Source organism: Bos indicus, chromosome X (genome assembly GCF_029378745.1).
Source record: "Bos indicus isolate NIAB-ARS_2022 breed Sahiwal x Tharparkar chromosome X, NIAB-ARS_B.indTharparkar_mat_pri_1.0, whole genome shotgun sequence".
NCBI classification, from domain to species: domain Eukaryota; kingdom Metazoa; phylum Chordata; class Mammalia; order Artiodactyla; family Bovidae; genus Bos; species Bos indicus.
In genome coordinates, this window is record NC_091789.1 from 64,492,474 (window position 1) to 64,620,037 (window position 127,564).

The following is a 127,564-nucleotide window of genomic DNA, read 5'->3' on the forward strand; positions in this document are numbered from 1 at the left end:
TAGAGAGAGCAATTCCCACATAAAAAAAGCCTGGCAATGTGGGCCAGGGTTTCCATGTCTTAGGACTGAATTTTCAAGAGAAAATAGAAATCCAGAAGTTTATACAAAATCTCTCAACCTTTTTTTAAAAGTTGAAACAAAATGCACATACAGCCCACAATTTTTTAGACTTTTTTGAAAAATTATTTTTATTATTTTTGGCCGCACTGTGAAGCATGCTGGATCCTCATTCCCCAGCCAGGGATCAAACCCATGCCCCTTGCAGTTGAAGTGCAGCGTCTCAAAAGTCTCAAACACTGGACCACCAAGGAAGTCCCTAGACTTTTACTTTTTAAATAATTATAGATTTACAGGAAGTTGTAAAGATGGTACAGAGGGGTCCTGTGTGCCCTCCACTTAGTTTCCACTTAGTTTCCTTGTGGCCGCAGGGTTATATCTTACATAACCATTGTACACTATTAAGCCAGGAAATGAACTTTGACACAATGTGTGTGTATATATAGTTCTAGGTCAATTTATCTCCTGTATGGTTTTATGGATCCAGCACCACAGTTAAGGTACAAAATTAGTTCATTACAGCAAAGATCGTCCTCCTGCTACCTCTAATTAGTTATACCCACTTTTCTCTCCCCACCATCGCTAACCCTTGGCAACTACTAATCTATTCTCCATCTCTGTAGTTTTGTCATTTCAAATATGTTATATAACTGCAATAATATGTAACCATTTGAGATTGACTTTTTTACTTGGCTTGATGCCCCAGAGACCCATCCAAGTTGTTGCATATATTAATAATTCATTCCTTTTTAATGCAGACTAGTATTTCACGATATGGATAGATCAGAGTTTGTTTAATCATTCTGTTGAAGGACATTGTTGCTGTTTTCAGTTTCTGGCTATTATAAATAAAACTGCTATGAACAATTGTGTACATGTTTTTATGTAGACAGGAGTTTTCATCTCTTGGATTAAGGTCCAGGAGGGTAATTGCTGGGTCAGGTGGTGCTAGTGGTAAAGAATCTACCTGCCAATGCAGTAGACACATGCAGTAGACGCAAGAGATGTGGGTTTGGTCCCTGGGTCTGGAAGATCCCTTGGGGAAGGGAATGGCAATCCACTCCAGTATTCATACCTGGGAAATCCCATGGACAGAGGAGCCTGCCTGGTGGTCTACAGTCCACGGGGTCACAAAGAGTCAGATGCGACTTAGTGATCAAACAACAGAGGTAGATGCATGTTTAGTTTTACAATTTAAGAATCTGCCCAACTGTTTTCCAGAGTGACTGTACCATTTTACATTCTCATGAGTAATAATGAGTAATCCAGTTTCTCTGCATCCTTGCCGACATTTGATGTTTCCACTAATGTTTAGTCCACCAGTCTCAGGTGTGTAGTGGTATCTTTTAAATTTGCATTTTTCATCGTGGCTAAAAATGTTGAACAACTTTTTCATGTGCTTATTTGCTATCTAAACATCCTCCTCAGTGAAATGCCTTTTACTGTCTTATGCCCGCTTTCTAATATAGTTCTGTGTTTTTTGCTGTTGAAGTATTGAGAATTCTTTATATATTTTAGATACTGGTCTTTTGTCAGATACATGGTTTGACAATATTTTCTCTCAGTATTTGATTTATCTTTTCACTCTTTTAACTAAGTCTTTCACAGAGCAAAGTTTTAATTTGTATGGGGTCCAATTTATTGATTTTCTTTTAAGGATTATACTTCTGGTGTCATGCCTAAGAACTCCTCACCAGGCCTTGGGTCCCTGAGATTTTCTCCTATTTTTCTATCAGAAGTCTTCTATAAAAAATATTCTGCATTAAAAAATAAACTTCTTCACAGAAATGAAAAAATATCTTCTGTAAACTCTACATAGTTTGTAAAAACTGTACAGAATCTATGATCTATTTTGAGTCAAGTTTTGTATAAGATGTGAAGTGTAGGTCAAGTTTTCCTTTCTTTTCTTTTTTTTAGCTTATGGATGTCAAATTACTCCATTATCATTTGTTGACAAGGTTATCTTTTTTCCACTGAATTGTTTTTGCATCTTTGTCAAAAATCAGTTGGGCATATTTGTGTGGGTCTATTTCTGGGTTTTCTATTCTGTTCCATTGATATCTGTGTCTATTCTCTGCCAATAATGGTGCTCTCTTAATTACTGAAATTATATATTAAGCCTTAATATTGGGTGAAGCAACTACCCTTGCTTTATTATTCTTTTTCAAAATTATTTACCTATTTTGTCTTTTGTATTTCCAAATGTATTATTGAATATTGCCTAAATCCACTAAAATCTTGATGGGATTTTGATAAGAATTACACTACATGTGTGCATCAATTTTGAGAGAATTGACACTGTCACTATTTGGAGTTTCCCAAACTATGAATGCGGTGTGCGAGAGTGCTAAGTCACTTCAGTCATGTCCGACTCTTTGCTACCCTATGGACTATAGCCCACCAGGCTCCTCTATCCATGGGATTCTCCAGGCAAGAATACTGAAGTGGGCTGACATTTCCCTCTCCAGTATTGCTGAATAATATGTCGCTGTTTACACATATCACATTTTGTTTATTCATTCATTAGTTGATGGACATTTGTGTTGTTTCAACTTCTTGACTGTCATGGTTGTTTTTTATTATGGTGTAACAGTTCTTTAAATATTTTAGAGAAGTCTCTTATGAGATATATGATTTGCAAATATTTTCTCCCATTCTGTGAATTGCCTTTTCACTATCTTTATTGTATTCTTTTAATTTTAATGATGTCCAGTTGCTTGTGCTTTTAGTGTTATATCTAAGAAACCATTGCCTGATTCAAGGCTAGAGTTTTATAGTTTTAGTTCTTACATTAGGCCTTCCCTGGTGGCTCAGTCAGTAAAGAGTCTGCCTGCAATGCGGGAGATCTAAGTTCATTCCCTGGGTCACCTTTGATCCCTTTGAGTTAATTTTTTCATATGAAATGAAGAGGCCAACTTCATTCTTTTGCACATGGATATACAGTTGTCCCAGCACCATTTATTGAGGAAATTTTTGCCCATTGAAATTTCATGGTATGCATGTCAAAAATCAATTGGTCATAAATGTGAGAATTTATTTTTGGACTCTAAACTCTATTCTATTGTTCTATAAGTATATATGTACATATGTGTGTGTGTGTGTGTGTGTGTGTGTGTATGTGTGTGTATCTTCCAATCCATGAACATGGGATGTGTTTCCATAAATTTAGGGTTAGGTCCCATTCTTTTAGGTCTTCTTTAATTTCCTTCAACCATGTTTAGTATGGTACAGATGATAAGTTTTATATTTATTTCTCTAAATTCAGTCCTAAGTATTTTATTATCTTTGATGCTATTGTAAATGAAGCTAAATTATTAATTTTAATTTTAGCTTGCCTATTGCTCCTATGTGGAAATGAAAATGTTTGTATTTTGTATCTTGCAACCTTGCTTTTTTTAACGTTTTATTTCATATTGGAATACAGTTGATTAACAATGTTGTGATAGCTTCAGGTGTACAGCAAAGTGATTCAGTTATACATATACATGTATCTATTTTTTTCAAATTCTTTTCCCATTTAGATTGTTATATAATATTGAACAAATAAACTTACTAGTTTTAATTTGGTTTCCATGGATTCCTTAGGATTTTCTCGATATGGATCATGTCATCTGTGATTATTTCCTTTCCATTCAGGAGGCCTTTTATTTTCTTGCCTAATTGTTCCAAATGGAACCTCCAATAAAATGTTGAATGGAGATGGCAGTGGTTGACATCCTTGAATTTTTCCTAATCTCAGGGGGAAAGCTTTTACTGTTTCACCATTAAGTATGGTATTAGCTGCGGGTTTTTCATAGATGCTGCTTACTAGATTGAGGACATTCCTTTCTATTTGTAGTTCGTTGAGCGTTTTATGATGAAGAGATGCTGCATTTTGCCAAGTGCATTTTCTGTATCTATTGAGATAAACGTGGTTTTTTGTCCTTTTTTGAAGTATAATTCTATTAAATTACATTAATTAGTTTTTGGATGTTAAGCCACCTCTGCACTCCTGGAATAAATCTCAATTGATCATGGTATATAATCCTTTTTAGATATTTCTTGATTCAGTTTGCTAGTTGTGGCAGTCTCACCTGTTTATTATTTATTTATTTTTTTAATTTTTCTTGTAGATGTTCTTTATCAAGTCAAGGAAGTTCCCCTCTATTCTTGGCTTTCTGAGAGTTTTTTTTTTTTTTTTAATCATGGATAGGTGTTGGATTTTGTCAAATACTCTCTTGCATCAATTTTCATGGTCATACCATTTTTCTTGCGTAGCCTGTTGATACTTTGGATTTTCAGTGTAGCTTGTTGTATTTTCATCTTCATTCCATTCTGTAGGTCAGAAGTTCTGGTAGACTTGACAGGGTTTTCTGTTCAAGATGTAAGCTGGGCTGGGCTGTTACCTAGAAGTCCTGTGGATTAATCTGCTTCCAAGCTCATCCAGATATTTTTCAGAATTCAGTTCCGTGGGGGTATATGTTTGAAGTCCCCATTTCTTGGCTGGTTGTCAGCCAGGTGTCACCCTGTGCTCCTAGATGCCACCAGCAGTTCCTTCTAACATGGCCCCCTCCATCTTCAAAGCCAGTGACCTGGCACCCTGGCCTGTCAAATCTTTCGCATACTTCAAATATCTCTGACTTCCTCTTCTGCTTACTTGCCAGAGAGAACTCTCTGCTATTAAAAGCTTCATGTGGTTAGATTAGGCTCATCCAGATAATCTCTATTTTGCCACATGTATGCTTAGTTGCTCAACCTTGTCTGACTCTTTGCAACCCCATGGACTGCAGCCACTAGGCTCCTCTGTCCATGGGGCTTCTCCAGGGAAGAATACTGGAGTGGGTTTCCATGCCCTCCTCCAGGGGATCTTCCTAACCCAGGAATTGAATCCAGGTCTTCTGAACTGCAGGCGGATTCTTTACCATCTGAGTCACCAGGGAAGCCCATATAATGGAGTATAATCACTGGAGTAATTTCTCATCAAATTGATAGTTCCACCCACACTCAGGATAGGGGATTATATAAGAGAAGGATCATTAGGGATCATATTTAGAATTTTGTCTACCACAGAAATACAGTTTAAAAGTGAATTCATTTAAAGAAAAATGTTGGGTAAATGATATGGCCACAGTTGCGAGGTGTGTATGAAAATAGCCTGGGACCTAGATAAACAAGTAGTTCATTTTCAGATTTCTTCTATATTCTATGATTCTTTAGTTAGGAAGTTTTGGAATATTCTACTCCTCTGTCCACTGTGAGGTAAAATGTATGAATATCAGAGTCCAGTGTGTTCTTCATATATGTCATGGTCATGAATGACAAGAAAGACTGAGGAACTATTTCCAGTTAAAGGATACTAAAGAGATATGATGCCTAAATTGAAGTATTCCTCCCTGTTTGAGTCCTATCAGATCAGTTCAGTTCAGTTGCCCAGTTGTGTCCGACGCTTTGCGACCCCATGGACTGCAGCACACCAGGCTTCCCTGTCCATCACCAACTCCCAGAGTTTGCCCAAGTTCACCATTGAATTGGTGATGCCATCCAACCATCTCATCCTCTGTTGTCCTCTTCTCCTCCCACCTTCAATCCTTCCCAGCATCAGGGTCTTTTCTAATGAGTCAGTTCTTCGCATCAGGTGGCCAAAGGATTGGAACTTGAACTTCAGCATCAGTCCTTCCAATGAATGTTCAGGACTGATTTCCTTTAGGATTGACTGATTTGATCTCCTTGCAGTCCAAGAGACTCTCAAGAGTCTTCTCAACAGTTCAAAAGCATCAATTTTTTAGCATTCAGCTTTCTTTGTAGTCCAACTCTCACATCCAAATTTGCTGGCATATTGAGTGCAGCATTTTCACAGCATCATATTTTAGCATTTGAACTAGCTCAACTGGAATTCCATCACAGCCACTAGCTTTCTTCATAGTGATGCCTTCAAAGGCCCATTTGACTTCGCATTCCATGAAGTCAGGCTCTAGGTGAGTGGTCACACCATCGTGGTTATCTGGGTCATGAAGATCTTTTTTGTATGGTTCTTCTGTGTATTCTTGCCACCTCTTCTTAATACCTTCTGCTTCTGTTAGGTCCCTGCCATTTCTGTCCTTTATTGAGCCCATCTTTGGATGGAATGTTCCCTTGGTATCTCTAATTTTCTTGATGAGATCTCTAGTCTTTCCCATTCTATGTTTTCCTCCATTTCTTTGCATTGATCACTGAGGAAGTCTTTCTTATCTTTCCTTGCTATTCTTTGGAACTCTGCATTTAAATGGGTATATCTTTCCCTTTCTCCTTTGCCTTTGGCTTCTCTTCTTTTCTTAGCTATTTGTAACGCCTCATCAGACAACCATTTTGCCTTTTTGCATTTCTTTTTCTTGGGGATGATCGTGTTCATGGCCTCCTGTACAATGTCATGAACCTCCATCCATAGTTCTTCAGGCACTCTGTGTATCAGATCTAATCCCTTGACTGTATTTGTCACTTCCACTGTATAATTGTAAGGGATTTGATTTAGGTCATACCTAAATGGTCTAGTGGTTTCCCCCATTTTCTTTAATTAAGTCTGAATTTGGCAATAAGGAATTCATGACCTGAGCCATAGTCAGCTCCAAGTCTTGTTTTATCTGACTGTATACAGCTTCTCCATCTTTGGCTACAAAGAATATAATCAATCTGATTTGAATAAATGTGATCTGCTTTATACAGTCAGACCGGGAACAGACTGTGGCTCAGATGAGGAACACCTTATTGCCAAATTCAGACTGAAATTGAAGAAAGTGGAGAAAACCACTAGACCATTCAGGTATGACCTAAATCAAATTGCTTATGACTATATAGTAGAAGTGAGAAATAGATTTAAGGGACTAGATCTGATAGACAGAGTGCCTGATGAACTATGGACGGAGGTTCCTGACATTGTACAGGAGACAGGGATCAAGACCATCCCCATGGAAAAGAAATGCAAAAAAGCAAAATGGCTGTCTGAGGAGGCCTTACAAATAGCTGTGAAAAGACGAGAAGGGAAAAGGAAAGGAGAAAAGGAAAGAGATAAGCCTCTGAATGCAGAGTTCCAAAGAATAGCAAGGAGAGATAAGAAAGCCTTCCTCGGGGAACAATGCAAAGAAATAGAGGAAAACAACAGAACGGGAAAGACTAGAGATCTCTTCAAGAAAATTAGAGATACCAAGGGAACATTTCATGCAAAGATGGGCTCAATAAAGGACAGAAATGGTAGGGACCTAACAGAAGCAGAAGATATTAAGAAGAGATGGCAGGAATACACAGGAGAACTGTACAAAAAAGAGCTTCACAAACAAGATAATTGCAATGGTGTGATCAGTCACCTAGAGCCAGACATCCTGGAAGGTGAAGACAAGTGGGCCTTAGAAAGCATCACTATGAACAAAGCTAGTGGAGGTGATGGAATTCCAGTTGAGCTATTTCAAATCCCGAAAGATGAGGCTGTGAAAGTGGTGCATCAATATGCCAGCAAATTTGGAAAACTCAGCAGTGGCCACAGGACTGGAAAAGGTCAGTTTTCATTCCAATCCCAAAGAAAGGCAACACCAAAGAATGCTGAAACTACCGCACAATTGCACTCATCTCACACGCTAGTAAAGTGATGCTCAAAATTCTCCAAGCCAGGCTTCAGCAATACATGAACCGTGAACTTCCAGATGTTCAAGCTGGTTTTAGAAAAAGCAAAGGAACCAGAGATCAAATTACCAACATCCACTGGATCATCAAAAAAGCAAGAGAGTTCCAGAAAAACATCTATTTCTGCTTTATTGACTATGCCAAAGCCTTTGACTGTGTGGATCACAATAAACTGTGGAAAATTCTTCAAGAGATGGGAATACCAGACCACCTGACCTGCCTCTTGAACAACCTATATGCAGGTCAGGAAGCAACAGTTAGAACTGGATATGGAACAACAGACTGGTTCCAAATAGGAAAAGGAGTATGTCAAGGCTGTATATTGTCACCCTGCTTATTTAACTTATATGCAGAGTTCATCATGAGAAACGCTGGGGTGGATGAAGCACAAGCTGGAATCAAGACTGCTGGGAGAAATATCAATAACCTCAGATATGCAGATGACACCACCCTTATGGCAGAAATTGAAGAGGAACTAAAGAGCCTCTTGATGAAAGTGAAAGAGGAGAGTGAAAAAGTTGGCTTAAAACTCAACATTCAGAAAACTGAGATCATGGCATCCAGTCCCATCACTTCATGGCAAATAGATCGGGAAATAGTGGAAACAGTGTCAGACTTTATTTTTCTGGGCTCTAGAATCACTGCAGATGGTGATTGCAACCATGAAATTAAATGACACTTGCTCCTTGGAAGGAAAGTTATGACCAACCTAGACAGCATACTAAAAAGCAGAGACATTACCTTGTCAACAAAAGTCCATCTAGTCAAGGCTACGGTTTTTCCAATGGCCGGGTATGGATGTGAGGGTTGGACTATAAAGAAAGCTGAGCACCAAAGAATTGATGCTTTTGAACTGTGGTGTTGGAGAAGACTCTTGAGAGTCCTTGGACTGCAAGGTGATCCAACCTAGTCCATCCTAAAGGAGATCAGTCCTGGGTATTCGTTGGAAGGACTGATGTTGAAGCTGAAACTTCAATCCTTTGCCCACCTGATGGGAAGAGCTAACTCATTTGAAAAGACCCTGATGCTGGGAAAGATTGAAGGCGGGAGGAGAAGGGGACGACAGAGGATGAGATGGCTGGATGGCATCACCGACTCAATGGACATGGTTTTGTGTGGACTCTGGGAGTTGGTGATGGACAGGGAGGCCTGGCATGCTGCGGTTCATTTGGTCACAAAGAGTTGGACACAACTGAGCAACTGAACTGAACTGATCTGATGTATAAATTTATATTATAAATTGAGTCCTATAGCAGAAAAATTTTGGCTTTATTTTTTTTGTTTGTTTTAAAGGATGATATTGGCATAATTGATGAAATTTGAAAGAAGGTTTTTGATTACATGATAATGTTATATCAATATTAATTTCCTGATTTTAATAATTTTACAGTGGCTACATAAGAGAATTACCCTTCTTTTGTTTAGAAAATAAACACTGAATTACTTAAGGATAAAGGGGCATGATGCCTGCAACTTACTCTCAAATGGTTTGGAAAAAAATAATTGTGTATGTGAGTATAAATATCCATTAAAAGAGAAAAGAATGAAGCAAATGTTAGAAAATGTTAACATTTGAGGAATCTGAGTGAAAAGTATATGAAAATTCTTTATACTACGCTTCTACACTTTGTATTAGTAGAACTTGAGATGAGAATCACAACCCTGGCTGACACCTTTTCAGCCCAGAGAGACCCTGAGCAGAAGATCCAGGTGTACCATGCCTGGACTTCAGACTCACGCATGGGAACTGTGAGATTATAAATTGTGTGTCTGTGTGTGTGTTTAATTCAATCAACAGGAGGTTTCCCAGGTGGCTCAGTGGTAGAGAATCCATCTGCCACTGCCAGAGACACAGGAGATATGGGTTTGATCCCTGGGTCAGGAAGATCCCCTGGAGAAGCGAATGGCAACCCACTCCAGTATTCTTGCTGGAGGATCCGATGGACAGAGGAGCCTGGCAGCTTACAGTCCATGGGAGTTGCAAAGAGCTGGACATGACTGAGCATGCACACATGTGTAACAAGCATTTGAAATGGAAGAAGGGGTAGACTCAAGAGACAGTGTAGATAGGAAATCACCACAATTTGGTGCCTGAACACATGGGGTCAGAGAGAGTAGTTGGAGAGAATCCTGAAGGTAGGAGCCTGGGAATGGGGATTAATTGACAGAAAGAGGCAAATTGAGATGGAGAGCTGGTTGGTGAAAAAATAACCTCTTGGCATGTTAAGTTTGAGTAACTAGGCGACATGAGTGGAAAGGAACTATCCAGTAGAAAGGAGTTAGTTAAGACTGACACCAAATAGGTCAAGGCTGGAGCCAGAGATGTGGGAGTCATCACAATGATTCTGGATACATCTCATGTGAAGGGAAGAAAGGCTGAAAACAGAAGGGTGTTCCCACGTCTAGCATGGCACACTCAACTGATTATGAGTACTTGCTCTGATATCAGACAGGTATGGGTTTAAAACCCCAGCTTTGCTCACTGCTAGCTGTGGGCCCTCAAACAAGTTCCTTCATGTCTCTGAGCCTCATTTTTTGCAACTATGAAACAGTGATCTGCACCACACCTGCCTTCCTATGAGAGTTAATCTGTTTAGAGCTCTTAGCCCTGTGCTTGGCACATGGTTGGAGCTGGAGAAACCAGACCTACAATTGTTATTGATTGATATTTCCTTTCATGTGCTTGTCCTCATTAAGTAACCCTTCTCCTCAAAGGCCTGTACAGATCAGTTCAGGTTGCTGTGGTTTGCTGACTAGAAAGAGGCAAAGGTAAACCAGCCTGGTGTCTTCTGCTTATGGGAGCCAGGTCTACAACCTGTCACTGCAGAAGGCAGACTGCTTTTCTCTTCTGGAAATATGGACAAATTAAGAAAAAGGCGCAAGGGACTCTAGGAAGTAAGTGTCCGAGCTGATGGAGCAAGGGCAGGCCCCGAAGACTTATCCATAAAGATGTTATGGAAAAGCACAAACGAACCTTTTGGCCAACCCAGTACTTGGCTCACCATGAGTGATTAGTTCTTCAAGAGTCTTCCCTAAGCCATCTGGAGAAAGGGCTATTTGGAGGAAAAGGATAGTCTGATCGAATGTGAAGAATGGGCGCAGTGTGCAAGGGGGCAATTTAATGAAAGCTATCTGGTGCCTACTGGTAAAGAGCCCACCTGTCAGTGCAGGACTTGTAAAAGATGTGGGTTCGATCCCTGGGTTGGGAAGATCCCCTGGAGGAGGGCATGGCAACCCACTCCAGTATTCTTGCCTGGAGAACATTCTTCCCTACGGACAGAAGAGCCTGGTGAGCTCCATGGAGCCAGAGGAGTCCATGGGGTCGCAAAGAGTCAGACATGACTGAAATGATTTAGCATGGAGCATAGATGACCTGATACACTTCTAGGGAGGAAGTGGGTTCTAAGGGAGTGTGACTGGCTCAGAAATGAAGAGATCTGGCTTCATCTACTGGCATTAATTCTCCCTATGGAAGATGTCTGGCTTTGTGACCCCATGGACTGTAGCTTGCCAGGCTCCTCTGTCCATGGGATTTCCCAGACAAGAATGTTGGAGTGGGTTGCCATTTCCTTCTCCAGGGGATCTTCCCAACCCAGGGAGCAAACTCGCATCTCCTGAGTCTCCTGCACTGGCAGGTGGATTCTTTATCAGCTGAGCCACTGGCTTGAAGGCTAGTGGGCATTAGGAAGATGGAGCTCTGGGCATTAGACTTCCAGGTTCATTCCCCCTCCCTGCTGCTGTAACACTGATCAATCTGTAGTCTTCTGCTACTGGATGTTAATGCAATCAAAGAGATCACAGTGACCTTAAGATTTCCTGATTAATCCCCCTGCCCCAGTCAACATTACTTTCTTTAATTTCTCAGTGCTAGACTCATTTTCTCAGCTCACTTGGCTCTGCTCCACATACCTTTCTCCTGTCACGGGGAGAGGGTTAGGGTGAAGCTGTGAAACTCTGGGCGATTTCTTGGTGGCAGCAGATGGAGAATCCTTGTCCTTGAATGAAGGTGTATGCCCCAAAGTGGAAGGTTTTCAGGTCATGACAAAGAGTGATCAGATAAAAAGCAACATTGGGAAATGATAAATGTGTGTGTGTGTGTGAGCACGCACGTGAGCATGTGCATGTATGTGAGAGAGATTGAGAAGTATCAGGATCCTGTAAATAAATGAAGAATCTTGGAAAACTGGTAGGAACAAACTGAAATCATTATTTCATCTTCGGCCAAAGGAGGCACAAAAAGAAACCTGCTGAGCCAAAGATAAGGAGCAGGGATTACCAATTTTCCAGAGGCCCCTCATGCTTTGAGATCCTCAGTGGGAAGGAACTTAAGATACAGAAACTGACAGATCAGCTGCTTACCTGGGCAGCCAGAGTCGATGCACTGTTCAAAGCACGACTTATAATTTTTCACCTACAATGTTCCTCTTCCTCTCAGCCACACATAGTGTATTGACCCTTTGCTTGAAATCTTCCATTTATTTCCCAGTGTTCTTAGGATGAAGATAAAACTCCTCACCTGGCCTGAAAGGCTCTACTGATCTGGCCCCTGCCTTCCTCTGCAGTCTCATCTCACACCACCCTTTTCCCATGCCCCAACCCCCACCCCAGCCTTACTGGCTTTAGATCTCCGGATCATGAGAGCTCATCCCTGTCTCATTCATTGTATTTCTTGTCTGCATACCGTGCACCCCCTCCGACCCTTCTAGAGTGTTTACACTATGAAGCAAGGACTTTATCTTGTTCACTAGTATCTCATCACCTAGTACAGTGCCTGCCGTGTAATAGGTGGTCAATAAATATTTGCTGAGTGAATAAACAGCAGGGCAGGAACTGGAAAATGGGCAGCTTCAACCCACCCAAATGGCTCCAAGATGCACTTCAGCTCAACCTCATCGCTAGTGTGCTTTTAGATCCTCTGGTGAAATGAGAGGGCTTCCCTGGTGGATCAGTTGGTAAAGAATCTGCATGCAATGTGGGGGACCTGGGTTGGAAGATCCCTTGGAGAAAGGAACAGCTACCCACTCCAGTATTCTATCCTGGAGAATTCCATGGGCTATTCCATGGGGTCGCAAATAGTCAGACACAACTGAGTGACTTTCACTCAGGTGAAATGAGATGACCAGAAAATGCTGGTTAGAGACTGGTTTGGCCAAGAGAAATTATAATAGTCAGCATAACTGCAGTTATTGAGGCATTAGCATGTGGTGGGGCATTGCTTTAGGCACTTTACCCATTTACTCTCCACAATAACCTTTGGAGGTATTATTAATATTATTCCCATTTGACGATGAGCAACCTGAGACCCAGGAGAGTCTGTAACTTGATTCAAATGGTGGCGGTTTGACTGAAGTGCATCTGCTGTACTGTGGAAGGGTGAGAGTATTTTTATTTCCTCTGTTTTTTTTTTTTTTTAAATGCCCTGGAACTGTTTCCCTTATGCAATCTCATCATCTTGAACCCAGCCCCAGGAAGCAGGTGGGAGAGGTGCCCATGCTGTGTTGGCAAAACCGCAGCAAGTGCTGATCTAGTTAGCATCCCCTTGGGGAAGGAGCCACTTTGGTGATTGACAATGTAAATTAAAAAGCTGAGATCTTTTCTACTTTCTTGATATTGAAATCTATAAAACCATCAAATCCTAAGCCAGCCTCCCCCAACTAAAAAGGAGTTGCAATCACAAAGCAAATTTAACACCTCTTCCAATTTTTCTGACATCAAGTGGAGTGCTTCTGTGGAGGTGAGACTGGCATTAACTTGAAGCTCTGCGTGGCTGTAACCTCGGCTATTACAGGGCCAGATTGCTCCCTGCACCTTCACCTGGGATGTGAAACTGACACACAGGGAAGAGGCAACTGACTAGGCAGGCTTTGCAACCACGTGTAGAGAGAACAAAAAGTAAAGCAAGAGACAGAAAAAAGGAGAGTGACCTTCGTTGTTAGGATGTTAGCCCGATCATGGGCATGGTAGAAATGTTTCTTTTTTTTCTTTATCCCACCTTTTGGACCCCCTTTAACAAAAGACAACTGTTTAAAACACAATTTGAAATCAGTTTGCCCCTCCCTGCTCAGATCCTGAGTCACATTTGTGGGCTATATGTAGGGCTTTACCTACATACTTTATCCGCATCCTAGAACTAGAGAAGGGACCTAACAGACCATTTGGTTTAACTCATTGACTTTATGTGGGCTTCCCAGGTGGTGCATGGTAAAGAGCCTGCCTGCCAGTGCAGGAGACACAGGAAACTCGGGTTCGATCCCTGGGTCGGGAAGATCCCCTAGAGAAGGAAATGACAACCCACTCCAGTATTCTTGTCTGGAGAATCCCATGGACAGAGGAGCCTGGCGGGGTATAGTCCAGCCTGGCGGGTTACAGAGTCGAACATGACTTAGCTGCTAAGCAACAATAATTGACTTTAGAGATGGGGAGATGGAGGCCAAGAGAAGGATGGCTTGCTTTTATTTTCACCAAATAGTGTGTGTGTTAGATGATCCTTGGGATTTGTTAAGGGGAGAGAGGGAACAACCTGCATGGTGAAGGGGAAGGGGTGAAGAAAAATGTTAGAATCAATAAGAGTGTTTGATAAAGAGCTAGTCATGTGTCACATAAATGTATACACATTGTGAACAACACCCCTTTCTGTGGCAGAAACAGAAGGGATGTTCTCAACAGAGGAAGGGTCTCAGCCAAGGAAGCTAAATGGGGGTCATTCATCCCTCCAGCCCCTTTCTGCCATCACAGAGATTGATCCAGTCCACCGCCTTGGCTTTCTGTGGGCTCACAACATTTTGCTCGGCAGTGACTTCCAACCACTGCCTCACTCTTGGCTGGTGGCATTTACCTTGTGTGGGAGGGATAATGCCTTTTCCTTTCATCCTTGAATCCATTAGTTTTCTTTGAAGCATGGTGCAGAGTTTTCTGTTTCCAAATTATATGGCAAAAACAGAAATACTGCCAGTTTTCAGTACAGCCTTGTGTAGGCGGTTTGGGGCAACCTGTCCCTCAGGCAGTGTGTATACAGAGTGTGCTCATTTCAGAAGTTGATAGTAAATCCTGTAAAGAGGGAGGCAGAAAGTACCAGGTCTTCTTCCTTTTCTACTTTAAAGGGAGATAGACTTGAAGTGGGGTGGATCTAGAAACCCTGGAGAAAGCCAGCCCAAGAGCAGTAGTAGACCCTGCCTGGGGAGTTGGTAGTAGACCCTGCCTGGGGAGTCGGTAGTAGACCCTGCCTGGGGAGTCAGTAGTAGACCCTGCCTGGGATAGCTTTTCTTTGATTTGCTGTCAGACCTTGGGTAAGTCACTTCCCCTCTTTGTGTCTCTGTATTTTTTTTTCTGCCTCTTCTGCCATCTTCCCTGGCGGCTCAGATGGTAAAGAATCTGCCTGCAATGCAGGAGGCCTGGGTTTGATACCTGGGGTGTGAAGATCCTCTGGAGAAGGGAATGGCTACCCACTCCAGTATTCTTACCTGGAGAATTCCATGGACGGAGGAGCCTGGCGGGCTACAGTCCATGGGGTTGCAAAGAGTCAGACACAACTGAGCAGCTAACACTTTGACTAACACTTTCTGCCTCACAGGATACCTGAAAGGAATAAATGTGGAGAAAATAGACACACATATGCTTTGGACAGTCAAAATTCAATATAAGTGCAACTCTTATTGTTTTGTTTTACACCTTTTCTTGCCTTTGTTGGTTGGAACCCTTGGGGTATGGTCTTGAACTTGAATTGGTATAGAACATCTAGCATAGATCCAAGGTCTCTGGAACTACAGAGGGGAGAGGGTGGAGGGATCAGTAAGGATGGAAACAGAGCCCCCATGAATCATAGCCCCACCACTTCCTTGACCTCTCTATCTATGTCTCTGAGCTCAGTTCCTCATCTATAAAGTGGAGACTCTCTGAGCCTCAGTTTCCTCATCTATAAAGTGGAGTTGCTCTGAGGATTTAAGTGAGTCAATGAATGGAAAGTGCTTATGCTGGCAGCACTGGCATGAAGTAGGTGTTTGATAGTAATGACTGTGATTGCTGTTATTTGCTTCTACGTCTTGAGGAGAACTGTGATGTCTTAATGCCAGTGTATGGCTGGTCCTTGGTAAAAGAAAATATAGATTCTTAGGTCTCACGCTGAAGAAATTCTGATTCTGTAGGTTTGGAAGGGAGCACAAGTATATGTATTTAACAAGGACTCCAAGGGACTCTGATGTGGCACCAGATTTGGGAACCATTAGTCTGAAGCAGTGTTTTTCAAGCTGCCAATTATTACCCACGGCTAAGAATATCAATTTAGTGAGTAGTGATCAGGATTAACAAAAGGAGGGGGGGATGAACCGGGAAATAATAATGCACAATACACACAATAAGGGTAAGGATTGCTTCATGATATGTTTATTGTCTATCTACATATATATATATATATATGTTTAGTAATGTGTGCTATATGAATGACAAACATATTTCTTACTGTAGATCATGACCCAAAATGTTGGAGTGTACTAATGGGTGCTATGTTCCATTTAGAAACACTGGTATCCAGAGAAATCACCTGTCAGGTCCCAGCCCAGACAATAAATGGCCAACAAGAGAATGGAGTAGGATCCATTTCTCCTCTTCACGTCTCTGCCATGCTGTGCTTGGGTTGACAGAGTTGGTTGTTTTCTGATTAGAATGAGTTCTGATACCTTGTAATGGCCCTGGCCTGAGATGTAAGGGCAAGGCAGGATATTGCTACAGGTATCAGGCTAATTGCTTTGACCCCCATTAGACAGAAAATGCATCTGGGTGAATGACGGTGTTTAGTTGCTCTTGATTAGTGAATGCTTTGTAAATACAATTTGCTTGTCTCCTCTCAGACTTTGATACTTATTTTACCACTTGAAACTCTTTTGTTGCCTTTGTGAAATCAAAAAATAAGCTTAAAATTGTGTTTCAATTCACATCAGCCAAGGTCAGTGTCTTCTTACTCCCTACTTGGTATGTAAAGGGCATTAGCACTCCTAAACCTTTCCCTACACGCGCCATCTAAAGGGAGCCGAAACACCTGGACTCCAGCCCATTGTGGTCCTGGGAATAGCTTCCTTTGGCAGTGAGGCTTTCTCAGAGCAGCTTCTGTTAACTGCAGGCCTTGCTGGATTCCCCTGCCCTACTACTTCAGAACTCCCTATCTGCTTTATATTTTCTCTGTGCTACTTATCAAAACCTATCATGTTATATTGTAAAGAATAAACAATGTACAAAAATAATCACGTATATCCAGATATTGTTTTCTAGAAAGACTGGAAATCAAATTTTATGTAAAGTCTTCCACTTTTTTAATGTTGCCAGGTCTTCCTATTTTTTTCTAGAAAGCTTGGAAACTGAATATTTCTATAAAATCTTCTGATTTTTAAGTGTTGCTTACCAGATCAAAACAATTTTAAACAGTATTTGGGCCCAAGAAAATATGTTCCTGGCCCAAATTTTGTTTGCGGATCACCAGTTCGTGGAACACAGGGTCTATGAGAGGCTTTGTCATGGGACATCGACTAGTGAGGAAGGAAGTACAGCCTCAGAGAGGCTGGTCACCTTCCCTGTGGTCACACAGCTAGATAGGATCAGAGCGGGATCTTGAACCCACCTTTCTTGCTTCTTAGTGCTCTCTCTCATTCACCCCGTGCCTGCTGGACTGCCCCACTTCTGCTGAGGATTGAGCCACGCTGGCCTTTGTGGAGGACAACGTTTTGTTCAGTCCCAAGTGTCCTCCTCACAGGGGATATAACACAGTCATCACCACCCATCTGATAAGCACCAGGCACTTCTCGGCACAGAGTGTGTGAATTTACCTGCCTTCCCAATCTCAACCGTGGATACGGCCTCTTGTCACTCTTTATTGCTTTCGCTCCAGTGATAGGATCAAGATAAGGTCTTTATAGGAATGTTATTAGCATTACTCCCAGCCAGCAGTACCTTCCAGTAGAATCAGTGTGTTCTAGGATAAAGAATCTGGGGCTTCGAGTCCAGAGGGCTGGGCTGAATTCTGAGATGTGTGACCTGAGACAGCTTACTTAGCCTCCCTGGCCTTCAACTTACTTTACTGTGAAAATGAGAAAAGTAAAATCTTGTCTGTCTCCTTTGAAGCAAAAGTGAGACAATATGTATGAGACCTATTGGAAAAGACAATGTTTTACAGCTGTGAGGTGAGATTATCATTATGAAATCAGCAAAATAATTACTGAGCACCTACTAAGGGGAAGCTAAGAGACCATTTATTCAGGGCATGCCAAGAAACTCAAGACCTAGCTGCCTCTGTGAGCTCTAGTCTAACTGAGAAAAAGGGACATATGTGAGTTGAAGGAGAGCCAGCACTACCAAGCCAGAGATGACCAGGCTGAATGAAATGTACAGGCTGTATAATAAGAGAGATTGTGGTGGAAAGGGCTGATCACTGAAGGATTCCTGGAGGGAGCTGCATTTGAGCTGTGTTTGGAAAAAAAAATTAGTAGGATTGTGGTGAAAGAGGAAAGAAGGACATTCTAGAAAGGGACAACAGCACAGTTATCTATGTTGGAGACCTAATCTCCATAGAGTGGAGGGTTCAAGTAGTGACTGGCAGATAATCACTTCTTCACTTGGCTGGAATGCAGAAGAGACAATCAAGAAAAGTATGATTCTCATGAAATCAAAATAGAGTCCAGGTGGGGCAGTGGACATGGTTGATTACGTTACAGAAGGGGCTGATACTGTACAATGGTCATAATAATAGTTCCCACTTTAAGGGACTGTTCTGAGCATTGAAGGAGGTCATGTTTTGGAAACAGCACAGAACCTTATACAAATAAATGGTAAAGAATCTGCCTGCAGTGTGAGAGACCCGGGTTCAATCCCTGGGGTAAGAAGATCCCCTGGAGAAGGGAATGGCAAGCCACTCCATTATTCTTGCCTGGAGAATCCCATGGACAGAGGAGCCTGGAGAGCTATAGTCCATGGGGTCACAAAGACTCAGACATGACTGAGTGACTAACACATATTATACATGATTAGGACTAAAGAAATGTTAGTTGTCATTCTCATCGTAATCATTTTTCATCTTACATTGATGTCAGGGGGTAATAACATGGCCTTTGAATTCTGCCTGATATTAGTTGCATCACCTTGGGCAAGTCATATCACCTCCCTGTTTCTCAGTTTCCTGTCTTTAAAATGGGAGTAATACTAGTGCCAACTGAAAAGGCTATTGTGAGCTTAAATGAATTAATCCAAGTAAAGTGCTTATCCCCATGCCTGGCACAAGGAAAGCACTCAGTAGATGTTAGCTATTACAATGACGATGGCTAGGTAATGCAATATGATTGCATAAAAAAAATTGGGGAAATGGAGAAACAAACAAAATCACCTGGAATCCTACTACTAAGATACAACTGCTTGTTATTATTGTGAGATCTGGTTCTTAAATCTGAAATGTCTTTTATTGAGAAAATTAAAACTTCTGAAAATGATGTCAATTTGGGATGCACTAGTCATTTCGTTCAGAGAAGGCAATGTCACCCCACTCCAGTACTCTTGCCTGGACAATCCCATGGACGGAGGAGCCTGGTAGGCTGCAGTCCATGGGGTCGTTAGAGTTGGACACGACTGAGCGACTTCACTTTCACTTTTCACTTTCATGCATTGGAGGAGGAAATGGCAACCCACTCCAGTGTTCTTACCTGGAGAATCCCAGGGACGGGGGAGCCTGGTGGGCTGCCGTCTATGGGGTCACACAGAGTCGGACACGACTGAAGCGACTTAGCAGCAGCAGCAGCAGCAGCAGCACTCATTTCGTTAAATATTTACTGAGCACCTACCATCTGCTACTGATATTCCAGAGGTTGAGAGTTAGCCAAAAACAGGACATACAGGATCCCTGCTTATACTTATAGCCCATTAGATGAGGATAGGAAACAAAACTAAATAAGTCAAATAAAAATATAAGATAAGCAGTGAGTTTTGCCCACCCAGGTCTTGGATAACAATAAGCAAGAGGGGACAGCCTCAGTAGTTCCTGTCCAGCTGTCCTTACCACTCTGTAGACCACAGAGAGAGGCTCATTGATCCAGGGAGGACATGGCGATCTCATAGGAGAAAGATGTAATCTTTTAAAGCTGAAAGGGCCCTGGTTACTGTGATTCTGCCACTGGGTATCTGTTCATCCATCCTTGTCTTAAAATAACAGTCTTACCAGGCTACTCCACGTCCTGCAGGACCCTCTCAAGGTCAGAAAGCCTTTTTTGACAGGTTTACTGAAAAATCTGCCTCCTTGCTACCACTAGGTGGCAGTAGTCCTAGTTCTGTCACCTGAGCAACCCAGTTAAGTACGTATATGGGAATGCTTCCGAGATTGGAAAGCATGCGGGTATCCTATATGGGATGTTTCTCTTTTTTAGACCCTGTGTCTCTGGTCCCTTCAAGAGCCACTCTTGTTATGGGATGGTTTCCAGCTCCTTTGTCAAGTTCGTGACCATCCTCTGGAGATGTTTCCCTTTGTTAATGATCCTCTTGCAATGTGGGGCATAGGTTGGAACAGGAGACTCTGGGAGAGAACAGCAGAGACTGAAGTGTGACAATTATATTCTGGGGTCTAGAAGCCATACTTTAATTAATACAACCTAAAATGTGCTCCATTTTTAGCAGCTACATAATTTAGTTACATTATGCTATGGGTCAACTTGAACTGCTAGATCTTTTTTGAATTGCCTGTTTTTATGTGACCTGCTGCCAAGCCATGCTTCCCTTATTCTGGCCTCACAAAATAGACTTTTAAATTTTTGAGAATATTTTTCTTTATCTTATAATTTTTCACCTTATTACTTCTTTTAATTTTAGCCCTGTACTCCAGCCATTCTGAGCTCATTTTGAATCTCAGTTCTGTTCTTCAACAAATTTGATATCCCCGCCAGTTTTGGGTCATCTTCAGACGTGGTAAGTACGTTTTCTGTGTCATCTAAGTCCGGGATCCCCAGCCTCCGGGCCACAGACTGGTGCCTCCTGTCAGATCAGCAGCACCATTACATTAGAAATAAAGTGCACAATAAATGTTATGTGCGTGCTTCATCCTGAAACTATTCCGCCCCCCAACTCCCTAGTCCATGGAAGAATGGTCTTCTGGGAAATCAGTCCCTGGTGCCAAAAAGGTTGGGGATCACTGATCTAAGTTACTAGTAAAAGTGGAAAAGCCCTGTGGCCTTTCTCTGGTGACTTTTCTCCTGCTTGCTACCTATGTTTTGTGTAAAATTTTTGATCAATTGCCAGTCTATTTCACCTGTGTTATAACCTGGTTAATATATCGCTGTCTTGTCTTAAGTCATTTGTGGGAAAGTGGTAGGATATAATTTCAGATGCACTGCTGAACCTAAGATATGTTGTAGTTACAAAAGTCAGGATGGATGGAAGGTGATCCAAGAAGGTTTCTTTTGTTTTGTAAAATGGAAACTATTGTACTTTTTCCAATGATAAAAGTAATATAAGCATGTAAAGGTCAGCAGCATTCAAAAGTATATGAATTAGAAAGTCCTTCTGTAATTCTTTGTGATGACCAACTTCTGGATAACTGTGGTTCATGGTTTTGTGTATTCATAAACACAGATCTGTGATATAAATCGAATCATGCTACAGAGAATGTTGTGTGACCTACTTTTTTACCTTATAAGCTTTTGGAAATGTCTTTCTTTGTCAGAATATATAGTTTCACTTCATCCTTTTGAACAACACAGTGTTCTTTTCTGCAGATGCATCCTAACTTAACTCATCAATCCCATATTGATGGAGCTTTACATCACTGGCGAATTTTTGCTGTTGTGTAAGCAGTGATGCATGATGAACTTTCTTTGCTGGCTTGAGATGTGGTGTTGGTTGCTGGGTTTTGCCTCCCCTGGATTCCCTGTCCGTCTGGGATCTTGTTTTCAATGTTATGAATGTCAAAGGCTGCTTCTACCGAAGACATAAACTAAAGAAGGGTCTGCCAACTCCTTGCTCATCATGTTTTGAGTTTGCAAATCTAAACCTTATCCTTCTTTGAAGGGTAGTTAAAGATGTTTGAACTCTCTGGGGCCTTAGGAGAACCAAGAACCAAGGTACCCCAAGACCAAGTCTGGAGTGATAGACAGGTTCTCCCCATCACATACCGCCAGCTCTGCCAAGTGAGGCCAGTTGCCAGGCCCTGTATAGTTTCTTTCCTTCTCATCTTCACACTTTCTCTCTTCCATGGAGTCTTCCTCCCTATACACATGTACCTCCCAGACTAAGTTAGAAGCCACCTGCTCTGAACTTCCAGAACATGTTAAGAGTGTGGGCTTGAGAGTCAAACCTGTGTTTGAATATCACAGCTGTACCTTCCCAGTTCTGTTATCTTATATAAGTCACCTATCCTTTCAGGGCCTGATTATCCTCATCTGTAGAATGGAAATAAAACTATATAAGATATTTCAAAACACCTAACCCAATGCCTGGCTGATATAAAGCACTTAATAAATGTTAGCTGCTATTATAGCATCATGGGTGATCATATTACCTATTCCATAGACTTATGACTCTTACAGGAGAATGTATGTAAAACTTAACACAGTGCTTCACATACATTGAGTGTTAAATAAATGACAATTATTTATTGTATTTCTATCTCCCTTTGGATACTTAACCTCAATATATTTTGTGTGATTTCTGTTTGTGTTCATGTCTTGATCTCCTCCTCTAATGTATAAGCTCCCTTGTGAGCTGAGTTCTCTCTCTCCCATTCTCTCTTTCTTCTCCTCCCTAGCACCTAGCACCCTACCAACTAGAAAGCATAAAAGACCCAGTGCTGGGGATTAGTGGGGCTCTTTAAAATTTCGATGAATGAATGCTGCTATCACATCTTAAAATCTCTTTATCACTGTATTGTGTTCTTGTTAGTAACCATCTTTCCCATTAACTGATCAAGGGGGCCTTACTGATCAAGGGGGCCTTGTCCGTAGGGCTGGACATGGCATACATATTCCAACCACTGAGCCACTGGTCACAGAGCTAGCAATCTATGGAATCATAGCTTTGGGAAGGTTTCCAGAAAACAGTGGCCTTGAGTCTGTGTTTATCTGAGCAGAATTTGTATTTTGCTCTCAGGTTTCTGTCTAAATGGAAAGGGACATCAGGCACCAGCTTAGTTTAGGTCACCCTGAAGTTGTTTCTCTTCTTTCACTCATGCCCTCCACATAGCAGCAAGAGCTATATTCAGTTCAGTTCAGTTCAGGTGCTCAGTCGTGTCCGATTTTTGCAACCCCATGATCGCAGCACGCCAGGCCTCCCTGTCCATCACCAACTCCTGGAGTCCACTCAGACTCACGTCCATCAAGTCAGTGATGCCATCTAGCCATCTCATCCTCTGTCATCCCCTTCTCCTCCTGCCCCCAATCCCTCCCAGCATCAGAGTCTTTTCCAATGAGTCAACTCTTCGCATGAGGTGGCCAAAGTACTGGAGTTTCAGCTTTAGCATCAGTCCTTCCAAAGAAATCCCAGGGCTGATCTCCTTCAGAATGGACTGGTTGGATCTCCTTGCAGTCCAAGGGACTCTCAAGAGTCTTCTCCAACACCACAGTTCAAAAGCATCAATTCTTCGGCGCTCAGCCTTCTTCACAGTCCAAATTTCACATCCATACATGACCACTGGAAAAACCATAGCCTTGACTACACGGACCTTTGTTGGCAAAGTAATGGCTCTGCTTTTGAATATGCTATCTAGGTTGGTCATAACTTTCCTTCCAAGGAGTAAGCGTCTTTTAATTTCATGGCTGCAATCACCATCTGCAGTGATTTTGGAGCCCCCCAAAATAAAGTCTGACACTGTTTCCACTGTTTCCCCATCTATTTCCCATGAAACGATGGGACCAGATGCCATGGTCTTCATTTTCTGAATGTTGAGCTTTAAGCCAACTTTTTCACTCTCCTCTTTCACCTTCATCAAGAGGCTTTTTAGTTCCCCTTCACTTTCTGCCATAAGGGTGGTGTCATCTGCATATCTGAGGTTATTGATATTAGACAATAGTAAATCAGATCATCTTGGAAGAAAAGCTATGATGAACCTAGACAGCATATTCAAAAGCAAAGATATCACTTTGCCGACAAAGTTCCGTATACTCAAACTATGGTTTTGCCAGTAGTCATGTATGGATGTGAGAGTTGGACCATAAAGAAGACTGAGCATCGAAGAATTGATACTTTTGAACTGTGGTGCTGGAGGACACTTTTGAGAGTCCATTGGATAGCCAGGAGATCAAACCAGTCAATCCTAAAGGAAATCAACCCTGCATATTCATTGGATAGACTGATGCTGAAGCTGAAGCTCCAATACTTTGGCCACCTGATATAAAAAACTGACTCACTTTCAGTTAGGTGTTTTGAAATATCTTATATAATTTTATTTCCATTCTACAGATAAGGATAATCAGGCCCTGAAAAGATCGGTGACTTATTTAAGATCACAGAACTGGGAGGGTACAGCTGTGATATTCAAACACAGGTTTGACTCTCAAGCCCCCACTCTTAACAAGTTCTGGAAGTTCAGAGCAGGTGGCTTCTAACTTAGTCTGGGAGGTACTTGTGTACAGGGAGGAAGACTCCATGGAAGAGGGAAAAGAGCCTGATGCTGGGAAAGATTGAGGGCAGGACAAGCAGGGGGCAACAGAGGATGAGGTGATTGAATGGCATCATCAACTTAATAGACATGAGTTTGAGCAAACTCCAGGAGATAATGAAGGACAGGGAAGCCTGGCATGCTGCATTCTATCATGCTGGAAAGGGTTGGACATGACTGAGCAACTAAACAACAAGAAGGAGGGGGAGGAGAGGACTTGGAGACAATAAGTATAAACAGCTGCTTCAAGGTTTTAATATAAGGAGCACGGCAGCAGTGGGGCAGTAGTAGTATCTGGAGGTGGGGTTAGAGTTGAAGAGAAATAAATAATATGAATGATCTAGTCTCAGACCTCAGAATGTAAGTTCCTTGAGGGCAGGGATTTTGTCTCCTGTGTCTGTGCCACCTTCCACAGTGCCTAGCACGGAGTTGGAATTCCATAACTGTTGTTGAGACATAGAGAGAGACTTGTGGTTGTTGAAGGGAGGGAATGAGGAAGGGACACATTAGGAGTTTGGAATTAGCAGATGTAAGCTCTAATATATAGGATGGGTCAACAACAAGGTCCTACTGTATAGCACAGGGAACTATATCCAATATCCTGTAATAAGCCATAATGGAAAAGAAGATGAAAAAGAACATACATATCTATATATAACTGAATCACTTTGCTGTACACCAGAAACTAACACAACATGGTAAATCAACTACATACTTCAATGACAATGAAAATTTTAAAATCTTGTTGATTAAGTGAATGATCAAATGTTTGAAAGAATTAATGGAACTAGGGACTTCTCTGGTGATCTGGTGACTAAGACTCTTTGCTCCCAAATGCAGGGATCCAGGTTTGATCCCTGGTCAGGGAACTAGATCCTGCATACCTGAACTAAGATCCCACATGATGCAATTAAGACCCAATGCAGCCAAACAAATAGTAAACAGAAAAAATCAACGGAAGTAAATGTTAAAGCATTGAATAAGAAGTAATAGCAGGATAAAGTGGCAGGTGAATTGCATAGAACCTTGGCTTGAGTCCCAGTCATTCCTGCCACACTCCTGGCACACCAAGCTTACCTAAGAGCCAGACAGCCTAGACATGGGTTGGCATGACACAACTCCCTTTGCTGAGAGGGCATGCTGTATCTCTGCAATCCTCTGCTCCACGAAGCAGACAGGCTTTGGGACTGTAAGAACTGGGTGCAGCCAGATGAGACAGCAAAGCTCAGGAGTGTGCCAGAAGAGAAACCCCTGCACTTCATCACCATTCTTTGGGCGTGGTCAATCTGTGGCACAGGGCACATTTGAGACATGGGTCGCAGTGCTATCCCAGTCTGCCCCTCCTGGCTGGAGGGTGATTCATAACCTCTTGTTGCTCATGCCAAGGAATAGCTAAACCAGAGTCCAAGGAGAAGCCGATGGCCAAGCAGCCACCAGAAGCCTTGGCCCTGGCTCCTCCCAGTTGCCACATTGCATAATCCTCACAGAGTAAGGTGATGGTCAGCGCACTGGGGCTTCCCCCAGGGTTCTTGTGACTCAGCCGTTGCTGGAAAGATGGCATGGCCCAGTATCGGACTAGCACACAGGAGGCACTTTTGAATGAATGGACCCTTTGGGACTCTGGGAACTAATACGAATGGTGAGGAAAGAGTGCTTCTTTATCCATGCCTTCCCTGTCATCTCACTCAGTGCCCAGACATAGTCCTGTGCAGCGATACAGCCACAGGCAAGAGCATGTCCTGGGCTGGGAAGAAAGGATGTAGTTAGTTGGCAGTACCTCCAGACAGACCTTTTCCATCTCCCCACCTGGCACCTGAAGAGTCCACTATCGTGTCAGGTCTTAGGAGTCCAAAGAGTTTATTCCAACCCGCATTGACCTAACACTTAATCTGAATCACATCCTGTGTATTTTCTCAAAGTTGTTACTATAATAATAAAACAACAACAACAACTAATAATAATAATTGCAGCTGACACACATTGAACACCTACTATGGGCCAGCCACTGGACTAAGCACTTTATATATATTATCTGTTGTACTCCTTACGGCACACATGTGAGGTAAATGCTATTTTTAAAAATTGAACTGTAAATTGATTTACAATGTTGTATTAGTTTCAAGTATAAGGTAAAGTTAATCAGTTATAGAGATATATAATATATAGTCACTCTTTTTTAGATTGTTTCCTCATATAGGTTATTACAGATTATTGAGTATAGTTCCCTGTGCTATACAGGAGGTCCTTATTGGTTGTTTAATTTATATACAACAGTGTGTACATGTCAATCCCATCTTCCTAATACTATTATTGTCTCTGTTACACAGAAAAAGTTCAATCTATGAAGGGAAAGAGTTGAAATTCAAGTCCAGGTCTGTCTCACGACAGAATCAGTTCTGCATGGTTCTCTACTATAGCATCAAAGTGCTCTTTCAAAAGTAAATCAGATAAAATAATTCCTTGGCTTGACAGCCTCCAGTGGTTTCCCATCACATGTAGAACCAAAGCCGACTTTCTTCCTGGGCCATCAAGGCCTGGCAGAACCCAGGCTGTACCTTCCTCCCCAGCCTCTGCCTCCTTTCCCCACCCCTGTAAAAAACTGTGCTCCAGGAACCGCATCAGTAGCCAGGCTCTGTACCAGCAGCCGTGATCTGCTATGAGTATGTTTGGTAGGCTGGCTTGGGTGCCTACCCTTGCTCACAGTGTTACCTCCCTTGGAAAATACCTCCCATGGTTCAAACAACCATCCCAGAAGCCCTGTTGGTATAAGGTGGAAGCTGCCTGTGGTTGTCAGTATGACCACTGTTCCGTGGAGAGTTGCTGGGCTATCTTAGAACGCTTGTTCTCTCTTTCTCACTTGTGCTGGAAGATTCTAGAAGGTTGAGAGTATCCCAGATCCTCTCCAGTACCAAGAAGAGTGTGATGCTAAGAGATAAATCTAAACAGCACTGGACTAGGAAAGATATGACCTATATCTTACTCCAGCTTTCTCGCTCAGTAGCTTAGGAGGCCTAAGGTGAATCTTCACTTTTCTAAGCCTCAATTTCTTTCTTCTTCTTCTTCTTTTTTTTTCTGTTGTTTTTTATTTTTTGGCCATGCCATGCAGCTCGTGGGATTGTAGTTCCCTGATCAGGGATTGAACCCTGGGTCACAGCAATGAAAGCACTGAATTCTAACCACTGGACCCCAGGGAACTCCCTAATGCTCAATTTCTTTATTGGTCAATGAAAGTCATAATATCTGCTCTTGAGGGATTGCTCTGAATATCTAATAAGATGACTTATTGGATAGTGTTCTGGAAAGTTGAGTGCTTACTATGTTTCAGATATGGCTCTAAGCTTCTTGCTCCAAATACCCAACCTTAATTTAACCATGAGATAACATCAGACAGGGCTTCGCAGGTGGCGCTGTGCTGTGTTGTGCTTAGTCTCTCCGTCGTGTCTGACTCTTTGCGACCCCATGGACTGTAACCCACCAGGCTCCTTTGTCCACAGGGATTTTCCAGGCAAGAATACTGGAGTGGGTCAGGTGGTGCTAGTGGTAAACAACTTGCCTGTCAATGCAAGAGACGCAAGAGACACGGATTTGATCCCTGGGTTGGGAAGATCCCCTGGAGTAGGAAAAGGCAACCCACTCCAGTATTCTTGCCTGAAAAACACCATAGACCAGAGCCTGGAGGGCTACAGTTCACGGGGTCACAAAACATTGGACACGATTGAAGCAGCTGAACACATTAAGCTGCTCACCTGTATTACCTCCATCATTCCCCAGAAAAACACTACTGTATTACTAGTAATCGTATGTCCACTTTGCAGATGAGGAAAATGAGGCACAGAGAGGTTAAGAGGTTTGTTCATCATTACCTAGCTAGTAAGTGTCAGAGCCAAATTGAGAATCCACCAATCTGACTTCAGAACCTGTGGCCTGAGCCATTTACTTTCACATGAAAGGTAAAATGTTTTGTTTGGGTGAATGTTTTATCTGTTCTGGTGGCTCCAACGGAATACTGTAGACTGAGTGGCTTATAAACAACAGAAATTTATTTTTTGTAGTATAAAGTTCAAGGTACCAGCAAATTTAGTGAGGCCACTCCTTGGTTGTGGATGACCATCTTCTCGCTATAATCTCACGTGGCAGAGGGAGACAAAGGAGCTCTGTGGGCCTTTTCTTATAAGGGCACTGTCCCATTTATCAGGTTTCCATCCTCATTGCCTGATCACCTCTCAAAGACCCACATTCAAATACCACCACATTGGGGATTAAATTTCAACATACCGATTTTGAGGGGATACAAACCTTCAGTCTATAGTAGGTGGGAGGTTATTATTATTTTTTTAAAGTAGCAATACTTTTTCTATCATTTTCTCTAAGTGTTATAGCATTATTCCTCTCACTGGGCCCTATGCTACTTGGGTTCCTTCACCTGTTGTTGTTTAACTTTGTGGTAGGGAACCTTCTCCATACCCAGTTTGCTTACTTCCTTCTTCCTCAAAGGTATAAGAGGTTCCCAACGAATGTGATGTTCCAAGAACATAATCTTCCCATGGTCAGAAAGGAGTGCAAGTGCCTGGGGTCTGATTCCTTTGTGTCTTCACGAGTACTGAGCACCTCCCATATGTCAGGGCCTGATCTAGTCAACTGGGGCTATGGCAAGAAACAATCAAAAAACCCCACCCTGCACAACTTCACTTCAGTGGTATTCTTGCTTCAAATACCCAACCTTAATTTAACCATGAAATAACATCAGACAGGGCTTCCCAGGTGACTCCATGGTAAAGAATCCACCTTCTAGTGCAGGGGGTGTAAGATATGCAGGTTCGATCCCTGGGTTGAGAAGATCCCCTGGAGGAGGGCATGGCAACCCACTCCAGTGTTCTTGCCTGGAGAATCCCATGGACCGAGGAGCCTGGAGGGCTACAGTCCAGGGGGTTGCAAAGAGTCAGACACGACTAAAGCGACTTAGCATGCACACAGAGGACCTGCCATTGACCTCTGTTTCCAGCTGAGTCAGTGATGACAGAAGCATGAAGGGAAGGAAAAGAGCAGGGAAGTGAAATCACTGAAATCTAGAATCCTTATCCAATTTCTGGTGAGGAAACAAATCATTATTAAGCACCATAATGAGTTTCTGAATCTCCTGTGCTTGATTCCTCACAAATCAGTGAACTCTAATTAATGCTGAGTGTGGTGGTAACACCACAGCCAGAGCCATCTTCATGATTTTGCCTTAGTAAGTGTCATTGGCAGCATAGAAGGGTGGTCTGATTTTTCTTGTCCTAATAAGTGGAACTGAAAAAGTCCAGAGCATTATTCTGGTTTCATTTATGTGTAGTATCAGAAGTCCCCGAGTCATCCAATTAGCATCATTTGGATATTTGGGGCCTAGTAGTGCATGCAGAACAGAGAAGGCGATGGCACCCCACTCCAGTACTCTTGACTGGAAAATCCCATGGACGGAGGAGCCTGGTAGGCTGCAGTCCATGGGGTCGAGAAGAGTTGGACACAATTGAGTGACTTCACTTTCACTTTCATGCATTGGAGAAGGAAATGGCAACCCACTCCACTGTTCTTGTCTGGAGAATCCCAGGGACGGGGGAGCCTGGTGGGCTGCTGTCTATGGAGTCACACAGTCAGACATGACTGAAGTGACTTAGCAGCAGCAGCAGCAAGGCATGCAGTAAACAGAGCGTGAGCAATCTTGCCACATGGGAAGCAGCCTCTAGGCCTGATGTGTACCTGAGAAAAACGGGCTGAGTACCAGATGGGGTCCCTGGAGCCTCCCCAGCTGGCAGCCATGGCCCAGGATGCTCTCTCTCCCATGCAGGAGCAGAAATCCACATAGGGAAAAGCAGCCTACTGATGGGAGGCTTGTAGACAGCAGTGTTTTCAGAACATCTCAGCTCATCCTGAGATCCACACCAATGTGGTGGCCTTGTTCTTACAGTGTGATAAAGATGGAATGAGAGGATCTAGTGGATAGTGTTCTCAAAAATGTGAAATATCCATTTCTGTAAGGTATTGCTATGCACGCATGCTAAGTTACTTCAGTCGGGTTTGACTCTTTGCAGTCCTATGGATGCTAGCCCGCCAGGCTCCTCTGTCTATGAGATTTTCCAAGCAAGAATACTGGAGTGGGTTGCCATTCCCTTCTCCAGAGGATCTTCTCAACCCACGGATTGAATCCTGTGGGGTCGAATTCCAGCCTCTTACATGTCCTGCATCGGCAGGCAGGTTCGCTACCACTAGAACCGCCTGGGAAGCCCTAGTGTCACTACATATGTATTACCATTATTGTTCTTATGCACCATGGGAGGAATTAAGAAAGTAGGACATCTGCAACCATAGTGTTTTTCAGCATTCCTGCATCTCTAATGTTATAGAGGAGGCCATTATCCTCTTTTTGAGAAACAACAGCTACCATGTTAAGCACTTACTATGTGCCAGGAGTAAAGGCTTGCATACATGATCTCATTTAGTCCTCACAGCAATCCCATGAAGTAGGTACTGCTTCTCAATTTTAAAGTCGGGTATGTGAGGCTCAGAGATGTTAACTAACTTGCCCAAGGTAACACAATAAGTCGTTAGCATCAGAGTTTACCGGCAGGAGACTAGCTCTAGGATTCTGTATCCTTATCTCAGTGCTAAAAGGCGTTTGAAATAGCACATGCAAGACACACATACCCCCAAGTGGTAGATGTGGATCTCTAAGAGGAAGACAACAGTTTCACCCTTTGGGCTCCATACAGGGCTGGCTGTAGAAGAAGACCCCCAAGCAAGTGGACCACTCCAGCTGGGAGTGATTGTGGAGAGAAGTGGGCACTTGGATGCTTGGGGGTGGGGTGCTGTGGGAGTATCTGGCTTCCCAATTGGGAAGACTAGGCTCAGGACAAGAGTCACAGACCAACTCTGAATTGCAGAAACATCCAGAGTAGCAGTCACCAACTTCATCGCATCCTTGTGCCTGTTGGGCAGCTACAGGCACAGAGAGGTGCTGAGGCTTGCCTAAGGTCACACAGCTCTCAAGAGGGCAGGTGCAGTGTAGAACCCTGGTCTTCAGGCTCCAGTTCGGTGCTCTTGCTGCCACTCCACTCCCACTGGCCCCTCAGGTTCAGTGCACAGCAGTCAGAGGGAAGCCACGTCTTTGTGAGTGAAGCCATTGTCTGGATGGTGGTTCTCAGTATTGCCCAGAGACCTGCAGAAGTGGCAGTCTTCAAGTCCCACCCAGGACTGACTGGGGACTGAGATCCAGCAAAATGGGACTTTGCAAGCCCTCTAGGAGACCCTGATACACACTCAAGTGTGAAAACCACCGGCCCAGACAGAAAGGCACAGTGCCGAGTGCTGCAGCCATAGACGTGCATTCGGATCTTCAACTCACACAGCACAAAGAAGGGTCGTCTTCCTAGAGAAGGACAGTGAAAAGGAACACAGCTCTCAAGCCACACCTGCAGAGCAAGGTCACCTTCCAACACATGTGGCGGTTAGACATGCACAGACGGGGAGGAGGAGTGCAGCCAGTACTTGCTCATCCACACGTGCATCAGAGACGGTGTAGTTTTGCCAACTCAGCAACTCCCCAGAGATGTGCCAGTTCCACTGCTTGTTGCCCAGGAGGTGCATCCCTGCCCTCTGGGAAATTGCCATGCAGGATCATAGAACCTCTGATCTGGGAAGGATCTTAGAGAGTACCTACCTCATTGCCCACCCCTACTGCATCACTGGTGATGCCCCTGACTTTCCTTCTCCAGAGGAACCTGGCAGGCTACAGTCCATGGGGAGGCAAAGAGTCAGACAGGACTTAGCACTGAGCACAATCATTTTTAGGACAGTGGTAGGCCGCACAAAACATCAGTGGCTCCTAGTTTGTGGCCTCTGGTTTAATATCTTTCTTTCCCACTTGGCTGTCTGCTCCACAGGGGCACATGCCCCTGGTTCTGCTCTGCTCACCACAGTGTCTGGATTCAACAAATGGAAAAATAAAAATAGAAAATGGACCCACCCTCCCAGTAGAACACCAGGTTCAGAAAGAATACACTGGCATGGGGATGGCACTCTGTCACTCGCCTCTTTTTCAATTGCCCACTGGAAATGGCCCCATGTCCCTTTAAGCCCTACTCCCGGTTGACCCCTGCAGGCCGCCTTACCCTCTGCCCTGAAGTCATACCCTGGCCACATGGGTTCTGGTGGGGGTGGGGCCCTCTGTGACGTCACCAAGGGCCCAGCCCTGCCTGGTCCTCAGTCTCCAGGTGCCAGCGCAGACCAGCGCACCAGGAGCCACTTGGTCTCAGCTCACGATGCGCTCTGTAATATGGTTATTTTTTTGGCCTACGTTTATCTCGTTTGTCTTTGCCTATGTGTTTTATGTTCTGAGAGATGAAGCCGAAGAACTGCCGAGGATGGTGCCCAGTGGAAGGCACTTCCGCGTTCGGCAGAATCAACCAGAGTATGCCCCAGGCTGGTTTGGGAGCAAGTGGCACTGGCTGTTAATCTTCCTCATGTTTTTGGTGATCCTGAAGTTTCCTGGAGGCGATGACGAAAGTAATGCGGGCACTCCTCCTGGCCGTCAGGGCTGTTCATCTGGCTCTCCAGGAAGAAAGAAGATAAGGGATTCCCCCTACAAAGACTCTATGTGCGGTGCCTTAACCCAGTCCGAGACGTCACTGATGAACCTTATGTCCAGGGTGAAGAATATGAAACTCACTGCGGCAACCGGTGATCAATGCCAATGTCCCAATATCGAGGTTCCTGGTGACGCACGGAATAATGTTACAATACTTGAGGTATGGGACACCGGAGACCCCGATGAAGTGGATTTTCACATCAAAGAAGAAGAGGAGTAGTTGAGTGTTGACAAAGTGTATCCAAACTAATAAAAGTATTTTGCAGCAAAAGGAAAAATGCCTCTGATATTTTTTATTCGTGCTACAATTTTACCTTTTCCAGAATGTGGTATAATTGGTATCATGCAGTGTTTTCCAGACTGAGAGACCTGCGTTCGATCCCTGGCTTGGGAAGATCCCCTGGAGAAGGGAAAGGCTACCCACTCCAGTATTCTGGCCTGGAGAATTCCATTGACTGTACAGTCTATGGAGTCACAAAGAGTCGGACATGACTGAGTGACTTTCACTTTCACAGTGTATACCCTTTCCCAGAGTAGCTTATTATACTTTATAACATTCATTAAGGTATCATCCGTTTATTTTTGTGATTTGATAGCCCATTTCTTTTTATTCTTGAATAATATTCTGTTATATTGATGTTCTGTAGTTAGTTTAAACATTCTGCTAGTAAAGGACATTTTGGTTGCCTCCAATTTGTGTGTGTGTGTGTGAGAGAGAGAGAGAGAGGGAATGAGTTAAGCTTTATAAAATTCATGTCCATGTTTCTGTGTGGGCATTAGCTTTCAAATCATTTGGTGAACTATCTAGGAGCAAAATTGCTAGATCATAGAGTATGACAATGTTTAGCTATGTTAGACATTGCTTCCAAACTGACTGTACCATTTTGCATTCCCACTAACAACAAATGAGAGTTCCTGTTGTTTCTCATCTTTGCCAGTAACTGGTTTTGTCAGATTTTTGTATTTGGCCATTTCAAAGGGACTAGATCTGATAGATAGAATGCCTGATGAACTATGGACTGAGGTTCGTGACACTGTACAGGAGACAGGGATCAAGACCATCCCCATGGAAAAGAAATGCAAAAAAGCAAAATGGCTGTCTGGGGAGGCCTCACAAATAGCTGTGAAAAGAAGAGAAGCGACAAGCAAAGGAGAAAAGGAAAGATATAAGCATCTGAATGCAGAGTTCCAAAGAATAGCAAGGAGAAATAAGAAAGCCTTCCTCAGAGATCAATGCAAAGAAATAGAGGAAAACAACAGAATGGGAAAGACTAGAGATCTCTTCAAGAAAATCAGAGATACCAAGGGAACATTTCATGCGAAGATGGGCTTGATAAAGGACAGAAATGGTAGGGACCTAACAGAAGCAGAAGATATTAAGAAGAGATGGCAAGAATACACAGAAGAACTGTGCAAAAAAGATCTTCACGACACAGATAATCTCGATGGTGTGATCACTCACCTAGAGCCAGACATCCTGGAATGTGAAGTCAAGTGGGCCTTAGAAAGCATCACTATGAACAAAGCTAGTGGAGGTGATGGAATTCCAGTTGAGCTATTTCAAATCCTGAAAGATGATGCTGTGTAAGTGTTGCACTCAATATGCCAGCAAATTTGGAAAACTCAGCAATGGCCACAGGACTGGAAAAGGTCAGTTTTCATTCCAATCCCAAAGAAAGGCAATGCCAAAGAATGCTCAGAGTACCACACAAGTGCACTCATCTCACACGCTAGTAAAGTAATGCTGAAAATTCTCCAAGTCAGGCTTCAGCAGTACATGAGCCATGAATTTCCAGATGTTCAAGCTGGTTTTAGAAAAGGCAGAGGAACCAGAGATCAAATTGCCAACATCTGCTAGATCATAGAAAAAGGAAGAGAGTTCCAGGAAAACATCTACTTCTGCTTTATTAACTATGCCAAAGCCTTTGACTGTGTGGATCACAATAAACTGTGGAAAATTCTGAAAGAGATGGGAATACCAGACCACCTGACCTCCCTCTTGAGAAACCTGTATGCAGATCAGGAAGCAACAGTTAGAACTGGACATGGAACAACAGACAGGATCCAAATAAGAAAAGGAGTACATCAAGGCTGTATATTGTCACCCTGCTTATTTAACTTATATGCAGAGTACATCATGAGAAACGCTGGACTGGAAGAAGCACAAGCTGGAATCAAAATTACCGGGAGAAATATCAATAACCTCAGGTATGCAGATGACACCAACCTTATGGCAGAACGTGAAGAGGAACTAAAAAGCCTCTTGATGAAAGTGAAAGAGGAGAGTGAAAAAGTTGGCTTAATGAGGTGGATGAAACTGGAGCCTATTATACAGAGTGAAGTAAGCCAGAAAGAAAAACACCAATACAGTATACTAACGCATATATATGGAATTTAGAAAGATGGTAACAATAACCCTGTGTACGAGACAGCAAAAGAGACACTGATGTATAGAGCAGTCTTATGGACTCTGTTGGAGAGGGAGAGGGTGGGAAGATTTGGGAGAATGGCAGTGAAACCTGTATAATATCATGTATGAAACGAGTTGCCAGTCCAGGTTCGATGCACGATACTGGATGCTTAGGGCTGGTGCACTGGGACGACCCAGAGGGATGGTATGGGGAGGGAGGAGGGAGGAGGGTTCAGGATGGGGAACACATGTATACCTGTGGTGGATTCATTTCGATATTTGGCAAAACTAATACAATTTTGTAAAGTTTAAAAATAAAGTAAAATTCAAAAAATTTTTCAAAAAAAAAGCTCAACATTCAGAAAACTAAGATCATGGCATCTGGTCCCATCACTTCATGGGAAATAGATGGGGAAACAGTGGAACAGTGTCAGACCTTATTTTTGGGGGCCCCAAAATCACTGCAGATGGTGATTGCAGCCATGAAATTAAAAGACGCCTACTCCTTGGAAGAAAAGGTATGACCAATCTAGATAGCATATTCAAAAGCAGAGACATTACTTTGCCAACAAAGGTCCGTGTAGTCAAGGCTATGGTTTTTTCCAGTGGTCATGTATGGATGTGAGAGTTGGACTGTGAAGAAAGCTGAGTGCCGAAGAATTGATGCTTTTGAACTGTGGTGTTGGAGAAGACTCTTGAGAGTCCCTTGGACTGCAAGGAGATCCAACCAGTCCATTCTAAAGGAGATCAGTCCTGGGTGTTCTTTCGAAGGACTGATGCTAAAGCTGAAACTCCAGTACTTTGGCCACCTCATGCGAAGAGTTGACTCATTGGAAAAGACTCTGATGCTGGGAGGGATTGGGGGCAGGAGGAGAAGGGGACGACAGAGGATGAGATGGCTGGATGGCATCACTGACTCGATGGACGTGAGTCTCAGTGAACTCCGGGAGTTGGTGTTGAACAGGGAGGCCTGGCGTGCTGCAATTCATGGGGTCGCAAAGAGTCGGACACGACTGAGCGACTGACCTGATCTGATAAAATTAAAAATTTTTAAAAAGAAAATAAACTTTCATAGAAGACAAAGATAGCAATATAAACTAAAAAACATTGAGAATGAGGCAAAATATTATTGTACTTCACGGTATACTAGCTTTATCAATATAAATATAGTCATTATTTGAAATGGAAGGAAATTAACTCAGCATTGCTCTTTCACATAAAGGCATATAAATGCATATTCAGATATAGATACAAACAATAATGGCATTTTTATCAACCATTCATCTCCTTGTATGTTGTCCATTATAATAGAATCTGTTTGTTGTCTCTCTTAATATAGTGGTATCCTCTTTCATATATCAGATGTTTGTTAAGCACCTACTATGTGTCAGAGTGTTTCAGGCACTGGAGATACAGTGGTAAAAAAATTCCTTGTCCTCATGGAATTTATATTTTATTCTCAATTTAGGTAGAGATAAGCAAAGAAGCCAAATATATCATGTAATCACTAAGGACTATGGAGATAAAACAGGCAGAGGGAAAAAGAACTCAGTTAACTAAACATACATGGAATTAGAAAGAACACTAACTTGTTCTATATTTTTCATTTTTGTCACTAATATAAGAAATCTAAGACTCTGTGGAACTGACATTGAGAAAATCATGCCCAGAATTATATCTTGTTATTAGTCAATGCAGTGTTTAAAGTGGACATGGTGAGTTTTTAGCCACATCTTCAAAATATACATTCTTCATGTATTTTACAGGCAATCTTCTTTTTTAAAGTTGAAATACAGTCCATGGGGTCGGAAAGAGTTGGACATGACTGAGGAACTAAGCAGAGCACATAGTTGATTTACAATGTTGTTTTTTTAACTGTTTATATGCAATCTTAACCCTGTTACTGATGACAGATTTCTTTTGCCCTGATGGCTATCTCTTTGTAGAATCTTAATAAGTTTGAGATTAGAAACAAAGACTTTCCTGCAATGCATGTGGTCTTAGTTCTTTTACACATTTCTTATTGGATGTTTTAAGTTATAAAAAAAATAGCACATTAATTTTTTGAAAATGACAACATATCTTATTCAGGAATAACTCTGGAACTTCATGAAAGAAGCTTATTTTCCCACTGTTAATTTTGCATGCCAAAATGCTCATATCATTAGTCATTTCTCTCAAATATATCCTTGCAATTTTTAACTGAACTGAGCCTATGAATTTAGTAATTTTCTAGTAGCAAATAAGATCCTACGGGAATGAGACACCAAGAAAAAGGTGGGGTTGGAGATAGTTTTGAGTATAGGTATAGGCCTAGGATTCAGGATGTTCCATTGTATTTCAAAAATATGTGGGAGATACCAGTTTTGGAAGGACAAGCCTTGTGCACTTTTAAAGTTTGTTTAGTGTTGGCTCGTTTCTGGCTATGCAGTGAAAGTAAAAGTATTAGTCACTCAGTCATGGCCAACTCTTTGGGACCCCATGGACTATAGCCCACCAGGCTCCTCTGTCAATGGAATTCTCCAGGCAAGGATACTGGTTGGGTTTACCATTTACTTCTCCAGGGGATACATACAATGTATATATTTAATATACATATTAAGTAACCAGAAAATGAAAATTCATGGTTGGAGAGAATATTAACCAAGTTTTAATAGTTCTAATGTGAAAGACAATGCCTTTGCTAGCTTGCATTAAGCGATGTGAAATATACTCTATGAAAACATTTCCCAAAGCTGGCCTTTTGTTACAAAAATTTGAGATATGTGCAATTCACACATCTTTGATCAATTTAAGCACATTCTGTCTTACTGGCAGGGACCAAAATCTGTAATCAGACAAGGAGTCCTCTGATGGGGGAGATGATAGAAATGGCAATGACAGTGCACATGGGGTCCTAATTGAGGAATTTTCTAACGGTTATCTAGTAATACGGGGTGCCCTCCATTTGGACTCTGGCAGTAAGTTGAGTATTCTTTGGTTCCCAATCAGTGAAGTGAAAAATCATCCAGTTGTGTTTGACTCTTTGAGACTCCATGGACTATACAGTCCATGGAATTCTCCAGGCCAGAATACTAGAGTGGGTAGCCATTCTCCAGGGAATCTTCCCAACCCAGGGATCAAACTCAGGTCTCCCTCATTGCAGGCGGATTCTTTACCAGCTGAGCCACCAGGGAATCCCAGTCAGGATGAGCACAGTTCAAAATGTTCTCAAGTCCTGGGCCAGGGGGAATGATCTCATTTGGGACATTATTAAGTTCCTGTGAAGAGGAAAGACATTAACCACTCACAAATATTTTGTCATTGACTAAACTGCAAAGATGTATCTGTTAAAGCCATCCATCTGAGTAGACTAGTTCTCTCGAATAGTAAAGAATGTCAATACATCCTAAAAGCGAGTCGATATGTCAGGCATTGACAGAGCTGCTTTGAAGCCAAATGATCTGCTTTGTGCATTCACCTTTCTTCCAAAATATATTCACCAACACATGCAAATCTGGACTCGGCCTCCTCTGATGGAGCCTTTTCAAAGTAAACTGAGTTTCTTTGGCTGCAGTGACACAGATGTTTGGGTGGGAGGAGGGGTGGAGGTGATGGTGGCCATGCTATTTCAAGGCTGGGGAAATGGGTGAACCAGCTAACTAAATGACATGAACTCCCTCACAGACATGCCAGGCTTCCCCTTTATCTGCTCATGGCTGGAAACAGAAGAGCTCCATTGAATCAATTAAAGCCACAAGTTAGATTGACCCAAATTCTTTCAGGAAATGCAAAAGCCTGCTGGCTCCTGGGATTAGCTGGAGTTTCCCAATTGCTCCCCATCTGTACATCACCTTTGGGTCCACTCTAGCTGCGGATGGCTACATCTGCTCACCTCAGTGGCTTGTTTTCCAAACCAAGGTAATTTGAGAACCGCCTAGTTCTAATCAAGCTTCTTTGAACTCTGGAGAAACTTTGTGGCCAGCCCAAAGAGAAATTTGGCCTTCTTCTGAATTGATTTGCTGCATCTCTGGCATTCTTTTCCACCACCTGCCCTTGCTCTTCTGTAATTCCAGGTGTTGTAGCCAACTTGTTAGATGCAGCTTCGTGGAGAACACAGCCCAGAGCAGGTACCATTCAAGGCTTCATTTCTTATAAAGAAAGAAGGATGGGGCCAAGTGGCTGTAGGGGAAATAGCAGCATGGAAAAATAACTGTTTTTTTCCCATCAGGGTAGTGGCATCAGAAGAAGTGAAGAAAGGTCCAAGAACCTTATAGGCAATGACTGATGGCAGAACTCAGATTAAAGGAGACATGGGGCTTAGACAAATTATACTCAGGGTTCACTCTTTCAGCAATGGTTCCTACCCCTGTGATCTCTAGGGACCACAGAAAAAGCCTATGGCACACAGGTTCTTAAACCTGGCTGCACATTAGAATCTCCTGGAAAGCCTAAAACTGTATAGCACAGGGAGCTCAGCTCAGTGCTGTGATGACCTAGGTGGGTGGGATGTGGGGAGGTGGGAAGGAGGTTCTAGAGGGAGGGGGTATGTGTGTATATATATAGCTGCTTCACATTGTCGTACAGCAGAAACTAACACAACATTGTAAAGCAATTATATTCCAATGAAAATTTATTATAGGCACAAGCCCCTCCCTCAGAGAATCGTTCTTAATCAGTGTGGGGATAGGACCATGGCATCGGCACTTTAAAAGCTCTCCAGATGAAAACCAGAATTGCCATAAAGGACATCATTGAGCTGATTGACCACATTTGAGTATGGACGTTTTATTAGATCATATTGCTGTGTCAATGTTAAAACTCCTGAACTTGATAACTAGATTGTGGTTACCTAAGAGGATGTTCTTGTTCTTTTTTTTTTTTTTTTTTTTATTGAAGGATGTTCTTGTTCTTAGGAAATACATGCTACCATATTTAGGAGTGAAGAACATGATGTCTGCAATTTAAGTGAATGGATTAAAGGGGGAAATACCATGCAGAAACATAACAAGGGATGGATACAGTAAGTGGCAAAATGCTAACATTTGGCAAATCTGGGTGAGGGCTTACCCTGCTGGCAAGGGTACCTTGTACTATTCTTAGAACTCTTCTGTTAGTTTAAAATGATTTCCAAATAAAAAAAAAATTCTAAAAAGTACCCTAGATGAAATAATGTACAACAACATTTAGAAACTACTGGATTCAGAAAAACAGAGAATGAGTACCTATTAAACAGCGGTTACAGTGCAAGCCTTTCTGAGTCACTGTCCTACACCAGTTCATCTCTCTTCTTTAATGGTCATGTAAATCTCCTGGGAGTCTGGTTAAAAACTGTTTCTGATTCAGAAAGTCTGAGCTGAGGCCTGAGATTCTGCATTTTTAATAGACTCTCTGGTGATGCCAGTGCCTCTGGTCCATGGGCCACACCTAGAATAGCAAAGCTCTACGACTGAATCACCCTGCCATCCACCTGTCAATCAATCAACATGTTTTTTGGAACCATCTCCTCTGGGCTCAGCAGTGTAGGAGAATCCCAAGCTCTGGGATCTAACCCCTGATGATCTGAAGTGGAACTGATGTAATAATAATAATAGAAAGAAACTGCACCACTAATGTAATATGTAATGTACTTGAATCATCCAGAAACTGTTCCCCCCACCCCCCAGTCCATGGAAAAAATTATCTTCCACGAAACAGGTCCCTGGTGCCAAAAAGGTTGGGGACTGCTGCTCCAAGTGAAGTAGGGTGGGCCTGCAGAGCTCTGTGGATAGGTAGTCCATCCATCTTGACCCCTGGACTATGGCATCACCCTGTGAGCCATGCGGCTTGGCCCTGTCAGAGTCACTCTGATCCCCAGAACAGAATGGAGCCCAGCGGAAGAAGCTGAAACAAAGGCTGGCAGCGCATGGAAGGGGGGTAAGAAGCAAAACAGCCCATGATACAGGTCACAGGGGAAGTTCAGCCTCTCCTGGTGGGTGGCAGTTGGGGCCAAGCTGAGGCTCCAGCAGAGAGCAGCATAATTCTGATGAGGTGTCTGGGTACAGGCTGCCTGAATCTGGTTGCCTCCTCCAGCGTGGAGAGTCATTTCTTAGAGTTAGATGTCCAAGGAAGATTCTCGTTTCATGCTGACTGTGGCATGCTTCGAGTTTGTTGCTTTTGCTGTAAGAGGAGCCAAAATGTCTCTCCCCTGGTGGGAGCAGATGGAGCATAGCCCCTGCCTCCATCAGAATTTTCCAGGCCTTGCCTCCCTCCTTTCCCTCATGGCAGCGCCCTTCCCCTCTGCCTGCCTGCTGTGATCATGTTTTCCATGCACTGAATTAGAGGCCAGTCAGTTATTTGTATCTCCCCTGTTTACATCCAAATCAAGGCCAACTAACGGGTGCACAGAAGGACCCAGCTGGGCTTTACTGAGCAGGCAGCCCCAGAGAAGTTTCTGGAAGACAATTGAGAAAGACCTGGCTGACAGGTCTGAGTTTGGATCAGAGTGTTGCCATGGAAAAGCTGTATAAACTTGAGCAAGTTATTTAACATCTCTGAGGTTTAGGTTCCTCATCTGTAAAGTGGGGCTGATGATAGCATTAAATTCATAGGGCACTGAACATCAAATGAGTTAGAGAGCTGAGCAGGAGCTTACTAGATGGAAGACAGGCATTCATTTGATGGGGATTTATTGAGTTTCTTCTATGTATAGACATATGTGTGTGTTAGTCGCTCAGTCATGTCCGACTCTTTGTGATTCCATGGACTGTAGCCCACCAGGCTCTTCTGTCCATGGGATTCTCCAGGCAAGAATACTGGAGTGGGTTGACATTTCTTTCTCCAGAAGATCTTCCTGACCCAGGGATCAAACCCAGGTCTCCTGCATTGCAGGCAGATTCTTTACTGTCTGAGCCACCAGGGAAGACCCATATGTATAAACATACTTTATACTGTTCTGAACCCGAAAGAGTGTAGGTGTTTGGTGCAGGAAGTGGAGAGCTTCAGTGCCTGGCTTTGGGTTTGAACCTGTACACTTCACTTACTAGGTGACTTTGTAGCAACTCCTGAACCTTTCTGGGGCTCCATTCTCTCATCTGTAAAATGGGTATGATAATAGTCCCTACCTCTGAGGATTGCTGTGAGGATTAAAGATGGGCTTAGAATGGGAGTTTAACAAGGATTAAGTGTTATTTGCAAAAGTTCCTGCAGTCGAGAGTCATAGGAGCTGCTTTGAGAAACCACACACACACTCATACACACGCATACACTATCACCACACGAGTGGGCAGCCCAGAGAGGACAGGTTACAGGAGAGACACAAATAGGCATTCATTGCCTGTTGGAAGCTCTTTGAACCTCAGGCCAGGGCCCATTTCTGCAAAAAATTCTCTCTGGGACTGTGGTGCCGTGAGCCCCTGGATTTTTTTTTATATGGAAGTAAAATCCACATAACATGTAATTAACCATTTTTTTTTTGGCCATGTTGTGCGACCTGTGGGATCTTAGTTCCCTGACCAGCAATCAAACCCGTGCCCTCTGCATTGGGAGTTCAGAGTCTTAACCACCAGCAAAGTTCCTGCAAGTGACCATTCGAAAGTGAACAGTTCAGTGGCATTTAGTACAGTCACCGTGTTGGCTGCCCCCTGCCCCCTGAGTTCTTTAGAGTTGGTTTCCCCTTTCAACTGGCTGTATCCAGAGGAGGCAGCCCTCATTTGTTTTTGTCAGTCTTCCTGTCACTGTACCATACCTGTCTCCATTCCCACCTGGTTCCTCCCCCTCCATTTTTCCAATGGGCCTGTCTCTCTGCACCCTTCTACCTTTTAGGGAGACAGGAGTAGGTGTCTCTGGCTGACATCTACATTTAGGGAGAGGGAGGGAGTATGTTGACCCACTGGAAAGGTGCCAGCTCTGAAGGGTGGCACCAACAGAGTTCAGGTTGGAGCTGGTAAAGCCACTTTTTGATACGGATGAAAACAGGCACAACCCATTGTCGCTTCGCCCTCCAGTGGCCCCAGGGACAGCAGACAATGCAAAAGGGATTACTACAAACTATTCAGTCCTGAATATTCATTGACAGGACTGATGCTGAAGCTGAAATTCCAATACTTTGGCCACCTGATGTGAAGAACTGACTCCTTGGAAAAGACCCTGATGCTGGGAAAGTTTGAAGGCAGGAGGAGAAGGGGACGACAGAGGATGAGATGGTTGGATGGCATCACCGACTCAATGGACATGAGTTTGAGCAAGCTCCGGGTGTTGGTGATGGACAGGGAGGCCTGGGCTGCTGCAGTCCATGGCGTCGCAAAGAGGCAGACATGACTGAGCGACTGAACTGAACTGAACTTCTCTGAACTCCCTTCCATGTCTTTCATCAAGTATAGTTGGGAGAGCACTAGGGGACTCCTCAGGGTTTGGTACAGCAAATGATTAAATAAAGGCGGTTGAAGTCTTTTAAAGATGGCTCTGGCCTAGTCCATTTCCCTAAAATCACAGCCTATCTATCACAGAGGTTGTCAAGCACATTAACTTGACATGATATGGCTGACAATGCCTTGCATGGTGTCAGTGCTGGCCTCACAGCACACGCTCAAAGGGTGATGACTCTTTTTGTGACTTGTTTTTCTTGGAGGGAAGGCAGAATGCAAAAGGAAGAGGGAGGTAGCAGCCAGGGGCAGGCAGTTTGGGCTGTTGGGCCTCCTGGACCACAAGGTTTGCCAATTCCCCCCTTTCCTTGAAATGAAGGTGTGACTTTGAAACTCAGTTGCTTCCTTTTTAAAGAATTAATTAATTTATTGTAATTGGAGGATAATTACTTTACAGTACTGTGAAGATTGTTGTAGATATGAATCACCCATGGGTGCACATGTGTCTCCCCACCCTGAACCCCCCTCCCACATCCCTCCCCATCCTATCCCTGTGGGTTGTCCTGGAGCACCAGCTTTGAGTGCCCTACTTCATGCATCAAACTTGCACTGGTCATCTGTTTTACATGTGGTAATATACATGTTTCACTGCTATACTCTCAAATCATCCCACCCTTGCCTTTTCCCACATAGCCCCAAAGTCTGTTCTTTACATCTGTGTCTCCTTTGCTGTCCTGCCTGTAGGATCGTTGTTACCTTATTTCTAAATTCCATATATATGGGTTAATATACACTATTTGGGAGAAGGCAATGGTGCCCCACTCCAGTACTCTTGCCTGGAAAATCCCATGGACGGAGGAGCCTGGTGGGCTGCACTCCATGGGGTCGCTAAGAGTCGGACACGACTGAGCGACTTCACTTTCACCTTTCACTTTCATGCATTGGAGAAGGAAATGGCCACCCACTCCAGTGTTCTTGCCTGGAGAATCCCAGGGACGGGGGAGCCTGGTGGGCTGCCGTCTATGGGGTCACACAGAGTCAGACACGACTGAAGCGACTTAGCAGCAGCAGCAGCAGCAGCATACAGTATTTGTCTTTTTCTTTCTAACTTAATTCACTCTGTATGATAGGCTCCACTTTCATCCACCTCATTAGATCAGTTGCTTCCTTTTAAAATTTGTTTATTTCAGTGCTTCAGGTCTTAGTTTCTGCACATAGGATCTTCTATCTTCATTGTGGCATTTGAGCTCTTTAGATGCAGCATTTGAATGCTTAGTCGTGGCATGTGGGATCTAGTTCCCTGACCCCCTGGCCCTCTGCATTGGGAGTGTGGGAGTCTTAGCCGCTGGAGCACCAGGGTAGTCGCCCCACAGTTGCTTCTTATTCACTCCGGAACAGTTTATGCACCAGGCTGTGTCTGACTTTCCATGTAGCTTATTTCTGTTTCCCAGGAATGTTGGCAAGGGGATGAAGCCTAGTTAAAGCACTCCCCACTCCCTCACCCTTCACCTTTCACCTCTCCTGATATACAAATGCTTCAGCAGCAAAGGAGGCAAGACTCTCCAAGCAAGAAATAACTTCTCTTGTCCCTAACTGTAGACATGAACGACAGGGGAGAAGAGAAGCCGGGGATGCAGTGGAGGGGAGAGGAGTCCTCTAAGACCCATGGAAAGTTTTCTTTTTTCTTAATAGGAATTGAATTCAACGTTTTCAGAAATTATAAACGTTCCACACCTTCAGTGCAACCAGTGAAACAATACACAGGCATATGAAGCAAAATAAGCAATGTGCTCCCCTCTCCTTTTCCTCTCTACAGAATAAGCAATAGTAACAGCCTGCGTCTGAATCCTCCCTCTGCCTTCCTGTGCACATGCGAAGGCATGCAGGCACAGAGCCTGTGGTTGGAGATTTTGGTGTTTGTACTAGAATGGGATCATGAGATACACATTGCTCTGCAGCCTGGTTTATGCACTTAAGTACATCACATATATGTGTTAGTATGTGATATTTTTCTCTTTCTGACTTATACTCTGTATGATGGGCTCTGGTTCCACCCATGTCTCTACAAATGACCCAATTTCATTCCTCTTTATGGTTGAGTAATATTCCATTGCACCACGTTTTTATCCATTCCTGTGTTGATGGACATTTAGGTTGCTTCTATGTCCTGGCTATTGTAAATAGTGCTGCAGTGAATATCGGGGTGTATGTGTCTTTTGGAATTAGGGTTGTCTCAGGGTATATATGCCTAGTAGTGAGATTGCCGGGCCATATGGTAGTTCTGTTTTTAGTGGAATCCAGGAAAATGGTACAGATGAACCTATTTGCAGGGCAGGAAGAGAGATGTGGATATAGAGGACGGATGTGTGTACATGGGGGAGGAGAGGAGGGTGGAACAAATTGGGAGAGTAGGATTGACACATATGCACACACATAGACACTGCCATTTGTGAAATAGGCAGCTAGTGGGAACCTCCTATATAGTTCAGGGGGCTCAGCGCAGTGCTCTGTGATGACTTTGATGGGTAGGATGGGGGCTGGAGGGAGGTCCAAGAGGGAGGGGATATATGTATGCATATAGCTGATTCACTTTGTTGTACAGCAGAAATGAATACAACGTTGTAAAACAACTAGACCCCAATAAAAACAAACAACAATGACCAAAAAAAAAAAAAAAATGAGTACATCACAGACCTCCCAGCATACCAGTAGTCATAGATCTGGCTCATCTCTTCAAATAGCTACATAATACTCCATAACATGATTCTACTAGGATTTATTCAGCCATTTGTCTACTGAGGAGGGCTCAAGTTGTCTAGAACTTTGTGGTCATTCCTGTGAAAAAGGTCACAATCCCCACTCATCTCAGCATATTTACCAAGGCTGGTTAAGAAGATTGCTGGGTTTCAGAGGGCTTTAATTTACCTATGGCGAGATTGCTTGGCTGGTTTTCATAAACAGAATTCTGATTCTCTCCTTTTATTATCAAAAATTTTATTGTTCATATGTTAAGTGGATCTCACTTGCCTTCTCAGTAATCCATGTATTGCCCCATAGTAGAGGGTGTGAACTGAAAAGGACTTTTGTAAGGAATGGACATCCAAAGATAGCATCTTCTTTCCTGTGTGATCCCAGGAAGAGGTGGATTACAATTTATCCAACTGGACCACATCTTCCTGATGCCTTCCTTCACTGATCTAGTCCAGTTATTCTCCTGCCTTTTCTAGCCATGAGCATTCTAGGCGCAACCTTGATAAGCAAAGAGAAACTACATTTTGTTGGGAGCAAACACATTCTGGCTTCTCCCCCAGGTAAAGATTCCTTTGCAAGACAATGCAAAAGGGCTAGAGTGGCCACACTAGGAAGATGAGCACAAATTACAGAAAATGATGAATATCAATCTGCTTAGCTGGTTTCTTTTGCAAAACTATCGTTGAACAGTGCCTTTAAAAATCAAGGACATGGTGGGGACATGGGTGTCCACTGTAAAGTTCTTCCAAACTTGTATAACAAAGTGTTAAAATATTGATATGTGGTTTGAGTTACAAAAATTCTGGTCACATACCATTATCTGGGCATATAAGATCCATATCAAAATACTTTACTGTGTATATACTTGATGCTTTTTAAAGCACTTTAAAACTCAAACTCCACTCTTACAGCAGCCTTGTGTGTCAGAAATCACTCTCACTGGACAACAGAGAGAATGAGGCCTGGAGAAGTAAATGATTTGTCCAAAGTCTCATATATAATTGGCTTCCCTGGTGGCTCAGTGGTAAAGAATTTTCCTGTGATGCACAAGATGCAGGTTAGATCCCTGGGTCAGGAAGATCCCCTAGAAAAGGAAATGGCAACCCACTCCAGGATTCTTGCCTGGGAAATCCCATGGAGAGAGGAACCGGGCAGATTGTAGCGCACTGGGTCACCAAAGAGCTGGACACAACTTACTGACTAAACAACAACACCGTATACATGATTGGCAACAGTGTGAAGCTTTGACTATGGGATCCTGAATCCAGTGTTCATTTCACTTGTAGGAAAGGGGTATAAAATGATATCTTCATTCCATTTTTCATTAGGCCTCTGTTTGAGTCTCATTTGGCTTAACCCAATTTCTCTTAGTCTAGGCATACAGATCTATGCTTCTTTCCATGACTGACTGAACACTGATGGAGCAGCAGTAATGTACTAGGTGTTCCAGAGACTGTAGAATTAGATCTGGCTGCTGCCCTATAGCTCCCAATCTCAGTTTGTTGAAGCCAATCTAAAATAGTTCTTGCTCCGAATAGACAGTACAGGTTTATAGGAACATGTCTCCTCTCTAAGCTTGTTTCTCACCAGTATGGACTCCTAAGGGAATCTCTTGTCAGACAGGAATATCTGGTAACTGGTGTTTGAGTAGTCCTGAAAAATCACCCTCATTTTGCCCAATTCAGTCTTTTTTTTTTTTTTTTTTTAGTTTTCTTTTTTTTTTTTCTAATTTTATTTTATTTTTAAACTTTACATAATTGTATTAGTTTTGTCAAATATCATAATGAATCCGCCACAGGTATACATGTGTTCCCCATCCCGAACCCTCCTCCCTCCTCCCTCCCCATACCATCCCTCTGGGCCGTCCAGTGCACCAGCCCCAAGCATCCAGCATCGTGCATCGAACCTGGACTGGCAACTCGTTTCCTACATGATATTTTACATGTTTCAATGTCATTCTCCCAAATCTTCCCACCCTCTCCCTCTCCCACAGAGTCCATAAGACTGTTCTATACATCAGTGTCTCTTTTGCTGTCTCGTATACAGAGTTATTTTTACCATCTTTCTAAATTCCATATATATGCGTTAGTATACTGTATTTATGTTTTTCCTTCTGGCTTACTTCACTCTCTATAATAGGCTCCAGTTTCATCCACCTCATTAGAACTGATTCAAATGTATTCTTTTTAATGGCTGAGTAATACTCCATTGTGTATATGTACCACTGCTTTCTTATCCATTCATCTGCTGATGGACATCTAGGTTGCTTCCATGTCCTGGCTATTATAAACAGTGCTGCGATGAACACTGGGGTACACGTGTCTCTTTCCCTTCTGGTTTCCTCAGTGTGTATGCCTAGCAGTGGGATTGCTGGATCATAAGGCAGTTCTATTTCCAGTTTTTTAAGGAATCTCCACACTGTTCTCCATAGTGGCTGTACTAGGTTGCATTCCCACCAACAGTGTAAGAGGGTTCCCTTTTCTCCACAGCCTCTCCAGCATTTAGTATTTGTAGACTTTTGGATCGCAGCCATTCTGACTGGTGTGAAATGGTACCTCATAGTGGTTTTGATTTGCATTTCTCTGATAATGAGTGATGTTGAGCATCTTTTCATGTGTTTGTTAGCCATCTGTATGTCTTCTTTGGAGAAATGTCTATTTAGTTCTTTAGCCCATTTTTTGATTGGGTCGTTTATTTTTCTGGAGTTGAGCTGTAGGAGTTGCTTGTATATTTTTGAGATTAGTTGTTTGTCGGTTGCTTCATTTGCTATTATTTTCTCCCATTCTGAAGGCTGTCTTTTCACCTTGCTAATAGTTTCCTTTGATGTGCAGAAGCTTTTAAGGTTAATTAGGTCCCATTTGTTTATTTTTGCTTTTATTTCCAATATTCTGGGAGGTGGGTCATAGAGGATCCTGCTGTGATGTATGTCGGAGAGTGTTTTGCCTATGTTCTCCTCTAGGAGTTTTATAGTTTCTGGTCTTACGTTTAGATCTTTAATCCATTTTGAGTTTATTTTTGTGTATGGTGTTAGAAAGTGGTCCAGTTTCATTCTTTTACAAGTGGTTGACCAGATTTCCCAGCACCACTTGTTAAAGAGATTGTCTTTAATCCATTGTATATTCTTGCCTCCTTTGTCAAAGATAAGGTGTCCATATGTGCGTGGATTTATCTCTGGGCTTTCTATTTTATTCCATTGATCAATATTTCTGTCTTTGTGCCAGTACCATACTGTCTTGATAACTGTGGCTTTGTAATAGAGCCTGAAGTCAGGTAGGTTGATTCCTCCAGTTCCATTCTTCTTTCTCAAGATCGCTTTGGCTATTCGAGGTTTTTTGTATTTCCATACAAATTGTGAAATTATTTGTTCTAGCTCTGTGAAGAATACTGTTGGTAGCTTGATAGGGATTGCATTGAATCTATAAATTGCTTTGGGTAGTATACTCATTTTCACTATATTGATTCTTCCAATCCATGAACATGGTATATTTCTCCATCTATTAGTGTCCTCTTTGATTTCTTTCACCAGTGTTTTATAGTTTTCTATATATAGGTCTTTAGTTTCTTTAGGTAGATATATTCCTAAGTATTTTATTCTTTCCGTTGCAATGGTGAATGGAATTGTTTCCTTAATTTCTCTTCTGTTTTCTCATTATTAGTGTATAGGAATGCAAGGGATTTCTGTGTGTTGATTTTATATCCTGCAACTTTACTATAGTCATTGATTATTTCTAGTAATTTTCTGGTGGAATCTTTAGGGTTTTCTATGTAGAGGATCATGTCATCTGCAAATAGTGAGAGTTTTACTTCTTCTTTTCCAATTTGGATTCCTTTTATTTCTTTTTCTGCTCTGATTGCTGTGGCCAAAACTTCCAAAACTATGTTGAATAGTAATGGTGAAAGTGGGCACCCTTGTCTTGTTCCTGACTTTAGAGGAAATGCTTTCAATTTTTCACCATTGAGGATAATGTTTGCTGTGGGTTTGTCATATATAGCTTTTATTATGTTGAGGTATGTTCCTTCTATTCCTGCTTTCTGGAGAGTTTTTATCATAAATGGATGTTGAATTTTGTCAAAGGCTTTCTCTGCATCTATTGAGATAATCATATGGTTTTTATTTTTCAATTTGTTAATGTGGTGTATTACATTGATTGATTTGCGGATATTGAAGAATCCTTGCATCCCTGGGATAAAGCCCACTTGATCATGGTGTATGATCTTTTTAATGTGTTGCTGGATTCTGATTGCTAGAATTTTGTTAAGGATTTTTGCATCTATGTTCATCAGTGATATTGGCCTGTAGTTTTCTTTTTTTGTGGCATCTTTGTCAGGTTTTGGTATTAGGGTGATGGTGGCCTCATAGAAAGAGTTTGGAAGTTTACCTTCCTCTGCAATTTTCTGGAAGAGTTTGAGCAGGATAGGTGTGAGCTCTTCTCTAAATTTTTGGTAGAATTCAGCTGTGAAGCCGTCTGGACCAGGGCTTTTGTTTGCTGGAAGATTTTTGATTACAGTTTCAATTTCCATGCTTGTGATGGGTCTGTTAAGATTTTCTATTTCTTCCTGGTCCAATTTTGGAAAGTTGTACTTTTCTAAGAATTTGTCCATTTCTTCCACGTTGTCCATTTTATTGGCATATAATTGTTGATAGTAGTCTCTTATGATCCTTTGTATTTCTGTGTTGTCTGTTGTCATCTCTCCATTTTCGTTTCTAATTTTGTTGATTTGATTTTTCTCCCTTTGTTTCTTGATGAGTCTGGCTAATGGTTTGTCAATTTTATTTATCCTTTCAAAGAACCAGCTTTTGGTTTTGTTGATTTTTGCTATGGTCTCTTTTGTTTCTTTTGCATTTATTTCTGCTCTAATTTTTAAGATGTCTTTCCTTCTACTAACCCTGGGGTTCTTCATTTCTTCCTTTTCTAGTTGCTTTAGGTGTAGAGTTAGGTTATTTATTTGACTTGTTTCTTGTTTCTTGAGGTGTGCCTGTATTGCTATGAACTTTCCCCTTAGGACTGCTTTTACCGTGTCCCACAGGTTTTGGGTTGTTGTGTTTTCATTTTCATTCGTTTCTATGCAAATTTTGATTTCTTTTTTGATTTCTTCTGTGATTTGTTGGTTATTCAGCAGTGTGTTGTTCAGCCTCCATATGTTGGAATTTTTAATAGTTTTTCTCCTGTAATTGAGATCTAATCTTACTGCATTGTGGTCAGAAAAAATGCTTGGAATGATTTCTATTTTTTTGAATTTACCAAGGCTATCTTTATGGCCCAGGATGTGATCTATCCTGGAGAAGGTTCCATGTGCGCTTGAGAAAAAGGTGAAATTCATTGTTTTGGGATGAAATGTCCTATAGATATCAATTAGGTCTAACTGGTCTATTGTATCGTTTAAGGTTTGTGTTTCCTTGTTAATTTTCTGTTTAGTTGATCTATCCATAGGTGTAAGTGGGGTATTAAAGTCTCCCACTATTATTGTGTTATTATTAATTTCTCCTTTCATACTTGTTAGCATTTGTCTTACGTACTGTGGTGCTCCCGTGTTGGGTGCATATATATTTATTATTGTTATATCTTCTTCTTGGATTGATCCTTTGATCATTATGTAGTGACCTTCTTTGTCTCTTTTCACAGCCTTTGTTTTAAAGTCTATTTTATCTGATATAAGTATTGCTACTCCTGCTTTCTTTTGGTCCCTATTTGCATGGAAAATCTTTTTCCAGCCCTTCACTTTCAGTCTGTATGTGTCCCCTGTTTTGAGGTGGGTCTCTTGTAGACAACATATGTAGGGGTCTTGTTTTTGTATCCATTCAGCCAGTCTTTGTCTTTTGGTTGGGGCATTCAACCCATTTACGTTTAAGGTAATTACTGATAAGTATGATCCCGTTGCCATTTACTTTATTGTTTTGGGTTCGAGTTTATACACCGTTTTTGTGTTTCCTGTCTAGAGAATATCCTTTAGTATTTGTTGGAGAGCTGGTTTGGTGGTGCAGAATTCTCTCAGCTTTTGCTTGTCTGAAAAGCTTTTGATTTCTCCTTCATACTTGAATGAGATCCTTGCTGGGTACAATAATCTGGGCTGTAGGTTATTTTCTTTCATCATTTTAAGTATGTCTTGCCATTCCCTCCTGGCTTGAAGAGTTTCTATTGAAAGATCAGCTGTTTTCCGTATGGGAATTCCCTTGTGTGTTATTTGTTGTTTTTCCCTTGCTGCTTTTAATATTTGTTCTTTGTGTTTGATCTTTGTTAATTTGATTAATATGTGTCTCGGGGTGTTTCGCCTTGGGTTTATCCTGTTTGGGACTCTCTGGGTTTCTTGTACTTGGGTGATTATTTCCTTCCCCATTTTAGGGAAGTTTTCCACTATTATCTCCTCAAGTATTTTCTCATGGTCTTTCTTTTTGTCTTCTTCTTCTGGAACCCCTATGATTCGAATGTTGTAGCGTTTAATATTGTCCTGGAGGTCTCTGAGATTGTGCTCATTTCTTTTAATTCGTTTTTCTTTTATCCTCTCTGATTCATTTATTTCTACCATTCTATCTTCTAATTCACTAATCCTGTCTTCTGCCTGTTATTCTACTATTTGTTGCCTCCAGAGTGTTTTTAATTTCACTTATTGCATTATTCATTATATATTGACTCTTTTTTATTTCTTCTAGGTCCTTGTTAAACCTTTCTTGCATCTTCTCAATCCTTGTCTCCAGGCTATTTATCTGTGATTCCATTTTAGTTTCAAGATTTTGGATCAATTTCACTATCATTATTCGGAATTCTTTATCAGGTAGATTCCCTATCTCTTCCTCTTTTGTTTGGTTTGCTGGGCATTTATCCTGTTCTTTTATCTGCTGAGTATTCCTCTTTCTCTTCATCTTGTTTAAATTGCTGAGTTTCGGGTGTCCTTTCTGTATTCTGGTATGTAAAGGGCATTAGCACTCCTAAACCTTTCCCTACATGCGCCATCTAAAGGGAGCCGAAACACCTGGACTCCAGCCCATTGTGGTCCTGGGAATAGCTTCCTTTGGCAGTGAGGCTTTCTCAGAGCAGCTTCTGTTAACTGCAGGCCTTGCTGGATTCCCCTGCCCTACTACTTCAGAACTCCCTATCTGCTTTATATTTTCTCTGTGCTACTTATCAAAACCTATCATGTTATATTGTAAAGAATAAACAATGTACAAAAATAATCACGTATATCCAGATATTGTTTTCTAGAAAGACTGGAAATCAAATTTTATGTAAAGTCTTCCACTTTTTTAATGTTGCCAGGTCTTCCTATTTTTTTCTAGAAAGCTTGGAAATTGAATATTTCTATAAAATCTTCTGATTTTTAAGTGTTGCTTACCAGATCAAAACAATTTTAAACAGTATTTGGGCCCAAGAAAATATGTTCCTGGCCCAAATTTGGTTTGTGGATCACCAGTTCGTGGAACACAGGGTCTATGAGAGGCTTTGTCATGGGACATCGACTAGTGAGGAAGGAAGTACAGCCTCAGAGAGGCTGGTCACCTTCCCTGTGGTCACACAGCTAGATAGGATCAGAGCGGGATCTTGAACCCACCTTTCTTGCTTCTTAGTGCTCTCTCTCATTCACCCCGTGCCTGCTGGACTGCCCCACTTCTGCTGAGGATTGAGCCACGCTGGCCTTTGTGGAGGACAACGTTTTGTTCAGTCCCAAGTGTCCTCCTCACAGGGGATATAACACAGTCATCACCACCCATCTGATAAGCACCAGGCACTTCTCGGCACAGAGTGTGTGAATTTACCTGCCTTCCCAATCTCAACCGTGGATATGGCCTCTTGTCACTCTTTATTGCTTTCGCTCCAGTGATAGGATCAAGATAAGGTCTTTATAGGAATGTTATTAGCATTACTCCCAGCCAGCGGTACCTTCCAGTAGAATCAGTGTGTTCTAGGATAAAGAATCTGGGGCTTCGAGTCCAGAGGGCTGGGCTGAATTCTGAGATGTGTGACCTGAGACAGCTTACTTAGCCTCCCTGGCCTTCAACTTACTTTACTGTGAAAATGAGAAAAGTAAAATCTTGTCTGTCTCCTTTGAAGCAAAAGTGAGACAATATGTATGAGACCTATTGGAAAAGACAATGTTTTACAGCTGTGAGGTGAGATTATCATTATGAAATCAGCAAAATAATTACTGAGCACCTACTAAGGGGAAGCTAAGAGACCATTTATTCAGGGCATGCCAAGAAACTCAAGACCTAGCTGCCTCTGTGAGCTCTAGTCTAACTGAGAAAAAGGGACATATGTGAGTTGAAGGAGAGCCAGCACTACCAAGCCAGAGATGACCAGGCTGAATGAAATGTACAGGCTGTATAATAAGAGAGATTGTGGTGGAAAGGGCTGATCACTGAAGGATTCCTGGAGGGAGTTGCATTTGAGCTGTGTTTGGAAAAAAAAATTAGTAGGATTGTGGTGAAAGAGGAAAGAAGGACATTCTAGAAAGGGACAACAGCACAGTTATCTATGTTGGAGACCTAATCTCCATAGAGTGGAGGGTTCAAGTAGTGACTGGCAGATAATCACTTCTTCACTTGGCTGGAATGCAGAAGAGACAATCAAGAAAAGTATGATTCTCATGAAATCAAAATAGAGTCCAGGTGGGGCAGTGGACATGGTTGATTACGTTACAGAAGGGGCTGATACTGTACAATGGTCATAATAATAGTTCCCACTTTAAGGGACTGTTCTGAGCATTGAAGGAGGTCATGTTTTGGAAACAGCACAGAACCTTATACAAATAAATGGTAAAGAATCTGCCTGCAGTGTGAGAGACCCGGGTTCAATCCCTGGGGTAAGAAGATCCCCTGGAGAAGGGAATGGCAAGCCACTCCATTATTCTTGCCTGGAGAATCCCATGGACAGAGGAGCCTGGAGAGCTATAGTCCATGGGGTCACAAAGACTCAGACATGACTGAGTGACTAACACATATTATACATGATTAGGACTAAAGAAATGTTAGTTGTCATTCTCATCGTAATCATTTTTCATCTTACATTGATGTCAGGGGGTAATAACATGGCCTTTGAATTCTGCCTGATATTAGTTGCATCACCTTGGGCAAGTCATATCACCTCCCTGTTTCTCAGTTTCCTGTCTTTAAAATGGGAGTAATACTAGTGCCAACTGAAAAGGCTATTGTGAGCTTAAATGAATTAATCCAAGTAAAGTGCTTATCCCCATGCCTGGCACAAGGAAAGCACTCAGTAGATGTTAGCTATTACAATGACGATGGCTAGGTAATGCAATATGATTGCATAAAAAAAATTGGGGAAATGGAGAAACAAACAAAATCACCTGGAATCCTACTACTAAGATACAACTGCTTGTTATTATTGTGAGATCTGGTTCTTAAATCTGAAATGTCTTTTATTGAGAAAATTAAAACTTCTGAAAATGATGTCAATTTGGGATGCACTAGTCATTTCGTTCAGAGAAGGCAATGGCACCCCACTCCAGTACTCTTGCCTGGACAATCCCATGGACGGAGGAGCCTGGTAGGCTGCAGTCCATGGGGTCGTTAGAGTTGGACACGACTGAGCGACTTCACTTTCACTTTTCACTTTCATGCATTGGAGGAGGAAATGGCAACCCACTCCAGTGTTCTTACCTGGAGAATCCCAGGGACGGGGGAGCCTGGTGGGCTGCCGTCTATGGGGTCACACAGAGTCGGACACGACTGAAGCGACTTAGCAGCAGCAGCAGCAGCAGCACTCATTTCGTTAAATATTTACTGAGCACCTACCATCTGCTACTGATATTCCAGAGGTTGAGAGTTAGCCAAAAACAGGACATACAGGATCCCTGCTTATACTTATAGCCCATTAGATGAGGATAGGAAACAAAACTAAATAAGTCAAATAAAAATATAAGATAAGCAGTGAGTTTTGCCCACCCAGGTCTTGGATAACAATAAGCAAGAGGGGACAGCCTCAGTAGTTCCTGTCCAGCTGTCCTTACCACTCTGTAGACCACAGAGAGAGGCTCATTGATCCAGGGAGGACATGGCGATCTCATAGGAGAAAGATGTAATCTTTTAAAGCTGAAAGGGCCCTGGTTACTGTGATTCTGCCACTGGGTATCTGTTCATCCATCCTTGTCTTAAAATAACAGTCTTACCAGGCTACTCCACGTCCTGCAGGACCCTCTCAAGGTCAGAAAGCCTTTTTTGACAGGTTTACTGAAAAATCTGCCTCCTTGCTACCACTAGGTGGCAGTAGTCCTAGTTCTGTCACCTGAGCAACCCAGTTAAGTACGTATATGGGAATGCTTCCGAGATTGGAAAGCATGCGGGTATCCTATATGGGATGTTTCTCTTTTTTAGACCCTGTGTCTCTGGTCCCTTCAAGAGCCACTCTTGTTATGGGATGGTTTCCAGCTCCTTTGTCAAGTTCGTGACCATCCTCTGGAGATGTTTCCCTTTGTTAATGATCCTCTTGCAATGTGGGGCATAGATTGGAACAGGAGACTCTGGGAGAGAACAGCAGAGACTGAAGTGTGACAATTATATTCTGGGGTCTAGAAGCCATACTTTAATTAATACAACCTAAAATGTGCTCCATTTTTAGCAGCTACATAATTTAGTTACATTATGCTATGGGTCAACTTGAACTGCTAGATCTTTTTTGAATTGCCTGTTTTTATGTGACCTGCTGCCAAGCCATGCTTCCCTTATTCTGGCCTCACAAAATAGACTTTTAAATTTTTGAGAATATTTTTCTTTATCTTATAATTTTCACCTTATTACTTCTTTTAATTTTAGCCCTGTACTCCAGCCATTCTGAGCTCATTTTGAATCTCAGTTCTGTTCTTCAACAAATTTGATATCCCCGCCAGTTTTGGGTCATCTTCAGACGTGGTAAGTACGTTTTCTGTGTCATCTAAGTCCGGGATCCCCAGCCTCCGGGCCACAGACTGGTACCTCCTGTCAGATCAGCAGCACCATTACATTAGAAATAAAGTGCACAATAAATGTTATGCGCGTGCTTCATCCTGAAACTATTCCGCCCCCCAACTCCCTAGTCCATGGAAGAATGGTCTTCTGGGAAATCAGTCCCTGGTGCCAAAAAGGTTGGGGATCACTGATCTAAGTTACTAGTAAAAGTGGAAAAGCCCTGTGGCCTTTCTCTGGTGACTTTTCTCCTGCTTGCTACCTATGTTTTGTGTAAAATTTTTGATCAATTGCCAGTCTATTTCACCTGTGTTATAACCTGGTTAATATATCGCTGTCTTGTCTTAAGTCATTTGTGGGAAAGTGGTAGGATATAACTTCAGATGCACTGCTGAACCTAAGATATGTTGTAGTTACAAAAGTCAGGATGGATGGAAGGTGATCCAAGAAGGTTTCTTTTGTTTTGTAAAATGGAAACTATTGTACTTTTTCCAATGATAAAAGTAATATAAGCATGTAAAGGTCAGCAGCATTCAAAAGTATATGAATTAGAAAGTCCTTCTGTAATTCTTTGTGATGACCAACTTCTGGATAACTGTGGTCGTGGTTTTGTGTATTCATAAACACAGATCTGTGATATAAATCGAATCATGCTACAGAGAATGTTGTGTGACCTACTTTTTTACCTTATAAGCTTTTGGAAATGTCTTTCTTTGTCAGAATATATAGTTTCACTTCATCCTTTTGAACAACACAGTGTTCTTTTCTGCAGATGCATCCTAACTTAACTCATCAATCCCATATTGATGGAGGTTTACATCACTGGCAAATTTTTGCTGTTGTGTAAGCAGTGATGCATGATGAACTTTCTTTGCTGGCTTGAGATGTGGTGTTGGTTGCTGGGTTTTGCCTCCCCTGGATTCCCTGTCCGTCTGGGATCTTGTTTTCAATGTTATGAATGTCAAAGGCTGCTTCTACCGAAGACATAAACTAAAGAAGGGTCTGCCAACTCCTTGCTCATCATGTTTTGAGTTTGCAAATCTAAACCTTATCCTTCTTTGAAGGGTAGTTAAAGATGTTTGAACTCTCTGGGGCCTTAGGAGAACCAAGAACCAAGGTACCCCAAGACCAAGTCTGGAGTGATAGACAGGTTCTCCCCATCACATACCGCCAGCTCTGCCAAGTGAGGCCAGTTGCCAGGCCCTGTATAGTTTCTTTCCTTCTCATCTTCACACTTTCTCTCTTCCATGGAGTCTTCCTCCCTATACACATGTACCTCCCAGACTAAGTTAGAAGCCACCTGCTCTGAACTTCCAGAACATGTTAAGAGTGTGGGCTTGAGAGTCAAACCTGTGTTTGAATATCACAGCTGTACCTTCCCAGTTCTGTTATCTTATATAAGTCACCTATCCTTTCAGGGCCTGATTATCCTCATCTGTAGAATGGAAATAAAACTATATAAGATATTTCAAAACACCTAACCCAATGCCTGGCTGATATAAAGCACTTAATAAATGTTAGCTGCTATTATAGCATCATGGGTGATCATATTACCTATTCCATAGACTTATGACTCTTACAGGAGAATGTATGTAAAACTTAACACAGTGCTTCACATACATTGAGTGTTAAATAAATGACAATTATTTATTGTATTTCTATCTCCCTTTGGATACTTAACCTCAATATATTTTGTGTGATTTCTGTTTGTGTTCATGTCTTGATCTCCTCCTCTAATGTATAAGCTCCCTTGTGAGCTGAGTTCTCTCTCTCCCATTCTCTCTTTCTTCTCCTCCCTAGCACCTAGCACCCTACCAACTAGAAAGCATAAAAGACCCAGTGCTGGGGATTAGTGGGGCTCTTTAAAATTTCGATGAATGAATGCTGCTATCACATCTTAAAATCTCTTTATCACTGTATTGTGTTCTTGTTAGTAACCATCTTTCCCATTAACTGATCAAGGGGGCCTTACTGATCAAGGGGGCCTTGTCCGTAGGGCTGGACATGGCATACATATTCCAACCACTGAGCCACTGGTCACAGAGCTAGCAATCTATGGAATCATAGCTTTGGGAAGGTTTCCAGAAAACAGTGGCCTTGAGTCTGTGTGTATCTGAGCAGAATTTGTATTTTGCTCTCAGGTTTCTGTCTAAATGGAAAGGGACATCAGGCACCAGCTTAGTTTAGGTCACCCTGAAGTTGTTTCTCTTCTTTCACTCATGCCCTCCACATAGCAGCAAGAGCTATATTCAGTTCAGTTCAGTTCAGGTGCTCAGTCATGTCCGATTTTTGCAACCCCATGAATCGCAGCACGCCAGGCCTCCCTGTCCATCACCAACTCCTGGAGTCCACTCAGACTCACGTCCATCAAGTCAGTGATGCCATCTAGCCATCTCATCCTCTGTCATCCCCTTCTCCTCCTGCCCCCAATCCCTCCCAGCATCACAGTCTTTTCCAATGAGTCAACTCTTCGCATGAGGTGGCCAAAGTACTGGAGTTTCAGCTTTAGCATCATGCCTTCCAAAGAAATCCCAGGGCTGATCTCCTTCAGAATGGACTGGTTGGATCTCCTTGCAGTCCAAGGGACTCTCAAGAGTCTTCTCCAACACCACAGTTCAAAAGCATCAATTCTTCGGCGCTCAGCCTTCTTCACAGTCCAAATTTCACATCCATACATGATGACTGGAAAAACCATAGCCTTGACTACACGGACCTTTGTTGGCAAAGTAATGGCTCTGCTTTTCAATATGCTATCTAGGTAGGTCATAACTTTCCTTCCAAGGAGTAAGCGTCTTTTAATTTCATGGCTGCAATCACCATCTGCAGTGATTTTGGAGCCCCCAAAAATAAAGTCTGACACTGTTTCCACTGTTTCCCCATCTATTTCCCATGAAGCAATGGGACCAGATGCCATGGTCTTCATTTTCTGAATGTTGAGCTTTAAGCCAACTTTTTCACTCTCCTCTTTCACCTTCATCAAGAGGCTTTTTAGTTCCTCTTCACTTTCTGCCATAAGGGTGGTGTCATCTGCATATCTGAGGTTATTGATATTAGACAATAGTAAATCAGATCATCTTGGAAGAAAAGCTATGATGAACCTAGACAGCATATTCAAAAGCAAAGATATCACTTTGCCGACAAAGTTCCGTATACTCAAACTATGGTTTTGCCAGTAGTCATGTATGGATGTGAGAGTTGGACCATAAAGAAGACTGAGCATCGAAGAATTGATACTTTTGAACTGTGGTGCTGGAGGATACTTTTGAGAGTCCATTGGATAGCCAGGAGATCAAACCAGTCAATCCTAAAGGAAATCAACCCTGCATATTCATTGGATAGACTGATGCTGAAGCTGAAGCTCCAATACTTTGGCCACCTGATATAAAGAACTGACTCACTTTCAGTTAGGTGTTTTGAAATATCTTATATAGTTTTATTTCCATTCTACAGATAAGGATAATCAGGCCCTGAAAAGATCGGTGACTTATTTAAGATCACAGAACTGGGAGGGTACAGCTGTGATATTCAAACACAGGTTTGACTCTCAAGCCCCCACTCTTAACAAGTTCTGGAAGTTCAGAGCAGGTGGCTTCTAACTTAGTCTGGGAGGTACATGTGTACAGGGAGGAAGACTCCATGGAAGAGGGAAAAGAGCCTGATGCTGGGAAAGATTGAGGGCAGGAGAAGCAGGGGGCGACAGAGGATGAGGTGATTGAATGGCATCATCAACTTAATAGACATGAGTTTGAGCAAACTCCAGGAGATAATGAAGGACAGGGAAGCCTGGCATGCTGCATTCTATCATGCTGGAAAGAGTTGGACATGACTGAGCAACTAAACAACAAGAAGGAGGGGGAGGAGAGGACTTGGAGACAATAAGTATAAACAGCTGCTTCAAGGTTTTAATATAAGGAGCACGGCAGCAGTGGGGCAGTAGTAGTATCTGGAGGTGGGGTTAGAGTTGAAGAGAAATAAATAATATGAATGATCTAGTCTCAGACCTCAGAATGTAAGTTCCTTGAGGGCAGGGATTTTGTCTCCTGTGTCTGTGCCACCTTCCACAGTGCCTAGCACAGAGTTGGAATTCCATAACTGTTGTTGAGACATAGAGAGAAACTTGTGGTTGTTGAAGGGAGGGAATGAGGAAGGGACACATTAGGAGTTTGGAATTAGCAGATGTAAGCTCTAATATATAGGATGGGTCAACAACAAGGTCCTACTGTATAGCACAGGGAACTATATCCAATATCCTGTAATAAGCCATAATGGAAAAGAAGATGAAAAAGAACATACATATCTATATATAACTGAATCACTTTGCTGTACACCAGAAACTAACACAACATGGTAAATCAACTACATACTTCAATGACAATGAAAATTTTAAAATCTTGTTGATTAAGTGAATGATCAAATGTTTGAAAGAATTAATGGAACTAGGGACTTCTCTGGTGATCTGGTGACTAAGACTCTTTGCTCCCAAATGCAGGGATCCAGGTTTGATCCCTGGTCAGGGAACTAGATCCTGCATGCCTGAACTAAGATCCCACATGATGCAATTAAGACCCAATGCAGCCAAACAAATAGTAAACAGAAAAAATCAATGGAAGTAAATGTTAAAGCATTGAATGAGAAGTAATAGCAGGATAAAGTGGCAGGTGAATTGCATAGAACCTTGGCTTGAGTCCCAGTCATTCCTGCCACACTCCTGGCACACCAAGCTTACCTAAGAGCCAGACAGCCTAGACATGGGTTGGCATGACACAACTCCCTTTGCTGAGAGGGCATGCTGTATCTCTGCAATCCTCTGCTCCACGAAGCAGACAGGCTTTGGGACTGTAAGAACTGGGTGCAGCCAGATGAGACAGCAAAGCTCAGGAGTGTGCCAGAAGAGAAACCCCTGCACTTCATCACCATTCTCTGGGCGTGGTCAATCTGTGGCACAGGGCACATTTGAGACATGGGTCGCAGTGCTATCCCAGTCTGCCCCTCCTGGCTGGAGGGTGATTCATAACCTCCTGTTGCTCATGCCAAGGAATAGCTAAACCAGAGTCCAAGGAGAAGCCGATGGCCAAGCAGGCACCAGAAGCCTTGGCCCTGGCTCCTCCCAGTTGCCACATTGCATAATCCTCACAGAGTAAGGTGATAGTCAGCGCACTGGGGCTTCCCCCAGGGTTCTTGTGACTCAGCCGTTGCTGGAAAGATGGCATGGCCCAGTATCGGACTAGCACACAGGAGGCACTTTTGAATGAATGGACCCTTTGGGACTCTGGGAACTAATACGAATGGTGAGGAAAGAGTGCTTCTTTATCCATGCCTTCCCTGTCATCTCACTCAGTGCCCAGACATAGTCCTGTGCAGCGATACAGCCACAGGCAAGAGCATGTCCTGGGCTGGGAAGAAAGGATGTAGTTAGTTGGCAGTACCTCCAGACAGACCTTTTCCATCTCCCCACCTGGCACCTGAAGAGTCCACTATCGTGTCAGGTCTTAGGAGTCCAAAGAGTTTATTCCAACCCGCATTGACCTAACACTTAATCTGAATCACATCCTGTGTATTTTCTCAAAGTTGTTACTATAATAATAAAACAACAACAACAACTAATAATAATAATTGCAGCTGACACACATTGAACACCTACTATGGGCCAGCCACTGGACTAAGCACTTTATATATATTATCTGTTGTACTCCTTACGGCACACCTGTGAGGTAAATGCTATTTTTAAAAATTGAACTGTAAATTGATTTACAATGTTGTATTAGTTTCAAGTATAAGGTAAAGTTAATCAGTTATAGAGATATATAATATATAGTCACTCTTTTTTAGATTGTTTCCTCATATAGGTTATTACAGATTATTGAGTATAGTTCCCTGTGCTATACAGGAGGTCCTTATTGGTTGTTTAATTTATATACAACAGTGTGTACATGTCAATCCCATCCTCCTAATACTATTATTGTCTCTGTTACACAGAAAAAGTTCAATCTATGAAGGGAAAGAGTTGAAATTCAAGTCCAGGTCTGTCTCACGACAGAATCAGTTCTGCATGGTTCTCTACTATAGCATCAAAGTGCTCTTTCAAAAGTAAATCAGATAAAATAATTCCTTGGCTTGACAGCCTCCAGTGGTTTCCCATCACATGTAGAACCAAAGCCGGCTTTCTTCCTGGGCCATCAAGGCCTGGCAGAACCCATGCTGTACCTTCCTCCCCAGCCTCTGCCTCCTTTCCCCACCCCTGTAAAAAACTGTGTTCCAGGAACCGCATCAGTAGCCAGGCTCTGTACCAGCAGCCGTGATCTGCTATGAGTATGTTTGGTAGGCTGGCTTGGGTGCCTACCCTTGCTCACAGTGTTACCTCCCTTGGAAAATACCTCCCATGGTTCAAACAACCATCCCAGAAGCCCTGTCGGTATAAGGTGGAAGCTGCCTATGGTTGTCAGTATGACCACTGTTCCGTGGAGAGTTGCTGGGCTATCTTAGAACGCTTGTTCTCTCTTTCTCACTTGTGCTGGAAGATTCTAGAAGGTTGAGAGTATCCCAGATCCTCTCCAGTACCAAGAAGAGTGTGATGCTAAGAGATAAATCTAAACAGCACTGGACTAGGAAAGATATGACCTATATCTTACTCCAGCTTTCTCGCTCAGTAGCTTAGGAGGCCTAAGGTGAATCTTCACTTTTCTAAGCCTCAATTTCTTTCTTCTTCTTCTTCTTTTTTTTTCTGTTGTTTTTTATTTTTTGGCCATGCCATGCAGCTCGTGGGATTGTAGTTCCCTGATCAGGGATTGAACCCTGGGTCACAGCAATGAAAGCACTGAATTCTAACCACTGGACCCCAGGGAACTCCCTAATGCTCAATTTCTTTATTGGTCAATGAAAGTCATAATATCTGCTCTTGAGGGATTGCTCTGAATATCTAATAAGATGACTTATTGGATAGTGTTCTGGAAAGTTGAGTGCTTACTATGTTTCAGATATGGCTCTAAGCTTCTTGCTCCAAATACCCAACCTTAATTTAACCATGAGATAACATCAGACAGGGCTTCGCAGGTGGCGCTGTGCTGTGTTGTGCTTAGTCTCTCCATCGTGTCTGACTCTTTGCGACCCCATGGACTGTAACCCACCAGGCTCCTTTGTCCACAGGGATTTTCCAGGCAAGAATACTGGAGTGGGTCAGGTGGTGCTAGTGGTAAACAACTTGCCTGTCAATGCAAGAGACGCAAGAGACACGGATTTGATCCCTGGGTTGGGAAGATCCCCTGGAGTAGGAAAAGGCAACCCACTCCAGTATTGTTGCCTGAAAAACACCATAGACCAGAGCCTGGAGGGCTACAGTTCACGGGGTCACAAAACATTGGACACGATTGAAGCAGCTGAACACATTAAGCTGCTCACCTGTATTACCTCCATCATTCCCCAGAAAAACACTACTGTATTACTAGTAATCGTATGTCCACTTTGCAGATGAGGAAAATGAGGCACAGAGAGGTTAAGAGGTTTGTTCATCATTACCTAGCTAGTAAGTGTCAGAGCCAAATTGAGAATCCACCAATCTGGCTTCAGAACCTGTGGCCTGAGCCATTTACTTTCACATGAAAGGTAAAATGTTTTGTTTGGGTGAATGTTTTATCTGTTCTGGTGGCTCCAACGGAATACTGTAGACTGAGTGGCTTATAAACAACAGAAATTTATTTTTTGTAGTATAAAGTTCAAGGTACCAGCAAATTTAGTGAGGCCACTCCTTGGTTGTGGATGACCATCTTCTCGCTATAATCTCACGTGGCAGAGGGAGACAAAGGAGCTCTGTGGGCCTTTTCTTATAAGGGCACTGTCCCATTTATCAGGTTTCCATCCTCATTGCCTGATCACCTCTCAAAGACCCACATTCAAATACCACCACATTGGGGATTAAATTTCAACATACCGATTTTGAGGGGATACAAACCTTCAGTCTATAGTAGGTGGGAGGTTATTATTATTTTTTTAAAGTAGCAATACTTTTTCTATCATTTTCTCTAAGTGTTATAGCATTATTCCTCTCACTGGGCCCTATGCTACTTGGGTTCCTTCACCTGTTGTTGTTTAACTTTGTGGTAGGGAACCTTCTCCATACCCAGTTTGCTTACTTCCTTCTTCCTCAAAGGTATAAGAGGTTCCCAACGAATGTGATGTTCCAAGAACATAATCTTCCCATGGTCAGAAAGGAGTGCAAGTGCCTGGGGTCTGATTCCTTTGTGTCTTCACGAGTACTGAGCACCTCCCATATGTCAGGGCCTGATCTAGTCAACTGGGGCTACGGCAAGGAACAATCAAAAAACCCCACCCTGCACAACTTCACTTCAGTGGTATTCTTGCTTCAAATACCCAACCTTAATTTAACCATGAAATAACATCAGACAGGGCTTCCCAGGTGACTCCATGGTAAAGAATCCACCTTCTAGTGCAGGGGGTGTAAGATATGCAGGTTCGATCCCTGGGTTGAGAAGATCCCCTGGAGGAGGGCATGGCAACCCACTCCAGTGTTCTTGCCTGGAGAATCCCATGGACCGAGGAGCCTGGAGGGCTACAGTCCAGGGGGTTGCAAAGAGTCAGACACGACTAAAGCGACTTAGCATGCACACAGAGGACCTGCCATTGACCTCTGTTTCCAGCTGAGTCAGTGATGACAGAAGCATGAAGGGAAGGAAAAGAGCAGGGAAGTGAAATCACTGAAATCTAGAATCCTTATCCAATTTCTGGTGAGGAAACAAATCATTATTAAGCACCATAATGAGTTTCTGAATCTCCTGTGCTTGATTCCTCACAAATCAGTGAACTCTAATTAATGCTGAGTGTGGTGGTAACACCACAGCCAGAGCCATCTTCATGATTTTGCCTTAGTAAGTGTCATTGGCAGCATAGAAGGGTGGTCTGATTTTTCTTGTCCTAATAAGTGGAACTGAAAAAGTCCAGAGCATTATTCTGGTTTCATTTATGTGTAGTATCAGAAGTCCCCGAGTCATCCAATTAGCATCATTTGGATATTTGGGGCCTAGTAGTGCATGCAGAACGGAGAAGGCGATGGCACCCCACTCCAGTACTCTTGACTGGAAAATCCCATGGACGGAGGAGCCTGGTAGGCTGCAGTCCATGGGGTCGAGAAGAGTCGGACACAATTGAGCGACTTCACTTTCACTTTCATGCATTGGAGAAGGAAATGGCAACCCACTCCACTGTTCTTGTCTGGAGAATCCCAGGGACGGGGGAGCCTGGTGGGCTGCTGTCTATGGAGTCACACAGTCAGACATGACTGAAGTGACTTAGCAGCAGCAGCAGCAAGGCATGCAGTAAACAGAGCGTGAGCAATCTTGCCACATGGGAAGCAGCCTCTAGGCCTGATGTGTACCTGAGAAAAACGGGCTGAGTACCAGAGGGGTCCCTGGAGCCTCCCCAGCTGGCAGCCATGGCCCAGGATGCTCTCTCTCCCATGCAGGAGCAGAAATCCACATAGGGAAAAGCAGCCTACTGATGGGAGGCTTGTAGACAGCAGTGTTTTCAGAACATCTCAGCTCATCCTGAGATCCACACCAATGTGGTGGCCTTGTTCTTACAGTGTGATAAAGATGGAATGAGAGGATCTAGTGGATAGTGTTCTCAAAAATGTGAAATATCCATTTCCGTAAGGTATTGCTATGCACGCATGCTAAGTTACTTCAGTCGGGTTTGACTCTTTGCAGTCCTATGGATGCTAGCCCGCCAGGCTCCTCTGTCTATGAGATTTTCCAAGCAAGAATACTGGAGTGGGTTGCCATTCCCTTCTCCAGAGGATCTTCTCAACCCACGGATTGAATCCTGTGGGGTCGAATTCCAGCCTCTTACATGTCCTGCATCGGCAGGCAGGTTCGCTACCACTAGAACCGCCTGGGAAGCCCTAGTGTCACTACATATGTATTACCATTATTGTTCTTATGCACCATGGGAGGAATTAATAAAGTAGGACATCTGCAACCATAGTGTTTTCAGCATTCCTGCATCTCTAATGTTATAGAGGAGGCCATTATCCTCTTTTTGAGAAACAACAGCTACCATGTTAAGCACTTACTATGTGCCAGGAGTAAAGGCTTGCATACATGATCTCATTTAGTCCTCACAGCAATCCCATGAAGTAGGTACTGCTTCTCAATTTTAAAGTCGGGTATGTGAGGCTCAGAGATGTTAACTAACTTGCCCAAGGTAACACAATAAGTCGTTAGCATCAGAGTTTACTGGCAGGAGACTAGCTCTAGGATTCTGTATCCTTATCTCAGTGCTAAAAGGCGTTTGAAATAGCACATGCAAGACACACATACCCCCAAGTGGTAGATGTGGATCTCTAAGAGGAAGACAACAGTTTCACCCTTTGGGCTCCATACAGGGCTGGCTGTAGAAGAAGACCCCCAAGCAAGTGGACCACTCCAGCTGGGAGTGATTGTGGAGAGAAGTGGGCACTTGGATGCTTGGGGGTGGGGTGCTGTGGGAGTATCTGGTTTCCCAATTGGGAAGACTAGGCTCAGGACAAGAGTCACAGACCAACTCTGAATTGCAGAAACACCCAGAGTAGCAGTCACCAACTTCATCGCATCCTTGTGCCTGTTGGGCAGCTACAGGCACAGAGAGGTGCTGAGGCTTGCCTAAGGTCACACAGCTCTCAAGAGGGCAGGTGCAGTGTAGAACCCTGGTCTTCAGGCTCCAGTTCGGTGCTCTTGCTGCCACTCCACTCCCACTGGCCCCTCAGGTTCAGTGCACAGCAGTCAGAGGGAAGCCACGTCTTTGTGAGTGAAGCCATTGTCTGGATGGTGGTTCTCAGTATTGCCCAGAGACCTGCAGAAGTGGCAGTCTTCAAGTCCCACCCAGGACTGACTGGGGACTGAGATCCAGCAAAATGGGACTTTGCAAGCCCTCTAGGAGACCCTGATACACACTCAAGTGTGAAAACCACCGGCCCAGACAGAAAGGCACAGTGCCGAGTGCTGCAGCCATAGACGTGCATTCGGATCTTCAACTCACACAGCACAAAGAAGGGTCGTCTTCCTAGAGAAGGACAGTGAAAAGGAACACAGCTCTCAAGCCACACCTGCAGAGCAAGGTCACCTTCCAACACATGTGGCGGTTAGACATGCACAGACGGGGAGGAGGAGTGCAGCCAGTACTTGCTCATCCACACGTGCATCAGAGACAGTGTAGTTTTGCCAACTCAGCAACTCCCCAGAGATGTGCCAGTTCCACTGCTTGTTGCCCAGGAGGTGCATCCCTGCCCTCTGGGAAATTGCCATGCAGGATCATAGAACCTCTGATCTGGGAAGGATCTTAGAGAGTACCTACCTCATTGCCCACCCCTACTGCATCACTGGTGATGCCCCTGACTTTCCTTCTCCAGAGGAACCTGGCAGGCTACAGTCCATGGGGAGGCAAAGAGTCAGACAGGACTTAGCACTGAGCACAATCATTTTTAGGACAGTGGTAGGCCGCACAAAACATCAGTGGCTCCTAGTTTGTGGCCTCTGGTTTAATATCTTTCTTTCCCACTTGGCTGTCTGCTCCACAGGGGCACATGCCCCTGGTTCTGCTCTGCTCACCACAGTGTCTGGATTCAACAAATGGAAAAATAAAAATAGAAAATGGACCCACCCTCCCAGTAGAACACCAGGTTCAGAAAGAATACACTGGCATGGGGATGGCACTCTGTCACTCGCCTCTTTTTCAATTGCCCACTGGAAATGGCCCCATGTCCCTTTAAGCCCTACTCCCGGTTGACCCCTGCAGGCCGCCTTACCCTCTGCCCTGAAGTCATACCCTGGCCACATGGGTTCTGGTGGGGGTGGGGCCCTCTGTGACGTCACCAAGGGCCCAGCCCTGCCTGGTCCTCAGTCTCCAGGTGCCAGCGCAGACCAGCGCACCAGGAGCCACTTGGTCTCAGCTCACGATGTGCTCTGTAATATGGTTATTTTTTTGGCCTACGTTTATCTCGTTTGTCTTTGCCTATGTGTTTTATGTTCTGAGAGATGAAGCCGAAGAACTGCCGAGGATGGTGCCCAGTGGAAGGCACTTCCGCGTTCGGCAGAATCAACCAGAGTATGCCCCAGGCTGGTTTGGGAGCAAGTGGCACTGGCTGTTAATCTTCCTCATGTTTTTGGTGATCCTGAAGTTTCCTGGAGGCGATGACGAAAGTAATGCGGGCACTCCTGGCCGTCAGGGCTGTTCATCTGGCTCTCCAGGAAGAAAGAAGATAAGGGATTCCCCCTACAAAGACTCTATGTGCGGTGCCTTAACCCAGTCCGAGACGTCACTGATGAACCTTATGTCCAGGGTGAAGAATATGAAACTCACTGCGGCAACCGGTGATCAATGCCAATGTCCCAATATCGAGGTTCCTGTTGACGCACGGAATAATGTTACAATACTTGAGGTATGGGACACCGGAGACCCCGATGAAGTGGATTTTCACATCAAAGAAGAAGAGGAGTAGTTGAGTGTTGACAAAGTGTATTCAAACTAATAAAAGTATTTTGCAGCAAAAGGAAAAATGCCTCTGATATTTTTTATTCGTGCTACAATTTTACCTTTTCCAGAATGTGGTATAATTGGTATCATGCAGTGTTTTCCAGACTGAGAGACCTGCGTTCGATCCCTGGCTTGGGAAGATCCCCTGGAGAAGGGAAAGGCTACCCACTCCAGTATTCTGGCCTGGAGAATTCCATTGACTGTACAGTCTATGGAGTCACAAAGAGTCGGACATGACTGAGTGACTTTCACTTTCACAGTGTATACCCTTTCCCAGAGTAGCTTATTATACTTTATAACATTCATTAAGGTATCATCCGTTTATTTTTGTGATTTGATAGCCCATTTCTTTTTATTCTTGTATAATATTCTGTTATATTGATGTTCTGTAGTTAGTTTAAACATTCTGCTAGTAAAGGACATTTTGGTTGCCTCCAATTTGTGTGTGTGTGTGTGTGAGAGAGAGAGAGAGGGAATGAGTTAAGCTTTATAAAATTCATGTCCATGTTTCTGTGTGGGCATTAGCTTTCAAATCATTTGGTGAACTATCTAGGAGCAAAATTGCTAGATCATAGAGTATGACAATGTTTAGCTATGTTAGACATTGCTTCCAAACTGACTGTACCATTTTGCATTCCCACTAACAACAAATGAGAGTTCCTGTTGTTTCTCATCTTTGCCAGTAACTGGTTTTGTCAGATTTTTGTATTTGGCCATTTCAAAGGGACTAGATCTGATAAATAGAATGCCTGATGAACTATGGACTGAGGTTCGTGACACTGTACAGGAGACAGGGATCAAGACCATCCCCATGGAAAAGAAATGCAAAAAAGCAAAATGGCTGTCTGGGGAGGCCTCACAAATAGCTGTGAAAAGAAGAGAAGCGACAAGCAAAGGAGAAAAGGAAAGATATAAGCATCTGAATGCAGAGTTCCAAAGAATAGCAAGGAGAAATAAGAAAGCCTTCCTCAGAGATCAATGCAAAGAAATAGAGGAAAACAACAGAATGGGAAAGACTAGAGATCTCTTCAAGAAAATCAGAGATACCAAGGGAACATTTCATGCGAAGATGGGCTTGATAAAGGACAGAAATGGTAGGGACCTAACAGAAGCAGAAGATATTAAGAAGAGGTGGCAAGAATACACAGAAGAACTGTGCAAAAAAGATCTTCACGACACAGATAATCTCGATGGTGTGATCACTCACCTAGAGCCAGACATCCTGGAATGTGAAGTCAAGTGGGCCTTAGAAAGCATCACTATGAACAAAGCTAGTGGAGGTGATGGAATTCCAGTTGAGCTATTTCAAATCCTGAAAGATGATGCTGTGTAAGTGTTGCACTCAAGATGCCAGCAAATTTGGAAAACTCAGCAATGGCCACAGGACTGGAAAAGGTCAGTTTTCATTCCAATCCCAAAGAAAGGCAATGCCAAAGAATGCTCAGACTACCACACAAGTGCACTCATCTCACACGCTAGTAAAGTAATGCTGAAAATTCTCCAAGTCAGGCTTCAGCAGTACATGAGCCATGAATTTCCAGATGTTCAAGCTGGTTTTAGAAAAGGCAGAGGAACCAGAGATCAAATTGCCAAAATCTGCTAGATCATAGAAAAAGGAAGAGAGTTCCAGGAAAACATCTACTTCTGCTTTATTAACTATGCCAAAGCCTTTGACTGTGTGGATCACAATAAACTGTGGAAAATTCTGAAAGAGATGGGAATACCAGACCACCTGACCTCCCTCTTGAGAAACCTGTATGCAGATCAGGAAGCAACAGTTAGAACTGGACATGGAACAACAGACAGGATCCAAATAAGAAAAGGAGTACATCAAGGCTGTATATTGTCACCCTGCTTATTTAACTTATATGCAGAGTACATCATGAGAAACGCTGGACTGGAAGAAGCACAAGCTGGAATCAAAATTACCGGGAGAAATATCAATAACCTCAGGTATGCAGATGACACCAACCTTATGGCAGAACGTGAAGAGGAACTAAAAAGCCTCTTGATGAAAGTGAAAGAGGAGAGTGAAAAAGTTGGCTTAATGAGGTGGATGAAACTGGAGCCTATTATACAGAGTGAAGTAAGCCAGAAAGAAAAACACCAATACAGTATACTAACGCATATATATGGAATTTAGAAAGATGGTAACAATAACCCTGTGTACGAGACAGCAAAAGAGACACTGATGTATAGAGCAGTCTTATGGACTCTGTTGGAGAGGGAGAGGGTGGGAAGATTTGGGAGAATGGCAGTGAAACCTGTATAATATCATGTATGAAACGAGTTGCCAGTCCAGTTTCGATGCACGATACTGGATGCTTAGGGCTGGTGCACTGGGACGACCCAGAGGGATGGTATGGGGAGGGAGGAGGGAGGAGGGTTCAGGATGGGGAACACATATATACCTGTGGTGGATTCATTTCGATATTTGGCAAAACTAATACAATTTTGTAAAGTTTAAAAATAAAGTAAAATTCAAAATATTTTTCAAAAAAAAAGCTCAACATTCAGAAAACTAAGATCATGGCATCTGGTCCCATCACTTCATGGGAAATAGATGGGGAAACAGTGGAACAGTGTCAGACCTTATTTTTGGGGGCCCCAAAATCACTGCAGATGGTGATTGCAGCCATGAAATTAAAAGACGCCTACTCCTTGGAAGAAAAGCTATGACCAATCTAGATAGCATATTCAAAAGCAGAGACATTACTTTGCCAACAAAGGTCCGTGTAGTCAAGGCTATGGTTTTTTCCAGTGGTCATGTATGGATGTGAGAGTTGGACTGTGAAGAAAGCTGAGTGCCGAAGAATTGATGCTTTTGAACTGTGGTGTTGGAGAAGACTCTTGAGAGTCCCTTGGACTGCAAGGAGATCCAACCAGTCCATTCTAAAGGAGATCAGTCCTGGGTGTTCTTTCGAAGGACTGATGCTAAAGCTGAAACTCCAGTACTTTGGCCACCTCATGCGAAGAGTTGACTCATTGGAAAAGACTCTGATGCTGGGAGGGATTGGGGGCAGGAGGAGAAGGGGACGACAGAGGATGAGATGGCTGGATGGCATCACTGACTCGATGGACGTGAGTCTCAGTGAACTCCGGGAGTTGGTGTTGAACAGGGAGGCCTGGCGTGCTGCAATTCATGGGGTCGCAAAGAGTCGGACACGACTGAGCGACTGACCTGATCTGATAAAATTAAAAATTTTTAAAAAGAAAATAAACTTTCATAGAAGACAAAGATAGCAATATAAACTAAAAAACATTGAGAATGAGGCAAAATATTATTGTACTTCACGGTATACTAGCTTTATCAATATAAATATAGTCATTATTTGAAATGGAAGGAAATTAACTCAGCATTGCTCTTTCACATAAAGGCATATAAATGCATATTCAGATATAGATACAAACAATAATGGCATTTTTATCAACCATTCATCTCCTTGTATGTTGTCCATTATAATAGAATCTGTTTGTTGTCTCTCTTAATATAGTGGTATCCTCTTTCATATATCAGATGTTTGTTAAGCACCTACTATGTGTCAGAGTGTTTCAGGCACTGGAGATACAGTGGTAAAAAAATTCCTTGTCCTCATGGAATTTATATTTTATTCTCAATTTAGGTAGAGATAAGCAAAGAAGCCAAATATATCATGTAATCACTAAGGACTATGGAGATAAAACAGGCAGAGGGAAAAAGAACTCAGTTAACTAAACATACATGGAATTAGAAAGAACACTAACTTGTTCTATATTTTTCATTTTTGTCACTAATATAAGAAATCTAAGACTCTGTGGAACTGACATTGAGAAAATCATGCCCAGAATTATATCTTGTTATTAGTCAATGCAGTGTTTAAAGTGGACATGGTGAGTTTTTAGCCACATCTTCAAAATATACATTCTTCATGTATTTTACAGGCAATCTTCTTTTTTAAAGTTGAAATACAGTCCATGGGGTCGGAAAGAGTTGGACATGACTGAGGAACTAAGCAGAGCACATAGTTGATTTACAATGTTGTTTTTTTAACTGTTTATATGCAATCTTAACCCTGTTATTGATGACAGATTTCTTTTGCCCTGATGGCTATCTCTTTGTAGAATCTTAATAAGTTTGAGATTAGAAACAAAGACTTTCCTGCAATGCATGTGGTCTTAGTTCTTTTACACATTTCTTATTGGATGTTTTAAGTTATAAAAAAAATAGCACATTAATTTTTTGAAAATGACAACATATCTTATTCAGGAATAACTCTGGAACTTCACGAAAGAAGCTTATTTTCCCACTGTTAATTTTGCATGCCAAAATGCTCATATCATTAGTCATTTCTCTCAAATATATCCTTGCAATTTTTAACTGAACTGAGCCTATGAATTTAGTAATTTTCTAGTAGCAAATAAGATCCTACGGGAATGAGACACCAAGAAAAAGGTGGGGTTGGAGATAGTTTTGAGTATAGGTATAGGCCTAGGATTCAGGATGTTCCATTGTATTTCAAAAATATGTGGGAGATACCAGTTTTGGAAGGACAAGCCTTGTGCACTTTTAAAGTTTGTTTGGTGTTGGCTCGTTTCTGGCTATGCAGTGAAAGTAAAAGTATTAGTCACTCAGTCATGGCCAACTCTTTGGGACCCCATGGACTATAGCCCACCAGGCTCCTCTGTCAATGGAATTCTCCAGGCAAGGATACTGGTTGGGTTTACCATTTACTTCTCCAGGGGATACATACAATGTATATATTTAATATACATATTAAGTAACCAGAAAATGAAAATTCATGGTTGGAGAGAATATTAACCAAGTTTTAATAGTTCTAATGTGAAAGACAATGCCTTTGCTAGCTTGCATTAAGCGATGTGAAATATACTCTATGAAAACATTTCCCAAAGCTGGCCTTTTGTTACAAAAATTTGAGATATGTGCAATTCACACATCTTTGATCAATTTAAGCACATTCTGTCTTACTGGCAGGGACCAAAATCTGTAATCAGACAAGGAGTCCTCTGATGGGGGAGATGATAGAAATGGCAATGACAGTGCACATGGGGTCCTAATTGAGGAATTTTCTAACGGTTATCTAGTAATACGGGGTGCCCTCCATTTGGACTCTGGCAGTAAGTTGAGTATTCTTTGGTTCCCAATCAGTGAAGTGAAAAATCATCCAGTTGTGTTTGACTCTTTGAGACTCCATGGACTATACAGTCCATGGAATTCTCCAGGCCAGAATACTAGAGTGGGTAGCCATTCTCCAGGGAATCTTCCCAACCCAGGGATCAAACTCAGGTCTCCCTCATTGCAGGCGGATTCTTTACCAGCTGAGCCACCAGGGAATCCCAGTCAGGATGAGCACAGTTCAAAATGTTCTCAAGTCCTGGGCCAGGGGGAATGATCTCATTTGGGACATTATTAAGTTCCTGTGAAGAGGAAAGACATTAACCACTCACAAATATTTTGTCATTGACTAAACTGCAAAGATGTATCTGTTAAAGCCATCCATCTGAGTAGACTAGTTCTCTCGAATAGTAAAGAATGTCAATACATCCTAAAAGCGAGTCGATATGTCAGGCATTGACAGAGCTGCTTTGAAGCCAAATGATCTGCTTTGTGCATTCACCTTTCTTCCAAAATATATTCACCAACACATGCAAATCTGGACTCGGCCTCCTCTGATGGAGCCTTTTCAAAGTAAACTGAGTTTCTTTGGCTGCAGTGACACAGACGTTTGGGTGGGAGGAGGGGTGGAGGTGATGGTGGCCATGCTATTTCAAGGCTGGGGAAATGGGTGACCCAGCTAACTAAATGACATGAACTCCCTCACAGACATGCCAGGCTTCCCCTTCATCTGCTCATGCTGGAAACAGAAGAGCTCCATTGAATCAATTAAAGCAACAAGTTAGATTGACCCAAATTCTTTCAGGAAATGCAAAAGCCTGCTGGCTCCTGGGATTAGCTGGAGTTTCCCAATTGCTCCCCATCTGTACATCACCTTTGGGTCCACTCTAGCTGTGGATGGCTACATCTGCTCACCTCAGTGGCTTGTTTTCCAAACCAAGGTAATTTGAGAACCGCCTAGTTCTAATCAAGCTTCTTTGAACTCTGGAGAAACTTTGTGGCCAGCCCAAAGAGCAATTTGGCCTTCTTCTGAATTGATTTGCTGCATCTCTGGCATTCTTTTCCACCACCTGCCCTTGCTCTTCTGTAATTCCAGGTGTTGTAGCCAACTTGTTAGATGCAGCTTTGTGGAGAACACAGCCCAGAGCAGGTACCATTCAAGGCTTCATTTCTTATAAAGAAAGAAGGATGGGGCCAAGTGGCTGTAGGGGAAATAGCAGCATGGAAAAATAACTGTTTTTTTCCCATCAGGGTAGTGGCATCAGAAGAAGTGAAGAAAGGTCCAAGAACCTTATAGGCAATGACTGATGGCAGAACTCAGATTAAAGGAGACATGGGGCTTAGACAAATTATACTCAGGGCTCACTCTTTCAGCAATGGTTCCTACCCCTGTGATCTCTAGGGACCACAGAAAAAGCCTATGGCACACAGGTTCTTAAACCTGGCCGCACATTAGAATCTCCTGGAAAGCCTAAAACTGTATAGCACAGGGAGCTCAGCTCAGTGCTGTGATGACCTAGGTGGGTGGGATGTGGGGAGGTGGGAAGGAGGTTCTAGAGGGAGGGGGTATGTGTGTATATATATAGCTGCTTCACATTGTCGTACAGCAGAAACTAACACAACGTTGTAAAGCAATTATATTCCAATGAAAATTTATTATAGGCACAAGCCCCTCCCTCAGAGAATCGTTCTTAATCAGTGTGGGGATAGGACCATGGCATCGGCACTTTAAAAGCTCTCCAGATGAAAACCAGAATTGCCATAAAGGACATCATTGAGCTGATTGACCACATTTGAGTATGGACGTTTTATTAGATCATATTGCTGTGTCAATGTTAAAACTCCTGAACTTGATAACTAGATTGTGGTTACCTAAGAGGATGTTCTTGTTCTTTTTTTTTTTTTTTTTTTTTATTGAAGGATGTTCTTGTTCTTAGGAAATACATGCTACCATATTTAGGAGTGAAGAACATGATGTCTGCAATTTAGGTGAATGGATTAAAGGGGGAAATACCATGTAGAAACATAACAAGGGATGGATACAGTAAGTGGCAAAATGCTAACATTTGGCAAATCTGGGTGAGGGCTTACCCTGCTGGCAAGGGTTCCTTGTACTATTCTTAGAACTCTTCTGTTAGTTTAAAATGATTTCCAAAAAAAAAAAAAAAAACAATTCTAAAAAGTACCCCAGATGAAATAATGTACAACAACATTTAGAAACTACTAGATTCAGAAAAACAGAGAATGAGTACCTATTAAACAGCGGTTACAGTGCAAGCCTTTCTGAGTCACTGTCCTACACCAGTTCATCTCTCTTCTTTAATGGTCATGTAAATCTCCTGGGAGTCTGGTTAAAAACTGTTTCTGATTCAGAAAGTCTGAGCTGAGGCCTGAGATTCTGCATTTTTAATAGACTCTCTGGTGATGCCAGTGCCTCTGGTCCATGGGCCACACCTAGAATAGCAAAGCTCTACGACTGAATCACCCTGCCATCCACCTGTCAATCGATCAACATGTTTTTTTTGGAACCATCTCCTCTGGGCTCAGCAGTGTAGGAGAATCCCAAGCTCTGGGATCTAACCCCTGATGATCTGAAGTGGAACTGATGTAATAATAATAATAGAAAGAAACTGCACCACTAATGTAATATGTAATGTACTTGAATCATCCAGAAACTGTTCCCCCCACCCCCCAGTCCATGGAAAAAATTATCTTCCACGAAACAGGTCCCTGGTGCCAAAAAGGTTGGGGACTGCTGCTCCAAGTGAAGTAGGGTGGGCCTACAGAGCTCTGTGGATAGGTAGTCCATCCATCTTGACCCCTGGACTATGGCATCACCCTGTGAGCCATGTGGCTTGGCCCTGTCAGAGTCACTCTGATCCCCAGAACAGAATGGAGCCCAGCAGAAGAAGCTGAAACAAAGGCTGGCAGCACATGGAAGGGGGGTAAGAAGCAAAACAGCCCATGATACAGGTCACAGGGGAAGTTCAGCCTCTCCTGGTGGGTGGCAGTTGGGGCCAAGCTGAGGCTCCAGCAGAGAGCAGCATAATTCTGATGAGGTGTCTGGGTACAGGCTGCCTGAATCTGGTTGCCTCCTCCAGCGTGGAGACTCATTTCTTAGAGTTAGATGTCCAAGGAAGATTCTCGTTTCATGCTGACTGTGGCATGCTTCGAGTTTGTTGCTTTTGCTGTAAGAGGAGCCAAAATGTCTCTCCCCTGGTGGGAGCAGATGGAGCATAGCCCCTGCCTCCATCAGAATTTTCCAGGCCTTGCCTCCCTCCTTTCCCTCATGGCAGCGCCCTTCCCCTCTGCCTGCCTGCTGTGATCATGTTTTCCATGCATTGAATTAGAGGCCAGTCTGTTATTTGTATCTCCCCTGTTTACATCCAAATCAAGGCCAACTAACGGGTGCACAGAAGGACCCAGCTGGGCTTTACTGAGCAGGCAGCCCCAGAGAAGTTTCTGGAAGACAATTGAGAAAGACCTGGCTGAGTTTGGATCAGAGTGTTGCCATGGAAGAGCTGTATAAACTTGAGCAAGTTATTTAACATCTCTGAGGTTTAGGTTCCTCATCTGTAAAGTGGGGCTGATGATAGCATTAAATTCATAGGGCACTGAACATCAAATGAGTTAGAGAGCTGAGCAGGAGCTTACTAGATGGAAGACAGGCATTCATTTGATGGGGATTTATTGAGTTTCTTCTATGTATAGACATATGTGTGTTAGTCGCTCAGTCATGTCCGACTCTTTGTGACTCCATGGACTGTAGCCCACCAGGCTCTTCTGTCCATGGGATTCTCCAGGCAAGAATACTGGAGTGGGTTGACATTTCTTTCTCCAGAAGATCTTCCTGACCCAGGGATCAAACCCAGGTCTCCTGCATTGCAGGCAGATTCTTTACTGTCTGAGCCACCAGGGAAGACCCATATGTATAAACATACTTTATACTGTTCTGAACCTGAAAGAGTGTAGGTGTTTGGTGCAGGAAGTGGAGAGCTTCAGTGCCTGGCTTTGGGTTTGAACCTGTACACTTCACTTACTAGGTGACTTTGTAGCAACTCCTGAACCTTTCTGGGGCTCCATTCTCTCATCTGTAAAATGGGTATGATAATAGTCCCTACCTCTGAGGATTGCTGCTGAGGATTAAAGATGGGCTTAGAATGGGAGTTTAACAAGGATTAAGTGTTATTTGCAAAAGTTCCTGCAGTCGAGAGTCATAGGAGCTGCTTTGAGAAACCACACACACACTCATACACACGCATACACTATCACCACATGAGTGGGCAGCCCAGAGAGGACAGGTTACAGGAGAGACACAAATAGGCATTCATTGCCTGTTGGAGGCTCTTTGAACCTCAGGCCAGGGCCCATTTCTGCAAAAAATTCTCTCTGGGACTGTGGTGCCGTGAGCCCCTGGATTTTTTTTTATATGGAAGTAAAATCCACATAACATGTAATTAACCATTTTTTTTTGGCCATGTTGTGCGACCTGTGGGATCTTAGTTCCCTGACCAGCAATCAAACCCATGCCCTCTGCATTGGGAGTGCAGAGTCTTAACCACCAGCAAAGTTCTTGCAAGTGACCATTCGAAAGTGAACAGTTCAGTGGCATTTAGTACAGTCACCGTGTTGGCTGCCCCCTGCCCCCTGAGTTCTTTAGAGTTGGTTTCCCCTTTCAACTGGCTGTATCCAGAGGAGGCAGCCCTCATTTGTTTTTGTCAGTCTTCCTGTCACTGTATCATACCTGTCCCCATTCCCACCTGGTTCCTCCCCCTCCATTTTTCCAATGGGCCTGTCTCTCTGCACCCTTCTACCTTTTAGGGAGACAGGAGTAGGTGTCTCTGGCTGACATCTACATTTAGGGAGAGGGAGGGAGTATGTTGACCCACTGGAAAGGTGCCAGCTCTGAAGGGTGGCACCAACAGAGTTCAGGTTGGAGCTGGTAAAGCCACTTTTTGATACGGATGAAAACAGGCACAACCCATTGTCGCTTCGCCCTCCAGTGGCCCCAGGGACAGCAGACAATGCAAAAGGGATTACTACAAACTATTCAGTCCTGAATATTCATTGACAGGACTGATGCTGAAGCTGAAATTCCAATACTTTGGCCACCTGATGTGAAGAACTGACTCCTTGGAAAAGACCCTGATGCTGGGAAAGTTTGAAGGCAGGAGGAGAAGGGGACGACAGAGGATGAGATGGTTGGATGGCATCACCGACATAATGGACATGAGTTTGAGCAAGCTCCGGGTGTTGGTGATGGACAGGGAGGCCTGGGGTGCTGCAGTCCATGGCGTCGCAAAGAGTCAGACATGACTGAGTGACTGAACTGAACTGAACTTCTCTGAACTCCCTTCCATGTCTTTCATCAAGTATAGTTGGGAGAGCACTAGGGGACTCCTCAGGGTTTGGTACAGCAAAGGATTAAATAAAGGCAGTTGAAGTCTTTTAAAGATGGCTCTGGCCTAGTCCATTTTCCTAAAATCACAGCCTATCTATCACAGAGGTTGTCAAGCACATTAACTTGACATGATATGGCTGACAATGCCTTGCATGGTGTCAGTGCTGGCCTCACAGCACACGCTCAAAGGGTGATGACTCTTTGTGACTTGTTTTTCTTGGAGGGAAGGCAGAATGCAAAAGGAAGAGGGAGGTAGCAGCCAGGGGCAGGCAGTTTGGGCTGTTGGGCCTCCTAGACCACAAGGTTTGCCAATTCCCCCCTTTCCTTGAAATGAAGGTGTGACTTTGAAACTCAGTTGCTTCCTTTTTAAAGAATTAATTAATTTATTGTAATTGGAGGATAATTACTTTACAGTATTGTGAAGGTTTTTGCCATACATAGATATGAATCACCCATGGGTGCACATGTGTCTCCCCACCCTGAACCCCCCTCCCACATCCCTCCCCATCCTATCCCTGTGGGTTGTCCTGGAGCACCAGCTTTGAGTGCCCTACTTCATGCATCAAACTTGCACTGGTCATCTGTTTTACATGTGGTAATATACATGTTTCACTGCTATACTCTCAAATCATCCCACCCTTGCCTTTTCCCACATAGCCCCAAAGTCTGTTCTTTACATCTGTGTCTCCTTTGCTGTCCTGCCTGTAGGATCGTTGTTACCTTATTTCTAAATTCCATATATATGGGTTAATATACACTATTTGGGAGAAGGCAATGGCGCCCCACTCCAGTACTCTTGCCTGGAAAATCCCATGGACAGAGGAGCCTGGTGGGCTGCACTCCATGGGGTCGCTAAGAGTCGGACATGACTGAGCGACTTCACTTTCACCTTTCACTTTCATGCATTGGAGAAGGAAATGGCAACCCACTCCAGTGTTCTTGCCTGGAGAATCCCAGGGACGGGGGAGCCTGGTGGGCTGCCGTCTATGGGGTCACACAGAGTCGGACACGACTGAAGCAACTTAGCAGCAGCAGCAGCAGCAGCATACAGTATTTGTCTTTTTCTTTCTAACTTAATTCACTCTGTATGATAGGCTCCACTTTCATCCACCTCGTTAGATCAGTTGCTTCCTTTTAAAATTTGTTTATTTCAGTGCTTCAGGTCTTAGTTTCTGCACATAGGATCTTCTATCTTCATTGTGGCGTTTGAGCTCTTTAGATGCAGCATTTGAACGCTTAGTCGTGGCATGTGGGATCTAGTTCCCTGACCCCCTGGCCCTCTGCATTGGGAGTGTGGGAGTCTTAGCCGCTGGAGCACCAGGGTAGTCACCCCAAACACAGTTGCTTCTTATTCTCTCCGGAACAGTTTATGCACCAGGCTGTGTCTGACTTTCCATGTAGCTTATTTCTGTTTCCCAGGAATGTTGGCAAGGGGATGAAGCCTAGTTTAAGCACTCCCCACTCCCTCACCCTTTACCTTTCACCTCTCCTGATATACAAATGCTTCAGCAGCAAAGGAGGCAAGACTCTCCAAGCAAGAAATAACTTCTCTTGTCCCTAACTGTAGACATGAACGACAGGGGAGAAGAGAAGCCGGGGATGCAGTAGAGGGGAGAGGAGTCCTCTAAAACCCATGGAAAGTTTTCTTTTTTCTTAATAGGAATTGAATTCAACGTTTTCAGAAATTATAAACGTTCCACACCTTCAGTGCAACCAGTGAAACAATACACAGGCATATGAAGCAAAATAAGCAATGTGCTCCCCTCTCCTTTTCCTCTCTACAGAATAAGCAATAGTAACAGCTTGCGTCTGAATCCTCCCTCTGCCTTCCTGTGCACATGCGAAGGCATGCAGGCACAGAGCCTGTGGTTGGAGATTTTGGTGTTTGTACTAGAATGGGATCATGAGATACACATTGCTCTGCAGCCTGGTTTATGCACTTAAGTACATCACATATATGTGTTAGTATGTGATATTTTTCTCTTTCTGACTTATACTCTGTATGATGGGCTCTGGTTCCACCCATGTCTCTACAAATGACCCAATTTCATTCCTCTTTATGGTTGAGTAATATTCCATTGCACCACGTTTTTATCCATTCCTGTGTTGATGGACATTTAGGTTGCTTCTATGTCCTGGCTATTGTAAATAGTGCTGCAGTGAATATCGGGGTGTATGTGTCTTTTGGAATTAGGGTTGTCTCAGGGTATATATGCCTAGTAGTGAGATTGCCGGGCCATATGGTAGTTCTGTTTTTAGTGGAATCCAGGAAAATGGTACAGATGAACCTATTTGCAGGGCAGGAAGAGAGATGTGGATATAGAGGACGGATGTGTGTACATGGGGGAGGAGGGGAGGGTGGAACAAATTGGGAGAGTAGGATTGACACATATGCACACACATAGACACTGCCATTTGTGAAATAGGCAGCTAGTGGGAACCTCCTATATAGTTCAGGGGGCTCAGCACAGTGCTCTGTGATGACTTTGATGGGTAGGATGGGGGCTGGAGGGAGGTCCAAGAGGGAGGGGATATATGTATGCATATAGCTGATTCACTTTGTTGTACAGCAGAAATGAATACAACGTTGTAAAGCAACTAGACCCCAATAAAAACAAACAACAATGACAAAAAAAAAAAAAAAAAAAAGAGTACATCACAGACCTCCCAGCATACCAGTAGTCATAGATCTGGCTCATCTCTTCAAATAGCTACATAATACTCCATAACATGATTCTACTAGGATTTATTCAGCCATTTGTCTACTGAGGAGGGCTCAAGTTGTCTAGAACTTTGTGGTCATTCCTGTGAAAAAGGTCACAATCCCCACTCATCTCAGCATATTTACCAAGGCTGCTTAAGAAGATTGCTGGGTTTCAGAGGGCTTTAATTTACCTATGGCGAGATTACTTGGCTGGTTTTCATAAACAGTATTCTGATTCTCTCCTTTTATTATCAAAAATTTTATTGTTCATCTGTTAAGCGGATCTCACTTGCCTTCTCAGTAATCCATGTATTGCCCCATAGTAGAGGGTGTGAACTGAAAAGGACTTTTGTAAGGAATGGACATCCAAAGATAGCATCTTCTTTCCTGTGTGATCCCAGGAAGAGGTGGATTACAATTTATCCAACTGGACCACATCTTCCTGATGCCTTCCTTCACTGATCTAGTCCAGTTATTCTCCTGCCTTTTCTAGCCATGAGCATTCTAGGCGCAACCTTGATAAGCAAAGAGAAACTACATTTTGTTGGGAGCAAACACATTCTGGCTTCTCCCCCAGGTAAAGATTCCTTTGCAAGACAATGCAAAAGGGCTAGAGTGGCCACACTAGGAAGATGAGCACAAATTACAGAAAATGATGAATATCAATCTGCTTAGCTGGTTTCTTTCGCAAAACTATCGTTGAACAGTGCCTTTAAAAATCAAGGACATGGTGGGGACATGGGTGTCCACTGTAAAGTTCTTCCAAACTTGTATAACAAAGTGTTAAAATATCGATATGTGGTTTGAGTTACAAAAATTCTGGTCACATACCATTATCTGGGCATATAAGATCCATATCAAAATACTTTACTGTGTATATACTTGATGCTTTTTAAAGCACTTTAAAACTCAAATTCCACTCTTACAGCAGCCTTGTGTGTCAGAAATCACTCTCACTGGACAACAGAGAGAATGAGGCCTGGAGAAGTAAATGATTTGTCCAAAGTCTCATATATAATTGGCTTCCCTGGTGGCTCAGTGGTAAAGAATTTTCCTGTGATGCACGAGATGCAGGTTCGATCCCTGGGTCAGGAAGATCCCCTAGAAAAGGAAATGGCAACCCACTCCAGGATTCTTGCCTGGGAAATCCCATGGAGAGAGGAACCGGGCAGATTGTAGCGCACTGGGTCACCAAAGAGCTGGACACAACTTACTGACTAAACAACAACACCGTATACATGATTGGCAACAGTGTGAAGCTTTGACTATGGGATCCTGAATCCAGTGTTCATTTCACTTGTAGGAAAGGGGTATAAAATGATATCTTCATTCCATTTTTCATTAGGCCTCTGTTTGAGTCTCATTTGGCTTAACCCAATTTCTCTTAGTCTAGGCATACAGATCTATGCTTCTTTCCATGACTGACTGAACACTGATGGAGCAGCAGTAATGTACTAGGTGTTCCAGAGACTGTAGAATTAGATCTGGCTGCTGCCCTATAGCTCCCAATCTCAGTTTGTTGAAGCCAATCTAAAATAGTTCTTGCTCTGAATAGACAGTACAGGTTTATAGGAACATGTCTCCTCTCTAAGCTTGTTTCTCACCAGTATGGACTCCTAAGGGAATCTCTTGTCAGACAGGAATATCTGGTAACTGGTGTTTGAGTAGTCCTGAAAAATCACCCTCATTTTGCCCAATTCAGTCTTAAAGATAGATGAATATGTCCGTTTGTTTTCCAGAAAAACAAATAGAGGCTAGTTTTCTCTTCTGAGGGGTCAGAAGTACATCTCACCCAAAATGTTATAGTCTGAAGCACATTGGAATGGTCTCTTTGATCCCAAATATTTTCTTTATCAGCGAAAATATCCCTTTTAGAGATATTACTCCTTTCTGACTGGGCTTCCCTCGTGGCTCAGTTGGTAAAGAATCTGCCGGCAATGCAAGAGACCTGGGTTCGATCCCCAAGTAGGGAAGATCCCCTGGAGAAGGAAATGGCAACCCACTCCAGTATTCTTGCCTGGAGAATTCCATGGAGAGAACAACCAGGCAGGTTATAGTTCATGGGGTCGCAAAGAGTCAGACACGACTGTGTGACTTACACTTTCATAGATACTATTTCTTTCCTTTAGGGACTTCCTATAGCTCAGACAGTAAAGAATCTGCCTGCAATGCAGGAGACCCAGGTTTGATCCCTGGGTCAGGAAGACCCTCTGGAGAAGGAAACGGCAATCCACTCCAGTATTCTTGCCTGGAAAATCCTATGGAGAGAGGAGCCTGGTGGGCTACAGCCCATGGGTCACAAAGAGTGGGACACGACTGAATGACTAACACTACTCCTCCCCCTCCTTTCTGACTCTCACATCCTGTTAGTTAGCATACTATATTAACCATGCTCTGTGAATATGTTTTGCAATGTTGTGGACATCTATCCCTTTTCTAATCATTCTCACTGCCCCTGGCCTGATCAACTTCAACAGTTACCACAAGGTCCCAACAGGTCCCTCTACTTATTATCGATATCCTGTGGTTCACCCTGCATTCTACCAGCAGGATTCTATTTCTAAAACACCATTCTGGTTATGTCATACCCTTGGTCAAAAACCGTAGCTGGCTTTCCATTGCCTGGAGTTGTAGTTTTCAAAGTCTATTTGTTCATTCGTTCATTCTTTGGTTTCCAGTTACCAGGGGATGCTTTTTTCATGCAAAATACTAGGTATCTGAAACCTCCAAGTGAAAAGCAGATAAAAAAAGGTGACATGCTCCAAAAAAAGGAGCTGTGCTTTAGTTGAAGCGAGGAGGGAGGACACAGAGCCTCCTTTTTTCCCTTGGCCTCAGGGAACACAGTGTGGAGATCACTGACTTACTCCTGAGATTCAAAGGCCTTAACTTGGTATTCAAGAATGCACTACCCGGCCCTAACATGCATCTCCTGTTGGGCTTCCAACTTTCTCCCAAAGGAATTTGCTTCAGCAGTTTGGTCTCCACACAGCTGGAGCTTTCTCCACATTTTTTTTTTTCAACCAAAACTTTCTCTTTTTTTTAAAGCCACCCTTTAAAAAATATTTATTTAGTTTTGGCTGTGCTGGATCTTCGTTGCTGTGTGTGGGCTTTCTCTAGTTGCAGTGAGTAGGGGCGACTCTCCAGTGGTGATGCTCGGACTTCGCATTGTGGTAGCTTCTTGTGTCGCAGAACAGGGACTCTGGGCACCCAGGCTTCAGTAGTTGTGGCCCATGGGCTCAGGAGTTGCAGCTTGTGGGCTTAGTTGCCAGGAGGCATGTAGAATCTCTCCAGACCAGGGATCAAACTGGGGTCCCTTGCATTGAAAAGTGGATTCTTTACTACTAGACCACCAGGGAAGCCCAGCATTCCCCACTTTTTACCTTTTCCTGACATATGCATTGCTGTTCTCTCTTCCTTCATTGCACTCACCCTTCAAGGACAAGCTACTTCAAGAAAGCTTCTCTGACTACCTTGCTTCACAGACTACTCGATTCTCACGGCTATGATGACTTTATCTTCCAAATAACGACAAAAAAAAAAATGGAGACAGAAGCTGTTCAGCGAAGAGATTGCCACAGAGACTGTTTTTATGTTCTCCTTCTAGCTAAAGAAGTCTCATGGTGTGAACTGTGAGGCCAAGGTTCCATGAGTTTGTGTCCCAGCCCTGCTACTTGTTAGCCATGTGACTCTAATTACTGTGCTTCAGGTCTCTTATCTGTAAAATGAGGACAATAATAGTACTCATCTCAAAGATTTATGTGAAGATTAAATTGTGTCAAGCTCTTAGAACACTGTTTGGCACTTAGTAAGCAGCTGATTGGAGAAGGAAATGGAACCCACTCCAATGTTCTTGCTTGGGAAATCCCATGGACAGAGGAGCCTGGTGGGCTACAGTCCATGGGGTCGCAGAGTCGGATACGGCTTAGCCACTAAACCACCACCACATGCAGTTGATAAAAGTTAACTATTATTAGGATAGCTCAGACATGAGGTCATGAAAGTCTGAGCTAAGGCAGAGGCCGTGGGGTGTCTATCAAGGGCAGAATTGTTGGGAGATCTAAAGGTAGGGAATTGTGGAGAGAGTAAGATAAAGAGAGGGCTTCCCCAGTGGCTCAGTGGTAAAGAATTCACCTGCAGTGCAGGAGTTGAAGGAGATGCAGGTTTGATCCCTGGGTTGGGAAGATCCCCTGGAGGAAGGTACGGCAACCCATTCCAGTATTCTGGCCTGGAAAATTCCATGGACAGAGGAGCCTGGTAGGCCACAGTCCTCGGGGTCACTAAGAGTCAGACGCTACTGAGGCGACTTCTCATGCATGGCATGCAAGATAAAAAGACTAGTACACAACCAATGAAGGGTGAAACGGGTTGCTCTGTCATCAGAGGAAGGAAGTGCCCTGATAGGTGGTTCTTGCCCAGGCTGCTATCAGCAAGGCTGTATTCTCATGGAGCATGTGCTCAATAAGAGAACGATAACTGTCATATTCCAATGCATATATATGGAATCTAGAAAAATGGTACTGAAGAATTCATTTACAGGGCAGCAATGGAGAAACAGACATAGAAAACAGACTCATGGACATGGGGAGAGGGGAGGAGAGGGTGAGAGGTATGGAAAGAGTAACATGGAAACTTACATTACCATCTGTAAAATAGATAGCCAATGGGAATTTGCTGTATGACTCAGGAAACTCAAACAGGGGCTCTGGATCGACCTAGAGGGGTGGGATGGGGAGAGAGTTGGCAGGGAGGTTCAAAAGGGAGGGGATATATGTATACCTATGGCTGATTCATGTTGAGGTTTGACAGAAAACAACAAAATTCTGTAAAGCAATTATTCTTCAATTAAAAAATAATGAAATTGATCAACCGTAAGTACCTTAGCAAAATTCTATTTTTCAGTTAACTGGAAGCTAAGAGTATAGCCATTTGGAATTGGGCCCTAAGACAGAAGGTGTTGGGAGAGGTGAAAAGAGAGCACAGGGCACTGTCAGGAAGAGGCGGCTACATGGGAGCAGGTGGGAGCATTGTGCCAGATAGCATAAACTGTCTAAAATGTTAGCTAGTAGGATTAAAAGTGCACTAGCTGCCTGGGGCAGGAAGAGACAGTCCCAGAATAACTGAATGGAGACATGGAAAATCCCAAAGACAAATTTTGATAGCTTGCCTACTTCAAATAGAGAAGGAAATGGCAACCCACTCCAGTATTCTTGCCTGGAGAATCCCAGGGACAGAGGAGCCTAGTGGGCTGCTGTCTATGGGGTCACACAGAGTCAGACACGACTGAAGTGACTTAGCTACTTCAAAACGTGCGTGTGTCCTAGAGTGTACATGGAGAGATCACAAGGTCCAAATTGTTTTGTTCAAGTATAATTGGGTTAACAATATTATGTTAGTTTCAAGTGTACATCATAGTGATTGGATACTTTCATACATTGCAAAATGATCACCACAGTAAGTCTAGTTACCATCTGTCACCCTACAAAGTTATTACAGCATTATTGACTATATTCCTTATGCTGTACATCCCTATGACTTATTTTAGAAGTGGAAATTTGTGCCTCTTAATCATGCTCACCAATTTGACTCATCCCACTCCCCACCCCCAATCCCTTCTCCTCTGGCAACCACCACTGTGTTCTTTGTATCTCTGACACCATTTCTGTTTCTGCTATTTTTTAAATTTTTAAAAAACAAGTTGTTTTAATTTGCTTATTTATTTATTTTGGCCACGCCTCTCAGCTTGTGGGATCTTCGTTTCCCAACCAGGGACTGAACCCCAGCCCTCGGCGGTGAAAGTGCAGAGTCCTAACCAGTGGACCACCAGGGGATTTTCTGTTTTTGTTATTTTCATTCATTTGTTTTATTAGATCCCACAGGTAACTGAAACCAAACAGTATTTTTCGTTCTCTGTCTGACTTATTTCACTTAGCATAATACCCTATAGGTCCATCTATATTGTTGCAAATGGGAAGATTTCATTCTTTTTCTGGCTGAGTAAAATTCCATTGTATATGTGTACATATTTATCCATTTGTTTATCATTGGCCACAAATTTCTGCCATATCTTGGCTGTTGTGAATGATGATGCAATGAACATAAGGGTGCATTTATCTTTTCAAATTAGTGTTTTTGTTTTCTTTGGAAAAACACCCAGAGGTGGAATTGCCAGATTGTATGTTAGTTCTAGTTTTAATTATTTGAGGAATCTCCACAGTGTTTTCCATAGTGGCCACACCAGTTTATATTCCCACCAACAGCACACAAGGATTCCTTTTACTCCACGTTCTCTCTAACTTTTATTATTTGTTGTCTTTTTGCTAATAGCCATGTGACAGATGTGAGGTGATATCCCATTGTGGTTTTCATTTTCATAATAATTAGCGATATTGATCTTTTCTTCATGTGCCTGCTGGCTTTCTGTGTGTCTTCTTTGGAAAAATGTTTATTCAGATCCGTGTGCATCTTTAGATCTGCATTAAGTGCCATATATTCATATATACAGCATACATATGGGTCTTGTGTTTTATATCCACTTAGCCACTCTGTGTCTTTTGATTAGAGCATATAGTCCACTTACATTTAAAGTAATTGTTGATAGGTATGTACTTATTGCCATTTTGTTCATTGTTTTCTTCCTTTGATCTCTTAAGTTGCTCTTTGATGACTATCTTTAGTGTTATGCTTGGATGTTTTTCTCTTTTTGTGTGTGTAGCTACTACAGATTTTTGGTTTGTGGTTTCATATATATATATGTATATAAGTATTATTGTTTTAAGTTGATGATCTCTTAAGTTTGGATGAATCCTAACAACCCTGCATTTTCACTCCCTCCCATCTTTAATGTTTGTGACATCACATTTTACATAAAATTGTTTTGTGTGTCCCTTTAACTGTTGTGGATATAGGTGATTTTACTACTTTTCTTTTTCAGCCTTTCTACTAGCTTTATAAATGGTTAGTCCACTATTTTTACTGTACATGTGCCTTTACCAATTAAATTTTTCCTTTTATAATTTTTGTATTTATAGTTGCGGTCTTTTCTGCTTAGGGAAGTCCCTTTAACATTTCTTGTAAAGCTGGTTTAGTGGTACTGAACTCTTTTAGCTTTTGTTTGTCTGTAAAACTTTTTATCTCTCCTTCAGATCTGAATGGATTCCCTGGTGGCTCAGACCATAAAGAGCCTGTCTGCAATGTGGGAGACCCATGTATCCCTGGATCAGGAAGATCCCGTGGAGAAGGAAATAGCAGTCCCCTCCAGTATTCTTGGGCTTCCCTGGTGGCTCAGAGGTTAAAGCATCTGCCTCCAATGCGGGAGACCCGGGTTCGATCCCTGGGTCGGGAAGATCCCCTGGAGAAGGAAATGGTAACCCACTCTAGTATTCTTGCCTGGAAAATCCCATGGACGGAGAAGCCTGGTAGAAGCCTGGTAGGCTACAGTCCACGGGGTCACAAAGAGTCGGACACGACTGAGCGACTTCACCTTCACCTTCACCAGTATTCTTGCCTGAGAAATCCCATGGACAGAGAAGCCTGGCAGGCTACAGTCCATGGGGTCTCAAAGAGTCGGACACGACTTTCTTTCACAGATCTGAATGATAGCCTTGCCATGTAGAGTATTCTTGGGTTTAGGTTTTTTTCCTTTCATTATTTGGAATATATCATTCCACTCTTTGTGGCCTGCAAAATTTTCCTTAAAAGTCAGCTGAATTCCTTATGGGAATTCCCTTGCACTTGCTTTTCTCTCGTCGCTTTTAAGACTCTCCTTATCATTCATTTTTGCCAATTTAATTACACTGGGTCTAGGTGGGGACCTCTTTGGGGTCATCTTGTTTGGGACTCTCTGTGCTTCCTATACCTCGATATCGTTTCCTTCCCTAGGTTAGGGAAGTTTTCAGCCACTATTTCTTCAAATATGTTCTCTGCCCCTTTGTCTTTTCCTTCTGGTACCCCTATAATGCCAATGCTGGTATGCCTGATGTAATTCTAGAGAGCTCTTAAACTATCCTCATTTGCCTAATTCCTTTTTTTCTGTTCAACTTGGGTGATTTCCTCTACTTTGTCTTACAGTTGCTGATTCATTCCACTGTATCATCTAGTCTACTGTTGTTTCCTTCCAATGAACTTTCAATTTCAGTTATTGTATTTTTCAGGCCCTGTTTGGTTCTTCTTTATATTTTCTAGCTGTTAAACTTCACTGTGTTCTTCAGTTCTTCTCCTGAGTTTGTTGAGCATTTTTATGATCATTACCATGAGTCTTTGTCAGGCAGATTGCCTAGCTCCACTTCATTTTATTCTTCTCCTGAGGTTTTGTCTTGTTCCTGCCTTTGGAACATATTTATCTGTCTCCTCATTTTGCCTAATTTTCTGTATTTATTTCTAAGGATGAGGTAGGTTGGTTACACTTCCTGTTCTTGGAGAAGTGGGCTTATGCAGGAGACATTCAATCGGGCCCAGCGGCAAACTTCCTCTCTGGTCACCAGAGCTATATTCTCTAGGATTGTCCCCTCTGTGGGCTATGTGGGCCCTTCTCTTGTGGCAGAGCTGACTACTGTGGGCACACTTGTAGGTAGGATTGGCCCCCAGTCTGGTTGGCTGCTGCCTGCTGGTGGCCTGGGTCACAGCCTGACTGGTTGCATGGTTCGAAATGTCCCAGGGCTGGTGCCAGCTGGCTGGTGGGCAGGTTGGGTCCTGGGTTGGCTGGCTGTTGTGTCAGGGGGGATCCAGAAGCTGGTGCTGACCTACTAGTGGGTGGGGTCGGGCCCCAAGTTGGCTGATTTGGGGAGCCAGGGGGCCTGGGTCTTGTCCCAGCCTGATGTTGGGCAGGGCTAGGTCCTGGGATCCCTGGCTATGGGGCAGGATGGTGGTCTAAGACTGATGCCAGCCCACTGGTGGGCAGATAAGACCCTGGCACTAATAGGCTAGAAGGAGGACTTGAAAATGGCACTTTCCAGTGTCCTTATGGTAAACAAGCTCCAAAAAGTGGCTGCTATCAGTATTTGTGTCCCTGGGGAGAGTCCCAGTTGCTTTCTGCCTCTCCAGGTCATTCTCTGAGATCAGCAAGCGAATCTGACCCAGGTTCCTTTCAAATTACTGCCTCTGCACTGGGACTTGAAACATGTGAGATATTGTGCAAACTGTTAAAGAGCAGAGTCTCTGTTTTCTACAGCCCTCAGTCTCTCCTGTATGCAAGTTCTGCTGACCTTCAAAGCTGGATGTTCTGGGCACTTGTCCTGCTGGGGCAGAACCCCCAGGCTGGGGTGCCCACTGTGGGGCTTGGACCCCTCACTCCTTGGAGAGAACCTCTGCAACTGTGATTATTCTCCTGTTTGTGAGTCAGCTACCCAGGGATGTGGGTCTTGACTATACTCTGTCCCAATTCTTCTTACCCATCTCATTGTGATTCCTTTATATCTTTAGCTGTGGAAGATAATTTTTGTTAATCTTCGGGTTCTGGTGGTAGTGATGGCCTTTTTTTTTCATTTCTGAAATCAGTAATTTGTGCCTTCGTTTTTAGTTAATCTGACTAGAGGTTTATCTATTTTATTGATCTTTTCAAAGAACCAGACTTCGGTTTCATTGATTTTTCTCTTTTGTTTTCCTGGTATAACTTTCATTGATTTCTGCTTTAATTTTTTTAATATTTCTTTTCTTCTGCTTACTTTGGGTTTGATTTACTCTTCTTTTTCTAGTTTCCTAAGGTGGAAGCTGAGATTATTGATATCAGGTCTTTTTTTGTAATATATTAATTCTATGCTATAAATTTCCCTCTAAGCACTGCTTAGAATTTTTATAAATTATATTTTTATTTTCATATAATCCAAAATGTGTTTAAACTTCACTTGAGACTTCTTTGGCCTACGTGCTATTTGGAAGTATACTGTTTAATCTCTAAATATTTTGATATTTTTACAGGTATCTTTCTGCTATTGATTTTTTTAGTCTAATTCTACTATGTTCTGAGAGCATACTGATATAATTTATATTCTTATAAGTTTTGTTAAGATCTGTTTTATGACCCATGAATGTGGTTCATCTTGGTGAATGTTCCATTGAGCTGGAGAAGAATGTGTATTCTGCTATTGTTGGATGAAATACTCTGCAGATGACAATTAGATCCCGTTGACTGCTGGTGTGGTTCAGTTCAACTATACCATTATTAACTTTCTGCCTGCTGGATCTGTTTATTACTAATAGAGGGGTTTTAAACTCTCTAATTAAAATAGTGGACTTGTCTGTATCTTCTTCAGGTACTATCCATTTTCGCATCATGTATTTTGATGCTCTGTTAAATATACACATAATTTCCTTCCTCTAAAATCTGCTTTGTCTAAAACTAATATAGTTACTCCCACTTTCATCTGATTAGTGTGTTAGCATGTTATATCTTTCTCCATCTATTTACTTTTTAAAATTTGTTTATTTTTAATTGGAGGATATCTTTTAGCATCCTTTTACTTTTAATCTATATGTATCTTTACATTTAAAGTGTGTAGATAACATATAGTTGGGTCTTGTTTTTTTTATAATCCACTTGGATAGTCTGTCTTTTAATTGGTGTATATAGACCATTCACATTTAAAGTGATTATTGATACAGCTGGGTTAATACTGACAATATCTGTAATCATTTTCTATTCATTTTCCTTGATTTTTTACTTATGTGTGTGTATTCCACTCTTCCACTGCTTTCTATGGCTTTCTTTGAGCATTTACTATTATTCTATTTTCTCTCTTTCTTAGTATATTAATTATACTCATCTTTTTAATTAGTAGTAGTCATAGAGCTTACAATACACATTTACACAAATATAAATAAACTTTTAAATAACACTATACTGCTTCACAGGCACTGCAGGTACTTTGTAGTAGAATACATCCTTTATAAAATCACTGTCATTCATTTCACTTTTCCATAAACTATAATTATTCAATCAGTTCAGTTCAGTCAGTTCAGTCGCTCAGTCATGTCCGACTCTTTGCGACCCCATGAATCGCAGCACGCCAGGCCTCCCTGTCCATCACAAACTCCCGGAGTTCACCCAGACTCAAGTTCATCGAGTCAGTGATGCCATCCAGCCATCTCATCCTCTGTCGTCCCCTTCTCCTCCTGCCCCCAATCCCTCCCAGCATCAGAGTGTTCTCCAATGAGTCAACTCTTCGCATGAGGTGGCCAGAGTACTGGAGTTTCAGCTTTAGCATCAGTCCTTCCAAAGAAATCCCAGGGCTGATCTCCTTCAGAATGGACTGGTTGGATCTCCTTGCAGTCCAAGGGACTCTCAAGAGTCTTCTCCAACACCACAGTTCAAAAGCATCAATTCTTCGGCACTCAGCCTTCTTCACAGTCCAACTCTCACATCCATACATGACCACAGGAAAAACCATAGCCTTGGCTAGACGGATCTTTGTTGGCAAAGTAATGTCTCTGCTTTTGAATATGCTATTTAGGTTGGTCATAACTTTCCTTCCAAGGAGGAAGCATCTTTTAATTTCATGGCTGCAGTCACCATCTGCAGTGATTTTGGAGCCCTAAAAAATAAAGTTTGACACTGTTTGCACTGTTTCCCTATCTATTTCCCATGAAGTGATGGGACTGGATGCCATGATTTTCATTTCCTGAATGTTGAGTTTTAAGCCAACTTTTTCACTCTCCACGTTCACTTTCATCAAGAGGATCTTTAGTTCCTCTTCACTTTCTGCCATAAGGGTGATGTCATCTGCATATCTGAGGTTATTGATATTTCTCCTGGCAATCTTGATTCCAGCTTGTGTTTCTTCCAGTCCAGCATTTCTCATGATGTACTCTGCATAGAAGTTAAATAAGCAGGGTGACAATATATAGCCTTGACGTACTCCTTTTCCTATTTGGAACCAGTCTGTTTTTCCATGTCCAGTTCTAACTGTTGCTTCCTGACCTGCATACAGGTTTCTCAAGAGGCAGGTCAGGTGGTCTGGTATTCCCATCTCTTGAAGAATTTTCCACAGTTTATTGTGATCCACACAGTCAAAGGCTTTGGCATAGTCAATAAAGCAGAAATAGATGTTTTTCTGGAACTCTCTTGCTTTTTCCATGATCCAGCGGATCATGTAATTATTCAGTACACTGTTGCTATTATTATTTTGAGCAAACTTTATTCTGTTAGGTTAATAATAAGAAAAATAAATGATTTCACTTTACCTTCCTTTATTTCTTCTTTAACACTCTTCCCTTCTTTATATAGATCTGAGTTTCTGACGTTATTTTCAGTTTTCTTAAAAAATTTAACATTTCTTGTGAGGCAGGTCAATTGGTGAAAAATTCCTTCAATTTCTGTTTGTCTGAGAAAATATTTCTCATTCACTTTTGAAGCATAGTTTTGCTGGATACAGAATTGTAGTTTGCTGGATTTTTTTCTTTCAACAATTTAAGTGCTTCATTCCTCTCTCTTACTGCTTGCATGGTTTCTGAAGAGAAATCATATGCAATTCTTAACCTCATTCCTCTATATGTAATGTGTTTTTCCTTTTTCAAGATGTTCTCTTTGTCTTTGATTTTCTGCAGTTTAAATATGATATGCCTAGGTGTAAGTATTCTCACATGTACCTGCTTTGTGTTCTCTGGGCTTGGATTTTTGCTTTGGTGTTTGTCATTGCTTTTGGAAAATTCTCAGCCATTATCACTTCACTCATTAATTCTTTTTCCTTTCTTTCATCTCCTTCTGTCATTCCTATTACATACGTGTTACATTTTTTTGTAATTTTCCCACAGTTCTTGAATATTCTATTGAATTTGATCACATTTTCAGTTTGGGACATTTCTCTTGGCATACTTTATTTATTTATTTATCTATGGCTGTGCTAGGTCTTTGTTGCTGCATGCAGTTTTTTCTAGTTGTGACAAGCAGGGAGCTATTCTTTGTTGCAGTACGTGGGCTTCTCATTGCTGTGGCTTCTATCGCTGTAAAGCATGGGCCCTAGGGCATATGGGCTTCAGTAGCTGTGGCATATGAGCTCAGTAGCTGCAGTTTCCAGGCTCTAGAACAGAGACTCAATAGTTGTGACACATTGGCTTAGTTGCTTGCTCTCCAGCGTTTTCCCAGATGCTGGAAAAAAAATCTGTGGGATTTTCCCATATCAGGGTTTAAACCTGTGTCTCCTGGATCGGCAGGCAGATTCTTTGCCACTGAGTCACGAGGGAAGCCACTTGCCATATCTTTAGATGACTTACTCTTTCTTCAATCATGTCCAGTGTGCTGATGAGTTCATCAAAAGCATTCTTCATTTTTGTTACAGTGTTTTTGATTTCTCACATTTCCTTTTGATTCTTATTTTACATCTCTCTTTACATTGCCCGTATATGCTTACATTTTGCCTCCTTTTTTCATTAGAGTTCTCAACACATTAATCTTATTTATTTTAAATTCCAAGTCTGATAATTTCAAAATATCTGCCATACCTGAGCCTGGTTCTGATGCATGATTTGTCTCTTCAGATTGACTTTTTTTTTTCTGCCTTTTAGAATGCCCAGTACTTTTTTGTTGAAACTCAGACATGATGTACTGAGTAAAAGTAACTGAGGTAAATGGAGCATTAGTGTGAGGTCTTATGTTAAGCTCTCTAGGAGTTAGGCTAGTTTTACTGTTTTTTGTAGCCATGGGGTCAGAGGCTAAAATCTGCCTAGTGTCTTTGTTTATCCTCTCCATTGTTATTGGGTTTCCCTAGATTCTTCTTCTTAAACAGTGTCTAAGGCTTGCAGGTCTTTCAATCTCCTGTTATTATATAGGATCCCAATTGATGCGTAGCAAATTGTAGGGGAAGGAGAAATGTTCTATAATCATATAATTAGCTCTCAGTTTTTAGTGATCCATGTCCCTGAGTTGTGACCTTCAAAAGCACTAACTTTGCTCCTGCCCACCAGTGTAGGTAAGACAGGAAAGCTAGTGGAGTTGGGCATATATTCCTTCTTCCAGGGTGGTTCCATTTCACTGTAGCCCACCAGGCTCCTCTGCCCTGGAATTCTCCAGGAAAGAATACTGGAGTGGGTTCCCATTTCCTTCTCCAGGGGATCTTCCTGACCCAGGGATCGAACCCATGTGTCTGGAATTGCAGGCAGACTCTATACTGACTGAGCCACCAGTGAAGACGTTCCAGGGTGGTTAGACTCTGATAAAACCCAAATTAGTTAGTCTAAGATAAAATCATTTCCCTTGGTTTTTCCAGTAGTCATGTATGGATGTGAGAGTTGGACTATAAAGAAAGCTGAGCGCCGAAGAATTGATGCTTTTGAACTGTGGTGTTGGAGAAGACTCTTGAGAGTCCTTTGGACTGCAAGGAGATCCAACCAGTCCATCCTAAAGGAGATCAGTCCTGGGTGTTCATTGCAAGGACTGATGTTGAAGCTGAAACTGCAGTCCTTTGGCCACCTGATGCGAAGAGCTGACTCATTTGAAAAGACCCTGATGCTGGGAAAGATTGAGGGCAGGAGGAGAAGGGGACCAGAGAGGATGAGATGGTTGGATGGCACCACCGACTCAATGGACATGAGCTTGAGTAAACTCTGGGAGTTGGTGATGGACAGGGAGGCCTGGCGTGGTGCGGTTCACGGGGTCGCAAAGAGTCAGACACGACTGAGCGACTGAACTGAACTCAACTGAGGCCAGGCCTTAGTTAATGAGAATAAAGTACTCTAGGCTTATTTTAAATGGTTACATTTCCCCCTCCTCTACCTATAACAATTATAAGTTTTTCACCAAACCTGAGAACCTGGTGGGGATCCTAAAGGTAAAAACTCACAAAAAGGAGTTTTTCTCTCTGAAGCTAGAACATGCTCCTTCTCCAGCAATTAGTCGATTACCTGATTACCCGTTAAGTGCTCCAACCAGGATCCAGCAGTGGTGATTGTATTCACCTGTCTTTCCAGTTTTCAAGGTAAAAACCACAAGGCAGTTTGCCCTGTGACCTCAATTTTCTGTGATTTTAAGAGGACTTGCTGATTTTCATTTCCTTAAGCCTTTGTTCTTGTGACAATAGGAGTGACAACTTCTAAGCTTTTTACATGTTAAGAAACTACAAGCTCTTTCTAGTCTCTCTTCTGTGCATAAAGGTATATAAAGTTTTCTATTTATATAAATAACAACATATAACAATATACATTTTATAAACTACTTCTAAAGTTAACACATTGTGTACATTTTTGTGCCATTAAATATTCCCCCTATACTACATGCCTAGTGACATGATTTTTCATTAACACAGTTGAAACATAATTTCTTTATCCAATCCCCTATTTGAGGGTTCAAATTGTGTCCTTTTCTTTGTTTTAAAAAAATTCCATGATAAATATCCCTGTATATAGGGGCTTCCCTGGCTGTCCAGTAGTTAAGACTCTGTGCAGATTCTACTGCAGGAGACAGTAGAAGATCCATGGTCGAGGAACTAAGATCCCATATGCCTCTGCTGCTGCTGCTGCTGCTAAGTCACATTAGTCGTGTCCAACTCTGTGCGACCCCATAGACGGCAGCCTACCAGGCTCCCCCGTCCCTGGGATTCTCCAGGCAAGAACACTGGAGTGGGTTGCCATTTCCTTCTCCAATGCATGAAAGTGAAAAGTGAAAGTGAATTCGCTCAGTCGTGTCTGACTCTTAGCAACCCCATGGACTGCAGCCTATCAGGCTCCTCCATCCATGGGATTGTCCAGGCAAGAGTACTGGAGTGGGTTGCCATTGCCTTCTCCGCCATATGCCTCTAGGTGTGGCCAAAAAATAAACAAAAAATAAATATCCTTGCATATACACTAATGTATGGAATACTGGTTATTTACTAAATATAAATTCTTAGAGGTAGATTTATTGAGTCAAAGGTAATGAACGCTTTTAAATTCCCAATCTATACTGTCAAGCTGCCTTCCAGAAAAGCTGCACTAATTTACTTCCCAATTGCAGTGTGTGAAAATGTCCAACACTGGATATTTTAATTGCTTAAAACTTCGCAAATTTGGTGAGGGAAAATGGAAACAATATATTTTTTTTATCAGTAACTTTTAATTTCTCTTTTTATGATATTACCATTATTATTGTTAATATTATTATCCTAAGCTACATTCTGGACTAAATGTAAGTGCTCAAGACCATTTATTGATTAAAAGAACTCTGAAAAATCAAAATTACTTTGTAGGCAAAAGTTATATATTTTTCACCCAAGTCTCAGGAATACAATTTTTTTGGTAAATACACAAATTAGACCTCTGCTCCACAGTGTTATAGAATGAAGTAGGAAATATTTTTAACAATCCCTGCATGTTTAACTGAAGACAGGCAAATCATGAATTTCCCAAAATAAACATAAATTAGGCACCTTTTGCAAACTTCCACATACTGGTGAGAAGAGAATGACCGTTTCTCTAAAATAAATTTGATAAATTCATAATCTTTAAAACACCTAAGTTATTTGCCTTTCATATCAACAACTTACCTAGACATTTCAGAAAAATCTGAGTATACACTTAGAAGCAAATCCATGAAGGAGGCTATTTAGGTGGTATTATTAGGCTGGCATAAATTGCCTTGTATGGTTCTTCAATTGCTAATACTTGGATAGAGGTAAGCTGGAAATTACTTTGTTGATTTAAATTCACATTGCAAAGTAAGATGGAACCTGTGTATTCCATATTTGATTCTGGATTATTTTGCCAGAAATAATCAGCTCCCTCAGAGGCTGACATGAGAACTACCTACTTCAAATATGAAACTGGATGAGCTTTCATTATTAGCAATGTGATCTGCATGGTTGGGTGATTTATTCCTTTCTGGATGATAAAGAGATGGGATAATAAAAGATAAGGACCCACCCCTGAAAGACTAAGCAAGCACCAAAATAAGGCAAGCTATCAAAATGTGGGTTTCATGTGCATTTACATATTTTAAAACTCATTTCCAAATTGCTAAGATTCTAACTTACAGGCAAGTCAATTTCCAAAGGAACGGTATACACCAATGCCACAAGGAGGGTATTCTTTATCTACAGCTGTTAAACAAGTTGCTATCACCTCTCTAAAATATCTTTAAGATAGATTTCTTTACAGAAACTCTTAAATGGATCCTTTCAATATATCTGAGCTCACCACTATTCATGACAACCACAGATGATCCAAATAACTTGTTTCAGCCAACAGATTCTGTTTGCCCCAAATTCAGCCTCTAGACAGAGTATTGTTAGACAATGTGTGAAACTGACTGATCTGAATTTGCCTGCTCCAAATTTGGCTCAAGGATAAGGAGGTAGAAGATAAAGGTAAAAAGAGGCCAAGAAACCAGGTCCTGAAGAACACTGAGCCATTTGAGCATGATGATAACAGTAATAAGAAAAATAACAACAAAATTTGTTGAACATGTCTTATAAGCTAAGGGTTTTACATCCATGAATTCAAAAATTCTTACCACAACCCTACAAGCTAGATCCCATTATTAGCCCCCTTTTAGACATGAGGCACAGGGAGGTTTGGTAACTTGCCTAAGTTGACATAAGTAGTCAAGGTATGGAGGTGGGATTCAAATCTAAGAAGGCTGGCCTCAGAACCAAGGACTGAAACCACAGTAGCATTTTGCCTGTCCTGCTACATGAGTGTAAGTGCATGTCACCCACTTTTAGAACTTAAAAAATAAAGGGCTTCCACACATTCTTGCCTAACTTTTTCTCAAGCCACCCTTCACACCCTACCTGAAAACACAGCTTTGCTCACCTTTTAAAGAATCAGGTGTTGTCTGTAGTGAAGCCAAGTCATACTCAAATGACTATAGGAAATGATACAACTGGAAGACTTCATTTTGCATTTTTTGGTATTTATCTCAAGGACAGATTATAAAGTATGAAATAGTGCCTATGCTTCCAAGAGCTATGAAATAGAGATGGGAAGAGAAGAGTAACTCAGCTAAAAGTTCTTTTTCATTCTCTTTATACACATCAGCATTTTTCTCACAATACATGGCATTTATCTCACATTACAATACTAGGTCAAGGTCTAAGTTGCTTCAGTCGTGTCCAACTCTGTGCGACCCTGTGGACTATATCCCGCCAGGCTCCACTGTCCATGGGATTCTCCAGGCAAGAATACTGGAGTGGGTTGCCATGCTCTCCTCCAGGGGATCTTCCTGACCCAGGGATTGAACCTACGTCTCTTATGTCTCCTGCATTGGCAGGCGGGTTCTTTACCACTAGTGCCATACTAGTGTCTTCCCAACTATGCATCTTGAGGATGAAAACATCTTACTCAAAAACTAACTATGCATCAAAACCTGACCATAAATGCAAACATAGTGGTTTGCATCAAGTACTCTGGTCCCAGTACCTCAGCAACATGGGATTTGGCTAATTATGCTCCAAAGAGAAATCCACAAATTCCTGGAAGGAGCAAATTCAGGAACTGAAGGCAGAGACAAGGAGCTAAACGGTAATATCACTGGTGCTATAAAACAACACTTCTGCAATTACTGACACTGATTTCAACTACATAGCAAAAGTAAACACTATAATTTTTTTTTTAACTATAATCTTTAAGACATGTTTTACCATGGTTGTCCAAGATTGGGTGCTTAGCTGAATTACAGCTGATTTCTCCATGAGTACATGGAACAATGCTCAATTTTCAGAAACTATGATAAAGTCCATTTCAGCACATTCTTGTAAGTCTGAACTTTAAAAAACTTTCATGAGTTACACAGCAACATTGACCACACCTCAAGTTTCAGTATATTATCTTGGACAAGAAGCACAAGTGAGTTGATTTTATTGAAACAGTGATACCTCACCAACTTGAAGGAGACGCAAGTAAGCAAAGTAAACTTATCACTTGCCAGTACCTGAGCGATACCATCTGGAGACTTCAAGTGCTCAGTCTCTCAGTCATGTCCAACTCTTTGTGACTCCATGGACTGTAGCCTGCTGAGTTCCTTTGTCCATGGGATTTCCCAGGCAAGAATACTGGAGTGGGTTGCCATATTCCATCTCCAAGGGATTTTCCCAACCCAGGCATTGAACCCTTGTCTCCTGTGGCTCCTGCACTGGCAGATTCTTTACCACTGAGCCTCCTGCGAAGTCCAGAGACTTCATAACTTACCACTGACTCATGGTATCTGTAGAGTAGAACTTGGTCCCAAGGGAATTTCAATGAACATTTGAGATGGACCTTCAACCTGTATCATCACAGCTATTTTTCAAATGGGTTCATGTGGCCCTAATTGAAAGTGATAATCCCTGATACTTTAAGGGCCCCTGTTAACAGAAATGATGCCAAAAAGTAAGCAACAAAGATGTGCTTCTATGCCATCAATGTTTTCCCCAACCATTACTGTCTAGCACCGAGCACCAGGTCAAAAGTTCAATAACTTCATCACCAGTCTAAAGGCAAGAAACATTCCCATGAACAGTTTTCGATAAGAGCTATTACTGTAGACACATCATCATGTTAAGTACTACAATAATATTTATTTTATTATAACACATACAGTCAGTGGACAGGGAGAGATGAATCTTTGCTGTTCATTATATAAGAGGACAAATCAAGTAAACAAATTCCTTTTGGAGTATTTTTTTAAAGGCTACTATAATAGTGAAGAAAAAATTAAAAGCATAAGTACTTCTCTTCTGACATTTATCTAACTTGAAGCAGGACAAAGGGCATGATGTAGCAGTCATTACAGAAAAAAAATGTCCTATTTCTCTGGAAATTGGGTTTCTAGAACTGAAGTCTCAGTCAGAATTCCTCAGGGCTTTAAGACGTCATTTTCAGGCTACCGAAGCCAGTGAAAGCAGAAAGTCAAGAAAAACCCAAGTCCTTCACTTTTGAGTATACAGCTTATTTCTCTTTATCTGGTAGTTAATTATCTTATTCCTACTTGTTGGATCATTTGTCCAAAATTAATTCAACTTAATATATATTGAGTGACCTATGCACAGCCTGGGCTCCCCACTACCTGCCTTTTCTACTAGCTTTTCTACTAGCAGGTGGGCAAACTCAATGAGAAGAAAAGGTCCATATTTCGAAGAGGTTTGAGAGTTGAGCAAGGCAACATCATTGGCTAAGTTGAGAAATGAAGATTTTCCATGAAATTTCACTTCATTGTGCCCTTCTATCTCCCATTAACATGGATAACTGAGACTTGATGGTATTCTCAAGGCCATGGGAGATACTTTTACAGAAAGGCTGCTCAACTGGTGAAACCTGATCTGAATAATTTTTCTGGCTAAAATAATCTCTTGTCATCTGGCATAGGACTTTGGGCAAAAAATTAAATCTCTTGTCTGAAAAAAACAAATTGTTCTTTCTATCAGCACCTCAGCTGCACAAATCTCTGCTAAAGGAGGTTTGCTTACTATTTGGTCAAGAATTTAAGTTGTGCTCTTGAACTTTTCACAACAGAATCAACTTTGTATGCCCCACAACTGATATCTAACTTATCCAGTTTTCACTTCAGACAACATAGGCTAAGTCTCCACTACAGGTGCACTTTAGAGAATCCATGATGAATCAGTGCTTCATTTAAAAATTTTTTAATAGGAGGATAATTGCTTTACAATGCTGTGTTGATTTCTGCCATTCACCAGTGTGAATCAGCCATAAATATACATACGTCCCCTCCTCTTGAGCCTCCCTCCCACCCCTCTAAGTCGTCACAGAGCACTGGGTTGAGCTCCCCATGTTATACAGCAACTTCCACATAGCTGGCTTATTTATATATGGTAATGTATGTATTTCAACAGTATTTTATCAGTGCATTCCACGCTCTCCTTTCCCTGCTCTGTCCACAAGTATGCTCTCTAAGTCTGCATCTCTATTCCTGCCCTGCAAATAGGTTAATCAGTATTATTTTCTATATTCTATACATATGCATTAATATATGATATTTCTTTTTCTCTTTCTGACTTACTTCACTCTGTGTAACAGGTTCTAGGTTCATCCACCTCACTAGAACTGACTCAAGCTTGCTCCTTTTTATGTCTGAGTAATATTCCATTGTACATATGTACCACAACTTCTTTATCCATTCATCTGTCAATGTACATCTAGGTTGATTCCATGTCCTGGCAATTGTAAATAGTGCTGCAATGAACACTGGGGTACATGTGTCTTTTTGAATTATGGCTCATGCAGCTCAATATCAGAAAAACAAACAACTCAATCAAAAAATGGGCAGAAGACCTAAACACATACTTCTCCAAAGAGGACACCCAGATAGCCAATAAACACATGGAAAAATGCTTAACACTGCTCATTATTAGAGAAATGCAAATCAAAACTACAGTGATGTATCATCTCACTCCAATCAGAATGGGCATCATAAAAAAAAAATCTATAAACAATAAATGCTGCAGAGGATGTGGAGGAAAGGGAGCCCCCCTGTACTGTTAGTGGTAATGTAAACTGGCACAGCCACTATGGAGAACAGTATAGAGATTCTTTTCAAAACACTAGAAATAAACTACCATATGACCCAGTAATCCCACTACTGGGCACATACCCTGCCTGAGTGCTTCATTTTTATAAAATAATTTTTTGTGTTGTTGTTGTCATTTAGCTGCTAAGTCATGTCCAACTCTTTTGTGACCCCCATAGACTGTAGCCCACCAGGCTCCTCTATCCATGGGATTTCCCAGACAATAATACTGGAGTGGGTTGCTATTTCTTTTTCCAGGGGATCTTCCCAACCCAGGGATAGAACTTGGGTCTCTGGCATTGCAGGCAGATTCTTTACCATCTGAGCCACCATGGAGGCTCACATATGTGTGTGTGTGTGTGTGTAGCTGCAAAAAAAAAAAAAAAAAAAAGACTCTAAGTCTATATACCAATTAACCATGATTAACATAAATGTTGAGATTACCAATGACTTTTGTTTCTCTAATACTTTTATTTTCTTCTGAATGTTGAAAAATGACATCTATTTTTAAATAGAAAAAAATCACGTTGATGTAAACTTTGCTTAGGGCATCTGATAATTGACAATGCAGTCTACTAGACATATTAAACAACCATATGTATAACATTTCCATGTTCTAGCCTTCGATTAGCTTATATCATTAAAGTTAAACTATCTGGACTACATTAACTTAGCACTTATAAAAAAACTTATATTGAGCTATAATTTAATGTTTGCCCTATTCCTTTACAGAGGGTTAATAGAGAAATGCCAAATATGATTCTTCTTTCTTCTATGAAACCAAGATTACTTTGTACCACCCAAAATGTACTTTCTGCAAACATCCCATCATGAATACCATTTGAATAAGTGGGAGGTAGATGAAATTGTACCTTTCTCTTGCCAACCAATGGAAAGCTTCTCTTTTTATCTTTTCAGGAAGCATACACCAACTTAGAAACGTGAATCCTGTAATGTATCAACCTTTGTGCATGCTCAGTCACTCAATTGTATCTGACTCTCTGAGACCCCATAAACTATAGCCCACCAGGCCCCTCTGTCGATGGAATTTTCCAGCCAAGAACACTGGAGTGGGTTGCCATTTCCTTCTCCAGGGGATCTTCCTGACCCAGGGATGGAACCCACATCTCTTGTATCTCCTGCATTGCAGGTGGATTCTTTACCACTGAGCCACCTGGGAAGCCTCATGATACCAAATCAGGTGTTAAAAATATCTACCCTTTCTACTTTGGTCAGATGGCCTCTATTTTTTGCTTCAGCTTTTAAAAAGTTATCTTGCAACTATTCTTTCATATATGCTGTGATGCGCTGGGCTTAGTCACTCAGTGGTGTCCGAATCTTTGTGACCCCATGGACTGTAGCCTGCCAGGTGCCTTTGTCCATGGGGATTCTCCTGGCAAGAATGCTGGAGTAGGTTCCCATGCCCTCCTCCAGGGGATCTTCCCAACCCAGGGATTGATCCCAGGTCTCTCACACTGCAGGTGGATTCTTTACCATCTGAGTCACCAGGGAAGCCCAAGAATACTGTAGTGGGTAGCCTATCACTTCCCCAGGGGATCTTCCCAACCCAGGAATTGAACCAGGGTCTCCTGCATTGCAGGTGGATTCCTTACCAGCTGATCTACCAGGGAATCCCATTCTTTCATATATAACCTATATCTACTCTTTTGGGAAGTAGCACGCTATAAATCTTAAATGAGTAAAACGCTTTTTGCAAAGACCTTGTGACAATGATAAAAGTCCAGGTGTGCTCCAAATACTAAAGACAGAGCCTTGGTTTCCCTGATGCCTCAGACAGTAACGAATGTGCCTGCAATTCAGGAGACAGGTTCAATCCCTGGGTCGGGAAGATCCCCTGGAGGAGGAAATGGCAACCCATTCCAGTATTCTTGCCTGGAGAATCCCATGGACAGAAGAGCCTTGCAGACTACAGTCTATGGGGTCCAAAGAGTTGGACGTGACTGAGGGACTAACACTTCCACTTTCATTTTTCTGGTTTCCCTTGCCCTCCCCGCTGCACAACCCCTTATTCTCCCATCCTTTAGTTAGCTGTCCAGAAGGGAAGAATTCCTCTCAGAGAGTAGAGAATCTTTAGTTCAGAGAGAGCGTGAATGACTCAACCAACACCACACAGTGAGCAATAGAACTGACCAGAAGCCAGGTCTCCTGACTTAGAGCACAGTTCACTCTCCATTCAACTATGAGGGCATTCCAATCCTTCTGATAAGTCAGGGAAATCTAAGAAGCATGCACATAAAGGCACATATTTTTAGCCTTCCTCACACATTTCCTTTGGCTTAGCTTATTTAGGTTCCAGAATAACTTTAGTCCTAGACTCTATCTTTTAACTCCCAAATAGTATACTGCCTGTCTTTGGAATTCTGATTACAAAGTTCTTTATTCATCTACTCAGATCATCTCACATGTTAAGTGGCTGCCATGTGCAAAGCTGTGCATGCCATGCTAAGTCACTTCAGTTGTGTCCGACTCTTTGGGACCCCATGGACTGTAGCCTGTCAGGATCCTCTGTCCATAGGATTCGCCAGGGTAGAATACAGGAGTAGGTTGCTATTTCCTTCTCCACATGTGCAAAGCACTGGGCTTCTATTCAAGAGAAGGCACTGGCTTCCTCAAAGAACTGCTAGACACAAACTGGTGTTGTGAACAGAACAGCGGATCTGGAGACCTGGGTTTTCATTCTGGTGCTGCCCTGGATTTGCTGTCTGGCTTTGTACAAAGTCACTTGGCCTCACTCAGTTTCAAGTTTCTCATTTGAAAATTAAGGTGATAATATCATTTGGCCGGTAAGAGAGTTACTCTAATTGCTGTGTGTGCGTATGTTAGTCACTCAGTCGTGTCTGACTCTGCAACCCTATGGACTGTAGCCTGCCAGGCTCCCCTGTCCATGAAATCTCCAAGCAAGAATACTGGAGAGGGTTGACATTCCCTTCTCCAGGGGATCTTTCTGACCTGAGGATCAAACCCGGGTCTCCTGCACTAGAGGCAGATTCTTTACTGTCTGAGCCATCAGGGAAGCTACCATTCATTAAAAACTGTATGCCAGCCACTGTCACACAGCCCTCTGTGTGCACAATATGATCGAGTCTTTAGATGACCATGTTTACAATCAATACACTATTATTTCCCCTACTGTACTGATAAGAGCACTCAAGCTGGAGAGATTAAGCAACATTCCCAAAGTAAGTAAGGAGGATCTGGGGTTTGGATCAAAGTGGACTCCAGAGTTTCCATAGCCAACACCACTGGTCCCTCCCAACATAAAAAATAATTAAGAATATACCTTGAAAGGCATTAAGCTAATTTTAAAGCATTCTCATTTACTCTACTTCTACCTATCTGAACTTCTAAGATGTGAATACGTCTATTCTTCTGCTCATTTCTTTGTCTTGTCAAATAATCACCTTGAATGTCCAAGTGATAACCTGGAGGTGAAGGACTCAAGCCCTTGACTTTCACAATAAAGAGGCTCTGGGTAGGCTCCATAAGACCATGCTTCCTGTGTCTCAAAATTTCACTCTCTTCTTCCTTCTCTGCAATCTTTTGGGGACTCATCCTTCCTGGGAAGTTCAGAGGCCCATTTTCAGCCAAATACAAATGTTAGAAGCTTTTCTCCAAAGGAGAAAAATGAGTGAGAATCTAGTCTCTTGGAAGATCCAGCTAACCCATCTTATAAAGCAGGCACAGAAGCCATGAAATACACCAACCATTTCTCTCCCAAGGACTTTTGCCAGCCTTGGCACAGGCTGGTTCATTTGAACTATATAATTAAATATTCTTAACACCTCAATTATTCTACCTCACTTTGATCAATAGTTCATTACCTAAGTCAGATGTGCCAAAAGAAGCAAACTCTTCAGCTCATTTTGTCCTACATTTGCATGAATATTATGCACTGAATATTATGCTTCTTTGAACTTCAAAAGAACTTCCTGGCCTCTTTTGACTACAACTTTAACAATTGAGCATAATGGAATTATAGAAAGACACTTTCCCAGCTAAAGATCTCCATCCTCGCTGCTTTTGGACAGGAACAAACTTTTATATAAGCCATCAATGGCTCATTCATTCACTATGATGGCACTGTCCATATTTCCTGGGTTCCTGAGCGGGTTTTCCCTCCTGTGAGAGCAAGGTAACTCTGGCTAATTAGCTACTAGCAAGTGGCAGCACCCACTTCTACTTTTCCTTGTGCAAACAGCTTTCTGCTATGAAAGCATTTCCTCCAGACCTCCTCAGATTCTACACCAGTTGAGTGAGTGTCTTTGACCATAATAGCATCGCCCCTCATTCCATCCTGATGCCTAAAATGGGAGAGCAAACAGGCTACCGAGCATCTGCCTTGACCAACATGCTTATACTCAAACCAGCCCATGAGTGAGAAAAAAACCTTGGCTTCCTTGGGTAAAACAGTATCAGGCAGCAAGGAGCGACATGAAACTTTATGATCCTTACACATTTCTTGAAGTTTTTTCTGTTATTTTTTCCCCTCATTTTGCTTCTTCCATTCCTATACCTACTCTTCTCTAGAACTCAACAGCACAATATGGGAATCCTGATTTCCTCTTACTTCAAAGGACTTTTTCCTGTTGTCAAAGTAATATTGCCAATTGTGAAATCTTTGGAATAAACAGAAGTATAAAGATGAACAAAAATAACAGTCATGAAACTACTACCCAGAGATAAAAAATTAGTTCCCTCTTGCACACCATGTGTGTGCGTGCATGCTCAGTCGTGTCTGACTCTTTGTGTCCCCATCGACTGTAGTCTGCCAGGCTGGCTCCTCTGTCCATGGGGTTTTCCAGGCAAGAATACTGGAGTGGGGCTGCCATGCCCTTCTCCAGGGGATATTCCTGACCCAGGGATTGGACCTTTTTCTCCTTCATTGGCAGGTGGATTCTCTACCACCGAGCCACCTGGGAAGCCTCACTGTGCACCAAGCATGAATATAAATTTCAGGTAGAAGAGAGAACTATGGGTAAAACCCAAAACTATAGAAGCAGTAGAAAAAATATAAGAATATGGAGTAGGAAACACCTTCTTAGGAATAAGAAGAAATCCACAAGCCATAAAGGAAATGAGTGACAGATCTGACTACACAAAAATTTAAATCTTCTATATGGGAAAATATGGCTTATACAAAGTTTGAGTGAAATGGCAGACTGGGAAAACAATACGTGAAATACAAAAGGTTAATAACAACATTTGAAATAACAAAATGTTAATAAATAAGCTTTTGCAAATCAATAAGACAAGCAACCCAACTGAAAAATAGCCAATTCACTGGAGAAATACAATTGAATTAAAAGTAATTGAAAATACACTCCAGTAACAGGAAACTCTCACAGCACAACTGAAATAGGATTTCCTCTAGTAAACTGGCCCATGAATACAGCGATTAAGAATACTTTTAGTGAAGGAATTAGAAATGGACATGCGTACATATATGGTGGAAGTGTAAACTGATACTTTTTTTGGAAGGACAATTTGACAGTTTTTGCCAAGATTAAAACTGAGCATACACTTTGACCTGACAATTACTCACAAACACTTGCTTAAGTGCTTTCAGGCATTCACTAATGCCTTACTTATAGTAATAACAAAACTGGAAACAATCTAAATATCTACAAAGAGGGACTATCTAAACAATCCATGGCACACTCATATAACCGGGTACTATGTAGGCATTAGAATGAACATGGTACTGTTACACTGAAATGTTCTGACATGGAAGGATGTCCTGGACACACTGCTGAATAAAGCAAGTTATAAGGAAAAAAAAAAAATATATATATATATATATAATATCCAATTTTTATAAAAGAAAAAATCCCTATAGATATGTATGTTTTGATAACACAGAGAGAAAACAGCATGGAAGAAACAGAAAACTATTACTATTATTAATAGTAACAGTCATCCCTGAGGTGCAGGAATGGGAGTTGAGAGAAACAGGTTCTTTATGAAGTTCAGATACTTTCACATCATTTTGTTCAGTGAGTAGTATTCATTTCACAATTTAAGAAATTTCAAAATAAGCTAATATAAGCATTTTCCAGGGCTATCATTTGCAATAAGGAGTGTTTGGTAGCATGAGAATGCATTACAAGGATCATTTATGCAACCGTTTCCTAGTGTTTCTAATGTCTTGTAGAGCTGCAATATAAATTTCGGTGCATGCAGTGTATGTGTGTGTGCAGTGTATGGGTGTGTGAGTGTGTATGTGTGCCGAGGCAACATACCTAAGGCATAGACTTTTAGAGTCTCCTTTTAGTGGAGATAACTTTGCACATATCTTTGAGACAGTTAGCTTGGGTCAGGCCCCAAAGAATGATGCTGAGGGCTCATTTAGGGAATGACGATGACCTAAGCCTCATTATCTGACTATAAGCTGGAAACACTAGCCCAGAACTGGTCCCTTAGGCCATCTGTTACACAATCATTTTGACACCAATTGAATATCCAAAGGGCTTGGGACAGACTCACAGGCAGTAGGAAATGTTAGAGAGTGATAGTTTGGGGTCTGTCAATCAGTTTTCAATCACATTTTTTCTTTGGTTTGTCAATTAAGCTCTAATTGTCTATTTCTATGGACAATATTACTCAATTCTTCATTAATATGGAAGGCTTCCCAGAGAAGATTGTCTCCTAAGAGTTGCAAGCTTCCCCATGCTGCCACAAGGCCATAAGGGAAGTTTCTCCCTAAGAAACAAAGGAGTTTTAAGTCCAGCTGCTTGTGAGCTTAGCTGAGAATGGACTGGACTTTTCTCTCACATCCACTTAAATCAAGGCAAACTTCTGGAAGACGAGGGTTCTGAGGTGGATTACGTATTCAAGCAGAAGAAGGTCGGTTGAGGACTACAAGAGAAGAGGCTGATTTAAGCTCTCTTGCTCCTACTGTGCCCTGCTCAAACTTCCTTTTTTGTGTCTCAATCATACGAGATTACAATGGATCACTCATGTTTAAAAGCCTAATCAAAAGCCCCATTTCTCCCAGGAAGGAGACTCACTTTACTATGAAAACCATAGTGAAGCAGAAAGACAGGTAACAGTGGAACAGATTCGGCACTGTTCTCCCTAACAGAGAGCCTCATGCCCAATATATTTAACTTAAGCTGATAAAGGGGATATGTGTTGAAGTGATGGGTTTCAGATGCTGTTTCAGTTCCTACCAGGCATACTTACACACTTCCTTCTCATGAATAAGTTCAGTGGAGCAGAGAATGCCCCGTCTTGGACCAGTTCCACATTGTGCTTCTTTTGATGCAGCCAAAAAGGGGAACTAGAGAGAAGGCTTTTCCTTCAAATGCAGAGCCAGGGTCCACCTTGGAGGTGGCTGCAAATGGCCCAAAGAAGGTGAGGCTCACAGTGGGCGAAGGCAGGCAGACAGCTCCTAACAAGGGCAGAGATGTCAATGGTTACTCATAAGTCTCCCAAATGTGGCCACAAGGAGGGTTAATTACCCCCCTTTCCTGCCACTCGGCTTTCTCCAAAGTGTCAGCCCATGATACGGATCGCTGATTTTCTAGAAATATTCCCTGGCTTTGCAGGGACGTTCTGTTCAACAAATGGCATCCAATTTGCTCACGGTCCCTGGAATCTCAATTTCCTCAAAGGGTTTTTCATCTCAATCCAGTTCGTGTGAAGGTTTTTTCCTTCTTCATTTTTCAGCAGAAGAGAATAGGCAGAGCCTGCTTTACTTTTTTTTTTTTCTTTTTCTTTTCTGTGTTATTCTTTTTCATAAAGTGAAATCCTTTGCTGAAGAGTCTGAAATTTGGGGAAAAATCCAGCTCATCTGTCAGATATTTCTAGAATTACGTAAAATGGAATGAAATTTGTACAGTTCAGAACAGGAAATGGAAAATAACTAATGTGTCATATGTTCTATGAGATGAAAACTACATGATAATCAGAAAAACAGCCCCAAATTCATTGGCCTGATTCAAAGTTCTCCTTCTTTTATCAACTCACACATAAACCAGTAACATTTACTTTCTTAGATTCGTGGCAGGGCCACATTTGGGCTAACTCGCAATCTCTTCAGATTATAAGCACCTTCTCAAAGAAATGACAAAAAAGTATCTTGTTTTTTTTTTAAACTCAAGACACTTATGTTTTACTTGCTCTGTTCTGCTTCCTTCTAGGAAAAGAAAGAACAGCAACAAGGAAAAGATGTATCTCATGCCTCCCATGCAGCCCATCTTCCACTTTTTTCTCATTCCAGCCAGTGCAAAAGGCAACTTGAAACTTTCAGGGCCCCGTGTACTCAAGCTGTTGGGAAGAAAGCAGACAAAAAGAACAGATCTACTGGAACTGATGGAGACCTCTTATCTCAGGCTTCTAACCTACTGGGGGGCGGGAAGGGTTGGGGGAATTTACATGTGTAATAAGCACTGTTTTCCTGCAAAGAAAGAGAACTTGCCTCTCCTGCCTTGCAAAGACTGTGGGGGAAAATTTAAGTGGACGAACATACATTCCTATCCAACGCTAAGGCTAAATCCTTACAGGCAAGTCATAGGAAAGAAAAAATAAATTTTGAAATCCTCATTTCTAAGGGAATTAAAGTTGACTTCTCAAGAGATTTTCTTTGGGAGAAAAGGGAAACTGGGGTTTGCAAAATGGCCATTTTGGCAAACAAGATAAAAATAATAGGCAGTGACCCAAACAATTTCTGAAACCAAAGTCAACTGATCTTAGCTTCAAGACTACCATTATTTTTAATCCTTCAGGGATGGGGCAAGCATTGATCAGTGTTTCGCCTGTGTCTCTTATGAGATCTACAAGGATTTTCAGTTTGGCTACTTATGTTGGAAAAGACAGATGTGATTAGCAAATGGATGTGATGTAAGCACCTGAATGGTTCAGACATATTCCTCTCACATGAAGTCCCCTGTGAAATGGAAATTTTAAATGGACCATTTAAGGAATATTGGGCAAACTTAAGTAGGTAATATGTTCACATTGCATCACCACGCAAAAGACCACCCCAAAAGCACCTACCATTCCTAAAAATAGGAGAACTGCATTTCCAGTCTCAGGAGTGGAAAGCTTTTTGAGGCTTAGAACACAGAAGGTTTGCTATCGATTATATCCAGCCACAGGTCATTTCCATCGACTTTACAGCTGGTAAAACTCTTCCAAAGCGGGATTTGAAAATATTTAAATAATTCAAGAAACACCATATTTTAGTCTGGGATTAACATTGGATGGGAAGTGAGTTCAACAATCTTTTCAGCAGGTCCAACCTAAATATTGAGTATAGAGAGCTGGATGGAATACAAGATGATCATTCTGGAGAACTGAATTGTCCTTGGGCCACGATGTGAATACCACCACTCTTACTTTAAATATTATGAAGTTGGCCAGATAATTTAAAATCCATGGTTTCAAATTAAGAGTATGTAACCAAAGCAGAACTGGTCATAGAGAATAATTTATGGTATCAGCCAGGATTTGCAGCACCGGTTTGCCTCTCTACCTCCTTCCTGCTCCTTAAACAACGACTAAATTTTCCTGGGACATGTTCATAGCCTTCAAAAGACCTGGGTTCTGATGACCATATCCCTTCTGGGAGTTTCTGCCCTCCTTCAATCACTCAGAATGTCCAGCTCTGTCCTCTTAAAGTTACCAGGTTCCCTTGAAGCAAATCATTTCCATGAACAGCTTTAACACAGCGACTCACCCCAGTGAGGTTCTTCCCGAGCCTTCTTTAATAAGCTTATCCCCCAAGTCTCCAAAGGAGAAAGATTTTTTTTTAAACCACTGAAATCTAATTTATCATAATCACATATGGCTCTCAGGAGGCATTTTTGAAGCTGTGGTTTTCAGGTCTCCCCATGCAAGAACCAACGGGATTGTTTTTCTTGTACAATGGTTGGGTGATTTGGTGAACTGTAGCATTGCCTCATAACTCAAGCTGGCAAGAAAACGGCTCTTAGGTTTTGGTTTTTGTTTTTTCTTTTTTTGCTTTTCTTGGGTCTCAACTAATGGTATGAGCAAAGAGAAAAGTTGGCGACTAGAGAGCAATTAATCTCTTTTGGCATTCCTGTCATCCCTGTGGCCTCCCTGGCTGGGCTGAAGAACATCAGAAAATGAATCTCTTTATAAATAATCACTTTTGATTTACAAGATCCTGAAGTCCTGCCTTTATGTTCTGTATGGAGCTATAAACTTAGAAGAGTTCCCTCCCCAGGTCTCTGTTAAATTTCTCTTTATCCCTTTAACTTTTTCTTTTGGGGGGAGGAGAACAGTTCAAGACATTTGTTGGGGCTGCAACAATAAACACGAGTGAGCATTGCTCAGCAAATGTGCCAATTCTTACACTTGCAAAGAGCCAAACTGTCCTTAATTTTTCAAATTATACTTTGATCCAGTTAACTGGTGTTATTTCGGCACTAACTCTCTGCTTCACACAGGCCGTTGTGCCATGGAACTTGCGCTGGCTCTTTTACAGGTTACTTAGAAATGTAGCCATTGACATATCTGGGGGAAAGCCAGGCCCCAACAAGAAAACAACAAAGAAAACAAAAAATTCTGAGACCAATGCTGCGGAGCTGGGGAGGGTGAGTGGGCTTTACAGGAGTCTAAGAAACACGTAAGATCCTAAAGAAATGTACCCATTAAGGTGTCTTCGTGAAACAAGCATTCACCAAGTTCATTTGCAACGAGCCAAGGGACCAAAGGCTCCTTGCCTGGCTGTGACTGCAAGGGATCTGGGCGGCCAAGTGCCAAGGCTCTGTCTGTTCTCAGAAGAGGTCTCCTGGGTAGAATAGAATCAGAGACATTCCCAAAGGAAGGCTAAAGGATGGGCAGGTCAACCAGCTCTTAATGCCCCACTGCTGCTGCTGCTGCTAAGTCGCTTCAGTCGTGTCCGACTCTGTGAGACCCCAGAGACGGCAGCCCACCAGGCTCCCCCGTCCCTGGGATTCTCCTGGCAAGAACACTGGAGTGGGTTGCCATTTCCTTCTCCAATGCAGGAAAGTGAAAAGTCAAAGTGAAGTCGCTCAGTCGTGTCCGACTCTTAGCGACCCCATGGACTGTAGTCCGCCAGGCTCCTCCATCCATGGGATTTTCCAGGCAAGAGTACTGGAGTGGGGTGCCATTGCCTTCTCCGTCATGCCCCACAGTGTTCCTTTAATCCTTCCTAGAGGCTTCACTACCCTTGTAATCTTACATGCACTATTGTCTGTGGGACAGCCCCCAGGGTAACAATTCTCTTTTGGACAAACAGTAAGAAGACACTGGAGTCGCAGGCCAGAGTCCCTCAGCTAAAATCCTCTCCCCAGTCTACCACCCAACAAGAAAAGCTCCATTCACTGGCAGTGGGCTGGCCCTGAAAAATGGCAGCTTCTGGCCAGGGTGTCTCTGGTCTGAGTTGAGATGCCTCCGTCGCTGCTATGATGGACAAACGACTGGAGTTTGGTTTGCAAAACACCGTGCTATCTAACATTTCCTTTTGATTCCCCACAACAACTCCACCTTCAAAATGAGCATCCTGGAGCCCAGAGAACTCAACTGCCCATTCTCATATAGTGGCAGGACCGACAGGAACTAGAAGGCAGGCTTTCCAGGCCCTGAATTCTGGCAATACTGCGTTGCACCCTGAGCTTAGAGGGTCCAACTCTGACCCCAGTGGTCCGGGCCAGAAAATGAGGCAGATGTCCACAAGGAGGACAGAGGCGCCTCCAGCCCCTTCTGCTCTGTTTCCTTAACTTGAGTACGTCGGAACCATTTTCTGGTCCAGGGCACTTCAGCAAGCAAGCAAAAAAGACTCGGGACACAAGCAATCACTAAGGTGACTTCAGAACCTGTTAGATGGCTACCCAAGGGGCCTCCCCGCAGCTCCAGAGCCTGGAACTACGCAGGCCAAGCGGGAGTGGCGAGTTCAAATCCGGAGGGAGCCGACCCCCCTCCCCACCCACCGACCTACCTTGGTGCAGCGCCCTGGGCCCCACCTCCAGCCGGGCCGCGGGCAGCTGGAGCAGGGAGCCGGCTGAGGTGGCAGGTTCGGGGAGGTTGGGGTGCCCTGGGGGAAAACGGCCCACCTGTGCAAACGCTGGAAAGGAAGAGAGGGAAAGCAGGCGCCGGGCACCTCTCACTGACCTGGCCACCGGCCTCCGTGGTCCACGCGTGCAGGCGCTCCGAGCTCTCCGGGGCGCTCCCGAGGTCTGGGATTCGCAGGTTGTGGCGAGAGCTAGAGTGCGTGCGAGGGGGGAGGAGGACTCAGAAGTGGGGGGGAGGAAAAACATCACCGCCCTCACACCACGAGGGAACAGCAGCTCGCCCGGCTCCCTGGGGCAGAGCCAAGGCGCGGGTGCGGCGGCCCGGGGCCACCTACCCGCCCGCCGCCCGCCCCCTACTCGGCCCGTGAGGCCGGCGGCTCGGCGCGGGCGGGAAGTCCGCGACCACGCAGCAGCTGCAAGCCCGCACCCTCTCGCCTCCCGGACACCGCCGCTTTCTCCCCTATCCCCCGACCCGAAAGTTAAGAAATCGGGAGAAAGTGTGAGGCTTAGCGGGCGACTTTCCCATCACGTAGCGCCCCCCGCCCCCGAACCTCTGGCTAAGCGAGCGTTGGGGTCTTAAAGGGACCGCACGTCTCCTCCGGCCCCTCCTCCCGCTCCGCGCTGGAGGCGCCTAGGAGCTCCCCGCCGCTTGCTCACGGCCTGATGACCCCGGCTGCCCTCCGACTTCCCTGCTGGAAGCCCTCAGCGCCCTCTCTTCCGGCACCACGACCGCTCTGCGTGCACCTGGTCTGGTCCCCAGCCGGCGCGCGGGACGCGGGATGAATTGGCCTTGAAAATGATGCCGTATAGCAGGCTGCTGATCATTTTGGGGTGTATCTCAAATCCACATCGCGGCTAGTAAAGTGACAAAACGTTGGTGCCCTTCAAGGCAGGATGGCGATGAGTGTGTGTCTGTGGAGGGACAAGGGACGACTTAGAAATCTGCTTTCGTTCACCAAGAGAGTTCCTAAGACCCAGGGAAAGGGTCTCTGGTAACTGTTAGGTGTCTTGAAGAAAACTTGGGAGTGGTTCACCAAGAACCCATCCGTGAAATCGCAATATCACTGCTGACCCCTTGGTGAACCCGAGATGGACTAGTCCAGATTTGAGTTTATTCCATGAGCAAGAGGTACAAATTATCAGAATTCTCTAAGGGCCTGAAAGCGGTGCCTTGACAGACAGTACCCATTTATATTTTGAGCTCCTAAATTTAAAGGAGAGCTGCAGGATTTTTTCAAGGTGGAACTGCCTTATATTTGATACTCTTAACGTCAACATGCCACTTTATGGTTTACAGAGTACTTTCCTATGCATCATCATTACTTTTTAAACTCTCACAACAAGCCGAATGATCTGTCCATGGCCTCAAGTGTTGGAGTTGGCGAGGAACTTCTGGACCATTCTAATCAACCTCTTCCTGTCACAGAAGAAACTGATGGAGGAGGGAGCGGGAGACCTGATGTATGGAAGGCCGCGCTAGATAGATTTGACCTTCCAGTTAGGATTTCCTGACTTTCAACCCGCTGCTCTCTGGCTGTTATCGCCAGTCTATAGATGAGGAAACTGATGCTCAGAGCAATTGTGCTTGCCAAAACCATATCATATATCATGAAAAGAGAACAAAGGAGAATGAAAACAAAAATAATTATCCCTGGAAGTTAACTCTTTTTTTTTTTCTTTCTTCACAAGTGTTAATATCATCCAACTAGCCCTGAATTGCTGGGGATGTTTATTTCAGTGTTAACAAAGAAAACTTGGCCCTTTCTGAAATGTTGCCTTCAGGGCCCAAAATGTCTAGCTCCATCCTGCCACCTAGGTAGCCACACATTACCACATGCATTCAATTTGTGCTGTACTATATTAGTTTTTGAACTTGCTGATTTGTTGCCTCATAACCATTCTCATGCCATTTAAGGCACTGATGTTTTGTCTCACTATATGAGTTCCTCAAGGCCAAGGACTGGTTGTTTAATTTCCTTTGTATCTGCATCCCCCACCCATCATCACTCCCAATGTGCTTAGAGAGTATTCAGGAAAATGGGTCGGACTGAGGACTACAAGAGAAGAGGCTGATTTTAAGCTCTCTTGCTCCTACTGTGCCCTGCTCAAACTTCTTTTTTTGTGTCTCAATCATACGAGATTACAATGGATCACTCATGTTAAAAGCCTAATCAAAAGCCCCATTTCTTCAGGAAGGAGACTCACTTTACTATGAAAACCATAGTGGAAGCAGAAAGACAGGTAAAATGGAAAGATTCGGCACTGTTTCCCTAACAGAGAGCCTCATGCCCAATATATTTAACTTAAGCTGATAAAGGGGATAGTGTTGAAGTGATGGGCTTCAGATGCTGTTTCAGTTCTACCAGGCATACTTACACACTTCCTTCTCATGAATAAGTTCAGTGGAGCAGAGAATGCCCCGTCTTGGACCAGTTCCACATTGTGCTTCTTTTGATGCAGCCAAAAAGGGGGAACTAGAGAGAGGGCTTTTCCTTAAATGCAGAGCCAGGGTCCACCTTGGAGGTGGCTGCGAATGGCCCAAAGAAGTGTGAGGCTCACAGTGGGCAAAGGCAGGCAGACAGCTCCTAAAAGGGCAGAGATGTCAATGGTTACTCATAAGTCTCCCAAATGTGGCCGCAAGGAGGGTTTTTAATACCCCCCTTTCCTGCCACTCGGCTTTCTCCAAAGTGTCAGCCCATGACACGGATCGCTGTTTTTCTAGAAATATTCCCTGGCTTTGCAGGGACGTTCTGTTCAACAATGGCATCCAATTTGTCACGGTCCCAGGAATCTCAATTTCCTCAAAGGGTTTTTCATCTCAATCCAGTTCGTGTGAGTTAGGTTTTTTCCTTCTTCATTTTCAGCAGAAGAGAATAGGCAGAGCCTGCTTTACTTTTTTTTTTTTTTCTTTTTCTTTTCTGTGTTATTCTTTTTCATAAAGTGAAATCCTTTGCTGAAGAGTCTGAAATTTGGGAAAAAATCCAGCTCATCTGTCAGATATTTCTAGAATTACGTAAAATGGAATGAAATTTGTACAGTTCAGAATAGGAAATGGAAAATAACTAATGTGTCATGTGTTCTATGAGATGAAAACTACATGATAATCAGAAAAACAGCCCCAAATTCATTGGCCTGATTCAAAGCTCTCCTTTTATCAACTCACACATAAACCAGTAACATTTACTTTCTTAGATTCGTGGCAGGGCCACATTTGGGCTAACTCGCAATCTCTTCAGATTATAAGCACCTTCTCAAAGAAATGACAAGAAAGTATCTTGTTTTTTTTTTTTTTAAACTCAAGACACTTATGTTTTACTTGCTCTGTTCTGCTTCCTTCTAGGAAAAGAAAGAACAGCAACAAGGAAAAGATGTATCTCATGCCTCCCATGCAGCCCATCTTCCACTTTTTTCTCATTCCAGCCAGTGCAAAAGGCAACTTGAAACTTTCAGGGCCCCCTGTACTCAAGCTGTTGGGAAGAAAGCAGACAAAAAGAACAGATCTACTGGAACTGATGGAGACCTCTTATCTCAGGCTTCTAACCTACTGGGGGGGGGAAGGGCTGGGGGAATTTACATGTGTAGTAAGCACTGTTTTCCTGCAAAGAAAGAGAACTTGCCTCTCCTGCCTTGCAAAGACTGTGGGGGAAAATTTAAGTGGACGAACATACATTCCTATCCAACGCTAAGGCTAAATCCTTACAGGCAAGTCATAGGAAAGAAAAAATAAATTTTGAAATCCTCATTTCTAAGGGAATTAAAGTTGACTTCTCAAGAGATTTTCTTTGGGAGAAAAGGGAAACTGGGGTTTGCAAAATGGCCATTTTGGCAAACAAGATAAAAATAATAGGCAGTGACCCAAACAATTTCTGAAACCAAAGTCAACTGATCTTAGCTTCAAGACTACCATTATTTTTAATCCTTCAGGGATGGGGCAAGCATTGATCAGTGTTTTGCCTGTGTCTCTTATGAGATCTATAAGGATTTTCAGTTTGGTTACTTATGTTGAAAAGACAGATGTGATTAGCAAATGGATGTGATGTAAGCACCTGAATGGTTTCAGACATATTCCTCTCACATGAAGTCCCCTGTGAAATGGAAATTTTAAATGGACCATTTAAGGAATATTGGGCAAACTTAAGTAGGTAATATGTTCACATTGCATCACCACGCAAAAGACCACCCCAAAAGCACCTACCATTCCTAAAAATAGGAGAATGCATTTCCAGTTTCAGGAGTGGAAAGCTTTTTGAGGCTTAGAACACAGAAGGTTTGCTATCGATTATATCCAGCCACAGGTCATTTCCATCGACTTTAGAGCTGGCAAAACTCTTCCAAAGCGGGATTTGAAAATATTTAAATAACTCAAGAAACACCATATTTTAGTCTGGGATTAACATTGGATGGGAAAGTGAGTTCAACAATCTTTTCAGCAGGTCCAACTAAATATTGAGTATAGAGAGCTGGATGGAATACAAGATGATCATTCTGGAGAACTGAATTGTCTTTGGGCCACGATGTGAATGCCACCACTCTTACTTTAAATATTATGAAGTTGGCCAGATAATTTAAAATCCATGGTTTCAAATTAAGAGTATGTAACAAAGCAGAACTGGTCATAGAGAATAATTTATGGTATCAGCCAGGATTTGCAGCACCGATTTGCCTCTCTACCTCCTTCCTGCTCCTTAAACAACGACTAAATTTTCCTGGGACATGTTCATAGCCTTCAAAAGACCTGGGTTCTGACGACCATATCCCTTCTGGGAGTTTCTGCCCTCCTTCAATCACTCAGAATGTCCAGCTCTGTCCTCTTAGAGTTACCAGGTTCCCTTGAAGCAAATCATTTCCATGAACAGCTTTAACACAGCGACTCACCCCAGTGAGGTTCTTCCCGAGCCTTCTTTAATAAGCTTATTCCCCAAGTCTCCAAAGGAGAAAGATTTTTTTTAAACCACTGAAATCTAATTTATCATAATCACATATGGCTCTCAGGGGGGATTTTTGAAGCCGTGGTTTTCGGGTCTCCCTATGCAAGAACCAACGGGATTGTTTTTCTTGTACAATGGTTGGGTGATTTGGTGAACAGTAGCATTGCCTCATAACTCAAGCTGGCAAGAAAACGGCTCTTAGGTTTTGGTTTTTTGTTTTTCTTTTTTTGCTTTTCTTGGGTCTCAACTAATGGTATGAGCAAAGAGAAAAGCTGGCGACTAGAGAGCAATTAATCTCTTTTGGCATTCCTGTCATCCCTGTGGCCTCCCTGGCTGGGCTGAAGAACATCAGAAAATGAATCTCTTTATAAATAATCACTTTTGATTTACAAGATCCTGAAGTCCTGCCTTTATGTTCTGTATGGAGCTATAAACTTAGAAGAGTTTCTTCCCCAGGACTCTGTTAAATTTCTCTTTATCCCTTTAACTTTTTCTTTTGGGGGGAGGAGAACAGTTCAAGACATTTGTTGGGGGCTGCAACAATAAACACGAGTGAGCATTGCTCAGCAAATGTGCCGATTCTTACACTTGCAAAGAGCCAAAACTGTCCTTAATTTTTTCAAATTATACTTTGATCCAGTTAACTGGCGTTATTTCGGCACTAACTCTCTGCTTCACACAGGCCGTTGTGCCATGGAACTTGCGCTGGCTCTTTTACAGGTTACTTTGAAATGTAGCCATTGACATATCTGGGGGAAAGCCAGGCCCCAACAAGAAAAACAACAAAGAAAACAAAAATTCTGAGACCAACGCTGCGGAGCTGGGGAGGGTGAGTGGGCTTTACAGGAGTCTAAGAAACACGTAAGATCCTAAAGAAATGTACCCATTAAGGTGCCTTCGTGAAACAAGCATTCACCAAGTTCATTTGCAACGAGCCAGGGGACCAAAGGCTCCTTGCCTGGCTGTGACTGCAAGGGATCTGGGCGGCCAAGTGCCAAGGCTCTGTCCGTTCTCAGAAGAGGTCTCCTGGGTAGAATAGAATCAGAGACATTCCCAAAGGAAGGCTAAAGGGTGGGCAGGTCAACCAGCTCTTCATGCCCCACTGCTGCTGCTGCTGCTAAGTCGCTTCAGTCGTGTCCGACTCTGTGCGACCCCAGAGACGGCAGCCCACCAGGCTCCCCGTCCCTGGGATTCTCCTGGCAAGAACACTGGAGTGGGTTGCCATTTCCTTCTCCAATGCAGGAAAGTGAAAAGTCAAAGTGAAGTCGCTCAGTCGTGTCCGACTCTTAGCGACCCCATGGACTGTAGCCCGCCAGGCTCCTCCATCCATGGGATTTTCCAGGCAAGAGTACTGGAGTGGGGTGCCATTGCCTTCTCCGTCATGCCCCACAGTGTTCCTTTAATCCTTCCTAGAGGCTTCACTACCCTTGTAATCTTACATGCACTATTGTCTGTGGGACATCCCCCAGGGTAACAATTCTCTTTTGGACAAACAGTAAGATGACACTGGAGTCGCAGGCCAGAGTCCCTCAGCTAAAATCCTCTCCCCAGTCTACCACCCAACAAGAAAGCTCCATTCACTGGCAGTGGGCTGGCCCTGAAAAATGGCAGCTTCTGGCCAGGGTGTCTCTGGTCTGAGTTGAGATGCCTCCGTCGCTGCTATGATGGACAAACGACTGGAGTTTGGTTGCAAAATACCGTGCTATCTATCATTTCCCTTTTGATTCCCCACAACAACTCCACCTTCAAAATGGGCATCCTGGAGCCCAGAGAACTCAACTGCCCATTCTCATAAGTAGTGGCAGGGCCGACAGGAACTAGAAGGCAGGCTTTCCAGGCCCTGAGTTTGGCAATACTGCGTTGCACCCTGAGCTTAGCGGGTCCAACTCTGACCCCAGTGGTCCGGGCCAGAAAATGAGGCAGATGTCCACAAGGGGACAGAGGCGCCTCCAGCCCCTTCTGCTCTGTTTCCTTAACTTGAGTACGTGGGAACCATTTACTGATCCAGGGCACTTCAGCAAGCAAGCAAAAAAGACTCGGGACACAGGCAATCACTAAGGTGACTTCAGAACCTGTTAGATGGCTACCCAAGGGGCCTCCCCGCAGCTCCAGAGCCTGGAACTAAGCAGGCCAAGCGGGAGTGGCGAGTTCAAATCCGGAGGGAGCCGACCCCCCTCCCCACCCAACCCACCTACCTTGGTGCAGCGCCCTGGGCCCCACCTCCAGGCCGGGCCGCGGGCAGCTGGAGCAGGGAGCCGGCTGAGGAGGCAGGTTCGGGGAGGTTGGGTGCCCCTGGGGGAAGACGGCCCACCTGTGCAAACGCTGGAAAGGAAAGAGAGGGGAAAGCAGGAGCCGGGCACCTCTCACTGACCTGGCCACCGGCTCCGTGGTCCACGCGTGCAGGCGCTCCGAGCTCTCCGGGGCGCTCCTCCGAGGTCTGGGATTCGCAGGTTGTGGCGAGAGCTAGAGTGCGTGCGAGGGGGGAGGAGGATCGGAAGTGGGGGGGAGGGAGGGAGAAAATCATCACCGCCCTCACACCCACGAGGGAGCAGCAGCTCGCCCGGCTCCCTGGGGCAGAGCCAAGGCGCGGGTGCGGCGGCCCGGGGCCACCTGCCGCTCGCCGCCCGCCCCCTACTCGGCCCGTGAGGCCGGCGGCTCGGCGCGGGCGGGAAGTCCGCGACCACGCAGCAGTCTGCAAGCCAGCACCCTCTCGCCTCCCGGATACCGCCGCTTTCTCCCCTATCCCCCGACCCGAAAGTTAAGAAATCGGGAGAAAGTGTGAGGCTTAGCGGGCGACTTTCCCATCACGCAGCGCCCCCGCCCGAACCTCTGGCTAAGCGAGCGTTGGGGTCTTAAAGGGACCGCACCATCTCCTCCGGCCCCTCCTCCCGCTCCGCGCTGGAGGGCGCCTAGGAGCTCCCCGCCCTTGCTCACGGCTGATGACCCCGGCTGCCCTCCGACTTCCCTGCTGGAAGCCTCAGCCTCCTCTCTTCCGGCACCACGGCCGCTCTGGTGCATTGGTCTGGTCCCCAGCCGGCGCGCGGGGACGCGGGATGAATTGGCCTCGAAAATGATGCCCTATAGCAGGCTGCTGATCATTTCGGGGTGTATCTCAAAATCCACATCGCGGCTAGTAAAGTGTCCAAAACGTTGGTGCCCTTCAAGGCAGGATGGCGATGAGTGTGTGTCTGTGGAGGGACAAGGGACGACTTAGAATCTGCTTTCGTTCACCAAGAGAGTTCCTAAGACCCAGGGAAAGGGTCTCCAGTGACTGTTAGGTGTCTTGAAGAAAACTTGGGAGTGGCTCACCAAGAAACCATCCCGTGAAATCGCAATATCACTGCTGACCCCTTGGTGAACCCGAGATGGACTAGTCCAGATTTGAGTTTATTCCATGAGCAAGAGGTACAAATTATCAGATTCTCTAAGGGCCTGAAAGCGGTGCCTTGACAGACAGTACCCATATATTTTGAGCTCCTAAATTTAAAGGAGAGCTGCAGGATTTTTTCAAGGTGGAACTGCCTTATATTTGATACTCTTAACATCAACATGGCCACTTTTGGCTTACAGAGTACTTTCCTATGCATCATCATTACTTTTTAAACTCTCACAACAAACCGAATGATCTGTCCATGGCCTCAAGTGTTGGAGTTGGCAGGAGGACTTCTGGACCATTCTAATCAACCTCTTCCTGTCACAGAAGAAACTGATGGAGGAGGAGCGGGGAGACCTGATGTATGGAAGGCCGCGCTAGATAGATTTGACCTTCCAGTTAGGATTTCCTGACTTTCAACCCGCTGCTCTCTGGCTGTTATTGCCAGTCTATAGATGAGGAAACTGATGCTCAGAAATTGTGCTTGCCAAAACCATATCATATATCATGAAGAGAGAACAAAGGAGAATGAAAACAAAAATAATATCCCTGGAAGTTAACTCTTTTTTTTTTCTTTCTTCACAAGTGTTAATATCATCCAACTAGCCCTGAATTGCTGGGGATGTTTATTTCAGTGTTAACAAAGAAAACTTGGCCCTTTCTGAAATGTTGCCTTCAGGGCCCAAAATGTCTAGCTCCATCCTGCCACCTAGGTAGCCACACATTACCACATGCATTCAATTTGTGCTGTACTATATTAGTTTGAGGGAGAAGGCAATGGCACCCCACTCCAGTACTCTTGCCTAAGAAAAATCCAGGAAGGAGGAGCCTAGAGGGCTGCACTCCATGGGGTCGCTAAGAGTCAGACAGGAACTGAGCGACTTCACTTTCACTTTTCACTTTCATGCATTGGAGGAGGAAATGACAACCCACTCCAGTGTTCTTGCCTGGAGAATCCCAGGGACGGGGGAGGCTGGTGGGTTGCCAGCTCTGGGGTCGCACACAGTCGGGACACGACTGAAGCGACTTAGCAGCAGTAGCAGCAGCATATTTAGTTGACTTGCTGATTTGTTGCCTCTTAACATTCTCATGCCACTTAAGGCACTGATGTTTTGTCTCACTATACTGAGTTCCTCAAGGCCAAGGACTGGTTGTTTTAATTTCCTTTGAATCTGCATCCCCCAACCCCCATCATCACTCCCAATGTGCTTAGAGAGTATTCAGGAAAATGGGTTTGTCAGGGGAACAGACGGGGACAAGCATAGATCCCAGTATTAAAAATCAGTAGACTCACTGAGATTTAACAACTCATCTATTTGGCTACAACCACTTGGCTCCCCTCGCTTGATGTAGTATTCTGATTACTCCATAACAAACCATCCCAAACCTAGTGGCTTAAAAATTTCCAATGATTTATTGATGATCAAATGGTTCTTTTCAATCTGGGCAGTTTTTGCTCAGGATATCTTGTACCCTTGGCAACTGTATAAGGGGGTGCTGGAATGCTCTGAAAGGTTCTTCATGAGTGTAAATGCTGCCTGGTCCTTATATTCATTCCAGTCTTTGATTTCTGAATTGGGGAACTCCAACGTGGGTCCTAACCTAGACTTCGTTACCGGTCTTTTCAAGCTAAAATGATGATTATCTCTATGCTTTATTTTTCTCTACTTATTAAATGGGGGATCAAGCACAGATCATCTCATAGTCATTCTTAAGAAGTTTTACTTTGAGGGGATAATCATAGATTTATATGCAATTGTAAGAAATAATTCACAGGGATCTCAAATACCTTCACTCCAATGATAACATCATGTATATCTATAGTTGTTGTTTAGTCACTGTCCTGTCCTACTCTTTTGTGACCCCATGGACTTGTATTGTAGCTCTCCAGGTTTCCACTGTCAGTGAGTTTCCCAGGCAAGAATACTGGAGTGGGTTGCCATTTCCTCCTCCAGGGGATCTTCCCACCCAGAAATCGAATCCATGTATCCTGCATTGGGGCAGGTGGATTCTTTACCACAGGGCCACCTGGCAGAGCATATCTATTAGTACACTATTAAAACAGGAAATTGACATCAGACCATCTATCCGCCTTATTCCAATTTCAACAATTCTATATGCACCCATCTGCCTGTGTGTACAGCTCTAGAAAAAGTTATCACGTGAAGGTTGATTTGATCACCACCATAGTCAAGATACTAAAACAGTGCCTAACCACCAAGGGTCTCCACTGTTACTCATCTTCTGTCCCTCTCTTCCTGACAACCACTAAACTGTTCTCATCTCTGTAATTTTGTCATTAAGAATATTACATGGAATCATACATAGGTGACCTTTGGAAGTTGGCTTTTTCACTCAACATAGTTCTCCGGGATCTATTAAAGTTGTTCCAATGTCAAAAGAGTTTGTTCTTCTTTTTACTGCGGAGTAGTATTCCTGGCATGGAGGTATCACAGCTTGTTTGATCCATTCATACCATATATTGCAGGTATATGGATTGATATACCAAATTTTGGCAATTACAAATAAAGGGGCGAATGGAACATTTTGTCCTACAGATTTTGCATTAACCTAAATTTTCATTTCCCTGAATAAATGCACCAATAGTACGTTCCTGGATTGTTATGGCAAAGTGCATGATTAGTTTTTAAGAACTGCCATATGCTTTTATAGAGTGCCTTACATATTTACATTCCTCCAGAAGTGAATGAGCGATCCAGTTTTCTCTACATCCTTGTCAGTATTGCTGTTGTCATTATTTTTCATTTTAGCCAATTGTGATGGGAGTACAGTGATATATTATTGTGGTTTT

At 42.9% G+C, this 127,564-nt stretch overlaps 1 protein-coding gene and 1 long non-coding RNA gene across 2 annotated transcripts; both read left to right on the forward strand.

Moving 5' to 3' along the window:
* Window positions 1-32,691: 32,691 nt before the first annotated feature.
* Window positions 32,692-33,135, forward strand: LOC139181527 (protein FAM209-like). Its single transcript, XM_070785049.1, has one exon. The coding sequence runs from the start codon at window positions 32,692-32,694 to the stop codon at window positions 33,133-33,135; it is 444 nt and encodes a 147-aa protein (XP_070641150.1).
* A 20,563-nt stretch (window positions 33,136-53,698) lies between these two features.
* On the forward strand, window positions 53,699-113,013 carry LOC139180866 (uncharacterized). Its single transcript, XR_011565085.1, has 2 exons — window positions 53,699-57,258; window positions 112,594-113,013. It is a non-coding gene; the product is annotated as an uncharacterized lncRNA (long non-coding RNA).
* The last annotated feature ends 14,551 nt before the right edge of the window (window positions 113,014-127,564 follow it).

What these genes read in the sequence shown, in the direction of transcription:
- LOC139181527 (XM_070785049.1), top strand. Translation starts at nt 32,692, where the DNA reads ATGGTGCCCAGTGGAAGGCACTTCCGCGTTCGGCAGAATCAACCAGAG.